The following is a 143,769-nucleotide window of genomic DNA, read 5'->3' on the forward strand; positions in this document are numbered from 1 at the left end:
AATTTTTTAAATTTTATTTATTCATTTTGAGAGAGCGTGCATGCACATGAGCGGGGAAGGGGCAGATAGAGGGAATGAGAGAGAATCCCAAGCAGCCTCTGCACGGCCAGCACAGACCAGATGCGGAACTTGAACTCACGAACTGTGAGATCATGACCTGAGCCAAAATCAAGAGTCTGCCGCTTAACCACTTAACTGCTTAACGGATTAAGCCACCCAGGCGCCCCCAGGGTGGATTTAAACAGGGAACAACAACAAACAGAACAACAACAAACAAACCAAACAACCAAGTGGGGGAGTGATTTCTTCAATCTCCCAGATCCTAGATCAGTCTGTTAGATCACTCCCGTTTCGCCAGGCTGGAGCATCCAACCCTCCGAATGGCTGGGTCGTGTGATCCTTTGTCACTTGGGGATGTCTAGACTCAACACTGGACCCTAATCAGTGTTCAATCTCCCAGAGTGTTTACCAGAAAGGCCCTGTTTACCCAGTGTATTCTGACTGTTCTGCTGTCTTGACCAGACTTTGTGAGAGAGCTTTAGTTTTACTTCTAAGATCTCTGCCACGGACCTGGCATAATTTATCCCAACAGAAATCCTTCGGGTAAATATAATCAGGGTTTCAAATGAGATCTGGATTTCAAATGAGGACAGAATGGCACGCCAGTGGTCACAAGCACCAAGAAAGGGTGAATCTCCTCCAAGGAATCTGCCCCTGGTCCTGATAGCTTGAACCGTTTAGCCCAAGCAAGCTTCCACTGCCTGACTGGAGGGCAGAACCTCAGGACAGCTGTCCCATCTGGGTCACCAAATTTGTAACCGAACCAACAGGCCTTTACGCCTTGGTGAGTCACAGAAACTGCACCAAGTGAGTTGTCGCACAAGGAAAACCTTATTTGGAAGCTTGGACTCCTTATTTGCTGCAAATAAAGTTTCCTTTAAGGGACAACTGACCTGGTGCAGTTTCTATGACTCACCAAGGAGCCAACACGCGTTGGTTTGGTTACAGTTGTGACTACTTTTCTCTTTCATCTTCAACCCTTCCACCTCCGTTTGCTTACCCTCCAAGCCAGAGCTGAATAGCAGGCCATTGTGTGATTACTGCACAAGTGATTTATCTCTTTTCCTATGGATAGAGGCGTAAGTTGCTTCCTTTTTTTTTCTTTCTTGTTTCAATATTTCACAAAAAAACCCACAAAGAATATTATATATATCTACAACTGCGTATAAGTAACGATCCTTAGGGTGTATTTCTTGGGAGTGGAACTGCAGAGCTGGAAGTTACCCACTACACATGTTCAACTTTACAAGACAATATCAAGTCGTTTTCTAAAGTCATTGTGTTAGAGTAGGCAGTTAGGTTCTAACACGATACCTGGAGGCCAGCACGAGGAAGTCACGGCCAGCTATCGGGAAGGTCAGAGGCGGGTCCTGACAGCTCTCCCCAAGAAGCCGGATCTACCCAGGCAGAACTAAGATGGCAGGTGCCACGGACAAGCAACCTCTGACCAAATTAGGAGGAAAAAGCTTGAAACGCTGCTTGCCGCCCAAGTAATACGTATTCCACTCGCTAGTTAACAACTGTCAATAAAAGATATAAACATCCCCACCTTGCGTGCAGCTCGCTCATGCTCTTCCGCCCGCTTGCGCGCCTGCGCACCTGCGCACGCTCGCTAGGTCTCCCTCGGTCCTTCCCGCTCCCCGCCTCCCTCTCTAGTTCGCGGGCTCTCGTATCTCGAGAGTGTGCTTTTTTGCTTTAATGAACTTGCCTGCTTGTGTCACTCATGCGCTGTGCTGCGTGTTTGTCCTTGAATCGGTTCCCTTGACCAAAAACCGTCCGCAAGTCCTTTGGCTCTGTCTGGCTAGAGGCCCCAGGGCCCAGGATCTCCCCAGTTCACCTGACAACAATTGTACAAGTTCATACGCGCACCGTCATTAATAGCCAAAAAATAACTAATATTTACAAAGCATTATGATATGCCAGGTAGTCACTCACTGATAGTTTAATGTTGCCCTGTTTTTGCCTTCTTAGGATAAATACTTGGTCATGATGATTCTTATTTGTAATATACTGGTAGGTTCAGATAGTTAATAGTCTCTTTAGATTTTTGCATTCATACTCAGAAGTGAAAAGGCTCATAATTTCTTTTTCTTGTCCTGACACTGTTTGGGTTTGAAGTCAAAGAAACACCAGCTTCAAGAAATGAGGTTATCCCTCTAATTCTGTTTTCTGGCATGATTTGTATAGTTGTTTTCTGTTCCTTGAGAATTGTCAAAACTCAATAGTAAAATCATTAGGAGCGGGGCCTTTTTGTTGGGGGCAAGGTTGAGGATGTCCTTAATAATCATGTCAATTTCTTTATTAGTAGTCTCTGTGTTTCTTTTCCTTCTTGTATCCATTTTGGCATTTTATGTTTTGTTTTTTTTTTCAGAATGTATCTCTTTTATCCAGGTTGCCAATACTCATTTTATTTTTTTATTACTTTAAACTCTATTATTGTTTTCTAGTCTGTAATTATTTCTTGTCTGATGTTTTCTTCATTAGTTTTTCCAGTTACTTATTTATTTTTTTTTTTAATTTTTTTTTCAACCTTTTTTTTATTTATTTTCGGGACAGAGAGAGACAGAGCATGAACGGGCGAGGGGCAGAGAGAGAGGGAGACACAGAATCGGAAACAGGCTCCAGGCTCCGAGCCAACAGCCCAGAGCCTGACGCGGGACTCGAACTCACGGACCGTGAGATCGTGACCTGGTTGAAGTCGGACGCTTAACCGACTGCGCCACCCAGGCGCCCCACTTATTTATTTTTTTAAACGTTTATTTATTTTTGAGACAGAAAGAGACAGAGCATGAATGGGGGAGGGTCAGAGAGAGAGGGAGACACAGAATCTGAAACAGGCTCCAGGAAGGCTCTGAGCTGTCAGCACAGAGCCCGACACGGGGCTCGAACTCACGAACCGCGAGTTCATGACCTGAGCCGAAGTTGGACGCCCAACCGACTGAGCCACCCAGGCGCCCCTCCAGTTATTTTTTAAAAAACAGGTTTTAGCTTCACTGATATTCTCTACTGTGTGATTCGTTGATCTTCTCTGCTTAATTTCTGCTTTTATTTTTATTGCTTTCTTCGGGTTTCCTTGGGTATGACCTGTTGCTTGTTTTCTGATTTCTTCAGCTCATTTGTTTATAGTATTTTGGTTTTTGCTTGTTGGGTTGTTTTCTTATTTTTTGCTTGGAATAATCTTCCCTCAGTTCCACAAAGCCAGTCCTCCTCTTCCAACGGCTCCTGCCCACACCCTCGAAACTTGTAGCTTCTCCAAACCCTCTCCATTCCTCTCCCTGCTTTATTTTTATTTTCCTCTATAGCATTAATAATAGCTATAGCTATAATAAATATAGCATATTTATTACCATCAAACATATTCTTTATTTTTTATTGCCTATTTCCCTGCATTATCATGTGAGTTCTTTTAGTTTTAGTTAATTTATAGAATTGTTCAATCATCATCATATCTAGAACATGTTATTCTTTATTATCTGTTATTTTTCTGCCCATTTTTTTTTTAATTTCTTTATTGCTTTACATAGTCTTAAGCTATTTTTTTTTTAACATTTATTTATTTTTGAGACAGAGAAAGACAGAGTATGAACGGGGGAGGGTCAGAGAGAGAGGGAGACACAGAATCGGAAGCAGGCTCCAGGCTCTGAGCCATCAGCCCAGAGCCCGATGCGGGGCTCGAACTCACGGACCGTAAGATCGTGACCTGAACTGAAGTCGGGCGCCTAACCGACTGAGCCACCCAGGCGCCCCTCTGCCCATTTTTTAAGTTGGATTGTTTTTTTTTTTTTTTTTACTGTTGAGTTGTATCACTTTCTTACATGAATTAGATCTTTATCTTCTCCCCACATAAGACAAGTATAAGTATATCCTCATTGACCTCTGGTTGGTTTCTGGCCAACCCTGCTTCCCTTTCTCAACATGCTAGGAATCATCTTGGCTTAGCTCTAGATTTTAATCACAGGAAGAAAGAAAAGAGCCCCCCTGCAGTCTGCCCCCAGCACCAGATCACAATCCCTTTCTCTCTGAAAGAGATGAGGAAAAGAGCTCTCTTCCATAGCCTTTGTAATATCCAGATTCATACACTTTTTTTGTAGCATTTTTACCATCAAACATTCTATATATTTTACTTATTATTTCTCTTTCCCTGTTAGAATGTAAGCCTTTGATTTATTTTTTATTTTTTTAAAGTTTATTTCTTTATTTTGAGAAAGAGGGGTCGGGGAAGGGCAGAGAGAAAGGGAGAGGGAATCCCAAGCAGGCTCCTCCGTTGTCAGTGCAGAGCCCCATGTGGGACTTGATCCCTCAAACTATGAGATCATTACCTGAGCTGAAATCAAGAGTTGGACTCTTAATCGACTGAACCACCCAGGCACTCCTCCTAGAACTTAAGCCTTTTAAATTTTAGCAAATGCATGAAATTGTTCAGTCATTGTCATAACCCAGTTGTATTAGGGCAGGGCCAGAGGAGGAGAGGGAGCCAGCAGCCTTTGCTAGTTTGCTACTTTCAAAGTCCCATCTTTTTGCTTAGGACAGCTTGGGTTGGTTCTCATTATTTGTAGACACACAGTTCTAAAATAACATGTTTACAACTGAATATGAGAATTAAGCTGTGTATTTTAACAGGGTAAACTATGTTTTAAAAAAATCCTCTTTAGGAATATGTAAAACACCATGGAAATGCAATAAGCAAAATCCGTAATGTGGGAAACGCTTTAGGATAAATTGTCCAATATTTTCAAAAGATAAATTGCATGGAGAAGTAAGCAGAGGGAGAGGGAATTTCTATATTAAAAAGATGCTTAAGGGGTGCCTGGATGGCTCAGTCGGTGGAGCATGCGAGTTTTGGTCTCAGGGTAGTGGGTTTGAGCCTCACATTGGGTGTAGAGGTTACTTAAAAATAAAATCTTAAAAAATAATAATAATAAATAAAAATACAGGTATTTTTTATACCATAAAATGGTGGCTCAGTCGGCTAAGCACCCGACTTCAGCTCGAGTCATGATCTAGTGTTCATGAGTTCAAGCCCTGCATCAGGCTCTCTGCTGCCTGCTTTGGAGCCTCTGTTTCCCTCTCTCTGCCCCTCCCCCACTCGTGAGTGTGTGCTCTCTCTCACTCTTTCTCTCTCAAAAATGAATAAGCATTATAGAATGTTTTTAAAATCTTTATTCACTTTTGAGACCGAGAGAGAGAGAGAGCAAGTGTGAAGAGGGAGGGGCAGAGAGAGAGGGAGACACAGAATCAGAAGCAGGCTCTAGGCTCTGAGCTGTCAGCACAGAGCCCGACGCAGGGCTTGAACCCATGAACTGCGAGATCACGACCTGAGCCAAAGTCGGTCTCTCAACCAACTGAGCCACCCAGGCACCCCACAAATAAACATTAAAAAAAAAATGAGGTAGTCATATTTTAAAACAAATAAATACAGATTTTTTTAAAGTTTACAATTTTTTATGAGTCAAATGAGGAAATTCAAACATTCATCTGATATTTGGTGAAGTTAAGAACTTACTAATTTTAATATACATATAGTAATAACATTTGGTTATGTTTATTTTATTATTTTATTTTATTTTAGAGAGAGAGAGAGCATGAGCAGGGTAGAGGGTCAGAGGGAGAGAGAGAGAAAGAATATTAAGCAGACTCCATGCTCAGTGAGGAGCTCCACGCGAGGCTCAGTCCCACAACCCTGGGATCATGACCTGAGCGGAAATCCAGCGTCAAGGCTCAATGGACTGAGCCACCCAGGCGCCCCCATGTGGTTATGTTTTTAAAAAGAGAATTATCTTTTAGAAACAGACACTAAAACATTTCAGAAGAAATACGACGTCCCTGATACGCTTCAAATAATCAGGGTAGGGGAGTGGATGAGAGCATAAATGAAGGCAGAATGGTCATGAATTGATCATTGTTGAATCGGGGTGATGAGAAGGGTCATTATACTATTCCCTATACTTTTGTGTATATTTAAAATTTTCTACAGTAAGAGCTTTTTAAAAGTTCTTCTTTATAATTACTGACCTGGAGATCTAAAAAAATAAGCGAGAAAAGAAAACTACAAAAGCCGTTATGTAAAGATTATACTAATTACTGTCATGGTCTAGTAGGGGAGATAAGAAAGTAAACATGCAATTATGATACAATGCGATTAAGCTCTATCATAGAAGTATCGCAGGGTAGTATATGTGTAGGCCAGGGTCACTCAACCTAGTCTGGAGTATCGGGGAAAGAGAAAGATGTGGAGAATAGCACTCTGCCCAGAGTGGACATGAATTATAGCTCTGTTTGGCTTCGATGATGACCGAGACCCAAGTGTACGTCCACCTGCTACTACTCCTGGCCTCTGTTTTAATCATTCTCTCTATGTCCTCTGAGACATCTATTTATCTGAAAACACAGTCTCAGTCTGTACGCCCGGCACCTTCTTGCCTTACCAGAAACCTGACTCTTCCTGGAGACGTGGCCTCCCTGTGGACCTTCCAGGTAGAGGCCATTTGTCTTCCAGCAGCTGGTCCTTGTGGCTGAGGGCAGGCAGGGCATTGACTTTTCCTTCTGGATACCATCCCACCCCATGCCACCTCCTGTTCCTCTTTCTCCTCTTATGTCCTCAACCTCTCCTCTCCATTGGTCTTTTATTATCCAACTATGTTCAAGTTTCTGCATCCTAGGGGCGCCTGGCTGGCTCAGTCGGCAGAGCATGGAACTCTTGATCTCTGCGTTGCGTGTTCAAGCCCCACGTTGGGTGTGGAGCCCACTTAAAATGAAAAGAAAGTAAGAAAGAAAAAAGAAAGGAAGAAAAGAAGGAAGGAAGGAAGGAAGGAAGGAAGGAAGGAAGGAAGGATGTTAGTTTCTGCAACCTGGTCATAGAACCAAAAGAAAGAAAGAAAGAAAGAAAGAAAGAAAGAAAGAAAGAAAGAGGAAGGAAGGAAGGAAGGAAGGAAGGAAGGAAGGAAGGAAGGAGAAAGAAAGAAAGAAAGAAAGAAAGAAAGAAAGAAAGAAAGAAAGAAAGAAAGAAACCCTGACTCTGTGGGCCACACCCCACTTTAGTAACCACATCTGTCTCTTTCCCTTCAGAGCCAACCTTCTTCAAAGAATAGTCCTTGAGCATCTGCCCTTCCTCACCTTCCTGACACCCATCAGGCTTTTAGCCTCATGGCTGGCTCTTCTTGAGTCAGTTTTGATCTTTTCTGTCTCTAGGAATTTGACTATCCTGAGTTATCTAATTTGTTGACTCTTACAATCCTTTCATTTCTGGAGGGTCAATAGCAAAGTCCCTTCTTTCTTGTTCTTCTTTTTTAATTTTAAATATGTCAGTCTTTTTATTTATTTATTTATTTATTTATTTATTTATTTATTTATTTATTTATTTTAAAGTAAGCTCTATGCCCAACGTGAAGCTTGAACTCACAACCCTGAGATCAAGGGTTGCAGGATCTTCTGACGAAGGTAACCAGGTGCCCCATAATGCCTTTCTTTCTTTCTTTTTTTCTTTCATTTTCTTCCTTCCTTCCTTCCTTCCTTCCTCTTTCTCTCTCTCTTTTTTTTTTTTTCTTATTCTTTTTTTTTTTTTTTAAATTTTCAACTTTTTTTATTTATTTTTGGGACAGAGAGAGACAGAGCATGAACGGGGGAGGGGCAGAGAGAGAGGGAGACACAGAATCGGAAACAGGCTCCAGGCTCTGAGCCATCAGCCCAGAGCCTGACGCGGGGCTCGAACTCACAGACCGCGAGATCGTGACCTGGCTGAAGTCGGACATTTAACCGACTGCGCCACCCAGGCGCCCCTCTCTCTCTCTTTCTTGAGTGCAAGCTGGGGAGTGGCAGAGGAACAGGGAGAGAGAGAATCTCAAGCACCGACATGAGGCTCTATCTCACAACCAGGAGATAATGACCTGACCTGAAATCGAGAGTTGGAAGCTTAACTGATTGAACCACCCAAGCGCTCTCATTTCTGATTCGAGTAATTTGAATCTCCATTCTTTTCTCTTGGCCACTCTAGCTAAAGATTTGTCAATTATGTTGATGTTTTCAAAGAACCAATTTTTGAGTTCATTGCTTTTCTCTATTGTTTTTCTATTGTCTACTTAATTAGTTTCTGTTCTAATTCTGATCATTTCCTTTCTCTGCTTGTTTTGGGTTTAATTTGCCCTTCTTTTCCCAGTGTCATGAGGTGAAAGCCTAGCTTATTAGGTTTCTTCTTTCTAAAAGGTGTTTAAAGCTATTAATTCCCCTTGCAACAAATATGCAAGCTCAAATTTGTTTTCATTTTCATTTATCTCTAAGTATTTTCTAATCTCTTTGTGATTTCCTCTTACTGAAAGTAATGCTGCAATTTCCAAATGCAAAGGACACATTAGGTGCACTCAGTGTAGCGCTAGACATAGTAATTACTCCCTCTTTAAAATTCTCTCTTCCGGGGCACCTGGCTGGCTCGGTCGGTTAAACGTCCGACTTCGGCTCAGGTCATGATCTCACGGTCCGTGAGTTCGAGCCCCGCGTCGGGCTCTGTGCTGACAGCTCAGAGCCTGGAGCCTGTTTCAGATTCTGTGTCTCCCTCTCTCTCTGCCCCTCCCCGGTTCATGCTCTGCCTCTCTCTGTCTCAAAAATAAATAAACGTTAAAAAAATTTTTTTTTAAAAATAAAATTCTCTCTTCTAAAGTTAAAAAAAAAAATTTTAACCGCTTTTCCTCTGTTTATTCCTATTCAGATACTTTCATGGACTCCTCTTCTTCCACTAACCCACTAAATGTTAACGTTCTTTGTTATTCCTCAGCAGGACAAAAATAGAGCCAAGAATCAGAATGGTACTGAAGATGTCCACCTTGCTCCAGTCTATTGTACTTTCTATGGGTTTAGACAAATGTATAATGACATATATCTATTGTTATAGTATCATACAGTGCAGAGTATTTATTTGCTTTTTTTTATTTTGAGAGAGAGAGAGAGAGAGAGAGCACAAGTGAGGGAGAGAGGCAGAGGGAGAGCGAGAATCTTAAGAAGGTTCTATGCTCAGCAAGGAGCCCAACACGGGGCTCGATTTCATGACCCTGGGATGATGACCTGAGCCGAAATCAAGAGTCACATGCTCGACTGACTGAGCACCTGGGCGTCCCAGAGAGCAGAGTATTTTTATTGCTCTAAACATCCTCTCTGCTCTGTATATTCATCAATTCCCACACTGTCAACTCTGGCAGCCACTGATCTTTTTATTGTCTCCACAATATTGCCTTGTCCAGAATATCATATAGTTGGAATCATACAGTATGTAGCCTCTTCGGATTGGCTTTGTCCACCCAGTAATATATATTTAAGGTTCCTCCATGTCTTTTCATGGCTTGATAGCTCATTTATTTTTAGTGCTGGCCAGTATTCCAGTATCTGGATGGACCCCAGTTTATTTGCCCAGTCACCTTACTGAAGGACACCTTGCTTCTCAGTTTCAGCAATACAAATAGGGCTGCTAAAAACATCCAGGTACAGGTTTTTGTGTAGACATTTTCGATTCTTTTGTGTAGATACTGGATTGCATGGTAAAAATGTTTCGTTTTGTAAGAAACAATCAAACTGTCTTCCAAAGTGGCTGTACCATTTTGCATTTCCACTAGCAATGAAGGAGAGCTCTTGTTGCTCCAAATCCTTGCCAATGTTCGGTTTTATCCGTGTTCCGGGTTTTGGCCATTCTAATAGGTATGTATATTCCATTTACTTTTCACAATGTCCCCAGATGTTACGTAATTTATGGAATATCAAACAACTTGTAAGAAGTGGAGTCATGATTTAAATCTGGTCACTAAAATTTCCAAACTGAGCTCTTTACTATGCAATATTACAGACTCTTCCAGAATCTTCCACATTATCTGCACATATAAAAATACCTTGACGTGGAGACAGATGTAGCTCCACATGCAACCCAGCAGCATGTCTGACATGAAAGCTTTCTGGTATTATTATTATTCCCTTTTCATGCATGTAATAGTTTTCTATTGCTATGTAACAAATTAGCACAAACCTAGCAACTTAAAACAACCTTCATTTATGAGCTCACAGTTCTATACTTTTTAAAGAGAATATTTATTTTATTTATTTTTATTACTAAAATTTTTTTTAATGTTTATTTTTTGAGAGAGAGAGAGAGAGCAAGCTGGGGAGGGGCAGAGAGAGAGGGAGGGAGAGAGAAATCACAAGGAGACTCCATGCTTTCAGTGTAGAGCCCAACGTGGGCTCGAACTCACGAACAGTGAGATCATGACTTGAGCTGAAGTCGGACGCTTAACTGATTGAGCCACCCAGGTGCCCCTAAAAAGAATATTTATTAAGGTAAATTACTGTTTGCTAGAACTTCCCCTGATATGGCCCACAGAACACTCATCTTGGAAGACAGTCTGTGAAATAAGGGTTCTATAATTTGACTTGTTGGAGAAACCTCATATTCATTTCCCCTCTGAAGTACTATATTCATAATGTTGTGTAAAAGTTATAGACTCTGTGAAATCCTGCAGTATAGAAACCTGCTTAACGTTAACTCGTTATTTATCAAACTTATTTGACCACACAACCATTCTGGGAGGAAACATATATTATCATCTAGGAGAACAATTTCTGGGGAGTTTACTTTAAAAAACACAGATAGGGGCGCCTGGGTGGCGCAGTCGGTTAAGCGTCCGACTTCAGCCAGGTCACGATCTCGCGGTCCGTGAGTTCGAGCCCCGCGTCGGGCTCTGGGCTGATGGCTCAGAGCCTGGAGCCTACTTCCGATTCTGTGTCTCCCTCTCTCTCTGCCCCTCCCCCGTTCATGCTCTGTCTCTCTCTGTCCCAAAAATAAATAAACGTTGAAAAAAAAAATTTTAAAAATTAAAAATAAATAAATAAATAAATAAAAAACACAGATATAGGGGCGCGTGGGTGGCTCAGTTGGTTAAGCGTCTGACTTTGGCTCAGGTCATGATCTCACGGTTTGTGGGTTCGAGCCCCGTGTTGGGCTCTGTGCTGACAGCTCGGAGCCTGGAGCCTGCTTCGGATTCTGTGTCTCCCTCTCTCTCTGCCTCTTCCCCGCTCATGCTCTGTCTCTCCCTCTCAAAAATAAATAAACATTAAAAAAAATTTTTTGTTAAATACAGATATATATATATAGACAACTTACTCATTTTTCCAGCAAACACAGGGTGGCCACTTAGCAGCAGGTGCTGTGCTGGGCACTCATAGGAAGAGTCAGAACCACGGTTTCTTCACAACTTCATACTAGCTGTGGAGCCAGAGAATAAACAAATCATCATCAAACATTATTAAAAACTGAGATAAGTACTATCAAGAAGTGTAGGGAACATGTGGGAATATCATTTAGACTGGGAAAGGGTCTTTAGATCGGGAAAGGGTAGGCTTCTTTGACAAAGTGACATTTCAGCTGAAGTCTGAAAGATGAGGGGAAGCCAATCACATATTGAGTAGGGAGAAGCATTCTAGACCAGGAGGATGGCGTGTGTAAATGCCTCCCAGGGTCCAGATAATACTGGGTGGGTGGGTGGATATTGACAATATTGAGTAATTTGGGGAGAAAGAGGGGCGCCTGGGTGGCTCAGTGGGTTAAGCATCTGACTTTGGCTCAGGTCATGATCTCACGGTTCCTGAGTTCAGGCTCCGCACTGGGCTCTCTGCTGTCAGCACAGAGCCCACTTCAATTTAAAAAAAAAATTTTTTTTAACGTTTATTTATTTTTGAGACAGAGAGAGACAGAGCATGAATGGGGGAGGGTCAGAGAGAGGAGACACAGAATCTGAAACAGGCTCCAGGCTCTGAGCTGTCAGCACAGAGCCTGACGCGGGGCTCGAACTCACGGACCGCGAGATCATGACCTGAGCCGAAGTCGGCCACTTAACCGACTGAGCCACCCAGGCACCCATCACAGAGCCCACTTCAGATCCTCCTTCCCCCTCTCTCTGCCCCACTGGTGTGTGCTCCCTCTCTCTCTCAAAAGAAATAAACATTTAAAAACAATTTTGGGAGAAAGATCACGAATCTTCAGTTTGGGACATGATTACCTTGAGATGTTGTGACATAAAAAGAAATACACATTTGGTCTCTCCTCCCAGTTCCTGGCACAGAGCTTCTAAAACCCTTGTAGCTTCCTGAGTCATAGGGTGAGAGGAGGTTATTCACAATAACACTTAGAGGACGGGGGCTGATTGCCAGAGGGTTGGAACTTTCAAAGCTCCCCGTACACCCCCGAAAAAAAAAAAGAATTAATCAATCACGCCAATGCAATGAGGCCTCCACAAAAAACCCTGAACAACAGGATTCGGAGAGCTTCTGGGCTGGTGAGTAAGTACATGGAGATACTGAGAGGCTGGCATGCCCAGAGAGGGCCCCGAACCTCTGCCCCCATACATTCTTCCCCCACACCATGTCCTATGCATCTCGTCCCTTTGGCTGTTCCTGGGTTGTATCCCTCCATACCAAGCCAGTAACAGCGAACAGTGAAATGTCTCTCTGAGTTCCGCAAACCATTCTGGCCGGTCATCAAACCTGAGAAGAGGGTCAGGAGAATCCCTCAGTCAAAAGTACAGGTAGCAGCCTAGAACTTTTGTTTGGTGTCTGAGGAGGGAGAGTCTTGTGGGGCAGCCCTTAACCTGTGGCATCGGAGGCTCACTCTGGATAGAGAGTGTCAGATCTGAACTGAGTTGTAGGACACTTAGCTGGTGTCCATAGAGAATTAGGAAAGTTCTGGGTGTGGAGAAAACCCCACGCATTTGGTGTCAGAATCCTGAGTGTAGAAATGTTGTTTCCTTTTAATTAAAAAAAATTTTTTTTAACATTTATTTATTTTTGAAAGAGACAGAGAGACCGAGGGCGAGCAGGGAAGGGGCAGAGAAAGACAGTGACGCAGAATCCAAAGTGGGCTCCAGGCTCTGAGCTGTCAGCACAGAGCCTGACACGGGGTTGGAACTCACCGACCACGAGATAATGACCTGAGCCAAAGTTGGACGCTCAACTGACTGAGCCCCCCACGTGCCCCTTTTTTTCCTCTTTAGATGCCCGTGAGATATTTAAGGGAGATGTAATAGATAATTGGTTATGAGTTTGGAGCTAGAAAATAGATTTAGACTAAATAAATTGTAATTTGCTTATATTTCAGTAGAAATTGACTAAAATTAAAGTAACTGGAAAAAAAGAATCACTGGTGGGTATATGAGAAATTCGTCACCAAATTTTGTGCCTATTCTAACTAGGGGAAAGATATCTGAGTGCGCCTTTAATTTGGTCTTATGAAAAGTCTAAAAAAGAACAAAGCTTTAGTCTGGTGATGATCAACGCTCTTAAAGCCCCCAGGAGTCCCAGCTGGCCACCATAGTAGCTGTTCCCAAATCCAAAGAGGAAAAGTGTTTGTGTCTGCTTAAAAATGGAGTAATTAATGATGTGGGGAAAAATAGTTTTCTTTTATTTGCTTCTCAACATGACGGTTCTCTGATAAGGGATAGAGTGTTAGGATTGAATATGAAGATTGCTAGGAAAAACACATGTGAGCTGATAATGCCTGTGCTGTACGAAGAATGCTCAGATGTTCCGAAGATAAGCTGCAAAGATCACTAAGATAGTATCTTAAAATGTCTAGAGAATTCTCAATATAAAGCTCCTAAAGGGGCGCCTGGGTGGCTCGGTTGGTTGGGCGTCCGACTTTGGCTCAGGTCATGATCTCACAGACCGTGAGTTCAGGCCCCGCGTTGGGCTCTGTGCTGACAGCTCAGAGCCTGGAGCCTGCTTCGGATTCTGTGTCTCCCTTTCTCTCTGCCTAAGCAAGAAATGTAATTTAATTTATACATTCAACCATGGTGGTAGAAATATAACTTCAGTCAATTTGGGGTTGCAAAGGGTTCTATAGAGATGTAGGATTAAGTTTCTCTTTAAAAAAATTTTTTTAAACGTTTATTTATTTTTGAGAGACAGAGCATGAGTGGGGGAGGAACAGAATCTGAAGAGAGAGACAGAATCCGAAGCAGGCCCCAGGCTCTGAGCTGTCAGCACAGAGCCCGACATGAGGCTCAAACCCACAAACCGTGAGATCATGACCTGAGCCGAAGTCGGATGCCTAACCGACTGAGCCACCCAGGCCCCCCAGGAGTAAGTTTCTGTAGTTGAAGGGAGAAGAGGAGGAAAAGAAGTTATTAGAGGGTGACCATTTTGTCTTAATGTTATCTGTCCATGAAGCTGACTATTAAGATACCTAGAGTCCTATCTGGTTCTATTTCCTTAAGTACCTAGGTTCTTGGGCAACAGCAACCAGAGAAACCCTTGGAAAAGCTTTTGGCCCTGCCACACCTCCTCTGGGACAATGAACACAGTTTCACTATTTTATTTCTTTTATTGTTATATTTTTAATGTTTATTCATTTTTGAGAGATGGAGAGAGACAGAGTGACAGCAGGGGAGGGGCAGAGAGAGAGGGAGACACAGAATCCTTAGCAGGCTCCAGGCTCTGAGCCGTCAGCACAGAGCTGACGTGGGGCTCAAACTCATGAACTGTGAGATCATGACCTGAGCCAAAACGAAGAGTCGGACACTTAACTGACTGAGCCACCCAGGTGCCCCCTGGTTAATATTTTTAAAATAGTATTCACACACACACACACACACACACACACACACACACACACACATATATTTACTCCGTCTGGGAATGAGTAGTGAAAGTTATGTGGGAGAAATAATTTTCCAATCTTTACCAGTCTAGTGAGAAGCTTAAGCTTCTTAAAGGAAAGGAAAGGAAAGGAAAGGAAAGGAAAGGAAAGGGGAAAGGAAAGGAAAGGAAAGGAAAGGAAAGGAAAGGAAAGGAAAGGAAAGGAAAGGAAAGGAAAGGAGAGGGGAAAGGAAAGTTTAAAAAGAGAAGACAAGAAAAGAAAGTTTAAAAGTATCCAAAGGTGGAAGAAACACAGGTGTCCACTACTGAACAGATAAACACAATATGGTCTGTACAGAGAATAAGATTTGTTTAGACTTAAAAAAAAAAAACGGCAATTCTGTCACATGCTACAACCTAGATGAACCTTGACAGGATTATAATAAGTGAAGTAAGCCAGTCACAAAAAAAGACACACTGTATGATGCACTTACATGAGTGCGCTCAAATTCATAGAGACAAAAAGCAGGATGGTGGTTGCCAAGGGCTGGGGAGGAGGGGATGGGGTTAGTAGTTAATGGGTACAGAGTTACAGTCTTGCAAGATGAAAAGAGTTACTTGGAGCTGGAAGTTGCTGACGGTTGCACAGCCATGTGGATGTACCTAATGCCACTGAACTGTATACTTAAAAATGTTTAAATCTGTATTCATTGGATACAGGCAACTTTAATACGAGCCACAATACAGGGGCTTAAATAATTTTTATGTTATGTATATTTTATCAGAATAAAAATATTATTCAGGGGCCCCTGGCTGGCTCAATGGGAAGAGCATGCGACCCTTGATCTTGGGGTTGTGAGTTCGAGCCCCACATTGGGTGTAGAGATTACTTAGATGAATAAATAAAAACTCAAAAAAATATTATCCAAACACATGTATAATTAGTTGTTTAACATCTTTCTCTTCAGCTAGAAGATAAGCTCTGTAAGAGTGGGATCTTGTCCCAGTAGGATCTTATTCACTGCTATGTGCCCATGATTTAGCACAGTGCCTAGCATGTAGCAGTAACTTCACAAATACTTGTCAAAGGCATTAATAGTCCTGGGAGTGGGATTTGGGGGGCAGGTTATGCCTTAGGAAAGCAATACCCCATATAACGAATTACCTAAGAAACATTGGCAGATTATTGCGTAGTTTGCTATCGATAATATTTAGTTGTCATAGTACTTGGGCATTTGTGAACACGTATCTTGATTAAATATAGAAAGAGAGGAAAAATGAGTATCACATTACATACCTAGAGCCACATTCTTTTTTTTAATGCTTATTTATTTATTTTGAGAGAGAGAGAAAGGGGGGGGGGCGGGGGGCAGAGAGAGAGGGAGAGAGGGAATCCCAAGCAGGCTTCACATTCAGGGTGGAGTCTGATTCAAGCCTCTATCTCATGACCTGAGCCAAAATCAAGAGTCAGATGCTCAACCAACCAACTGAGCCAAAATCAAGAGTCAGATGCTCAGCCAACCAACTGAGCCACCCAGGCGGCCCATACCTATAGCTACATTCTTAATCACTCTGTCCCTTGCAGAGGAGGGATTCTCCCTTTTGAGCCTTTTAATATGCTGATGAATTTTAGAAATAATACTTATTGTATTTTCGTAGTTTAGCACAAGTAGTTTACATTTTAGCCTATTAGATTTGACCTAAAATAAACACATCAGCCTTTTAGTTACAGAAAATAAAAGAAAGGAAGGATATAACAGGCAAGTGGGGAAAGACACCTGTAGGGAGGGGAGGGAAAAAAAAGATGGCTCTAGGGAAGCGAGCAATTGCAACTGAAAACAATACTCATTAAAATTAAAAATTCATATATCTTTTGAAAGCCTATACCTGGGAATATCCCACAGAGGCAAAACCACAAGTTCATGGAGACACATGTACATGGATGCTATTGCAGCATTCCTTGCTGTGACAAAAAGCTGGAAACAAAGCCCGTGACTGAATAATTTATAGTATACAACACCATCGGTTATTATCCAGGCATTAACAAGGCTGAATTAAATCTAAATCAACGGACTTGGAGAGATTTCCATGAAGTGTTGTTGAGTGAGAAGAGAACGGTGCAGAAAAGTGTCTATAATGTACACACATATATTCCACTTTTGCAAGGAAAAAAAAAAAAGAGTTAAAAAGCCCTTCAAATCTCTATTTCCAATTTTGTGAGCATGGAGGAAAATATGAGAGCACGCATAGTTGTCGGGTGAGTTGTTGTGGGACTGTCTGGTGTCGGAGGGGAGGAAGAAGAAGAAGACAGGAAGGAGGAAACAAAGTAGAGATGATAAAAGCACATACGATTTGCATTTACATAAAATTATGTGTGGCGTAGAAAAAAAATTAAGTTCAAAATTATGCAGTCAAAGCTAACTAGTCTCCTCCCTGGGTAAGGGTTCTTCACCTCTGAGGCCATCAACTCATGTTAATGGCAGAGGGACAAGACAGCCTTAGGCAATATTGACCCGTAAGAGACATGAAGACTCTTGGTCGTGGATGGCTTTCCCGTCTCTCCTAACTGGAGGAATGGCCTGCTGCCTGGCATGTGGGGAGCCAAATTGCTTATCTATAGTCTTTTAAAGTACCATCTTTTGGGGCGCCTGGGTGGCTCAGTCGGTTAAGCGTCTGACTTCGGCTCAGGTCATGATCTCGCGGTCCGTGAGTTCAAGCCCCGCGTCGGGCTCTGTGCTGACAGCTCAGAGCCTGGAGCCTGCTTCGGATTCTGTGTCTCCCTCTCTCTCTGCCCCTCCCCTGCTCATGCCCTGTCTGTCTCTGTCTCAAAAATAAATAAAAACATTAAAAAATATATAAAGTACCATCTTTTATTCACTTTGGGATCTAATATAAATTCAGGAAGTGAGAACCACCTCTGTCAAAGTGTTCCACTATATCATCTGTGATATATAACATAAAGTGTATGATAGATGATCATAAGGTATATGGGTGGTGTGGAAAAACACCATGTTGTTGTGGTGCCTGGGTGGCTCAGTCCGTTGAGCAGACTTTGGCTCGGGTCACGATCTCACAGTTTGTGAGTTTGAGCCCCGCATTGGGCTCACTGCTGTCAGCGGGGGGCCTGCTTTGGATCCTCTGTCCCCCTTTCTCTCTGCCCCTCCCTGCTCATGCGTGTGTGCTCTCTCTCTTTCAAAACTAAATAAACATTTAAGGAAAAAAACAAAAAACATCATATTGTGGTGGTTCAGGTTTTGGTCTCTGGGGTCAAGTGGCCCTGGGTTCAACTCTGCATTTGCTGGTTATAGCTAGCTGCTTTAATAAGAGACACAAAACAGTTGGGGCGCCTGGGTGGCGCAGTCGGTTAAGCGTCCGACTTCAGCCAGGTCACGATCTCTCGGTCCGTGAGTTCGAGCCCCGCGTCGGGCTCTGGGCTGATGGCTCGGAGCCTGGGGCCTGTTTCCGATTCTGTGTCTCCCTCTCTCTCTCTGCCCCTCCCCCGTTCATGCTCTGTCTCTCTCTGTTCCAAAAATACATAAACGTTGAAAAAAAAAATTAAAAAAAAAAAAAAAAGAAAATAGTTTAACTTCTCAAGTAATAATCCTGACCGTCAGTCGAGGGCTGGTCTGATGGCTCTTGGTGATGGAGACTCAAGTTCTTTTCATCCCTTTATCCCTGCAAAGGTGAAGACCATTCACCTACTTGCCTTCCAGCCTGTGAGAGAGAGAAAAAGGAAAGGGGAGACTTCACTCGAAGGTGAACTTTTCCTATTAGCTTAGACGCCAGTCACATGGCCACACCTTGCTGCAAGGGAGGCTGGGAAAAATGGTCTGGGGCTGGTATATGAGCAGCTAAAACTGTCATTGCTGAGGAAGACAAGGAGATAAGACACTACCCCCCAACTCTCAGAACTATATCCTAATAAACTGTGATACAATGGTAGAGCAAACTGGGAAACTATAAAGAGGAGTCCTGATCCAGTCTGAGGGGTCAGAAGATTGACTTTTTCCCGAGGCAGAGGTCTAAGGGATTCACTAGAAGAAGCAAGGAAGAGGGTTCTAGGAGGAGGGAACAACGTGCAAAAAACCTCCGAAATAGAGGAATCGCAAAAAGGTTTAATTTAAGCAAATACGTAAATCAGTTCTCTTCCCAAGGACCCAGGCTGGCTAGTAAAATATATTGTAACATGTGCATCAGCCCTCAGACACACCATTTATTTTTGGGGGGCTTGGAACTATCCCACTGTGGTTCAGCTGGCAGCCCAGAGAAAGCTGACATTGGTTTGGGAAGGTCTAATTTTTTCTTTCAGTGAGACCCAAGTGAACGAGCTTTGTGTGTGTTGCTTTAGAAGAATTTGACAAAGTTGTGCCCCTTATTTGCGTTATCTATGATTTTAGGTAACGTTACAAAATCGTCCCGTAATTTTCTGTAATATATGGACATGGAAATGTGGTGGCTTTGAAAATCACTTGCCTTTTCACATCAAAGGAACAAATTGACAGTTGGGTAACGGATCCACCTTGCCACGTGGGAGGTGAGAGCTGCAGTAATCATTGAGTCACAAGACTCATTTCCATACACAGCACATGAAGACCAGTTTCATTACGTTATAGTTTCACCTCCTATTAAAGCCCTGTTAAATGTGAGTCAGCGTCAACTTGAGGTCCTAGAATTTGAGAGAGCCCATCTTTCTGCATTGCTTACTCCACCTTTTCTTACTGCAACAGGGTGATTGTTTTTAGAATATTAATGTGCTTCTCTCCTTTGCTTTCCCAAGGACATAATTTTCTCCTTAGTTGGTTCTAGGCATGTATCTGATTTGAAGGAGATGAAAATCTGTTATGGGTGCAAAGCGAAAGGCTGGGTAATTTCCATTTTTTGGCATTTAAAACCAGGATTAGGCAGTCAGGCCTTTCTTGAATATGGATTTTGCACGTTAACATCTTTAGCGTACCTAGGAACCAGGCCCTGGTATAGTGTAGAAAAGTGTAGCGTCATATAGAAAAGAAGCCCAAGGAGAGTTGCTAGATAAAATGCAGGTTGCCCTGTTAAATTTCAGGCAAACGATGAAAAGTTTTTTTTTTTTATTTTTAACGTTTTATTTATTTTTGAGACAGAGAGAGACAGAACATGAATGGGGGAGGGGCAGAGAGAGAGGGAGACACAGAATTGGAAGCAGGCTCCAGGCTCTGAGCCATCAGCCCAGAGCCCGACGTGGGGCTCGAACTCACGGACCTCGAGATCGTGACCTGAGCCGAAGTCGGCCGCTTAACTGACTGAGCCACCCAGGCGCCCCGAAAAGTTTTTAAACATAAATGTGTTCCAAATACTGTACGGGACATACTGACACTAAAAAATTATTTGTTTGTCTGAAATTCAAATTTAACTGGGCATCTTGTATTTTTATTTGCTAAGCCTGGCAAGCCTAATTTCCAGGACAGAGAGGCAAATAATACCATAAAGTAGGAAAATAAGATGTGAGGGGAGTCTATAGCGTGATAGTCATACTGACTGTACAAACTTTGAAGCCCTTTTCTCTCTTTGACCAGAGACCACACCCGCTATGGAATCAGAAAATATCAGACACAGGGCGCCTGGGTGACTCAGTTGGTTAAGCCTCTGACTTCAGCTCAGGTCATGATCTCACGGTTTGTGGGTTCAAGCGCTGCACTGGGCTCTCTGCTGTCAGAGAGCGGAGGCCCGCTTCGGATCCTCTGTCCCCCTCTGTCTCTGCCCCTCCCCTGCTTGTGCTCTCTCTGTGTCTCTCCAAAATAAATAAATAAACTTTAAAAAAAGAAACGAGACTATCACAGATACTTGCTTTCCTAGCTTCCCTTGAATATAAGTGAGGCATGTGCCAGTCAGATATATACATGTACCTTGACATTGATTAGGAAGCTGGGACTTGGAAGAAGCAGGTGTTCTGGTGTTGGGTGATGACAGGGACCTTGGCTGCATACGGTGTCCAGTGTTGTCAGTGGAGGAACCTGCGGGGTCCAGTGTCCATAGCAACAGCAGTGTTTCTAAAGCCTTGTTGTGAGCGTTGTTCCCCACTGCAGAGCCTCGGCGCCTGGTTCTGGCTCTCCCAGGGATCCTGCCGGCTCTCCAGTGCCTTCTGATGAGTCCCTTTGCCCCTTCACTCTGCCAGAGTTGGTTCTGTGCCTTGCACCTAAAAACTATGAGCGATAAATGAAAGAAAAGTCTTCCTAGGCATGAGAAATTATGGAGAGGAGAACAAGAGGAGCGGGAGATAGGAGAGGAGGGTGGGCGGGAATGGGTTTGGATGGGAGATGGAATGTAGGTAAGTTGCGGGGGCCGGAGGCCTTCGAGGGTGCTCCTGTGCCAGTCTGCGCTGGTGGAGCTGTCCTGGTGGTTCACAGCCCATTCTGATTGCCTGATCCGGTTAGTAAACACCAGTGTCCATTTGGATTGTGTGGTGTTTATGCTTTACTGGTTTTTAAAATGTTTTGGTTTGAGGGCACCTGCATGGCTCGGTCGGTCAAGCATCCGACTTTGGCTCAGGTCATGATCTCACCGTTCCTGGTAAAGCCTGCTTGGGGATTCTGTGTCTCCCTCTCTCTCTCTCTCTACCCTTCCCCCATTTGTGCTTTGTGTGTGTCTCTCTCTCAAAAATAAATAAACATTAAATTTTTAAAAAATATTTTGGGGTTTTTTTATTGTGGTAAAAAAAACCCCACATAACATAAAATTTAGCATCTTAGCCTTTTTAAAAAAAAATTTTTTTTTAACGTTTATTTATTATTGAGAGACAGAGGGCAAACAGGGGAGGAGCAGAGAGAGAGGGAGACACAGAATCGGAAGCAGGCTCCAGGCTCTGAGGTGTCAGCACAGAGCCCGACGTGGGGCTTGAACTCACAAACCGCAAGATCATGACCTGAGCTGAAGTCGGACACTTAACCGACTGAGCCGCCCAGGTGCCCCTAGCATCTTAACCTTTTTAAGTGTAGTTCCATAGTATTAAGTACTCACATCGTTGTACAGCAGATCTCCAGAGTTTACTAGTCTTGCAAATCTGAAACTCTGTATGTATTAAAGAAAACTCCCCTTTTCCTCCTTCCTCCAGCCCCTTTCTGTTTCTGTGAATCTGACTGCTCTAGAGAGCTCGTGTAAGTAGAAACCTAGAGTATTTGTCCTTTTGCATTTGTCTTACTTAGCACGATACCCTAAATGTTTATTCATTTTGCAGCACCTGACAGGATCTTCTTCCTTTTAAAGGCTGAATAACATGCCATTGTATGTACATACCACATTTTCCTTATTCATTCATCCATCCATGGACACTTGGGTCCCTTCCACATCTTGGCTGTAGTGAAAAACGCTATGAACATGAGGGTGCAGATATCTCTTCAAGGGCTTTGAAATATTTTGAGTTGCGGGGTGCCTGTGTGGCTCAGTCACTTGAGCGTCTGACTCTTGGTTTTGGCTCAGGTCATGATCTCGTGGTTCGTGGGATTGAGCCCCGCATCCGGCTCTGTGTTGACATCTCTCCTTGGGATTCTCTCTCTTCCTCTCTCTCTCTGCCCCTCCCCTGCTCATGCTCTCTCTCTCTCTCTCTCTCTCTCAAAATAAGTAAATAAACATTTAAGAAATGTAAATATTTTGAATTGCTCCTGGGTGCAACTATTCATCTTGCTTAAGGAGAGGGGATCTCTGAAGGGTTAATGGCCAGAGATGTCCTTGATTCCAGTGTGGCACAGGTGAAATGTAGAGTTCAGCTGAGGAGCTCAAGATGTGGTGAGGAGGTTGTTCTACAGCGAAGACCTGTGTAGGGAAGAGCACCCAAGCCAGACTTGATTGGAAATCCCAGACCTCTGAGTGGGGGGGGCCCAGAGTCGAGAGTGCTACTGGCTGGCTGGGTCCGGCTAAGTTAGACCAGAGTAACCATGGACTTTCAGCCTCAAATGCCAGCATGGCAGGCAGCACCCAAGGTGAAAGAGGTGCTATCATAGCTTCTTAAGACCCCAACTCTTGGGGCGCCAGGGTGGCTCAGTCAGTTGAGCGTCCGACTTCAGCTCAGGTCATGATCTTGCAGTTTGTGGGTTCGAGCCCCGCGTCGGGCTCTGTGCTGACAGCTCAGAGCCTGGAGCCTGCTTCGGATTCTGTGTCTCCTTCTCTCTCTGCCCCTCCCTCACTTGTGTTCTATCTCTCTCTGTCTCTCAAAAATAAATCAATGTATCAAAAAATTAAAAAAAAAAGACCCAACTCTTTTTGGACACCATGGGGTTGTAAAAACCATAGCCCTCAGCGCTCTGTTGGATAGAGAAGCAGAGGGCAAGGTGAGCTACTGAGAGACACATGTTACCTACATGGATGGTGAAATTATTGTATTAGCTACTTAGTTACTTCTGTTCTTGGCAAAGGTGTGGGTAGGGCAGAGAAGGAAGGCTAGATCAGTGAGAGATTAAATTCAAAATTGCTTTTCCTTCTGCATACCGGAGAAATTTGTGTTGGCTTTTTTGTGACCCTGCTGTATTTCTCTGCTTTGCAACCAATGTTGTGTTCTCCAGCCACACAGGACTACACGCTACCCCTCCACTCGGGCCCTGGAGGAGCCCCTGGAGTTCGGAGCAAGTTGCTCAGCTGTTGCTGTGCACGTCCTGGAGAAAATCAATGGTTTCCAAGGCGCCACAGCTGCGAACTCTATGTGCTTCTTCTGTTCATTCTGTTCTCTCGCTGTGGAACTCTCCCTTCCCCACTTGAAAAAACTCATTAGCCCCTTAAGAGCCATACCAAATGCCACGCCTGGGAAATTTATACCCGGTCTATGCCCCATCCTGTGTTCTCTCTCTCTCTCTCTCTCTAGGAAGAAGCAATCACACCATTTCCCCCCTGCCTTTTGCGTTTGATGGCTGGATGTCTGTCTGCCTCACCAGGCCAGGCACTGAGGGCAGCAAGCACATGGTTTTGTTGTTATGCCCCAGCTCCCGACATGGAACCTGGCGGAGCTGGGCCCTAACAAGTGTTAGCCGAACACTGGAATGAGCTCCCTCCTTTGTCTTTCCCTGTTTGACCACCCCATCTCACATGTAAATGGCCTTTAATTAGATTTATCTTTGATCTAAATACTGGGGTTTATTCTTACCCACTTATGATAGCATTTAGTGAAATAACTTGCACATAATAGGCGCTCGTGTGGTGGTTGATTTGACTGGATGTCTTGGTTTCATGCCTTTGTTCACAGAATGTCAGAATTTGATGAGACCCTAGAAATCACCTAGTACAACCCGTCACCTGGTGTGTGAATTGGGGATGTCTCTGTGCCACTGGGTTAGGTCATACACATGGGTATCTATACTAATGCATCCCTGAGGCGCTAGTCTGCTGCATGGTCAACTCTTTTTGTTCAGTTATTGACAGCATTTGGCAGGTGCTTTCTCATGTTGATGGTGGTGATAAACAAATTGAGAAAGCAGTTCTAGAAAGAAGGGGTGGAATGCGCCAAGCAAGGAAGTGTGCGTGAAATGCCTGGGGCCATTACTACATTTGGAGTTCAGCATTGTAGCCACAGAGCTAGAAAGGCAGAGGTTAGGGGCGCAGAGAGACAACCGATGAGATTGGAGAGAGGAAGGGTCATGAAGGGCCTCCCTTGTTAGGCATAAGGAATTCGTTTTCATTACGTTGTCATTGAGGATCCTTGAGGAACTTTGAGCAATGGATTGATATTAGAAAGACCTTGCTGATATCATTATACTTGAGGCATAAGGTAGGGAGGTGACTTTAATATAGCGGCGAAAGGGGCGCCTGGGTGGCGCAGTCGGTTAAGCGTCCGACTTCAGCCAGGTCACGATCTCGCGGTCCGCGAGTTCGAGCCCCGCGTCAGGCTCTGGGCTGATGGCTCAGAGCCTGGAGCCTGTTTCCGATTCTGTGTCTCCCTCTCTCTCTGCCCCTCGCCTGTTCATGCTCTGTCTCTCTCTGTCCCAAAAATAAATAAACGTTGAAAAAAAAAATTTTTAATATAGCGGCGAAGGATGAGGACCCGGCCCAAGGCAATGGTGGAGGGGATGAGATGAGGAACAGAAAGAAGAGATATTTAAGATATACATGTAAGAGGTTCTGGTGAGATGGGTGAGAGGCGAGGACTGGAGGACGACTTCCGGTTTGGGGATGGCCTCCTGGGTGGATGGCAGTGGGCCGTCGACCATGAGAAGCCTGAGGATCCTCTAGGTCACAATGATCCACCTTCATTTTCATTAACTGCTCTGAGATTCAGAAAAAGTTATGGCTACATATACAGACATGACATGGACAGTCCCCAGAGAGAGGTGACAGAGGTTAAAGACCTCCAGATGTAAGGAATATAACAAGGGATGAACAGGATCAGCACCTTAACAAGATGCTTTATTCTAGAAGTTTGAGGGGCCACTGGGAGAGCAGTTTCAGTAGAGCGTTGAGTCAGGAAGCCTAGACGAGGTAGAAACTTTCCAGGAGCTTGGCTGTATAAGGAGAGGATGACAAGCAGAGAGAGATACATTTTCTTTTTTTGTTAATAAGATAAGAGAGCCTTGGACTGACCCACCCACTGAGAGGCAAGCGCCAGATGAGAGGAAGGATTGGGGGTCAGGAAAAGGGGAATAATCAGGGGAGCAAGGAACTTGAGGCGGGGCGGGTGGACGATTAGAGGAAGGCTGATCCTTTCCTCAGAAACATTGAGGAAGGCTGTCGGGACAGGTGCTGAGGAAGATGTGGGTAGTGTGGCGAGTGCAGGGGTTGAACAGGAGACATCTGAGGTCTGTGCCCATGGACTCTATTCCCAGTGAGCCAGGGCCTGACACAGTCACTGGAGAGAGGGCAGCTACCACATAATGGTGGAGAGGGCAGACTCTGGAGGCACGGCTGGAGTTCACGTTCTCTTCCTGCCGTTCACTAGCTTATGACCCTGAGAAGCAAACGCCCAAACACCATGTGCCTCAGTTTCCTCATCTGCCTAACAGATAGGACAAGAATCCGCAATGGATTGCTGTGAGAATCAAATGAGTTACAATATGCGAAGGGCTTAGAACAGGTGTACAACAGGCGGCGTGTAACAGCTGTTGTTACTGCTGTCATTGTCACCATCGCTATCTGCTGAGCCAAAAGGTCTTTGGTGCACGGTTGGAGGTTGTAAAGATGTGGACCGGCTATTGAGTAAAATAGGGACCGAAGAACGTGAAAGTTTAAAAGTTTGCTGGGTGATACTGGGGGATGCAGCTAAGACCAGGAGATAAAACTGTTAGCCTGTGTGACCTTGTCCCCAAACAACCTAAAGGGACAGGCTTTGTTTTCTGTTCCTAGAGAGGACACTTGAGGTTCAGAGAATTCCAGTGACTTGCCTAGGGTCACACACCGGTAAGCTGGCAGGAACAAGTGATTTGACTCCAGCTCTGTCTTTTAACCACAATGGGGTACAAAACACACCACAAAGCAGCTCACAAACCAAACTGTCACCAGGCTCTAGAAGCTGTGGTTGCCAGGCAGCGATGGGGTTATCCGTGGTGCAGGGCAAGAACAAAAGACATAGGACAGACAGAAGGATCTGGCTTTGTGAAGCATTTCTGTGACAATGGCTAGTGGAAGTTTCCTCCAAGTGACAAAAGGCTAGTTCACATCTCACTGGAAACACAATGCTTGTTTGTTTGTTTGTTTATTTATTTATGGGGGAGGGCAAGTGGGGAAGGGGCAGAGAGAGGGGGGACAGAGGATCGGTCGGAAGTGGGGTCCGTGCTGACAGCAGACAGCCCAACGCAGGGCTCAAACTCACGAACTGTGAGGTCATGACCTGAGCCGAGGTCAGACACTTAACCGACTGGGCCACCCAGGCGCCCAATGTTCATTTATTTTTGAGAGAGAGAAAGCGAGCAAGGGACAGAGAGGATAGGAAGTGCGCTCAGCGCTGAAAGCAGAGAGCCTGATGCGGGGCTCAAACCCACGAACCTTGAGATCATGACCTGAGCTGAACTCTGGTGCTTAACTGACTGAGCCACCCAGCCTTCCCACAAAGCCAAATTCTGATGCATTGTGGTAAAGAAGGCTTTTGATAAATAGACCCTTTATTCAAGGACTTGGCTCAGCATTAAAGCTGATGGAACAGACAGAGTATATTATCTGGGACACATATATGGTGGGATCTAGCAGAGTGCCCAGCACACCATGGTGATTAGCATGTGTTTGCTGAATGAATGTCTGATTAAGTGATGGCTCTGGAGGTGTGGTAAGAGGGCGGAGAAGACATTTGGAGGATCCTTTAGAAATTAGTCTAACAGAGGCTTTTTCTCGAACATTTTAAAGTATTGGCACTACCTAGAAATTGCTTAAAATTTCTGTAAAATTCTCACCTAAACAATTGAAATCACTCGACCATATTAACTATCCTTCTAACAGCCAAGCCCCACCAGCTTCTAGCCGGTAATGGCCCAGCTGGTTTAAATGGGTCTCTATGGTTACAGGCATGCTCTGGTTTCCATGGTTACATTTCCCAGTCCCTTGCAGGAGTTAGATATATGTGAAATTTCAAAGGATTTTTTTTTTTTTTCCCTCTCCCGCCAGCCTACACAGAAATCTAGGGTCCGAAGGTCTGAGATGAAAGTTTCAGTGACCTCTTGGGAAGGAAAGGGGGAAATGGTAATAATATTTGCGACAGTTGCAATCTATCATTGAATGAGGAAGAAAGGATTCAATGGGGACCTATTGTGGCGGTAGAAAGATATCCCTATATTATGAGCCTGAGCATTTTGCTTAATTAGTGGAGGAGGAGAACTGGGGTAAGGGAACAATACGCTCTTGTCTGGATCTGGCTCCCTGGGGGCAGAGGGGATGTTGGCCAGAGGTGGAGGGGGAATTCTTCCACATTAGAGTCCCTTTAGAGTGACCAATTCATCTCTCTGCCATGACAGCGCTGTAGCCTTCTTGTGTTGATTTCCCCCATGCTCCTCATTTCGAATCATCTCTCTTGGACCATTTTGGCTCAACCAGGCAGGCATCTGTTACAAGGCACCAGTCCAGGTCAAGACACTGTCATTGGAGCTGGCTTTTCTTGACAGAGGGAGCCCAGGTGGAATTCTAGTGCCTCCTTGTGGCATCTCTAACATTTCTAGCTCTACCTTATCCTGTAGGAACTGCTCCCCCCGCCACCCCCCAATGTTTTCCTGTTAGTATCTAGGAAGGAAAAATTGTCTTTCTCCATGGATTCACGTATCCATCCTTCTCTCCTTCCTTCTCACAAAGTTACAGGGTATCCATTACGTTTTGGCTAGGCCCTAGAAATAGTACTAAGAAAGAAGAGGATATTGCCTTCACAGAGTTCACCATGCGGTGTGGGGAAGGGGCAAAACAGGTGAATAGCTCCCGGTAATAAAAAAGCAAATGGGACCATGACAGAGGGAGGGACCCACCAGCTGGGGAAGCCGGGGAAGCTGGAAACTGGAGCGCCTTTTTGAGCTGGATGTTCAAAAAACCAGTCCCTCAAGATGAAGGATGAAATAAAGACAATATTCCATTAAGCAGGGGATTCTGTCTTCAAAATAAACTGGAGTACAAAATGCAGTAACACCCACCTTTATCTGGGCTCATATGCTTGCTACTCTGTGGTCAGAAGCAGGTACAAAGACAGTGCTGGTGGGAAAACCTGAGAAGGTGTCAGTAGTAGAGTCAATCCAGCACAGCACCATTGGCTGAGTTGGTAGGCACCTCTTGGAAGGACCAGGTTGTTCCCTGGGCAGAAGGTGGGGTGTGTGAGTAAGCAGAGATGCACAAAAAGAGGCTGGGAGGGAGGCACAGACATACCCCCACCTGCAGCAGAGGCTTCGTGAGCTAGTCCGAAGACAGGGCACTTGAGTCTGAAGGCTATGGAGTCATTGAAAGACTTTTAAGTAGGGGAGAAACATAATCCAATTTATGAATTACAAAGGTTGTTCTAATGGTGTTGTGTTCATAACTAAGTTCAAGAATGACTCCTGGGGTCTGGATCGGGAGACTTCATTGATGGTGGTGCCTGTTCACAGAAAGAGGGAATCTAGGGGTCCCTGGGTGGCTCAGTCAGTTAAGTGTCCAACTCTTCATTTCCACTCAGGTCATGATCTCACAGTTTGTGAATTCGAGCCCTGCATCAGACTCTATGCTGACAGTGAGGAGCCTGCTTGGGGTTCTCTCTCTCCCTTTCTTCTGCTCTCTCTCTCTCTTTCAAAAAAAAAAAAAAAAAAGAGGGAATCTAGGAGAGGTCAGAGCATGGAAGCTACACCTACTGGCCTCTTGTGTATTCTCCCAGAGATATTCTTTGCTTCTACAAGCATATTTCAATTTAAAGCCAATAGTGAATTCTATTTGGTCATGTAGGGCCTAGGAGCATCACATGGATATGTCCAGCAAGCAGAGGATTTTGAATTAAAGAAAGCAGTCTGCCTGGAGATTTAGCTTTGAGGGTCATGGGTATCTAGACAAAAAGCAAAATCATAGGAGAATAAGCAGAATGGGAAGAGAGGACAACTATGAGGAACAACCGTATTTAAGGGGGAAGTAGACAAAAAGACACCTGTGAAGGCCTGTAGTGGACATATGGGACTGACTGTTGAACATTGGTCCTTCTTCTACAACTGCCCCCCCCCCCATGTTTATTGAAGAAGCTGCCATGTTATTTTGAATTGACATCCTCAAACCAATCCAGCCTAGTGAGCACCTAACACAGATTAGAACAGAAGTGTCTCCTCCATTCCAGCTACAGCTCATTGATCCAGGGGTGGGCTGCTGACCCAAGCCAAGCCTGAGTCCTCCCTAGAAATTATTATTTTTTAGGAGATAAAACATTTTTAAATTTCAGGGGCTCCTGGGTGGCTCAGTCAGTTGAACAACCGACTTCCGCTCAGGTCATAATCTCGCGGTTCGTGAGTTCGAGACTCGCGTCCGGCTCACTGCTGTCAGTGCGGAGCTCACTTGGGATCCCCGTCCCCCTCTCTCTCTGCCCCTCCCCTGCTCATGCTCTCTTTGTGTCAAAAATAAGTAAACATTAAAAAAATTTTTTCTTTTAATTTCAATACCCAGCTCTAGCATTCATATACCCTGGCCTGGGGACAGGGTGGGGAGTACTCAGTTTTCCCTGTCCCCAAGGAGAGGGTAGATAGCTGAGTCACCCTTCACCCCCCCAGTAAAGACCATCAGAAGGCCCAGATCCTGAGCTTTCAATATCAGGATCCAAATATGAGGGCTCACTCTCCCTCGAAGCTCAAACAACCTTCAACCAGGAAGGCAAGCCTTCTGCTCCTTTGTCTCCTGTCCACCCTTAAGACACAAAGACCTTCTGTCTGGCTAAGCAGGCAGGTCTGTTGGTGAACCCCAGGAGAATACAATCATCTTTCCAAATGTAGCAAGCGTACTAGGTCTCTGACGCCCCATCTTGGAGCACACTTGGGGTCAGTTTCTGGAGGTGCTGATGCACGGGGGGCACTGAGGTTTTGCACGGCTCAAAGCCTTTCAAGAGGTGGACCTGGGAAGCTTATATGGAGGAGATGTTACCTGAGATGCTCACCTGCCAGCCGGCAATTTCTGCAGCACGGTCCCGCAGGCCATCTCCCTTCGTGTGACACCTGTGGGTCACGGGAGAGGAGGCGGTTGACGTGGGTCACAGCCGCGGCCTAGAGCATGGCACCAGCCGTGATGAACTGCTCCAGTAGCCAGGGCCTGGAGTGGAGATGGGGGAGAGCCAGTTTGTCCTCCCTGGCAATTTGCGTGCTGAAACGAAAGAAGGAGGCAGTGTTCTTGGTGTGGCTAAAGCTGTGAGATGTCCAATTCAAAACTGTTAATGGCCACGCTCTTCTCCACATGGAGAAGATCAGCCTACGGGGCCTGAGGTTGATGACACAGGCACTCATAGGGGAGCAGACTTAGAAAAGAAAGAGTCCGCAGGGCTGGAGATGCTGATTGCAGGCACCCTCACCCTTCCTGAGCTCTGTGTTTACTTCTGAATGATGGGGAGTTTCTCCCACAAACGCCTCTTAATTTGAATTGGGCTTCTGACCTTTGCTGCATCCTAATACTATAGAGTGACTTAGATGAAGCATAACCAGTAGGAGGCAAAGCTAGGGAATAGGGTCACAGAAGTAAAAGGATATGGGTTTCTGGGTGGTTCAGTCGGTTATGCGTCTATGGCTCAGGTCATGATCTCGGTTTGTGGGTTTGAGCCCCTCATCTGGCTCTGTGCTGACAGCTCAGAGCCTGGAGCCTGCTTCGGGTTCTGTGTCTTCCTCTCTCTCTGCTCCTTCCCTGCTCATGCTCTGTCATGCTCTCAAAAATAAATAAACATTAAAAAAAAAATAAAAAAAATTAAAAAAAATTTTAATGTTCATTTATTTATTTAGAGAGCAAGCAGAGGAGGGGCAGAGAGTGAGGGAGAGAGAGAATCTCAAGCACTGACGGTGCAGAGCCCTATTTGGGGATCAATCTCAGGAACCATGAGATCATGACCTGAGCGGAAATCAAGAGTCAGACGCTTAACCGACTGTGTCCCTCTGTTGTATGTAATTTTTATGAATATTCACAAGTTGTCAAAAAGGCCACACCACCTTACATCCTTCTAGCAATGTGGAGAACACATTTCCTACCACTCTTGCCAACAGGGTATTTTAATATTTTTTACTTTTGCGAATCTATTAATTGAAAAGCGACTTCTTACCGTAGTTTTAATTTGCATTTCTTTTTTATGAGCAAGGTTGAGTTTCTCTTCATATATTTAAGCTTAAACTATTTTATTTCTATGAATTGTGTTCATATTTGTTGCCCATTTATCTGTTGGCTTGTTGATTTTTTGTTGTTGTTGAATTACTTTTTTTTGAGAGAGAGGGTGCAAGTGAGCAAAGGGCAGAGAGAGAGATGGAGAGAGAGAGAATCCCATGAGGGGCAGAGAGGGAGAGAGAGAAGTGGGGCTCGAACTCACGAACCATGAGATCATGACCGAGCTGAAGTCCAATGCTTAACTGACTGAGCCACCCAGGTGCCCCATTGTTGAGTTTCTTATCGACTTCTGTCCGTTATTCAAATGCTAAGGAAATTATGCTTTTGCCTATGATGTGAGTTGCAAATATTCATATGTCTTTTGACTGCTTTCTATACAGAATTTTTTTTTAATATTGTTCCATTTATCAATGCTTTATTTTAAGGCTTCTGGGTGTTAACTTATTTTTTGGCAATCCAATTCTGAGATTATAAAAGTAAATTCTCTCACATTTTCTTCCAGTACTTTTATGGTTTCATTTTTTTGACATTATAAAATATGTGATCTGTCTGGAATTTGTTTTGATCTACAGTGAGAGACAGAGATCTAACCCAATTCTCCCCCTACATGTCTACCCAGGAGTCTCAACATCACTTACTGAGTAATCTATTTTCCTTCTCACTGACTTGAAATGCCTTCTTTGTATTTGTGTCTGTTTCAGAACTTTCTATGACAGATGAGCTTTAACCCCATTCCCAACCCATTGTCCAACCAAGAAAGCTTCATTGTTACCGTTTTATTTTTAAAAATGGGAGAGCCTTGAGAATGTTTGTCTGTGGAGGGGAAAAGCAGGTGGCAAACGAAAGTACAGAGGAGGCACCAACGGGGCCATGAAGGGCAAAGAGGTTAGGACCATTATGACAGATCCAAACAGCTCATTGGTATGCCCACCTCCGACAGGGGAGTGTGTGCTCTGGATTCTCAAAGGGTTTTTGCATAGTGTGAGGTCTCCTCCCTTTTAGCTTCCTGTAGCCCTCCCTCCCAGTTTGTCAGCCTCTTCTTGGCCACCCCATCGGGAATCTGTGTCTGTTGACCAAGTGTTCTCTCATGGACCTTCCTTGCACTTCTCGGAGGCTCAGAGCGCAGCCTGGACCAATGTTACTGCCCATATCGCTTTCTGCTCCTCTCTGTTTAGGTACCTCTCACTTGCCCCTCGGTGTTCGTTCCAAACCTCCCAGGCTCTGGCCCCTTCCTCCCAGCCAACGGCCTGTCTCATCTGGGTAGATGGCAGGTGCTCACCCGGAGTCCACGGTAGGGATTCAAGAGGCTGGTTCACAGAAGTTCTGTGTCAAAATCTGTGAGAAGTGAAATATCCACAGTGTTCAGCAGATTCCCAATACCCCAAAAGGTCAGAAAACTTCTCCCTCAGCAAATCGAGTATGCTAGGTATAATCTCCTTGAGCTTTTTAACTTTTACCTAAAAACTTAGATATATATATATATCCATAACCACCCTCATTTCCTTTTCTCTGCTTTGGAGGACATGGGATTCCTCTTCCTGTTTCTTCAAAGCCAGTCCCATACATCACCCTTTCACTCCAGCCTTTCTGCCGGATTATTTTCTCTGAGTTACTCTTCCTTCCCCTCCCCTCCACGCCTCCTGCCTTTCACACTGGCCTCTCTCGCTCCTAGGCGCACACAGGACAGCAGCAACACCACACTCCGGCACCCTGGTGCCCCCTCCCTTGCTCTCAGCAGGTCGGGGGCCTCTCCTCTGTGGTCTCGCAGTATCCCGTGCATTTCTGACCTGTGCCCCCCGCCCTGCACTATTACAGCTGTGCTGTCTCTCCTGTGAGACTGTGAAATCGAGGACCACATCTTACTTATCTTTATATCTCTAGACCAATGTCTCACACACCATGGGAAGCTCGATCAATATTTGTAGTCAGGAGTTAATCGATTCAGTTCTTCTCTAGACCCTGTTCTCTCCTGTCTTTTCTTGAGGCCTAGAAATTAGAACAAGAAACCGTTTTCTGGGTAGGCACACGGCGGGTTTGTCCAAATGTAGCACCTCTTTTTTTTTTTTCTTGTATCTCTTTTCTCTCTTACGTCATGCAGTACTCCACGAGCTTTAAAAAAAAAAAAATGTGTTCTTTTGGCTACAGCTACACAGTGCGTCGGTCTAAACGACTCCTGAACGCTCTTCTGCTTTATAACGGGGAATTTAAAGCTCATACTCTAATAAAGTATAATTTGTATTATTAACACCTAAATTGATGTGATTACTGCCCCCATCGAAGTGCAACTGCTCGGGAGGCAGTACAAATACAGCTCATTGAGAAATCGTTACCTACGTAAGAAAAAGAAAACCCAGGCCAGAAGTCCGAAATCAAGGTGTCAGCAGGGCCACACTTCCTCTGTAGTCTCCAGGAGAGAATTGTTCCTCGCCTCTTACAACTTCTGGTGGCTTGTAAAGTTCCTTTGGCTTGTGGAGAGTATCACTTCCCCTAAGAAGGATACCTGTCGTTGGATGGAACCCACCCTAAATCCAGGATGATCTCATCTTGAGATCCCGAGTTTAATTACATCTGCAAAGACCCTTATTCCAAACCAGTCACATTCTGATGCTCCGGGTAGATGTGACTTTTGGGGGCTGCTATGCAGCCACTAGCCCTGGCACTTCTCCAGACCCAGACCTCCAGTGCTCAGGAGAGGAATGTGAGACTCTCCCATCTCCCTTCTTGACTCCACCTCGTTTTATGATTTGGGGGTTTGTGGCCCCAACTTTGGTTAACCCCTCTCACAAGCTGCCCCAGACACTGAACACCTTCTATCCAAGATACATGATTAATTAGCAATGTCAGGCAAGCTTCCTTGTTATTGATTGGGTTGAAGCTGGCAATTCCTCACATTTTTTCATTTCTTTTTTCTCGTCTTGTTTGTAAATAGAAAAGGCTAAATGAATCATTTTGAATTGTATTGTGTATTGAATTGTTATTATTCAGAGGATTCGATGGAAGCCAGTAAGTAGGAGACACGCAGAGTGGTCTTACTGGGCGGAACCTTACCTGTCTCAGGCATCTCTAAAGCACTTCAGTGCATGGATGCGCACTCCCCACGCTTCCCCCAACACAGACTCATAACCCTGAGACCTGGACTAGACGATAACTGATGAAAAGGAGATTCACAATGGCCAGACACTAATACTGATAACCTAGGGAGAACTGACAGGTAGGTGGTGATATCCCATTATGGCAGACCACTGGTTTTCTCATTAGAAAATTGGTGGGGATGAAAACAGATGAGGGCTAAAGCAAGCATCAGATGTTTCTGCCTTTGTAGCGTGTGCTACCTTGTTTCCAGCTACAGCACTTCCATTCTTTTTTAGGGAACTGCCCTCCCAACTTTGAAGTCTGTGTGGTTGGGGAGGGTTTAGCTCCACAAGAGGGGGTGCGAACCAGCCTGGGTCATCGGGGATTGTGTCTCCTGACCATATGATCGATTCAGGGATGAGCAAATGACCATAGCTTGTCCTTACAGCCAGTTGGCATCAGTCCTTGGGCTTTGGCTGGATTTAATAAGTTTTCTTCTCATTGGGTTGCCAAGATGGTAGGATGTCACGTTAGAGGTGCCGCTATCCACATCTGTCATCGACTAGGAAGCCCACCTAATGAAGTCCACACAAAGGAAAGCTGGCTGAGGGACAGGGACAGAATCCTGATGGCATAGTTTAGGCATTCAGATCCAGTTGTCTCTAAAGCCAGGGCTACCCTCTGGACTTTGTATTACACGAAGGGATAAATTATCCTTTTTTGCTTAAGCCAGTTTGAATTAGGCTTCTCTCACTTGTTGCCAAGAGTCCTGGTAAATATAGGACTATTCTGAGATCGTAAGAAGTAAGCAGATCTGTCGCCAAAAGTTGTGTGAGTGGGCTTATTATCCAGGGGTCTACAGTGATAACCATCATTTATTGCTGGATTTTGTGCTGTTTCTATGTATCATCTTCTGTAATCCTCGTAACACCCTGTGAGGTATTATTGGTTTCATCTTAAGACCAATTACTGCTGAGACAGCTTAAGAAACTTTCTCGAGTCTATACAGCCAGTGGCAGGGCCAGGATTGGATTCCAGGCTGCTGTTTCCAATGTTTATGCTCTTAATTAGCATAACTTGTTAGTGAGGGCATTTGTGCCCAGTGATAAAAGGAGCACATTTGTTTTTGTCTCAGCACATGGATGGTACGAAGAGAAAACTTTATAACTAAATACCTTATCTTATGGCCTGTTTGTCCAACCTGACCTCATCCTAAAGAAACCAAATGAAAGGGCTGGACAGGAAAAAAGGTGCTTATCAGAGAGACTTGGAAATGAGTTGTGAAGTTCTTTTTAATATTTTAGCATAAGTTCTTGAAAATTTTGTCTTAAAAAAATTTTTTTTTAATGTTTATTTACTTTTGAGAGGAAGACATAGAATGCGAGGAGGGGGGCAGAGAGAGAGAGAGGGAGACACAGAATCTGAAGCAGGCTCCAGACTCTGAACTGTCAGCACAGAGCCTCAAACTCATGAGCGGTGAGATCATGACCTGGGCTGAAGTTGGATGCCCAACCAACTGAGCTACCCAGGCTCCCCACCATGCCTTTTAAGTTTATTTATTCATCTTTTGAGAGAGAGAAGGAAAGAGAGAGAGCCAGGGTGAGCATGAGCAGGGGAGGGGTAGAGAGGGAGGGAGAGAAATCCCAAGCAGGCTCCTCGCTGTCAGCGCAGAGCCCAACGTGGGGCTTGAACTTGAACTCTCCAATGACCGTGAGATCATGCCCTGAGCCAAAACCAAGAGTCTGAGGCTTAACCGACTAAGCCACCCACGCGGCCCCCCGACCTCAGGTGATTTTGATGGTGGCTCAAGGATTACAAATTAAGAAATAGATGGATTTACTGTATTCTTGTCCCTAAACGAAAATGTTCTTCCATGTCCTGGAACTCTAAAGATTAATTACTCAATTGGTATCTGTTGCATTCCTCTGGTGCTATTGAGCTCTTTAAAAGAATGTACATAATCCTTAATAATTAGGCCTAGGAGAAGGAAATGAATAATAATTTATAACACATTTTGACAAAAGAGAAAAACACAGATCTGCTTAAAATAATTACAGTTTCGGTGACAGGTGTGGGCACAAGTTCAATGCACTGATTTTCTGCTGATGACCATTATTAATGGAGTACATACAGTCTTCAGAACAAGGGCCTAAAGGGTGAACTCAGGCATGTTTGGGAAATTCTAGAAGGCCAGGTGGGCAGATTTTTGGTATTAGAATCCATCTAGGTAACTCCTCTCTGGTGTTTATGACTTGGCTAAAGTATATTCTCCTCTGGGAGGCTTCCTTCGATCTACTAAAACTGGGTTAGATGCCCTTATGTGGGATTCCTAGCACCGGTAGCAAGGGCCAACCCTAAGCCCCCATAGTTCTTACATACCACCCACACTGGTGCGGTTCTTCAAACACCTCAGAATTAACACTTCAAGGCCTTTGCCTGTGCGGTCAGTCACTTTTCACACTGTTAGCACCTTTTCCTTTCTTTCTTTTTTTTAAAGTTTACTTATCTTGAGAGAGTGTGAGTGGGGGAGGGGCAGAGAGAGAGGAGAAGAGAGAGAATCCTAAGCAGGTGCCATGCTCTCAGTGCGGAGCCTGACTCGGGGCTCGATCTCATGAACTGTGAGATCAGGACTTGAGTCGGTCACTGAACCAACTGAGCCAGCTGGGTGCCCCAAACCTTTGTCATTTTTTGGGTTTCAGCTTCAGTGATATCTCAGAGAGACTTTCCTTATTGCTTTCCCTAAAGAGGCATATGTAATACAAAATTAGGACTTGAAAAAAGGGGGGATAATGCCCCACTCCAAATTATAAAAGAATACATGCTTTTGCAAAGCATTTGGAAAGGAGAGAAAGAAAAAACAATCTGCTAATAAAACACTCCTGAAAACACCACCAACTGTTATAGAACCTTACAACATGCAGAACAATGGAATCTTAGTTATAACCCAGGATGACCCCTCTTGTGCCACGGTGCTCTTAAAAGCATTTCCAATTTGTCTTAAATGTCTAAGGAATATTACTATTTGTAGTTATGTTGGGATAAGGAAAACCTGGTAAGTGAGCCATCTTCCTAAAATGTTCTGGTTGGCCACAGTAGATTTTTGTGAAATAGCCTCTTTACTAATATTGCCTGCTCCAGATGAATTAATAATATTTAAGCAAAACAAAAATTGGGGCACCTGGGTGGCTCCGTCAGTTGAGCAACCAACTTCAACTCAGGTCATGATCTTGTGTTCGTGAGTTCGAGCCCCACATCGGGGCTCCCTGCTGTCAATGTGGAGCCTGCTTCGGATCCTTTGTCTTCCTCTCTCTGCCTTCCCCTGCGCGTGCTCTCTCTCAAAAATAAAAGAAACATTAAAACAAAACAGAACAAAAATAGAAGACCACAACTCCTGAGATATAGATGAAACTTTATTTGTACATAAAAAATTATACATCAGGAATTCTTTTCTAAAAAGTCTTTTATTGTAAAGCTCAAAATGAAAAGATTCAAAGAGGCAGTGGATAGCTCTTTGATTTTGTACATAATACAGTCACAGTTAAACAATTTTTTAAGCCACAAAAACATACACCTATCCTATAATAGGAAATACATGACCTCTAACTGCATACTTAAATCTCATGATGCCATTCAAGGCCAAAGTAAAATTACTATCATGATAGAGGAGATTTGGCATTGATGTTAGCACAGGCACTATCTCTGACCACTTCTCTCTAGGTTAATTCTTCTTCTCAGATACATTAACAGCAAATTGTTTTCTAACAATACTTAGTACCATGGAAGAAGTGAAAGAGACATGACAAGGACTCTTGTAAATAGTTAGAAAACTATCTCCCAAGATCACACATTTCTGAGTAATAATATTAACATTATCCACCCTATGTAAGAAATATAAAGCGTCATAATGTTTGGGGACCAAATAATTTATAGAATAAGTATTAATCTATTCTGGAGCATGTAAGCCTCAGTACCAGGTAAATCTCAACCTCACTTCTAAAACAAGTCGTTAATTCATAGAACCATTAAAATTTCAAGAGATAAATTAAATGTCAAATGGTTGCTACATCCAAACACGATTAAAAACTCTTAGTAAGACCATGGCTTTTTTTTTTTTTTTTTTTTGTGGTTACTAGTGGAAGCAACTAAATCTATCTGAGATGACAATTTATACAGGCAGACAAAAATCATATAATTTCAGATACACTGAACTTAGATATCACCTTCAACAATAAAGAAAGCTGGAGTATCTGCTTCACCTTTTGAACTTAGTATTGCTTTTTTCTTCTTCATCTTTTTTAAAGTTTATTTATTTATTTTCAGAGAGCTTGTGAGAGAAGAGAGAGGAGAGAGCGAGAGAGAGCGAGCGTGTGTACATGTGCGTGAAAGCAGGGGACAGGCAGAGAGAGGGAGAGAGAGGATCCCAAACAGGCTCTGTGCTGTCAGCGCAGAGCCCAACTCAGGGCTCAATCTCATGAACCCGTGAGATCATGACCTGAGCCAAAGTCAAGAGTCAGACGTTTAACCAACTGAGCCACCCAAGCGCCCCTCTTCATTTTTAAGTTTCAAAAGACGTCATGGTTCTATAAAACTTGACCAAGAAATGTAGGTAATTAAAAAGTTCTTACTAGAAGATGTCAACAATGCCAATTTCCCTCCAGATGGATGGAGACTTGATTTAATTAGGCTTTTTACCATTTTGGAAGGGGGAGGGGCTGACATGAGCACCTTTGTATCCTGTGTAAATAGCAACTCTGTTCTTTTATTATCAGTGTTGTTATATTGGGCTTAATCTCTCACAGGGACAAAAAACCCTCTGGTCTGGCCTTATATTTTATTTTATTTTATTTTTTTAATTTTTTTTTCAACGTTTATTTATTTTTGGGACAGAGAGAGTCAGAGCATGAACGGGGGAGGGGCAGAGAGAGAGGGAGACACAGAATCGGAAACAGGCTCCAGGCTCTGAGCCATCAGCCCAGAGCCCGACGCGGGGCTCGAACCCACGGACCGCGAGATCGTGACCTGGCTGAAGCCGGACGCTTAACTGACTGCGCCACCCAGGCGCCCCTGGCCTTATATTTTATTAAAATTGTCCTCAGGTGGCATGAAAGAGCATTACATCTAAAGCGGCAGTAAGCTGGCAACTTATGGAAGGCATTATGCAGAAAGAAAAGGTTTTTCTTACTTTTGCTAAGGACAAAGACACTTCAAGGGTGAGAGAAAAAAAATAGTAAATATGTGATACAGAAACATCCTATCCCTTTAAGATGAATAAAGCAAGGAAAAATAAGTAACCAATGGTGACATTTTTACTTTAAAAAATACCAAGTTTCCCTAAGACATAATGTTAGAAATTTATTTAAGGATGAGGAACTGGAAAACATTTCTTCATTTCACCAAGGAAAAAAATATAACCAAATTAAATGAGAGCAATGGATGCTTTTACACAAAGTTTTGTGTTCAGAAGGCATTACCCACTAAAAATGACATGTTTAGTTCAATTTTGCTTAGACAAGAAGCTTTTTCAATCTCCTTAGGAGAATAATTCATTTTTTTTTTAAAGTTTATTTATCTTTGAGAGAGAGCGAGAGCACGCGTGTGTGACCAGGGAAGGAGCAGAGAGAGAGGGAGAGAGAGAATCCCAAGCAGGCTCTGCACCGTCAGCACAGAGCCCAAATGTGGGGCTCAATCTCATGAACTGCGAGATCATGACCTGAGCCAAAGCCCAACGCTTAACTGATTGAGCCACGCAGGCACCCTTAATTCATCTATTTAATAGCAACACTCCTCGAGTAGGCTATAATATCTTACACTGGTATTATAAGAGAGTAAAGAAGACTGATTTGTGCCATAATCTGAACAGTTCGCTCAATTTTCATAACGCCTAAAAAAACCCTAGGAATCAGAATTTTTTCCATTAAAACCCCACACTTCCCACCTAGTCTCTGGTTTGTGTTCTTTTTCCCCACAGAAAACAAAACTCCTCATACTTCATCAAAACTAGGACACAGAACTAGTGAACAATCAGAATTACTCTGTAAGAAAACATAATTTAGAGGACTTGGATTTAGGCTTTAACTATTTAGAATGCTCTATTTGACACTTTAAGAAACAGTACCTAAAGCATTACAAACTAATATACTTTCATTAGAGTGGTTATGATTAGAGTTTCCATTTATATTTTTGTATTCAGGGCTAATTTTGATTTTTAAAAAAAAATATTCATGATTGATATAAAAGATCAGTCCCCAATAAATTAGCTAAAATCTGTTAAATACAAATGGGTTAAGTTAGATCATCTCAAAGCAAAGTTCAAAGACTTAGAAAGCTTTGATTGAGACCATAGAGACCAAGTCCTAGGCTTCACACTGTTAATGGTTAATGGCACATTTTGTCCCTCAGATTGCCTCCCCTAGAAATACTTATTAAAGTTGGAAAAATCGAAATAGTTTTTCCTTAGCACATGAGACAATGCAGAGGTCCCTCTTTCTGACTTAAAAACCAACCAACCAACCAACCAACCAACCAACCAACGAAAAAACAAAAACCCAAACAACAGACAAAAAGCCCCGTTTGCCCAAACAAGCAAAATGTTAACAGGACAAAACCTCCAAACCCTCTATTTGTAAATGTGCATTCACTGGCTGAAGTTTAGAGGGAAAACCCAAATAACTTCCAATTCATGGATTTACTGCAAGGACCCGACACACTTACTCCAGGGCATGTTAATAGTATCTCACGAGGAAGCCTAAGTTCTTGTGGAGATTTAGTGGATAGTCCTGACCAGACCTTAGAGGGTACTTAAGAGACGTCACACAAATTAGGAGATGGGGGGAAATCCTCAAAATAATTACTTGAAGAAAAGCCCACACTTCATCAGAAGCCAAAAGCACATGAAATTCTATTCCACGTAAGAAATACTGACTTTAGGTTTCCACGTGACTTTAAAGGACAAGGTAAAGGACAGCACAAGGTAAGTTTGTATGGTTTTTAAGACTAAAATAATCTCCAATCTTAAACTCAAAACAAAGGAATGAAGGTGGACAGACAGATAATAGAGTATTCTTCAACTTTTCTTCATTGCACAGGGAAATCCCCCTGCAGTAAGAATAAGAAAGTTCAGTAAGTTGGAAAATATTTCTAACTTTAACTATATTTTCCTTTATTATTTTTAAGATTTTATTATTATTTTTTAAAGTTTATTTATTTTGAGAGAGAGAGAGAGAGCAGGGGAGGGGCAGACAGAGGGAAAGAGAGAACCCCAAGCAGGCTCTGCGTGACCAGTGCAGAGCCCAACACGGGGCTTAAACCCACAAACTTTGAGATCATGACCTGAGCCCAAATCAAGAGTAAGAGGCTTAACTGCCTGAGTCACCCAGGCACACCAAGATTTTATTTTTAGGTAACCTCTACACCCAGTGTAGAGCTCAAACTCACAACCCTGAGATCAAGAGTCGCATACTCCACTGACTGAGCCAGCCGGGCACTCCTGTATTTTCCTTTAAAGCCACAATTCAATATTGATGTAGGTTTCATACAATTAAAAATGATAAAGGTTTTAAGAAGCAACCTCAGCTTTTACATAATTCCTTAATCACCATTATGAGCCCTTGTCAGATTGGGCTATGGATGAAGGATGTAATCATTTTGAACCTTAACTCATAGAGAAGCTTTCAAAGCACTAAACACGTTCTATGATCGTATTTAACACAGAGACTGCAAACACATTTCCTTTGTCCATTCTTTAAAAAAGCATGCATATTGGGGTGCCTGGGTGGCTAAGCAGGTTAAGCATCTGACTCTTGATTTTGGCTCAGGTAGTGATCTCGTGGTTTATGGGTTCGAGCCCTGTGTCACCGCAGAGCCTGCCTGGGATCCTCTCTCTGTCTCTCAAAATAAATAAACTTAAAAAAAAAACAAAAAAAGCATGCACATTTACCCCAGCCTCAAACCACTCTTTCCTTTGCCATTTCTTCTAAACTAAACTTAAATTTTAGTGTCTTTAATGGCAATGCCTGGTTAGGTTATTATGAGGACAAGGCTACTTTTCCAGTAAACTACATTTTTTATCACACAAGGCTGAATATTAAAAAAAAAAAAATCACCGTTTACTTATAGAAAAAGATTTTAAGGTTTATAATCTACTTTATTATAAAAGGGAATAGATTTTTACATGCAATCATTCGCGGATAACAGATTATATAGAAAAGTTCAAGTTCATCAGTTTGAAACTATACCTCACTGAAGTATACTTACTTATAAAAACATACTGCCTTTGCCGTGTGAAAATCTGGTGTTTAGTTCTCTAGATTTCTTTATCAGGGCTTTTTTCTGAGCTTCATCAAACTGATTAACTTTGAGATCCTTATCACGATCAAATGGTATTCGTTCTTGGGGCTTATTTTTCTCTTCAGCGGCCTTAGTCTTTAATTTCTTATGATGAATGTCCATAAGAGATTCTGATCTTTTTGATTCCTGGGGAGAGCAGGAGAGTAGAAGTGAAAATCTTTGTTGGTATAGACTACGGACCGAATACGATCACGAACAAAATGGTTAAGCAGTGATGACGAACACTAGAGAGGGCTTTTCACAAATCCTAACAATTTTTGCCAAAACCAATACAGCATCTCTGAAACAAATACGTAACAGGGGCAAATTCAATCAGCCAAAATGAAGGTTATCTACTAACTACTGCCACACACACTCACAGGCAAGACAGAGGGGGAACACATGTTTAAATTTTTTTTTTTCAACGTTTTTTATTTATTTTTGGGACAGAGAGAGACAGAGCATGAACGGGGGAGGGGCAGAGAGAGAGGGAGACACAGAATCTGAAACAGGCTCCAGGCTCTGAGCTGTCAGCACAGAGCCCGACGCGGGGCTCGAACTCATGGACCACAAGATCGTGACCTGAGCTGAAGTCGGACGCGTAACCGACTGCGCCACCCAGGCGCCCCGGAACACATGTTTAAATAACCATAATGAGAAGCATCCTGCGACGTGCCACAAAGTGCAAACCAAGAACACGGCTGAGAGAGGAAGAGCAAGTCCATCGTTGCCTAGAAGCCTGGTTAGAGTTTCACGGATGCGTGGGTCTGTGAAACCCGAACGAGCGGACGGGAATAGGAAGGGCCCTGCCAGGCTGAAGCGAGAACAAGGGCAAACCAGAAAAGTAATGGCACGGAAGCGATCAAATTCAAGGCCTGTTCGGGATATACAGTGGCATATTCCATACGCTAAGAGAGTTCTGTTCCTTCCGGTTTTGTTCTTTCTCCGACATCCCTTATTTTCTTTCTTCTTAGCTGGGACAGGTGCTCACATTTTCAAATATATCTAGTAGGATGAGGTCTGGGCAAAAGCAACTGGCTTCATCAATTAGAGATTCATTGTAGACTTCTCAGTATTGACCGAAGTACAAGACAGAAGGGCCCTAGACTGAAGAAGCAGGGAGTGGAAAGCAGCAGCAGAGGTAGGCAGTGTAGACCGGCAGCTTGCAAAGTGGGGCACGGGGCATATGCGGGCCTGGGGGCTACAGAGAGTGGATTACACATGGTGGGAAGGTATGGCTAATTTTAAGATTATCCACCCACAACTCTCAACTTCTTCATGTAACCTCACTTCAAATTGATTTGGTTGATGATGCATCTTTTTATCTCTCTAAAAAAATTTTTTTTAACGTTTATTCATTTTTGAGAGAGAGAGACAGAGCACAAGTGGGGGAGCAGCAGAGAGAGAGGGAGACACAGAATCCGAAGCAGGCTCCTGGTTCTGAGCTGTCAGCACAGAGCCTAATGCAGGGCTCGAACTCACTGATTGAGTGATCGTGACCTGAGCTGAAGTCAGATGCCTAATGGACCGAGCCCCCCAGGCACCCCTCTTTTTATCTTGATCTCTCCCCTTTTATTATAGCTCTTTGCCATTTAACAAGGGAGAGGCCTCTCAGAATCTCCCTGTAAGAATACTGCCTAGGAGAGCAAGTCTCCATGGTTTCAAACAAAAAATGTGAAATACTGGCACGAGGGAACTTCCTCTGACTGAGGAACTGTAAGCCCAGGACGGCTCTGTGTTCTGTATCTGAAACAAATTTCTCTTAAGTGTGTGGTGTCCCTCGGAAATTGATGTTTTGCTTTTTGTTGGAATGATCTGTGTGCAGACACTGAATAGACGGGCAATGGAAGAAAGGGCAAGTTTTGCTTAGCAACCACATCTCTTCCAGGCCCTACCTTGTTAAAAAATGTGAGAGCAAAGAAGTAAAAAGAGCTCTGTGAAAGCAACAGAAAAAGGCGTTGGTAAGAAACGTTAAAAATGGTAGCATCTTATTTCATCCAGGAGACAAACTCATGATATCTATCTACTTTAGAACTCAGAAGTGCCACTGGAATAATCAGGAACACATCTATTTGAATGGAAAAATGAAGTGAGAGTTTCTGATAGAAAGTAAGTCTTACTTGGCTGATTTGACAAATCAGAACTGACTTTGTCAATTAGGTTATATGGTAGTTATTCCCTATCCACTGAATAAGCTCAATCTGGAGCTGCAGGTTTTAGCAGAATGTACAAAAGATATTATGTTAGTTGAGTATTTATTTGAATTACCACTATTTCCATCTTCTTAATCCCTCTCACTCATTTCATAAATCTTGGTCAAATCTTTTAGAAAAAAATAGATATGCAAGTCAAATGCTTTCTAATTCTTTATTTTCAGGAAAATTGAAGGAAATTTAAAACATTCATTAGTTATTGCTAAGAAAAAATAAGCTCTCAATACATAGAGCGTGGAGAAATAGGAACTTAAGTTCTGGATTCAGAAAAATCTGGGTTGCAATGGTGGTCCTGATAGTTTCAACACTGGTAACCTTGGGCAAACAATTTGAACTTCATTTTATCAGCTGTAAAATGGTAGTAATCATTTTCCAATATTTGGGTGGGGAGGAGTTAAATGACGTAATTAAAAAGGATTTAGTAGTGTCAGGTATATAAGAATCACTCATAAATGCCATGTGTCAGATTTACTGATCATTTACTATAATGTAATCTTCACATTACCTCCGCAAACTAAAAGTTATTCTCATTATATAGATCCAGAAAGAAAAATTAAGAAAATAAAGTAACTGGACCAGTGTGAAAAATAGTGAAGGACGTCCTAATGAGTTGACAGTTGAGAGATCATTAATAATTTCTGTTAATAGATCTCTATGAGGTTTAAGTAAATAACTCAGAAATTGTTTAAAGAATTGAATGGAGGGGCACTTGAGTGGCTCAGTCAGTTAAGCGTCTGACTTCAGCTCAGGTCATGATCTCACAGTTTGTGAGTTCGAGCCCCGTGTCAGGCTCTGTGCTGACAGCTTGAAGCCTGGAGCCTGCTTCAGATTCTAGGTCTACTCCTCTCTCTGCCCCTCCCCTGCTCATGCTCTGTGTCTCTCTGTCTCTCAACAATAAATAAGTGTTAAAAATTAAAAAAAAAAAAAAAAAAGAATTGAATGGATCGCTATAATGAACTGCATTCCATTCTCATCCACTTCTTTATGTAAACATGATTCCTTCCTTCCTTCCTTCCTTCCTTCATTAAACTACAAACTGAAAACATTACATGAATACATGAAAAAATCCTACAAAAAGCCTATAAAAAGGATTTTATATAACTATACATTATACAACAGAATGGAATATTTCTAAGGGCAGATGTACAGAAAAACACTGAGGTAAAAAGGAAGACATATAAAAGAATGAGAAACAAGAAAGAAAATATAAGAAGAGCATTGAAGGATACAAAAAAAGAAAAGCTTATATATTTTATTCTTACTCACATTGTATGAGGACACCTGCTCAGCCAATCTCTTTTCCCTTCCTGACAATATATGTTCTTCATCCTTCTTATTGAATGACTTCCTTGCTTCTTGTGTTTCCTGAAGAATGAACACAGGTTAACACATTACTGAACCATACAGTTAAGTAAAAAAAAAAAAAAAAAAAAAAAAGAAATACTATTATTTTTACTCAGATTGACTAAATAAGAGACTAGAGTAAGTTTGTTGAATCTTTTCCACTATGAATATGAATAGAGTTGGTAAGGGATCAGTTCATGTTCTACTCAGTGATTTTCTTGAAAACAAGAAGAAAACCTATTCAGATCAATAGAAAAACCTATTTACTTAGTTGTGTGTGTCAAATTCACAAAGGAGTTTGACAAATAATGATGAATTGTAGGAGAGGAAATTAGGCTTTAAAAGAAATCTGAGAGGGGCACCTGGCTGGCTCAGTGGGTAGAGCATGTGACTTTTTGAGCTCAGGGTTGTAAGTCTGAGCCCCACCTTGGATATATAGATTACTTAAAAATAAAGCCTTAAAAAAATAGAAAAGAAATCTTACATTATCTGTTTTTAAAAGTAGTAATATCATTCTTGAGGGAAAAAAATAATGAAAAAGAAAAGGTTTACAGTTTGGAAAAGAAATAATAAAACTATCTTTATTCACAGATGACATGACTATGTAGAAAACTCCAAAGCATCCATGAAAATACTCCTGGAACTAATAAAAAAGTACACTAGATCAAAGCTGCAGGATACAAGGTCAATATACAAAATATACCAACAACGAACAACTGGAATTCGAAATTAAAAAAAAAAATTAACAATAGTGTATACACAAGATGAAGTACTTAGATAGATTTCCAACAAATTTTAATTAGAAAAAAAAAATTCTAGAGAATACAGTCCCAACCAGGGATGAGAAAAGCCCACATAAAAACAATTTAAAAGCACTGTCACAAAGCATTTAAAAAAAATTTTTTTTAACCTTTATTTATTTTTGAGACAGAGAGAGACAGAGCATGAACGGGGGAGGGTCAGAGAGAGGGAGACACAGAATCCAAAACAGGCTCCAGGCTCTGAGCTGTCAGCACAGAGCCCGACGCGGGGCTCGAACTCATGGACTACAAGATCACGACCTGAGGTGAAGTCGGACGCTCAACTGACTGAGCCACCCAGGCGCCCCTCTCAAAGCATATTTTAATATTGTTGTTATCTGCTTAAGAAAACCAAAAAGGTCATCTATAATGTTTATCTTAATAATATACAAAACAGGGGCTCCTAGCGGGCTCAGTTGGTAGAACACATGACTCTTGATCTTAGGGTTTGAGTTCACGCCCCACATTGGGTGTGGAGCCTACTTAAAACACATGTACAAAACAACACTGCATTTGCTAAAGTATGTTAAAAACATAGGCATAGCTCAGTTCTTATTTTCTCATAAAAATTTTCCTAGAAAACATGCTTTCGTTTATTAATATTAAGGGGAAAATGATATTATGGTAAAATGGCGATAAAAACCTGACCATTTAATATTTAAGAGTTAACAGATCTAATCAAGACTGGGAGGTAAGGTAATAATAGATGTCAGCGAATTTTATTTATTTATTTTAAAACAATGTTTATTTATTTTGAGAGAAAAAGTGTCCGAGCGGGGAAGGGACAGTGAGAGAGGGAGAGAGAGAATTCCAAACGGACTGTGCTGTCAGGAAGGAGCCCAACATGGGGCTTAATCTCACAAACCATGAGATCATGGCCTGAACTGAAATCAAGAGGCAGAGGCTTAACTGAGCCACCCAGGTTAGCCACCCTCTACCTAACATTTAAAGAAGAACTAATACCTATTCTCAAACTATTCCAAAAAACAGAAAAGAAAACTTCCAAATTCATTCCATGAAGCCAACATTACCCTGATACCAAAACCAAATAAAGACACCACTAAACAAGAGAACTATAAGCCAATATCCCTGATGAACATAGATGTAAAAATTCTCAATAAAATACTAGCAAACTGAATCCAACAATACATGAGAAAAATCATTCACTATGATCAAGTGAGATTTATTCCTAGGTTGCAAAGATGGCTCAGTATTTGCAAATCAATCAGGGTGAGACATCACATTAATAAAAGAAAGGGTAAGAACCACCTGATCATTTCAATAGATGCAGAAAAAGCATCTGAGAAAGTACAACATCCATTCGTGATAAAAATCCTCAAGAAGGTGGGTTTAGAGGGAACATAACCTCAACGTAATAAAGGCCATCTATGAAAAACCCACAGCTAAGATCACCCTAAATGGGGAAAACAGAGATCTTCCTCTACCGTCAGGAGTAAGACAGGGTTGTCCACTCTCACCACTGTTGTTCAACACAGTACTGGAAGTCCTAGCCACAGCAATCAGACAGCAAAAAGAAGTAAAAGGTATCCAAATCGGCAAGGAAGAAGTGAAATTTTCACTCTTTGCAGATGACATGATATTCTATATAGAAAACCCAAAAGACTCCACCAAAAAACTGAACTGATAAATGAATTTAGTAAAGTCGCATAGTACAAGATCAATGTGTAGAAATCTGTTGCATTTGTATACACCAATAATGAAGCAAGAAAAAGAGGAATTAAGGAATTAATCCCATGTGCAACTGCAGCCAAAAAAGTAAGATACCTAGGAATAAACCTAACCAAAGAGGTGAAAAACTTGTGCTCTGAAAACTATAGAACACTGATGAAAAAAATTCAAGATGACACAAAGAAATGGAAAGACATTCCAGGCTCCTAGATTGGAAGAACAGATATTACTATCCAAAGTAATCTACACATTTAATGCAATCCCTATCACAATACCAACGCATTTTTCATGGAACTCGAACAAACATTCCTAAAATTTGTACGGAACCACAGAAGACTCTGAAGAGCCAGAGCAACCTTGGAACAAAAACAAAAACAAAAACAAAAACAAAAACAAAAACAAAAACAAAAACAAAGTTGGAGGCATCACAACTCCAGACTTCAAGTTATACTACAAAGCTGTAGTAATCAAAACAGTATGGTACTGGCACAAACATAGACACCTAGATCAATGGAACAGAACAGAAATCACAGAAATGAACCCACAAATATATGGTCAATTAATCTTCGACAAAGCAAGAAAGAATATCCAATGGGAAAAGGAACGTCTCTTTAACAAATGGTGCTGAGAAAACCGGATAGCCACATGAAATAGAATTAGCCTGAACCACTGTCTTACACCAAACACAAACATAAATCCAACATGGATTAAAGACCTAAATGGGAGACCTGAAGCCATAAAAATCCTAGAAGAGGGGTGCCTGGGTGGCTCAGCCGGTTGAGCGTCCAATTCTTGATTTTGTCTCAGGTCAAGATCCTAAGGGTAGTGGGATTGAGCCCACTATATTGAGTATGGAGCCTACTTAAGATTCTCTCTCTTTCTTTGCCCCATTTCCTTGCTCTCATGCTCTCTCTAAAAATAAATAAATGAAATGAAATGAAATGAAATGAAATGAAATAAAAATAAAATAAATAAAATAAAATAAAATAAAATTAAATTAAATTAAAACACTCTAGAAGAGAACACAAGCAGTAACTTCTTAGACACTGGCCTTAGCAACTTCTTCTAGATATGTTGCAAGGGAAACAAAATAAAAAATAAACTACCAGAACGACATCAAAATAAAAAGCTTCTGCACAGCGAAGGAAACAATCAACAAAACTAAAAGGCAACCTATGGAATGGGAGAAGATATTTGAAAATGGCATATTGGATAAAGAGTTAGTATCCAAAACCTCTAAAGAAATTATCAAACGTTGGGGCGCCTGGGTGGCGCAGTCGGTTAAGCGTCCGACTTCAGCCAGGTCACGATCTCGCGGTCCGGGAGTTCGAGCCCCGCGTCAGGCTCTGGGCTGATGGCTCGGAGCCTGGAGCCTGTTTCCGATTCTGTGTCTCCCTCTCTCTCTGCCCCTCCCCCGTTCATGCTGTCTCTCTCTGTCCCAAAAATAAATAAACGTTGAAAAAAAAAATTAAAAAAAAAAAAGAAATTATCAAACGCAACACCCCAAAACTAAATAATCCAATTAAAAAATGGGCAGAAGACATACAGATGGCCGGCCAACAGATACACGAAAACATGCTCACCATCACTTATCATCAGGGAGATACAAATCAAATCCACGTGATATTCCACACCTGTAAGAATGGCTAAAATCAACAACACAAGAAACAACAAATGTTGGTGAGGATGTGGAGAAAGGGGAACTCTCTTACACCACTGGTGGCCCATTGGTGGGAATGCAAACTGGTGCAGCCACTGTGGAAAACAGTATGAAGGTTCCTCAGAAAGGTAAAAATAGAACTACCCTATAATCTGGCAATTGCACTAGATATTTATCCAAAGAATACAAAAATAATAATTTGAAGGGATACATACACCCGGATGTTTATAGGAGCCAAACTATGGAAACAGTCCAAGTGTCCATCAATTGATGAATGGATAAAGAAGATGTGGTATATATATAAATGGAATATTGCCCAGCCATAAAAAAAAGAATGAAATCTTGCCATTTGCAACAACATGGACGGAGCTAGAGAGTATTATGCTAAGCGAAATAGGTCTGTGAAAGACAAACACCATTATGATTTCACTCATAATGCAATTTTTTTTAACGTTTATTTATTTATTTATTTATTTTTATTTTTATTTTTTTCAATTTTTTTTTCCAACGTTTATTTATTTTTGGGACAGAGAGAGACAGAGCATGAACGGGGGAGGGGCAGAGAGAGAGGGAGACACAGAATCGGAAGCAGGCTCCAGGCTCTGAGCCATCAGCCCAGAGCCCGACGTGGGGCTTGAACTCACGGACCGCGAGATCGTGACCTCCGTGATCGTGACCTGGCTGAAGTCGGACGCTTAACCGACTGCGCCACCCAGGCGCCCCTAACGTTTATTTATTTTTGAGACAGAGAGAGACAAAGCATGAACGGGGGAGGGGCAGAGAGAGAGGGAGACACAGAATCAGAAGCAGGCTCCAGGCTCCCAGCCATCAGCCCAGAGCCTGACGCGGGGCTCGAACTCATGGACCGCGAGATCGTGACCTGAGCTGAAGTCGGATGCCTAACTGACTGAGCCACCCAGGCGCCCCACTCATAATGCAATTTAAGAAATAAATGAGCAAATGAGGAAAAAAAAAAAAAAAAAAGAGAGGCAAACCAAGAAACAGACTTTTAACTATAGAGAACAAACTGATGTTACCAGAAGGGAAGTGGGTGTTGGGATGGGTTAAATAGGTGATGGGGATTAAGGAGGGCACTTGTGAGCACCAGGCATTGTATGGAAGTGTTGAATCACTATATTGTATACACTGTATGGTTAACTAACTAGAATTTAAATAAAATAAAAGCTTAAAAAAAAGATGGCATCATAAGAAAAAAATGGAAAGATGGAGAAAGTCTGTCAAAAAGGAAATTTAGCTAAGATCCGTGACAAAAACTAGTCATAAACTTTACACAGAATGAAATACACAAGAAAATGAATGGCTCTCCAATACTGTATAGTTTATACCATAAATATGAGTCTGTGGTACTATACGCTACTTTTTAAAGTTTTTATTTATTTATTTTGAGAGAGAGAGAGAGATATAGAGAAAGAGGAAGAACAAGCCTTCGACAGAGAAGGAAAGAAAGAATCCCAAGCAGGCTCCGCACTGTCAGTGCAGAGCCCGATGTGGGGCCTGAACTCACAAACCATGAGATCATGACCTGAGCCAAAATCAAGAGTCGGATGCTTAACCGACTGAGCCAGCCAGGCGCCTCTGTGGTACTATATGCCAAATATAGTATCCCATAAAATTTAAGGAGTATTAATAATCCCTTTATGAATTTGCTGTAGAACTGAACAAAACACTTTTAAGTACTGAAAAGAAAAAGATCTGAAGAACTTAATCATAGGTCCTAAAATCACTGGGTTGTCTAATTTCCATTTGCTCCATTTTTCTGATATTTTCCTTGGAAGAAGAGTCCCTCCATATCTGGCTGTAGGCTAGATTTACCTATAGTGAGGAACAGAGGGAGAGAGAAAAGCACAACTAACATAGACATGAATAAATTCACGTAAACAAGGGAATGTCTTTTCTGGAAACAATCTTAAAGGCTAAATTACAAAAATGCCAATATATTATTTTTATAAAACACCAGTTAAGAAAGAGTAGACAGGCACCGCAACACTAGTCATTCAAAGCATGCAGCTTACTTCCACACCACCTCTTTTTAAAAAAAAAAAAAAATTTTTTTTAAGGTTGATTCATTTTTTAGAGGCAGAGACAGAGCACGAGTGGGGGAGGGGCAGAGATAGGGAGAGACAGAATCCGAAGCAGGCTCCAGGCTCTGAGCTGTCAGCACAGAGCCCAATGCGGGGCTCGAACCCATGAACTGTGAGATCACGACCTGAGCTGAAGTTGGATGCTCAACCAGCTGAGCCACCCAGGTGCCCCCACACCACCTTTTCTGTTGCCTCTTCTGCCTCAGGTGTGTTGGTTCACCTCAACTTTCTATTACAACTCTTAGATTTCCCTTAATCTTCTGGACCAAAGAGAATTTACAATTTTGCCACATGTGCAAGGTAGGGTGCTAAAATCTGGAGACATTACATCCACATTTTAAGAATAACACGGGGGGCGCCTGGGTGGCTCAGTCGGTTAGGCATCCGACTTCAGCTCAGGTCATGATCTCACAATTTGTAGGTCTGAACCCTACATCGGGCTCTGTGCTGACAGCTCAGAGCCTGGAGCCTGCTTTGAATTCTGTGTCTCTCTCTCTGGGCCTTCCCTGCATGTGCTCTGTCCTTCTCTCTCTCTCAAAAATAAATAAACATTAAAAAAAAAAAAAAGGGTAACATGGGGTATTTTATATCCAATTCTCCACTAAAATGAAAACTCCATAAGAAGCTTTTCCAGGGCACCAGGGTGGTTCAGTTAGTTAGGTGTCTGACTCTTGATTTCAGCTCAGGTCATGATCTCATGTTTTTTTTTTTTTTTTTTTTTTTTAAATTTTTTTTTTCAACGTTTATTTATTTTTGGGACAGAGAGAGACAGAGCATGAACGGGGGAGGGGCAGAGAGAGAGGGAGACACAGAATCGGAAACAGGTTCCAGGCTCCGAGCCATCAGCCCAGAGCCCGACGCGGGGCTCGAACTCACGGACTGCGAGATCGTGACCTGGCTGAAGTCGGACGCTTAACCGACTGCGCCACCCAGGCGCCCCAGATCTCATGGTTTTTAAGATCGAGCCTGCATAGGGCTCTGGGTGCCAGCCTGGATCCTATTTGGGATTCTCTCTCTCTCTCTCTCTCTCTCTCTCTCTCTTTCTCCTCCTCCCCTACTTGTGTGCACATGTGTTCTTTCATTCTCTCTCTCTCTCAAAATAAATAAGCTTGAGAAAAAAGACAAAGCTTTTCCATTTTGCTATTACCTACAACCAAACTGAATGCCTGGCAGAGAAGGTATTCAATTTATAGTTACAGAATGAAAAGAGAAGGTCTCATAATTCTTGGTACTGATGGAGAAGATAAACAGAGTAGAGGAATGAATGAAGCGTGGAACTATGGAAGTCAAAACTGGAAAGCTGTAGCCTTCAGGTGCCAATTACTCAAGCATTCAAATTTGAATTAAAGGGAGTAAAAACCTTCGGATGGGGTAAATTTAAGAAGTAGTGCTGGGGGTATTTCTAATTTACAATGGTTCAATTCCTTTTTTTAATTTTTTTTTTTAACGTTTATTTATTTTTGAGACAGAGAGAGACAGAGCATGAACAGGGGAGGGTCAGAGAGAGAGGAAGACACAGAATCTGAAACAGGCTCCAGGCTCTGAGCTGTCAGCACAGAGCTTGACGCGGGGCTCAAACTCACGAACCGCGAGATCATGACCTGAGCCGAAGTCGGACGCTTAACCGACTGAGCCACCCAGGTGCCCCACAGTGGTTCAATTCCTAATTTATAATGGAAGATTTTGTAAAAAGCAGAGTCAATAATGCATTCTATCCAAACTTCTTTTCTTTTTTAGCAAATTATTTAACGCATTAATGAAAGCGTTTCTTTTTTTAAAAACTGAGGTTTAACTGATGAAACATTTTATTAGTTTCAGGTGTACAACATGATTCAATATTTGTTATATATTGTAAAATAATCAAAATAAGTCAACATCCATCACCATATACAGCTACCAACATTTATTCCATTTGTGATGAGGACTTTCAAGATCCACTCTCCTAGCTAATTTCAAATACACGATACAGTATTACTAAGTATAGTTACCATAGTACATATGTCCCCATGAGTTTTATTTACTTCCTCCATTTTGCCTCCCCCTACCTCCAGGCAACCACCAGTCTATTCTCTATATCCATGACTTTTTTTTTTTTTTCTGGTTTGTTTTTTTAGATTCTGCACAGAAGGGAGATCATATAGTATTCAGCACTATCAATGAAAGCATTTCTTGCCTATTTTGACAGTAACACAAAACATAGTGCACCTGAAGTAAGGTCATTTTGTGGGAGAATCTCTATGTATCATTTAACCTAGGTGAACCCGTGGCTTTAGTTTCATGGAGACAGTATGATGGTGTATAAGGACTAGAGAATTTAGAATTATAGAAAGGTCTAGAATAGAATTATTATTCATTACTAATCAGCCCTCTAATTCCAGAAAAGTGGACCTCATAAAAGTTAGTTTCTCCCTCTATAAAATGAAGTCAGTAAGTCCAGATCTCTGGGTTTTCTTGAGATTTAAATGAGATAATTCATTGGGAAATCGCAAGCAATTGGTGTCACTGTCCTTATTTTCTTTCAGGGAGAAATCTGTATTTTCCCTTTGGAATCATAATTTTAAAATAGTACCTTTAAATCATTATGCCTTCTATGTTTTCAAAATACAGCCAACATGGGCAGAAATACATGCACAAACAAGCTCTCTCACCTTAGCTCTCCTCTCCCTGTCAGCTGGGGTGTCTGTCCAGACCGATCGATCCCCAGATTTCTCATCGGCTCGTCTCTTAAAAGTTCTGGGCCCGAGACCAAAGTCTTTCATTTCTGGAGGAAGCTCAGTCATCCATGACTCTCTTGTAATTGGTTTGGATGAATTCTTTAACAGAAGTAAAAAATCAAACAGTCAAAAAAAAAAAGAAAAGTAGCCCAGAAAGTGTTTGTAAGATACTGTATAAGTGGTCATGTTTCTCAATTGAGGCTTTAAGAGAAAGAATTTAATATAAAGGATTATATTTTGTCATATATGTTACAATTACCTCATCCAATTTATTGTTCTTTTGACTTTGTTATCTTTTGCCACACAGAAATTTTTAAATAGGCAAATTTGCCAGCCTTTTCCTTTTACAGCTTCTAGATTACCTTGCTCCTAAGTTTTCTTTATATACGTATTGCATATATTTTATTTATATTATTAATTATATTATATTATTATTTATTTATATTACTTATATACATAATGTATATATTTTCTTTCATCTCGATTTTAAAATTTAGATTTTTAATCCATTTAGCCAATTTCTCAGAGTATAGTATATTTAAAACTTACATCATCTCCTCTGGTCAGTTTTTCTTTCATTCTCTGGGCCCTTTTTTCAAACTCTGTCGTGACGTTGTAGTTAACTGGTCCTTTTGCAGGCATGGGTCCAACAATGTCCTCATCTTCACTGCTATCTGTTTCCTTTTGAAATAAGACATTGCCTTTAAACCAGGAGCAGAGCCATAGGTTATAGAAAATGATCCTAAAATACTTAAAATTTCACTGCAACGGATTACTTAGAGACAATAAGACAAAAACGCAAACAATGTATTGCTGGCTAATCACTGAGCAACGAGGACCTTTTCCTCACCTAAAATCATTGTTGCACCATGTGCTAACTTGGATGTGAATTATAAAAAAATAAATTATAGAAAAAAATACTCTCATGGTATCAGTAGTGAAGGTGTTAAGAATAACAACAATGACGAGAGCTATTCTAAGTTGAAAATGTTCTGACTTAATCCTCACCAACAACCCTCTAAGACAAGGATAACAACCTGCATGATACTGACATGAAACTAAGCTCACCCAGGCGCCAATGGCTCTTGCCTTCTCTCTCCTGTTCTCTTCCCTCCAACCACACTGGACTTCTTTTAAAAAAAAATTTTTTTTTAATGTTTATATTTTTGGAGAGTGAGCCGGGGAGGGGCAGAGAGAGAGACAGACACAGGATCTGAAGCAGGCTCCAGGCTCTGAGCTTTTAGTACAGAGCCGAACACGAGGCTCAAACCCACGAACTGCGACATCATGACCTGAGCCGAAGTCGGGTGCTTAACTGACTGAGCCACCCGGGTACCCTCACAATGAACTTCTAAAGCCCTAACTTTCCTCCTCTCTACATTGCTTTCTCTTCAAATAAGCTATCTATGCTTTCTGGAACAATCTCTCCTGCCCTCTTTGCTGAGACATCTCCAACTCATCAGTCTTCAGTTTAGACATTTTCTCAGAGACAAAGACTTTTTCTCATTTCTTTAGGTTAGTTTAGATTCCCCTGTCATGGTTCCATAGTATTTTGTCTCAACCTTTTTTTAAAAAAATTTTTTTTAACGTTTATTTATTTTTGAGACAGAGAGAGCATGAATGGGGGAGGGTCAGAGAGAGAGGGAGACACAGAATCTGAAACAGGCTCCAGACTCTGAGCTATCAGCACAGAGCCCGATGCGGGGCTCAAACTCATGGATGGTGAGATCATGACCTGAGTCGAAGTCGGATGATCAACCAACTGAGCCACCCAGGTGCCCCTGGTCTCACCTTTTGAATCACTCATAATGTTAGATGTTTGTGTAATGTCCATATTCCCCACTACCCTGCAGGTTGATTAGTGTGATTATCTGGGACTATGTCTAACGTGCTCATTCATTCAACAAATACTTCCGAATGTCCCCTAGGGAGAAGACAAAATCTCCGTCCTCAACATTCTAGTGGGGAGAGGTCAACAATAAACAGAAAGAAGCAGTAACAGATGGTATCTGAGGTGCTGACAGATGCTATGGAGAGAATTAAAGGCCAGAAGGAGAGACGAGTAAAGGGAAGAGGAGATAGTAATTTTGAGCTAGGAGGTCAGAAACGACCTCACTAAGGTGACATTCCAGCCCAACACTGAAGCTCTGAGAGGCAAGCCACATAGATATCTAGGGGAAGACCACTCTGGGGAGACTTTGCAGGAATGAACAGTCAGGGGCAGGAGCCTACTGGGCGTAAGTGAGGAGGTACAGCAAGGAGCACAGTGTGGTCAGATTGACGTTAAGAGAGAAAATCATGGAGCTCAAGGAGACATTACAATGTGTAGGGCTCTAGTTTTAATTTAATTAAAAAAATTTTTTTTAATATTTATTTAATTAAAAAAATATTTATTTACTTTTGAAGGAGAGAGAGACAGAGCATGAGTGGGGGAAGAGCAGAGAGAGAGGGAGACACAGAATCCGAAGCAGGCTCCAGGCTCTGAGCTGTCAGCACAGTGTAATGGCTCTGTTTTTTATTGTTTTTATTTTTCATTTTTCTTAAGTAATCTCTACGTTTCACATGGGGCTCAAGCTCATGACACCACAATCAAGAGTCGCATGCTCTACGGAGCCAGCCAGGTGCCCCAGGGTTTGGCTTTTATGTAGAGAGAGGAGGAGCAGTGTGATAGTTCTGAGTGTGAATGACACAATCTGACTTCATCTTACCCAGGCTGCTCTAGCTGCCGTGTTGAGAGGAGGTAACAGAAAAACAAGGTTTAAAATATCAAGACCAATAAACAGATGAACTATGATTTGACTTAGACTAGGGGAGGAGCAGAAATGGTTGGACTGTGGATGTCCTTTGAAGGTGGGAGGAACTAGACTTGTTGACAGACTCATTCCTGTGACCATGTGCCTCATACACTGTAGTAGGTACTCTCTAGCTGTTGAAGGAAGGAGTAAATCACTCTGAAGTTCATGGTCTTAACCACTGCATTATATTTTCCTTGGTAACAGCCACAGTGTAACTGCTCAGTTCTCAATAGAGATGAACATCCAGGAAGTTACTACAGAATAACAGACTGAACAGGTGATCTAAAGCATTAAGAACTGGGCGTAAGGGGCACCTGGCTGGCTCGGTCAGGAGAGCAAGCGACTCTTTTTTTTTATTAAAAAAAACAACAACACTTTTTTAATGTTTTTTTTTTTTTTTTTTAATTTATTTTTGAGACAGAGCATGAGCACGGGAGGGGCAGAGAGACAGGGAGACACAGAATCCGAAGCAGGCTCCAGGCTCTGAGCTGTCAGCACAGAGCCTGATGCGGGGCTCGAACTCACGGACTCTGAGATCACGACCTGAGCTGAAGTCGGTTGCTTAACTGACTGAGACACCCAGGCGCCCCGAGAGCAAGCAACTTTTGATCTTGGGGTTGTGAGTTTGAGTCCCTTGTAGAGTGTAGAGATTACTTAAAAGTAAATCTTTAAAAATAAAAAACTTAAAAAGAAAAAAAAAAAGAACTGGGTTTAAGCTTTGGCTTTGATTAGTGCAAAGTGTGCAATCTTGGATAAGTTACCAAATTTCTCTGGTTTTTAGTATCTGTCAGATGGCGGATAATATCTATTTCATAAGGTTGCAGAGAAAATAATATCCATATATGGGGAAAAAGCATTACAAATTATAAAGTACTCTACAAATCTCAGCTATTGGTAAGGACCAGGCCTCTAACAAGAAAACAGCTTTCATACTTGACTCTGTAATCATTGACCAGTTTTTTCATAAAATCATTTAACCACCAGCTTTGTTAAATACAGGCACCAGAGATGGATGGATAAGAACTAATTTCAAGGTAGACCATTATCAAAAAATTCCTCAGCTGTCTTTTTTTCAGGTCAAATCACCATGATTCCTTAAACTTTTCATCATGTTGTATTTTCTGGCACTGTAAACATTGCCCTCAAGGATGAGAAGCATGAATAGATCACATTCTGTCAACATGTAACTGCCTTGTTATTTTTTTATAACATCTCAGTTCTGTGACAAGCTTCTGATTTAGTATACCTTACAATCCTAGATTAATGTGGATGCAACTGTGTGACTGCGTATTAGTTACATTTGAGCCAAATGATTACATAGTTATTACTCTGCAAAGTCTTGAGTTTGTTACATCTTATGCTTTAATCAAAAAATTTCCAAACCTCATAGTTGAAATATGATGATACTTGTTGTCCTGGATCATCTCGGCCTTTGTCACTTTTCTGAGTAGATTTAATAAAACCAGGTGGTAATGCAGGACCTATTATAGGCCTGAAAAATAAAATGTACCTTTAACATTCTCCCTGATTTTCAAAAGCAGTTTTTAGAATAAGCGTTCACAAAAAAGAAAAAAAAAAAAAAACCAAATACTAACAAATGTTGAAGATGAGAATTTCATGTAACATATTATTTGTATTTTATAACCTAGTATTTTTCCATAGTATCTTAAAAAAATACAATTTTCTCATTTTTATTTTCTATTTGTTTGTCAATGCTAAGATACTAAACCAGTAATTCTCAATGGCAGTGATGTATATCACTTCCTAAAAGAACTCCATTAAATAAAAATAATATTTTTAAAAAATTCCTTATTAAGAATTAAAGCCTGTGAAGATATTTTTCTATTTTGTGCCTTGGCTTTCAGTTTTGATATTCACTGACCACTGACAGGTGCATTAGGCGTGTTATAGTTACAGTCAGAACTCCTTAAGTATAAATTGAGTTCTAAGAACATAAACGGTGCATGCATACAGAGATGTCGGCAATTTATGGTTACACGTGCCACGGGAGTATACAAATCTGAACGCTGTCCTCACTATGGAAGTGCACAAGAATGAAAAGTCATTTGAGACCTACAGACAAAGGAAAAGGTGCTGTGCTAGCCACATTTCAACCAGAGCACTTTTCTGTTTCCTTCAAACAACCCCTAAGTTGTTCCATTTTCTGGGTGAGCAAAATAAGGCCCAAGGACACCACAAACTAGCAAGTGTCAGTGGTGGCGTTTGAACCCTGGTCTCCTTGATGCCAAAGTTCATTTTCTTTCAAGGTGACCTATTGCTACATTTCTGAGGGAACTGACATCAGTTCAAATGGGAGAAGTGCCTAAAATGTGGGGCTTACAAAGAGAAAGCCTTACTTCAGGGAAAAAATAACAGAGACAAGATATTTTCTACTCTCTTTCATACTTTACGTTTCTTAATTCTTTCTTTCATACCAATGTTTTCCCCAGAGATGTCGCTGTACCAGTTATTAACAAGCAAGATGGCAATGAAGTCCTAAGCTGACTTTTCCAGGTTGCACTGTGTTCAATCAGAGCCTCACAGACAGGCTTCCTAGCAGAGGAAAATTGGTACTGACTCAGAAGGTCTAGGTTCTGATCCTGGCCATTGAATAGCCAAATACAACTCTCAAGAAAGACATTGCTGTACTTCTAATAATGTGCTTTCTTGAAAGGAATGTTATGACCCAGTGGTTAGCAAATTTTCTGTAAAAGGCCAGAGAGGACATTTTAGGCTTTGAGGGCCATATATGGGTCTCTTAGGCATGCCGGTCTTCGTTTTTTAGATGACCCTTTAAAGATTATTCTTGGCTTGGTGGCACACAAAATCAGGCAGCAGAGAGTCTAGCCTTATTTCCAAAAGGTCCAAAGTTAACATGAAAATTGGAGCTGATAGATAGGATTGTAAAGTTTGAATATAAAATATACAATAGTTGGGGCGCCTGGGTGGCTCAGTCTGTTAAGCATCCGACGTCGGCTCGGTCACGATCATGCAGTTTGTGAGTTCGAGCCCTGCGTTGGGCTCTGTGCTGTCAGTTCGGAGCCTGGAGCCTGCTTCGGATTCTGTGTCTCCCTCTCTCTCTGCCCCTCCCCCACTCATGCTCTCTCTCTGTCTCAAAAATAAATTAAAAACCACATTAAAATATACAAAAGTCTTTTTGACTTGTTCTTGCATACTGGTAACAGTGCTCTGAATTATAAACAAGGTGGTGTGCAATTACATATTCAGCATTAAAAACTTTGTAATTCTGAGAAGATAGGAATTAAAACTTACTATATGCTTACCTGGGGTCAGGCATCATGTAAGAGGCGCGCGCGCGCACACACACACACACACACACACACACACACACACGTATGTGCATGTACGTAAATATGAAATCTCAATCATTGCAATAATTTTGAAAGGTACGTGTTGTTATCCTATTTCTCAGATGGCAATTCTGAGGTACAGAGAAGTTAGTCAAATTGTTTAACGTGGCACACAGGAATTGTTCTGTCACCAAATAACTAAGAAAGCATCTAATTTTAAAGGTAAATACCAGGATTCCAGCCCCAGGCCTACTGCTTACTATGTGTGCAACCTTATCTATTTAAGAAAAGGGTGAAGAGGGATAATGCTGCACTCAGTCTATCACAGAGCACTCTTGTGAGCATCAACTAGGGGATGTGGAGGTTTTTTATAAACTACAGAAGTGTTTATAGGCATGTAAATAATCATTTTTGTTAGAGGAAACAGTTACTTTCCCCTGTGCGTTTCAAATGTTCTATAAATCTGTAAGTTAAAAAACAACTTTGGACAGCGCTTTATTGAATCAACAAACACCTACTGAAATAGTTGGAAAAGACTGGCCTGAAACACTACACACTGTCACCTTGGAGGAGAATCATCCTGCTTTTTAAATCCGGGAGGAAGAGCTGGTCCAAAAAACCCTTCATCATCGTCGTCATCATCCTGAGTTCTCCTCTGTTTTCTAAAAACACAGTAGTACAACGTTACGCAAATTTTTTTCACAGAGAATCTTAAGTTTTGAAGGAAGCATTAACTCCAACTAGTTGTATAAACACTGAAACAATAAATTCATCTTGCCCAGTGAGAACAAATGGACACCACAGTTGATCTTATATCAACCTTTTCCTGGAATTTATTTTTGGCCTAAAATGGTGCCATATTTTCTATGGCAGTAGTTTTCTATATTTCCTATAGCGTTAAAGATTCCACTTTATTGAGGTTTCAAAGAGTCTACTTGCTGAATGTTTTTGAGCAAAAAGTTTGACGCTAGCTTTTTATCTCATGCAGGAAGGTTTTAAGTTGCTAGTTCTGTCTTATCTTTAAAACGCATCAAAAAACCCTTGCTACCCAATACTAAACAAAAATTCCACTTTTCTTTACATGGACCCATGGCAAGGAAGGGTAGTTAGAAGGAAATCATTCATTTACTTAAGCAAAAACCGTACACTGCATAAATAATTTCTAGAAGAAATCCTATGGCTCATCTAGAATATGTATTTAGACACTTCAGTAATACCTTAAGAAAAAATGTTTTAGATAAGAATTTAATTGAAATCCTAGATGTCTCCACAACTATCTACTACAATAAATTTCCTTCTAGAAGGTGTAGTTCCTGACGAAATGCCATATGAAACGATTTCTTCCTGTGCTGTAAAAATACAGATATGGCATTCCTGACTATCTGTTCCAGCCAAAGTATACTAGGTTTGAAGCTTGGTTTATTTAAGTGACTGACCTTGCACTTGGACCAGTGTCATCTTCTTCAGATTCTTGATTCCCTTCTTCGTACAATGAACTACTGTCCTCATCACTGTCTGATGACTCTGAGCTACTGCTTTTATAATTAGGGGGTAAAGCTGGTCCTGCAACTATAGGAAATTTCTTGTTTAAGTCACAATTGGTCATAATTGTTGCAATTATGCATAACTGTGCAATTATGCATAAAATGTTTCAATGAACCCCTTAGCCAACACTTTATACTTTATTTTATATTTTTATAAAAGTATACATTTTATATTTTCTTACACTATACATCTTCCCAGCACTCGCTGGCTATTACTTATTATGAACTTTTATCTCATTTGTTCCTGTTTTGTGCACAAAACAAATAGGGGAAGGGATTCAGATTAAAAATGGAAGGACTAGCCTTAGAAGAAGGTAGTGCACCTTTTCTATTGTAATCACAGGGAAGACAAAAAAGTTGAGCAAAGATTCAGGGAACTTTTCAGGCATAGTGCAGAAAATAGAGTTAGTTCTTTTAAGATGGCATTTACTCTTCCAGTGAAGTAGAGGGAAAGACAGTCTGAGGAAGAAAAAGAGGCTTTTAAAAAACCATGGTTGAGATTAGGGAGAGAACTGCATGGGGAAACTGTCCGAGGACTGCTGGGCACAGCTGAGAACCCAATTAGGGAGGAGACTGTAATTTTTCGTAACATTAGCCTGTGGAGCTGTGAAGTTTTTTCTAGCAGCATTTGGAAGGCTGGATGTAGGCTCATGAGAAGGTAAACATTTGGAATGATCTAGAGCTGGGTTTTTGCCAGATGAGTTTAACAGAATACTGAATGGGTAAGGCAGCTGAAAACATTGCAAGAGAATGGATGAATTGATGGACTGTGAGGTCTAAGGCAAATAGGGGCAGAAGCAATTAAAAGGAGGAGGCCAAAAAGGATAGAAGGCAGGGTCTGCAGAGCTCAATGAGGTTAAACAACAACAACAACAACAACAACAACAACAACAACAAAGTCTAACAAGAATAACTGAATGAGAATGATAAGGGGTTCTTGCTGAGAAAGAAACTTGAATTTAAGTTTTCAGAGATAGAACAGAGTCCAGTGTGTGATTAGAAATGCAGCTGAAATTCGTGGAGGTGATGGTCATTGCAGAGTCTGAAGTTGGAGTCAAAATAGCGAAGGCTCCACCTATTTTCCACAAGGCAGCATCTGGAGTACATGGACTGGTCTTGAGAAAACATCTCCACACCCCTCTCCCCGAGTTTTCTAATGACATGATCTCAGGGGACATTTCCCAGCATTCAATATTCCAAGGTATTTGAATAAAGTTAATTTGTTCCATCTCAGACCTGTGTGCTCACTCCCTCTTCCAAACTCAGTGATCTCTTTCAGGAAGGTAGCTGAGTATGAGGAACACAGGACAGATATCAGACTGGGTTCAAGAATCCCCCACCTGAGAGCAATTCTGATGCATGCTACAACATGGATGAACTCCAAAGACATTACGTTAAGTGAAAATGCCAGTCACAAGAAGATAGGTACTGTATGATTCCACTTATCTGAGAGACCTAGAGTAGTTAAATTTACAGAGACAGAAAGTAGAATGGTGGCTTCCAGGAACTGGGGGAAACGGGAACGGGAACAGGGACTTACTGTTTAATGAGTACAGAATTTCCATTTTGCAAGAAGAAAAGCATTCTGGAAATGGATAGTGGTGATGGTTACACAATGTCAATGTACTTAGTGATGAACTGTACGCTTAAAGGTGGTTAAGATGGTAAATGTTATGTGTATTCTACCAGAATGAAAAAGAAAAAAACTAGATGCACATTTGTGGTCACATGATTTACAAAGAAAGTGACATTACAGTGCAGTATGGAAGGGAGGGTGATGGATCAATTAGAAACCTGTGAGGAAAAAATAAATCTTCACCCCTACCTCACACCATATACAAGTATCAACTCCAGATGGACTGCAAATATAAACGTGAAAGATAAAACAGTAATGCTTGCAGGATAAAACAAAGGAGAGTAACTCTGTAACCTCAGAAGAGGCAAAGACTACTTAAATAGGGTACAAAAAGCTCTAACCATAAAAGAAGAAAAACTAAAAATCAGAATTACTGAAATTAAAAACTTCTGTTCATCAACACATACAAATGAGAGGGAAAAGGCAAGCCACAGAATTAGAGGAGATATTTGCAACATGCATAACTGAAAAAATGACTTGTCCAGACTACATAAAGAACTCAACAACAACAAAAACAACAAAGAACTCAACAGGCCAGTAAGGAAAGACAGATCAGTGGAAAAATGAACAAAAGACTGATTTAGCAGTATGTACTAAAGCTGAATGTAGACATATCCAGTGATCCAAAAATTTCAAAAGGAATGCAACATGTATTCACTAAAAGGTAGAGCAAACATTAAAGGAGATAGAAATGCATGAAGAGTCTATAAAGCATTTATTTGGCAAATACAAAGTGCCCACTCTGTATTAAGGCTAGAAGACCATACCATAATGGTGCAAGCAGATATGCTGACAAGTTATTCAAAAAAGTGTATTAAATATATGATGTAATTAAGTGGAAGAAAACCCTGTGGGGGAAAAAGAGGGCGTGACAATGCTTGGGAGAGTTTGGAAATGCTTCACTGAAGCCTTCGCTGACACTGAAGTTGGGCCTCGGAGGATGGGGTAGGAATTCGTCAGGTATGTCAAAAAATGCAGAGTGGGGCCAGAAAGCTCCTAGAGAATTTAGAAACTGCGCAGTACTGAACTAGTTCAATACTGGGCTGTGTGTGTCAGGTACAATGACAGGAGGAGAGGCTAGGAAGGCAGGTCGGGGGCTAAGGAGCAAAGCATCCCCTGCAAGAGCCATGAGCACTGCTCGTCAGAAGGCAATATGGCACAGAGGTTAGGAGCACTGGCTGTGTTCTAAATTGGGCTCCACCATTTACCAGCCGTGTGATACGGGCAACAGCCTGGGCTTCAGTGTTCCCGTTTATAACATGGAAATGATCATCTTTACTTCATACGGTTTCTAGGAGGATTAAATGACAATGTGTATTGATCGTTTAGCACAGGGTCCGGCCCGTTAACCGTTAAATGGGAAACATCTTCATTACAGTGATTACCATTCCCCCCCCACCCCCCGCTCGCCCCGTTCCAGCGCCACCTCCCCGCTACCGCTAGAAAAGCAAAGTTAGCTCCGGTCCTCCTCGCCCACTTGCCACTGCTCCACCGTTTCAGGCCTTAGATCTCAATTCCGAGAGTGGGACCGGGCCAGAAAAGGGGCGGACAGGCCTGGCGGGCAGCGTACACGCCGGCCGCTTACCAGGGCTGGGGTCTCGCTCCTCGTCCTCTGCTGTCCCGCGAGCCTTGAAGCCGGGCGGCAGCGCCGGCCCGATCAGATCCCTCGCCATCCGCGGTGGCGGACACCGGTCTAGCCTACAACCCTATCCACGCAGCGTCAAACCTACCCAAAAGGCAGCCCGGGATCCGCCGCAAACGGCAGGAAGTTTTTCCGGCGCCGACCAATGACGTAGCAGCCCGTGGTTGGCAGAGTCCTGTAATTCACGAGACCGGAAGTGACGCATAAAGCTTGCTCCATATTCGCATGCTAGGTTCTCTACCTGGCTGGAGGCATGGCTGAGCCTGCTGGTGATTTCGTGACTTCTAACGGGTGGCTTCCAGCATCCGAGCTGACCCCCACGTTGGGGCCTCTGAGAGACACTGCTTCACTGTCCGACAACTGGATGTTCTGGGCAATGCTGCCGCCGCCGCCACCGCCTTCGTCGTCGCCTCCCGTACGAGGGTCAGAGCCTTCCTCAGGGGAGCAGCACCCCCAGGAAGCCCAGGCTCTCCCCGAGGCGCCTCCTCCCTTCGACGCCCAGATTCTTCCCGGGGCGCAGCCTCCCTTCGACGCCCAGTCCCCCCTTGATTCTCAGCCTCAACTCAACGGCCAGCCTTCCTGGAATTTCCAGGCTTCTACATCGTGGTACTGGAGACAGTCTCCTGGTGTTTTTCCTGGATATCAGAACACTCCGGGTAGGCTATTACTCTTTTCCTTACCGCCCCTTTACTTTTCTTCTTCCCTTCTTCCCTTTCCCACTTTTCCCTTTCTCTACTTTTGATTCTGCCCTGCACTCTTGGGGGTCTGGTCAGTTAAGGTCTCACAATTTGACCGGAATGTTTGCTCTGATTGTTCAGTCTGTTTAGCCGCTGAGGAACTGGGAATATAGCAGTGAACGAAACATAGAAAAATCCCTGTTTTTATGTAGCTTAACATTTCCTGGTGGAGACAGAATTAAAAAAAAAAAAGCAGTGTGTGTTAGAAGACAGTGAGCTACCTAGAGAGAGAAAGCAAAGAAGGTGATAGGTAGTTCTGGTGTAATTGTCAGTGTCAGTCATAATGAAGGTGACATTTGAGCAGAGACTTCAAGGAGGTGAGTGATCAGAGCTATGGGGACCGCTGGGGGAATACGGATGCAGGCAGAATGAACTGCAAGTGCAAAGAGCTTGAGGCATGTGCTATAGATCAGAATGGAAGCCACTGTGGCTAGAGGCGAGCAATCCTGGGGTCGAATTGTAGAAGACTGGGGAAGAGGACAGACCTGCTAGGGCCTTGTAGACGATGGGATTTTGACTTTTTACTCTTGTGATAAGGATAGTGCGGGGGAGTGGCATAATTTATGTTTTAGAAGGATTAATGTGGCTACTCATGGGAATTGACTTAAAAGGAGATGAGTTAGGAAGCTATTGCAGTTATCCAAGTGAGAGATACTGGGGACTTGGACCAGGGCGGAGCTCTGGAGGTGATGAGAAGTGTTGGATTCTGGATCTGTTTTGAAGGTAGGTTTGGGCCAACACGATTTGCAGGCTGTGAGGTAAACTCAAGACAAGAATAACTTAGTTTTTTGCCAGTCAAGCAGAAAGATGTGGATTGAACAGATTTGGAAGAAGGACCAGGAGTTCAGTTTGGAATACGTGTCAAGAAGATATATCAAATAAGCTGTTAGTTTGTGCTTTCAGGGGAGATTTGTGGCTAGAGCTGTGAATTTGGGTGTCATCTGCATACAGATCATATTTAAAGCCATGAGATTGTTTACTTAAAAGCTTCTCCAACTCTGCCTAAGATTATTTTACATTAACTTGATGCCAAATCAGCCCTTACTGTGTGCCAAATGCTGGGAATATGAATGCGCCTGAGACGGTCCCGAGACAGGTGAGATGGGTTCATAAATAATAACCACAACACAGCATGACTGGTGCTAGAGGCATATGAAAGGTGATTTCAGAGTGTGGAGGAAGTTGGGGAAAGTTTTTGGAAGAAGTGTCTTGGGACATGTTTAGGATTTTGGAAGAGATACTTTTGTAAGTCGGGGCGAAGAGGTGTGAGTACAAGGTGAGTTCTAAAGATTGCACTTTCTGTTGCGACTGAAGCCGAGTAAGTGGAGGGTATGGGGGAAGAGTAGCATGAGAAAAGATACCGGCATCTCATTGAAGGATTCTGGGAAATCATTCGTAGATTTTCCAGCAAGCTTGTGACCATTGGAGGATTATTTTTCGGTGGTGTCAGTGCACAGTGTCTATTGGAAGAGAGGGCTTAGGAACTGGAAGACAGTCTGGGAGGCTGTCTAAGTAATCTAGGTGAAGGATCAGGGTTTCATAGCTGGATCACAGCCATAAGAAAGGAGAATTTGAGAGAAAATGTATTTCACAAGGTTGTTTTCCTGGTATAAAATTGATGCTGAAAAGCTGTATTGGGATAGTATTGTTTACATTTCTAATGTTTGAAATAACAAGAAATGTCATCAAGGTTAGAGTAGCCATTCCTTTCTTTGATGCCTTTGAAGCATTGTATGGACATCTAATCTTACAAATTATGTGTTCATTTGAAAAATATTTATTTGGTAGACTAGTCTTAATCTTTGTTAGTTTACTTGAACTACTTTTCTTCCTAGAAGAGGTAGTTTCTACCCAAGTATTTGTGACATCATAGAGCAAATACAAATTTAAAAAATTGTATAGTCGCAAATATTTATGGATTTCTTTTTGTTTCTTAGTTAAGCGTTCTTATTTTCCACGAAAATATGATGCAAAGTTCACTGACGTCAACTTCCCTCCCAGTAGAAAACAGAAGAAAAAGGTATTTTTAAAGATATTCTTGAATGGGACACTTCGGTCCCTATGTCACTGTTTCATGCCTTGCGTTTCTAACGTAACTGTTTCAGTGTTTTGCATCCATTATTGACACAGTGGGGCCTTGCTATAATAGGATCTTTAAAGACCTTAGCCTTAAGTAAAAACTTTAAGCAAAATCTTTTTGAGAAGTAAATGGAGAAATTGTAGAAAGAGAAAACATTGAATTCATTTCAATGTATTTTCAAAAATAAATATAACAGAATTGTGATTATGAGTAAATATAAATGTTATTAAACCTTGGTGAACTAAATATTTATATATTAGCAAATTGGAAGGGGAAGGATGGAATTTAGGGAGAAGAACAGAAGTCCAAACTTTCTCTTATAAAATTGAAAGTATGGAGTTAAGAACAAATTATAATGACATAAACTCTTTATTTTTCATTATCTTTTTCTTTTTGACACAGGGATCTTTTAGGAAAAAATACTTCTGTGATTGAAAAAAGAGCAGTTTCTTCTTCTTGTGTCAAAATCAATTAAAATTAAGTTTAATGTTAATTTAAAATAGTTTATATTTAGTTTATCCTCTGTGCCTGAAGTCATGTCTGAAATTGTTCAGGCAAGATTTTTTTGTGTTATTATTGTTACCTTATTTATTTGTTTATTTTAATTCATTGTACTGCTTCAGTTCTTTTCAGTAGTAGATATTTATCATTTTTAGGAAAAAGTTATTGTTTTTTAAAAATCAAGATCAACTCTTTGTTGTGCTTCAGGGACCAAATCTTAAAATAGGCTGCTTTCTGAGGAAATTTATAAATCTGGTCTGTTTTAAAGATGTGCATTAATTAGTGTCAGGGCATCTGACTGGCTCAGTTGGTAGAGCATGTGACTCTTGATCTTGGGGTTGTAAATTTGAACCCCGTGTTGGGTGTGGTGATTACTTAAAAATAAAATCTGGAAAACAAATAATGTCATTAGTTTAGAATGAGTCGAATAAAGTCTACAGCATGAAATTAGTATTCCTCATTTTGACATGAAAACTGTATAGCTAATACTAACAAAATATTGTACAAGTATATTAACGTAATCCCAATGTTAAACAATAGAAGGCCATTTCCTAGTCTCATTGTAAATAATTTTTTTGTTTTAAATTTAAGAATAAAAATAGCAAATTGGGAATAAGTAACTGACCTTTACTAAGTGATTCTTTTTTGGGGTTAAAAAAATCTGATATAGTTGTTTTTCCTAAAAGTTGAAATGCTGTTTTGTTTTTAATTTTTTTATTTTTAACATTTATTCATCTTTGAGAGACAGAGCTAGAGTGTGAGTGGGGGAGGGGCAGAGAGGGAGGGAGACAAAGAATCTGAAGCAGGCTCTAGGGTCTGAGTTGTCAGCACAGAATCCGATGCAGGGCTCGAACCCATGAACCTCAAAATCGTGACCTGAGCTGAAGTCAGACGTTTAACCTACTGAGCCACCCAGGTGCCCCAAAATGCTGTTTTACCATGAGTATTGATTAGACCATTTTGACATATGCTGTGCCCTTAATTAGATTACCAATTTGATCTACTCGCAGTTTATATTCTACTCAGATTTAACAATTTTTTTATAATGCTTGTTTTTCCTAATATATTTCCTATAGAAAACAAAACAGAATTATCCTTTCATTAGAAACGTATTCAGAAGTTTTCCCCACATACAGGGATTATGTGAGAAAGTACATACTACTGAGAGGATAGTTATATTTTCATCATTGAGTAAACATTTTTTATCAAAAATCTAATGCTTGTTTGTGTTTGCAGAAAAGAAAGGAACCAGTTTTTCACTGTTTTTGTGATACCTGTGATCGTGGTTTTAAAAATCAAGAGAAGTATGATAAACACATGTCTGAACATACAAAAGTAGGTTTTTCTTGGTTGCCCTGAAGTGTCTTTAACACAATGAGTCTATTTGGTAGAAATTCTGAGCTTTTTTTCCTTAAAAGTTTATAGTTTTCATAGAAATGTCATTTGATGTCTTGACACATTGAGATAGGGACCCTGGGATTTGCAGTTGGAGGGTGGGGAGCCTACCGCTTCAGGAAGAGGCAAGATGGCAGTAAAGAAAGGAGGTCTGACAACTGTGAGTGCTCACCTCCTCTGCTTGGTAAGAGTGCTGGGCCTCACCCCAGTTGCTCTTTGTACCTTTGTGTGTTTTTTCCCCTTTAAGGCTGCCCTTGACCATTTAATCACACTGTGTAATTTGCCATGGCCCATCACTCTCTAAGGTTGGTCTGGACCTTATTAAGTACTTTAAAAAAAATGCTCTTAATTTGGAAAGGTTCTTTTTCAGTTTATAGGAATGCCCCTTCAACTTTAGGAGTTAAGAAAATTTTGTAACATTGCCGATGTCATGTATATACTAAGTAGAGAAGTAAATGATATGTGTTACTGTACTATATGCTTTGAGAATGTCATTCCTTTTTAAATACAACCTGGTTTGGAGTGCTCTTTATTTTGCTATTGACATAGTTTGGGATGCTGTCTATCCCGCATAGATGGGATAACTATGTAGTTCAGTGAGATTATGTTTGAATATGCAGTAGTAGGGTAAAATTAACATAGAAAACATTGAATAGTCTTTTTCTTTAAACTCTTGCAGTGTCCTGAGGTAGATTGTTCTTTTAGTGCACATGAGAAGATTGTCCAGTTTCATTGGAGAAATGTAAGTTCTTGTGTGAATTTTTGTTTTGTTTTTTTAATTCACGTTCTTTTTAATTCACTGATTTGTTATCTTCACAGCTCTTCATTTACATAGCCTAGTAATAAGTAACATGGAGTACTTTGTATTATTCAGTTTTATCTTCACAGACCACTGTGTGAAATAGATAAATATTGGCCAGAATTAACATTTAAAAAAAAAAAAAAAAGATTTACCGAGCGCTTTAGAACTGATTCCTGCACTTGAGTTTCTTGACCACAAATTCTTTGCTTGCTTTATTACGCCATGCTGCTCCAAATCGTTCTGTGTATTCATTATTTCTTTAGCTACCTCACTCAATTTTGGGTGATGGGTCATTCATTTGGGTACATGACGTTAGTTGAGATATGGGTGACATACCTACTTTGTAACCAAAAGTGCATTACTCCTTTTTTCCTTATCAGTTGCACTAATCTGAACACATGAGAAATTATCCCTTTTTCTTTAAAGGGAAAGTCACGATATGGATGGATAAAACCTGCTTACTTAGTTTTAAATTTGTCTCTGCTAGTAAATTTAATGTTGAATACAGAGTCTCCATTATCCCCCATAATTGAAATTTAGTCAGAAACATACGATATGAGGAGGCCTGGCTGGCTCAGTCAGTAGAGTGTGCGACTCTTGATCTTAGAGTTGTGAGTTCAAGCCCCACGTGGGCGTGGAGCCTGCTTAAAGATAAAAAAAGATTAAAAAAAACCCCAAAACCCAAACATGTACAATATGCTTCCTGATGTTCATCAGGCTTTTTCTCCCTAGATGCATGCTCCTGGTATGAAGAAGATCAAGTTAGACACTCCAGAGGAGATTGCAAGATGGAGGGAAGAAAGAAGGAAGTGAGTCAAGAGTTCAGAACTAGTGACGTAATTTTTTCTTCTGGGTCAAGGCTGAGTACTTCCAAATAATGGCCATTCTGGCTCTAATGAGTAATTTGAAAAAGGAGATTTGGTGTTTTTTAACATTGCAAATATTCCTCTGAAAATGACTAGTACTGACTAATTTTGCTGTTCTTCGGAGTTGGTATACAATGACTTTGAGATTGTTACTTGATGTTTCAAATATAAGCATTACAAATTTATTAGGGCAGTTTTGATTCATTGAATTCCCTTATGATGTTGGTGCTAGGGGATAGGACAGTAAGCTATATTATATGAGGCTATTATTGAATAAGTTTTTAGAAAACCTAATAGGAGTTCTTTGTAAATGACTGGTTACATAATGGGACTGTAGTCTACTCTTTGAGGGGAGCTACTACATGCCCCCTGTGTCAGAAGTTCAATGTCGAGGCAGTAATGAGTGGGTACTCTTACTAAAAAAATATATAATGCTTTGCTGTGTTTTTCCTTTGTTTGTTTTTTTTTTTTTTTCCTCAGCAAAAATTTGTTGACTGACTGCAGCATGCTAGGTAGAGGGAGTACAACAATGATACATGGGTTTATCCTTAATTATAAAAGGCCAGGAATTCTTTCCTTTAAGTAACGTCTAAGAAATTTGGCCATGTGACTTAGGGCTTTATGCTTATTAAGGAAGAACATTTACTAGATGTCTAGCTAGGATATTCTATGAAAAACCCCAGTGGGACACTGTTTTATTGTCCTCTCAGGAAGGACTATAATATCATCCTGAAGCTGAAGCTAAGGCAGAACTCTTAGAATGGTCAGACGCATTTTTAAGTCAAACAGTGTTTTTCTGGCATTAAAAAATGAAGAGAGCCTGAGATGAAAAAGGGGATAGTTCTCTTCTAAGGTCAAGAAAGATACTTGAGGGGCGCCTGGGTGGCGCAGTCGGTTAAGCGTCCGACTTCAGCCAGGTCACGATCTCGCGGTCCGTGAGTTCGAGCCCCGCGTCAGGTTCTGGGCTGATGGCTCAGAGCCTGGAGCCTGTTTCCGATTCTGTGTCTCCCTCTCTCTCTGCCCCTCCCCCATTCATGCTCTGTCTCTCTCCCAAAAATAAATAAACGTTGAAAAAAAAAAAAATTAAAAAAAAAAAAAAGAAAGATACTTGAAACTTTTGACTGGCGGGTCAAATTTTTACTTTGTTCAGCTTAATTTAAGGTTTTAGTTTATTTTTAAATTCAACATTTTTATGTGTAATGAATTATTTGAGACGGTGTACTTTATGAAAAAAAGAATGTTAGTCAAATTATAGGTATTTGTTATCTTCACTACCATCATCCTTAAAGCTGCCTTGAGTACGGTGTGAGGTTGAGTAAATGTCCCAGTGAAACACACCCCAGAATTACCTTACGCTTTATATAGCACTCACTGTCGCGCTTTTAAACTTCTTAAAATACATGTTTTTGGGTTTTTTTTTTTTTATTATTTGAGCATAGTTAACATACAATGTCATATTAGTTTCAGGTATACAGCGTAGTGATTAAACAGGTTTATATGTTTTGCTCACCAGAGTGTAGTTGCCACCTGTCGCCATGCAATGCCGTCACAGTGCCATTGGCTGTATTCCTGTGCTGTACCTTTTAGCCCTGTGACTTAGTCATTGCATACTTGGAAGCCTGCATCTCCCACGCCCCTTCACTCATTTTACCCATCCCTCCACCCACCTCCCCTCTGGCAACCATCAGTTTGTTATCTGTATGTGTATAGGGAACTTTTTGTTTATTATTTAATTTGCTTAATTTTTCAGATTCCACATATAAGTGAGATCATATGGTATTTGTCTTTCTCTTTCTGACTTACTTCACTTACCATAATCCCCTTCAGGTCTTAAGTTTTTAGTTTAAATCCACTTACTTGTAGTATTGTGCCAGACGTTATACTATTAGGTGAAAAAGTTAGTTACTGCCCGTTAAAGCTTCGGAGGTAATTCTGAGGGAAGCCCGCTAAACATAAAGATTTGGAGCCAACTGAGAGCAAATAGAATTTAGTAGATGTGTGTAGTTGTGTCGGTTATTAATATAGTGTGCAGAGATGGAGAGGGTGAAGGGATAATCAGAAGAATTGAATCTTTAAGCAAGTAGAGTGTAGCCATGGGTTAATACATGCCTTGGGTACGGTGTGAGGTTGTGACTAAATGTTCTAATGAAATACACCCCAGAGTTATCTTATGCTCTATACAGCGCTCACTGTCTCACTTTTAAACTTCAGCATGGACTTGGATTGAATAGAATTTCAGTCTCATCTTTGGCTCACAAACGAAGGAGTTTAGGCCTCTCGGAGAGAGAATACTAGAATGCCTTTTTCTCTTTGTCTCCTTAGCAGAATCTTACTATCTTGAAAGACTGTCTTAAATGTCACTTGGTTTGTCACTCTTTCTCAGTCTTCATTTCCTTTATCTCGGTGCTGCCAGAGTGCTAGTCTGTAACAAGTTAAGGAACTTGTACCAGAATGTGAATTTATTCATTACTTTTATTATTCAGAAAATCTTGCTAGGGAAAAGATGGCAGCTGATCTAAACATTTTGCTGAGCGACAGAGTTGACGTATACTCTGGCATCAGTGTGTGGACTGGCTGCCAGTCCATGGCCTGCCCTAACGTAAAGCACTATTTGCTACCTCGTTTGTGAATACGTAGCTTAGTAATACGACCACAGTAGCGCGTGTTGCCTTCCATTATAGTTGGCCCTAGTCTTGGACATCTTTGATTCTGCTGCACTTCGCACTGTGCCTGGAGCTTAGTATGTGGAGGATAAATGCTTGTTGATCAAATTTCTTTTTGTTGTTGTTGTTGATTGAATTCCTGTTAAGTGGTGCAGAGTAGAAAGACCCAGTCTTGGCATGAGGGAGCCAGTTGCATTGTCAAAGTGGTCAGGACCTAGGGGCGCCTGGGTGGCGCAGTCGGTTGAGCGTCCGACTTCAGCCAGGTCACGATCTCACGGTCCGTGGGTTTGAGCCCCGCGTCGGGCTCTGGGCTGATGGCTCAGAGCCTGGAGCCTGTTTCCGATTCTGTGTCTCCCTCTCTCTCTGCCCCTCGCCCGTTCATGCTCTGTCTCTCTCTGTCCCAAAAATAAAAAAAAAAAAAAAACAAAAAACGTTGAAAAAAAAAAAAAGAAAAAAAAAGTAGTCAGGACCATGATGTAGTTTGAGTTGGTGAAGAATTTTGAAGCATTTTATCAAGTATATGGTTTTTTTGTTGTTTTTTTTTGTTTTGTTTTGTTTTGCTTCTTCGTTTTAATCACCTGGTTTAATGTTTTTCTGATTATTTTACACAGAGGAATAGTAAAACAAGAGGAGTTAACTCCGCTTTCTGTCTGATATTTAGTTTTTCAGGAGCTGATGCTACCAGTGTTGAAGATTGTATCCTGCTAGATGGGGTGGAAATGGCCTGACTGCTAAAACACTAACATAGTCCCCTTACTACTTAGCCCTGACTTTGATCATTTGCAAGTTAGTGTAGCTCAGTGGTGCCAGCCCCTTTCATAAATGTTTAATTCTTTTGAGGAGAGTAACAATGAATCTCTCAAGTTTTGAGTTCACTTAAGTCAGTAGGAAAAGTCTGATGAGTTTCTGATTTGTCAGCTTTGGTTCTCTTATCTGTAGTCAGTGTATAAACGGAGTCATTATATGAACTTTGGGAATATTAGACCACTATTATATTAATGGTCACCACCTTCGTTGACTCTCTGCTACAAGTCTAGCTATTTTACTCTCTCACAATCCTCCCTTCCTTCTCAGCCTGTAAGAGAAGGACCTCAATCTAGTCTGGAGGAGTGCAGTGTTCCTTGACAAAGGGAAGTTGAGCTAAACTCAGATCTAACTAGGAGAAGATGAGGGGAGGCAGAGAGTAGTGTCCAGGTGGACTGGCATGTTCAAGGGACTTGACTATAGGTAAGAGATGATAGAAGCTCTTGAAAGATGGCAGTGTTACAGACAGAGAGAACTAGGTGGGTACAGAACATTTGGGAGATAAATGGGCACTATTTGGTGATAGAATGTGAGGTAGAGGAGGAAACAGGTTTTGAGGAGACTTCCAAGTTCCTGACAGGAACTTGGTGAATCTGAGAGGCGAATCCTGGAAGAGGGTGTGGAGATACTGATTTTGGACATTGTTCAGTATGAGGAGATTCTGAGATAACTTACTTGAAGATGTTGCGTAGATATTGGGACTTGGACTGGACTGGGCTGGAGATAGATATTTTTAAATCATGAAATTACAAATGTAAAGACATTCTCCCCAGAGAGGACAGAGAGGACAGAGTGAAAGGAGAAGGCAGCCTAACAGGATAAAAACCAACAAGACTGCTGAGTTGAGAGCCAGAGAGATAGAAGAGAGCTAAGAACATGACATGTCACAGAAGCCAGTGGACAGGAGAATTTTAAGAAGGAAGATGTGGTTAGTAGTAGCAGTGTAGTTTGCTGTGGAAAGGTCAGATAAAGCAAGAACAAAAAGTGAGTATTTGATTTTGTGACATGTAGGGCCTCCTTGATATGGACACAGGTGATTGATTGCTCCTTCGCTCTCCTTTTGAGTTTCCTGCCATCTGTCTACACAGATCTCTGCAGTTCTGACACCCTCCCCAGTGATTCCTAACAAGATGGTTGCAGCTGCCTTTGCCACCTGCCCTTGACATATTTGATGCTCCAACAGAAGTGTGTATACTTTGAATACCCCTGACTTTTTGAGACTCAGATTGTAATAGTTCATTCAGTACCTTTTCATATTTGGATTTCCAGTGTCCTTCACCTCTGTGCGTGCAATTTTAGCCTCTTTTGTGGTCATTCTCTGGACTTTTTGTCCTGAAAATCTTAAAGTTGGGCATACTCCTCTTTTCTAATTTTTTTAAAGTGTTTTTTTTTTTTTTAAGTAATCTCTACACCCAATGTAGGGCTTGAACTCACAACCCCCAAATCAGGAGTCACATGCTCTACTGACTGAGCCAGCCAGGCTCCCCTGGGCATACTCCTCTTTGATCATAACCTCCATTCTATCCAGCTCTGTTACCTCTGCCTGGTCTGGGACTAGTTGAGACCTCCCATCCCTTACCCCTTTTACTTTCTTCTTCCATCATCCTCTCTGTCTTCCCTTCGCTTCAGCTCCTCTGGTTAATAGCTCCTTTCCTTCACCCTTCGTTGTAGCCACCTGGCAAAAATGTCAGCTCTGGCTCAGGTGCTGAGCGCTGTTCAAGAAAATCACACCGTTGGGGCGCCTGGGTGGCGCAGTCGGTTGAGCGTCCGACTTTGGCCAGGTCACGATCTCGCGGTCTGTGAGTTCGAGCCCCGCGTCGGGCTCTGGGCTGATGGCTCGGAGCCTGGAGCCTGTTTCCGATTCTGTGTCTCCCTCTCTCTCTGCCCCTCGCCCGTTCATGCTCTGTCTCTCTCTGTCCCAAAAATGAATAAACGTTGAAAAAAAAAATTAAAAAAAAAAAAAAAGAAAAAAAAGAAAATCACACCGTTGAAGTGTTCTCTGCAAGGAACTGACTTAACTGATGAGAAGGCTGGGTCATTTTCTTAGTATTTGTTCCTTGTTGTGCAAAATTAGATGTTCAATAGGCATACATTTCTTGGTTATATAGGTGACTATGTAGAATAAAATTTCAATAAATTTGTTAAACTGATTTTATTTAGTTTAGCCAACAAAGATGCCAGTAAAAACAGCTCCTTAAAAGTGGCAGTCAGGATTCTGTAATGTGGGCTTAACATGCATTTTCTGATTATTTCCACATTTCTTGCTCCTAGGAGCTCTTTGTCCCGGCAAGACCTGTTACTAAGCGTCTCCCAAACAGGTTTTCTGGCCTTTCAGCTTCAGTTTTGCTCATGTGGTTACTTCTAGAAAAATCTTACCTACTCTATCTTTGAGTTTTGCCCTTAGACCAGCTAAATCCTGCCTCTTGAGGGCTTCCCCCCCCCCCAATCTGGCTAGAGGACTATCTTGTCCTTCTTTTCTGTCTGCCACTTTAATACAGATGTCCCTTATGATCCTATTAATGAACTTCTTTGCATATGTGTCTTTTTTAAAAAAAAAACTAAATTATAGTCTTTAGAAATATAAATATGTGGCTGTTTTCCTCCTGGTGCCATAGATCTAAGGGATGTTTGTAAATGTTGGTATATGTTTATGGGACTGGAAAATGTTTTTATTATGGGTGTAGTTCTCTTATGGTATATCCAAGTAAGTGTTTGTAGAAATTTTGCTGAGATTCATATTTTTAGTTCCTGTTTTAAACCATACCTTTGTCGTTTTTATTTATTTTTTTACCTTTGTCGTTTTTAAAGAAATTGGGCAGAAATGTGTTGATCTGATTAATAATTGTGGTTGGAAAACAGTAATAATAGCTAATAGTACTTAAACTGCTGTGGTTTTGAACATTAAATTCTCACCACATATGACAGACCATCACTAGACCAGCCAAATCGATGTGTGTCTGAATGCATTTCTTTTCTAAAGTAGCTTTCCCCACATGCATATGAACTCTGCCCCCTTGTGGTTTTGTGTAAAAAATGCTTTAGCCTTTAAAGATGAAAACCAGCTTAGGTAGCATGTGTAAAATCCCTAGTAGAAGGCTAGTTTGACACTCTAATGGTAGCAAGAAATCCTAGTAACCTTTGAATTTATGTTAATGTATGTTTGACTAACTTCTTGACAATCGGTTAGCTTAAAAATTAGAGAGAAACATTCAGTATTTCAAAAGACAAACATTGTATGTGGCTGAGGTCACCAAAAACTTAAAGCAGTAGACACTTGCCTTTCAGACACTTAACCTAATATGAGCTCTAAGATAAATATATGTGAGGTGGCCATGAGACCACAGGCAACTAAAGGCTGAATTTTAGCCACGTAGGGATAATAATGACTGGTTAAGGTGTACTTGGAATCTTTGGAAGGCAGGCAGGGTTACTAATTTGTTTAACAAAACTTCTTATAGGAGGTATAGTGCCCACTCACCTCTCCTCCCCATTTATTTTAAGGTATGTTGTCTACACAGTGAAATTCATCCTTTTTTTTTTTTTTAATTTTTTTTTTTTCAACGTTTATTTATTTTGGGGACAGAGAGAGACAGAGCATGAATGAGGGAGGGGCAGAGAGAGAGGGAGACACAGAACCGGAAACAGGCTCCAGGCTCTGAGCCATCAGCCCAGAGCCCGACGCGGGGCTCGAACTCACGGACCGCGAGATTGTGACCTGGCTGAAGTCGGACGCTCAACCGACTGCGCCACCCAGGCGCCCCTGAAATTCATCCTTTTTTAATGCATAGTTCTGACAGATGTATATAGTCGTGTGATCACCACCACAGTCAAGGTATAGAACTATTCCATTATCCCCCCACATCCCCTCATGCCCGATGTAGTCAACTTCTAGCCCACCTGTAGCCCCTGACAACCACTGATACGTTTCCCGTTGATGTGTTTGTGCCTTTGCAGAATATCATGTCGATGGAATCATACGGTGTGTGACTTTTTGAGTCTGACTCTTGCTTATTAGCACAGTGCCTTTGAGATTCATTTATATTGTTGTATGTGGTAGTGGTTCGTCCCTTTCTGTTGCTGTGCTGTTCCACTGTATGGATGTACCACAATTTGTTCATTTACTTCTCAACTGAGGGACATTGGGATGTTACCAGTATTTGGCAATTATGAGTAAAGCTTTTGTAAACATTGATGTACAGGTCTTTGTTTTGTTTAGACTTTTTTTTTTTTTTTTGACTCGGGTAAATACCTGAGAGTGGGATTGATTTGTCATAGGATAAGCATATGTATAACTTTATAAGAAGCGTATGTTTAACTTTATAAGGAACTGCTTTTAGGAGGCAAGTTTTTAAATCCAGATATGCCTAGTTGGGCATGGACAGCATTCGGATCAAAGAGGATGGCTAGGATGCACTGGTGATTACATCAGTTAGGATCCTGTTTCAGTAAATGGATCAGCAACCTTACTATCTTAGCTTAGCACAAAGAGGTCTGTTTTTCCCAAGTGGAAAAAAAAGTCTGGGGCTACTGCTGCTTAGCAGCACCATCAGGCACATTTTCTTCCTTGTTGCCCTTAGTAGGTGGCTTTCTTCATGTCCGCTAGAAGGTTCCTGCATATCCAAATATTAAGCCCTCATTCTAGGCAAGACGACAAGAAAAAGGCAAAAGACACACAAAGCCGAGTTTGTCTCTTTTCGTTGGCAGAACAGTAGCTCTGTTTTTAGACCCGACCAAGAGACTCCCACGTAGCGCTCATTGGCTATAAGTGGGTTGCTTGACCACTTTTAGTGACGACAGAGTTGGTGGAGCATCCCCAAATGAAATTGTTAAGGAAGAGGGGAGAACAGGCAGTTCGTAGTGTTTGCCTCGGTGCTTGGTGGCCAAGTTTAAAGCTCCTTGATTTCAAAACTTTTTTTTTTTTTTTTTAAATTTCAAACCTCTTAAGTGGTATTTGGAAGCAGCCCTGTCCTGAATAAAGGATGGACTTGAACAAGTGTTTAATATGCTTATTGGTGATGATTTTTATGTAAGATAGGTGGGGGCAGAGGGGATAGAGTATAGTTCTAGTTTTTAGAATGTAGGCTGAAAGTATCCCATGACAGTGGATAGAATTGCCTTGGGAAAGGAATGGGTCAACCTGTGGAGTGAATAAATGACGTTACAGATTTGTGAAATTTAGAGATGTTGAAAGAGAATGAGGATATTGGGTGAGGATGACAACTTGGGATGAAGTTTATACCTGTGATGTTGCCTTATTAATAAAGTGCTCTGTGGGGCGCCTGGGTGTCTCAGTCAGTTAAGCGTCCGACTTCGGCTCAGGTCACGATCTCACGGTTCGTGGGTTCAAGCCCCGCGTCGGGCTCTGGGCTGACGGCTCAGAGCCTGGAGCCTGCTTCCGATTCTGTGTCTCCCTCTCTCTCTGCCCCTCCCCTGCTCATGCTCTGTCTCTCTCTGTCGCAAAAATAAATAAAAACATTAAAAAAAAAATAAAGTGCTCTGAGATGATCCCTTCGCACTTGCTGATTCATCTGAGGTTATTCCATATCTTGTTCCTCAAGTTCTTTCTCTGAAAATATTCATACGTTGTTTCTCTAAGTGTACTTTATTAATAAAAAGCATGGGAAACATTTCTTTTTTGGTACATTTGATAGATCTCTTAAGAATATGTGAATATTCTTTCCACTAGCAGTTTTTAAAAAACCAATTATAAAAATATATTTACGTTTTAAAATTCTATCATTCTCTATTAAAAAATGTTATTTGAAGGCCTAAAAAGAATAAATTTCACATCAATGTGGCAGAATAATCCTTATGTCTTGAATTTTATCTTTTGAGTGCTATCTTCTCTCTGAGGAAGGCATTGTATTCTTTGACATACAGGGAAGGTAAAGCCTTTATGTAATTGCTATGTTAAAAAAACGTTGTAAAAGATTTTCGTACAGTAAGAATTTTGGAGTTGGAAGAAAATGCTAAAGATTTGGTTTATCTTTAAAGGAAGTACATCTTTACGTTTATTCCTTTATCCAGCCAAACGTGGAGATGCCCACTGTGTTTAAAAACTTTAAGGCTTTCTGGGGTGCGTGGGTGGCTCAGTCGGTGGAGTGTCCAATTCTTGATTTCAGCCCGGTCATGATCTCCCGGTTCATGGGATCGAGTCCCATGTTAGGCTCTGTGCTGACAGTGTGGAGCCTGCCTGGGATACTCTCCTTCTCTCTCTGCCCCTCCCCTGCTTGCACGCGCATGCTGCACACACTGTCTCTCAAAATAAAAAACCAAAAAACAACTTTAAGACTTTCTGCTAATAGTCTGCAACCCCCCCTGCCAGAAGCAATTCTTTCTTAATTCCTGACCTTTGAGGTATAAATGCTGTGATTTGGCATTCGAGAACACAGACTCTATCTGAAAACAGCGGTGGAAGTTTGCTAGAAACGTTGGAACATATTTTACAGTAGACAGGGAGTCCACTAGGTGGAGTAGTTATGTGATATATGTATCACTAGTTACTGTGGTGCTGAGGAAATTCTTTTAAATTGTAACCCCAGTTCTTTCAGAATTCCAACAGAGGGGGTCTGCTTCTAAAACATACTATGTCTTTTTGAAGTCCAGAAAGACTTTGAAATAAAAATATGGTAGTATGGCTTGTGTGGAAGCAGTTGTGGGTCAGTGCCAGTAAAGAAGGGTTGTGTTTATATAGAGAATAAGCTTAGGGGAAAAGTCAACAAATGGGTGGTGATTTGAGACGGAAAGAGTCAGAGTATAACCAGAATGATGTGTGCCGAGATCACGGTTGGCATGGTTTTGACCATTTATCGACCTCAGTGCTTAAGGATCATCACTGCAGGCTAAAGGCTGAGGCAAGGGGAAGACAGAGTAGGGAAGACAGGAAAGAAGGAGGAGAAGGAAAAAGGGCATATGGCTTTTTTAATCAAAGCTGCAAACTCTTCCTTATTCTTGTGTTTCAGTATTAATGTTGCTCTATATGTAACAAGGTCTTGTGTTTCTGGTTTTCCTTTTTTTTGGATAATTTGCTTTCTAGTGCCCTTGCTTTTCCTAGTTTTTAGTCTTCGGGAATGTGTAAATAGGAATAGCATAAGTTTGGAAGAGGGTTTTATTAATTCAAGCACTGAAAAATGGCATCTTATAGCTTTTCAAGGGATATTAAAAGAGCCCTTACCTTTAGGAAAGTGTTACTTTAGTATCGGCTAGAAGCAAAGTGAGCTGTTTTAAAAGACTTCCACCATCGGAGTTTGCGCAACCTCCTTGATGTCTTAAGGAGTTCTTTCTTAGATCTCACCTAAAATCCCCTTGCTATCACATTTACACCTTTGGGAAGCACGTAGGTAGCCTCTGTTTGCTTGTTCGTGGCCCACTGTAGCACCAAGTCTTTAGTGCTTGGCGTATGGCTCAACATGGTCAGGGTCTGCAGTACTCAGAAGAAAAGTGTTGAAGAGACATTCATAGTAAGAAGAAGTGAATTTCGGAGATGTGAAGGGTGTTGAGTGGCTGTGAGTCACTTGCCTAGACACTGTGGGGCCTGTGAACGTCATCACCGTTTTTCTTACCATTTCTGCGTCTGCGTATTTCTGTCTTCAGATTGGGACCAGCTGGCTGCCATCCTTTCTGTAAGAGCGTTTATTGTCATTTCTCTTCCTCTTTTAAAGGCTGCAAATAGTTCCAGTTCCTTTCATCTTTCTTCAGAGGTTTTCTTTTTCATCTTGTTAATCATCTTTGAATCTCTTCTGAATCCCTTCCAAGTTTTATTTTTCCTCAACATTCCTTTTCAGTGTAGGGGCACAAAACTGAACACAGTGCCCTGAGAGTTTCTGACCACTTTTGAATATCATGAGAGGAAGATTTCACACTTGTACATATGCCAGACTCCATTTCACATAACCTTAGATTATGTTTGCTTTCCAAAAGTCCAGTCATGTGGTGCTGACTGGCTGTCAGATTTTTGTCTCCTATGACCTTGATCTTCTCCTCTTATGTTTATTTATAGCTTGTACATTCATCATCTTTTATTTATGGAGTTTACTTTCCTTGGCTGAATAGATTGCTTTGCACGGTCCTCATTGAAATTCATTGCCTTTTTTCTGATTATTTCACCACTTACTCAATGTCATTTCCATTCTTATCTTCCAATGTGGCCAACCCAAAGGCTTCATATTGTCTGTGCCATTCAAATCAGTGATGCAGGTGTTAAAAAACAAAAAAAAAAAAACAAAAAAAAAAAAGGGAAGTTGGGGGTGGAAACAATGTCGCAGAAACAATGGCAGAACACAATTTGTTGATATTTCTTAAAATATTTACTCTGATGACCAGCCAAGCTGAGTGGTAGAGAGCTGTGTTCCCCCTCTGTCTGTGCTTTTTTTATACTCCTGAGATCTGTTCCCCTCACCACCAGAGTTTGCATCTCCACACGACTGTGCCAAGGAACAAAGAAAGCTTTGTCAGAGCAATTCATCTTGCACATTGCTGTCAGATTTAATCTTAATCACTGCCTTACACATAGCTCTCCCTGTTCATAACTTTCCGTGGCTCCCTATTGTCACTGAAATAAATATAAACTTTCTAGTCTGGTTTCAAGGCACATTTAATGGCCTCAGCCTCCCTTTCTGTCTGATTGCTTGTAACTGTTTCATACAAAATGAACCACTTGCCATTCCCTGGATATCTTGCACACCTTCTGGGGCTTTGGTTTGTTTGTATTGTTTATTCTGCTTAGAACACTGAAGCTTTTCCATCTGATTTCTGTTTATTAACACCATGTAAGACTAATTTCTTTCATCTTTTCTTCCGGATTTCTCCTGCTGGATATGATCATTTCCTCCCACTCAGTCTTTGTACCTCTTTGGGGTACTTTTATTATATTTTGCCCTTTGTAATAGCTATTTGTGTGCTTTTCTTATCTTTTTTGAGAACTGTTTCTTCCTCATTTTGGTAACTTTGGGTGTACCTAGTATGTATTTGCATAAGTAATTGCATAGACTTACATTTTTTAAATAGTATTTATGGATAAATGGCAAATAAATGAACTATATCAGTTTGAGCACATTTTATGATATATTTAATTCAAATTCTAGTATAAGCTCCTTATCTACTCATTGACTGGTGGCAGTTTGTGGACTGACAGCTGGTCTACTTGAGTAGCATTGTCACAGTCTACTTTTTTTCTCTTAAAAAATTCTAGAAAGAATTAAAGGTTTAAAATGATTTATTGTATTAGTTATTAAATAAACAGAAATTGCTAAATGCAGTAATTGCTTGATTAGATAATTAAATTTGTACTCTAAAAGCCCTTTTATAATTGATTTTTATTGTTTTCTAGAAACTACCCGACTCTGGCCAATATCGAAAGAAAGAAAAAGTTAAAACTTGAAAAGGAAAAGAGAGGAGCAGTTTTGACAACAACACAGTATGGGTAAGTTCCTTAAAATCGCTTGCATTCTCAATGCTTATTTTATTTTATTTTTTTAAATGTTTATTTCTTTATTTTGAGAGAGAGAGCGTGCCCGAATATGCACAAGCCAGGGAGGGGCAGGGGGAGGAGAGAATCCCAAGCAGACTCCATGCTCTCAGTACAGAGCCAGACACGGGGCTTGAACTCACAAACCATGAGGTCATAACCTATGCCAAAATCAAGAGTCGGGGGCTCAACAGACTGAGCCACCCAGGCACCTCAACTCAGTGCTTATTTTAAACGAGTATGCTGAAAATTAATAAATGAGCATACACCAAAATCTGAAAATTTCTATATTTCTGATTCTGAAATCTTTGCTTTTATAAATTTTTAACTTCAGGATTTCTTTAAATTATATTTTTAAACAGATAATACCCCATATTCGCGTTGTTTTCACAAAGACTCGTTAATAAGTATTTTCTGTCTTTGTCTCCTAGCTAAACAGTTGTCCTTCTCAGAGGCAACCCATTTTTCCTTCCAGAGATACTTCATATAGCACATAAGATAGTAGTCTTTTTTTTTTTCTTTCTCCTTTTTTGACACTATTTCTATATCTTGCTTTTTTAGCCAAATGATATATTTGGAGATTGTCCCATATTAATAAATAACAAGCCTCCTCATTCTTCAAGGATGTATAGAACCCTAAGGGTAACCCACAGGGTTTTTTTTTTTTTCTTTTCTAAAACTAATTTCCCATTGACAGATACTTAAGTTTTTACCAATCTTTTACAAATAAAAATTTGCCATGCTTGGCCTGCACATACATTTTACACATGTACAAATATTTCTAAGGATGGATTCCTAGAAGTGGATTTGCCGAGTCAAAAGATAAAATGTGTATTTGCAGTATTAATGGTTAACTGCCAAATAACTGTCATAGCTTGCTCTCCCACCAGCGGCCTATGAGACGCCCTGTTTTCCCCAGTCCCCCACCTTCATAGAAGTTTGTTCAAAATTGTTTCCATTTTGGGGCCCCTGGGTGGCTCGGTCGGTTGGACCGCTGACTACAGCTCAGGTCATGATCTCGCGGTCAGTGAGTTCGAGTCCCACGTCAGGCTGTGTGCTAACAGTTCGGAGCCCAGAGCCTGCTTCCGATTCTGTGTCTCCCCCTCTCTCTGCCCCTTCCCTGCTGCTCTCTGTCTCTCTCTCAAAAATAATAAACATTAAAAAAAAAAAAATTAAAAAAAAAATTGTTTCCATTTTATTTTTTTGCTAAAGTTTATTTTTAATGTAAATAAAATCTGTAAATCTCAAGTGTACAACTCGGATTTATACACATACACACATACATCCGTGCAACCTCCACACAGATTAATATACAAAATGTCTTCGTCTCATAAATCTCTCTTAAGCTCTCCCTAGTTCGATGCCTTTCTGCAAAGATGACCTCTTTTCTGATTTCTATCATCACAGATTTATTTTGCCTGCTCTTGGAACCTTATATAAAAATCATATAATATATGTTCTTTGGTGTAAGATTTCTATGGTTCAGAATTATTTTGTGCTATTCATTCATTTTATGTGTAGCTGTAAACTGTTCATTCTTGTGTAGAACTCATTTGTAAGAATATCCATTCTACTGTTGGACATTAGGATTGTTTCCAGTGTGGATTATTATGAATAAGCTGTTACTAATGAACATCCTTTTTTTTTTTTTTTTTTTAAAGTTTATTTATTTTGAGAGAGAGAAAATCCCAAGCATGCTTTGCACTGTCAGTGCAGAGCCCAACGCAGGGCTCAAACTCACGAACTGTGAGATTATGACCTGAGTGGAAGTCAGACTTAACCAACTGAGCCACCCAGGCACCCCGAACATTCCTTTACATGTCTTTTGGGAACATAAGTACTCATTTTCACTGGTCATATATATGCTGGATCATTGGGCATCTGTATGTTTAGCTTTGATAGGTAAAGCCAAACAGTTTTCCATAATGGTTGTACCAATTTACTCTCGTACTGATTATGTATCTAATTGCCCTTGTTTCCTGACTAATGCTTAGTTATGCCTTTTCCTCATGTCATACCATTTCCCTCTTGACTAATGATGTTGTACACCTTTTTTAAAAGTTAAGAAAAAATATTTTTAAGTTTATTTATTTTGAGAGGGACAGAGCAAGAGAGAGTGTGTGTGAGTGGGGGAGGGGCAGAGAGAGAGAGAGACAGAGAGAGACAGAGAGAATCCCAAGCAGGCTTTCATGCTGTTAGCATGGAGCCTGACGTGGGCTCAATCCAGTGAACCATGCGATCATGACCTGAGTCGAAATCAAGTCAGATGCCCAACCAACTGAGCCACCCATGTTGCCCCTATTTTTATTTTTATTTTATTTTACTTTTTATTTTTAAAAAAAGTTGATTTATTTTGAGAGAGTGTGAGTAGGGGAGGGGCGGAGAGGGGTTGGAGAGAGAATCCCAAGCAGACTCCATGCTGGCTGTGCAGAGACCGACACGGGGCTTAAACTCACAAACCATGAGTGAGCCAGAATCAAGAGTCTGGACGCTTAACTGACTGAGCCACTCAGGCATCACTGCCCCCCCCCACCCCACCATTTTTATTTTAGGTAGAAAGAGCAAGAGTGCGTGAGCAGGGAAGAGGGGTGGGGCGGGGAGAGAGAATCTCAAGCAGGCTCCATGCTCAGTGCAGAGCCTGACGCAGGGCTCAGTTCCACAACCCTAGGATCATGACCTGAGCCCAGATCAAAAGTTGGACGTTCAACTGACCAAACCACCCAGGTGCCGCTGATGTTGGACACCTTGTTATTTGCTTATCAGCCATTTTGCTATTTTCTTGTGAAGTGCCAGTTCAAGTTTTCGACCAGTTTTTAACTGGGTTGCTTTTCTTGATTTGTAGGAGTTATTTACTTAGATACAAATCCTATTTTGAGTAGAGTGTATATATGCAAATATACCCTCACAACTTGTGACTTGCCTTTTTACTCTCTTAATGAGTGTCCTTTTTTCCCGCCAATAAAATAGCAAGTATTAATTGCTCAGACATCTGGAGTCCGTTGGGGTTCAGTTAGATCTTGACAAAGTTCAGTCACAGCTGGGGTTTGGTAGGCTGATGGCTGATCTAGCCTGGCTGATGGCTGGGGTACCTACATATTTACCATTTCTGGTACTCTTCATTCGTTAATGGTAATCCAACTTTTCGTCTAATAGCATTTTCCTTTTGCTAAAACACTTTCTTTGACATTTCTTGTAATAAAGAACCGCTGGAGGTGACTTCTTTCAGCTTTTGTGTGTCTGAAAAGGTTTTTCTTTGCCTTTCTTTTTGTATCCTTTTTTTTTTTTTTTCTGAGAGAGAGAGAGAGAGAGAGAGAGAGAGAGAGACACAGTATGCAAGTGGGAGAGAGGGGCAGAGGGAGAGAGAGAGAGAATCATAAGTGGAGGCTCCATCCTCAGCACAGAGCCTGATGAGGGGCTCGATCCCACAACCTTGGCTGGGATTGTGACCTGAGCTGAAATCAAGAGTTGGACACTTAACTGACTGAGCCACCCAGGCGCCCTAATTTTTTTTGTTACATGTCCCATTTTTTTGGTTGTTGTTTCCTTCCTTGCCTCCTTTTGGAATAATTGAATAATTTGTTAATAATCTGCTCCCCCTCTACTAGCTTTTTGGTTGTAATTGTTCCTTTATCTCTCCACTTCATGTGCATCTACACTTTAACTTATGTTATGCTTTAAGTGTTTTAAAGTGTTGATTAAATAAACTTTTTATTTAATTTATTTATTTATTTATGTTTAATGTTTTATTTACTTTTTGAGAGAGTGCAAGTGGGGGAGGTACAGAGAGAGGGGGACAGAGGATCCCAAGCAGGCTCTGCACTGACAGCAGCGAGCTCGATGGGCTTGAACTCACCAACTGTGAGATCACGACCTGAGTTGAACTCAGATGCTCAACCAACTGAGCCACCCAGGCGTCCCTAAACTTTTCCCTGTAAATGATTGTTAGGCAACTGTGTAAAGGAACTACTCCCTCAAAGGTGGGGCAGTGCAACTTCCAGATACATCACTTTTCAGTGAAGTCTTATTGATCTCATCAACTAAAGGTCATTCCAGGGGCACTTGGCTGGCTCAGTCAGTAGATCATGAGACTCTTGATCTTGGGGTTGTGAGTTCGAACCCCATGTTGGGTATAGAGATTACTGAAAAAAAAATCTTTAAAAAAAAGTCATTCTAATTCATTGCTTATTACTGAATACCTTAAAAATGATCATTTAGAAGTCATCTGTGGTGAGGTGCTGTAGGAGCAGAATGCAGGGAAGGCTTCTGTGAATGGGAGCCTATGGAAAGTGGCATCTCTTCATCATCCTCACGGGGACTGTGAGCCAGAGGCAAGACTCTTAACTTGTTTTACCTGTGATGAAACTGTTGAGGCCTGACGTCTGCGGTTGCACATTAGAAATTGGTCCATGGTTTTCTGCAAAATTTGGAGCCTATATATGATTTTTTGGAATGAGACTTTGTAAGGATTATGGTGACCCTAAAAGAATTAAGAACCTTTGGATTACAGAAATATTAACCGAATATGTTGGCTTAGCAAGTTATTTAGAAAATGTTATGGTAATAACTACCATTTATTAAGGGCTCAGTGTGGCACTTTATATTAATTCTATGTGTCTATGATTCCCTTTCTACAAACAAGGGATTAAGCAGACTTAGGGATATTAATATTGTCCAAGAGGCACAGCTAGTAAGTGGCAGAATTGGGATTTGAACCCAGATTTCTAATTTCTATATTCCTAACTGCAGCCTCCATTATTAATGAAAAACAAACAAACAAAAAAAAACAAAAAAAGAATTCTGGTAAATGACAAATTAGAAAAAAAAATGTATTTTTTGTGAAAATTCATCCCCACCAAAGGATACTTTGTATTTTCTATTGAGAATGTGTAACAAACCTTTTTTTGAAATTTTTCCCTATACATAGCTTACATTAGAATATGCTTGTATAAGCATTGTTTTTCCTTCTAAGATGAGTAATTGTAGTCATTGAGAGGGCACTTGATTTGAGATAGCTGTGAAACTGTGCTCAGTTTATGATCTTTAAGCTTATCCTCTTACAAAGTGAAGAGAGTAGTACCTGTCTAGCCAATTTCAAAGAGTTGTCATGAAGATCAAACAAGGCAGCATATTTGTAAGTGCGTCAGAAACTTTAAGACGCCTGTAGAATGAATAGACAAGAGTCAACACACTTTGTAAGTTTAAGAAACACTTTTATGCACAATCAGAATGAAAATTCTGCCAGTTAAATTCACCTCCTGTTGATCATACAACATAGACCCTTTTCAGAGGGGTTAAAATACGGGAGGAAATGTGCATCTTGGAATTCATAAAGTGGTATTTATTGTCGTGTGTTATTTTATTAAAGTTCTGCCATAAAGTTCCCTGTCCTTGGAACCCATTGAGTTTATTTCTTTTATCTCTTGAATGTAGTAGGCTACAAATGATTGATTTGGTGGCTAGGTTTCTTTTGCATTCAGTGCTCTCCTTTAAATTTTTCTTGGGGGGAGGGCACCTGGGTGGCTCAGTGTGTTAAGCGTCAGACTCTTGGTTTTGGCTCAGGTCATAATTTCATGGCCCTGAGATCGAGCTCTGCATTGGGCTCCCCACTGGGCAGGACCCTGCTTGAGATTCTCTCTTTCTCTCTCCCTCTGCCCTTCCCCCACTGGTGCTTTCTTGTGGTCTCTCAAAAAACATTTTTTTTTCTTTTTCTTGGGGGGTCAGTGCCTTTTACATTAAGAATTGCATTTTTCTCACTCCAGCAAGATGAAAGGGATGTCCAGACATTCACATATGGCAAAGATCAGAAGTCCTGGCAGGCATCGCAAATGGAAAAATGACTGTGTTGGACAGACAGCAGCCACTGGATCTGGTAGTAGCTTGTGTGATTCGAAGCCTGAAGATCCGCCCAAGGCAAATGCAGACCCTCTGGGTGTTTTGGTAAACACGGACTCTGGTAAGCTAAACAGGAAAGCAGCATGTTGATAAGCTTACAGGCCATGGTGCTGAACTTGATTCTTCACAGTGTTATTTGTGGAGAGTTTGATGGCAAATATGTACAAAAGTAGAATGATGCTTTTCTTTTTCTTTGTAATGGGAGTGTCTTGTCAAAACCCTCATTTCAGGTCATCTTTTCTGAATCTTGGGGAGTGGGTGCATGAGGCAGACAGATATGAAAGGAAGGTTGTATTTATTGGATAATTTTCATAGTATGGTGTAATCTTGGGAACTTTCTTAAGATTGTTCTGAATGTGTTAATGCTATAGATACAAAATCTTTCAGTTATGTTAATTTTTCCCCCACCAGTGAAGTGGGTAATTCCAGCGGAAGCCAGTATTATTTATGCAGCTAAGCATGAACATAATCTCTTTGGGTAAATGATATTATTTCGTTGTATTTGATACTGTTCTTCCTCAGCCCATAGAATGTATTTATATTAGCCTTAAATTCCCTTATTCTTGCTTAATAAGTTGAAAAATTAAAGGACCAGAATGCTGCTAACCACATAGAGATACCCTCCAGCCTCTGAGGCTCCATTTTCCCTTCTGAAAAATAAAAATGTAGATGTAAGTGTCTTGAAAAACAAAAATATAGGTGTAAATACTTCTACCATCTTTCCTTCCAATAACGTATGTATGTTCTCTTCTGCAAAGGAGTGTTATTAGTGAGTGGACTGATTTTACATTAGAAGTTTGCTAGCAAGCTCTGTTCTGCTTGGAAGACAATGGCTTCTGTGATAATCACATGGCAAATTATTAAACTTATGGATGGCAAGAGATGGGGTCACTCATTCAGTGACTAAATCAGGATGGAAGGGATCTTGGTATAAGAGAGTATTAGGCTAAGAATAAGATAGAATTTAGTTAGAATGATAGTAATTATTTTAACACCAACTAACACTTATTGAGTAAGGTACTTACTGTGCTCTACGTGCTTTGTATGTGTTAATAACTCTTTTTCTCATTGCAAACCTTTTCAAATGCATAGGTACTGTTGCTACTTCCATTTTAGAAATGAGGGACGCAGGGTAAGGAGTTTACCTTAGTGCAGCTGCTAGCTAATGCCAGAGCCAAAGTTTGAATTTAAGAGTCCGACTCGACCGGACACTATACTTCCTCTAAATGTGAAGTCTGAATTTATCTAAAAAAATATTGTACGAGCCTAGGATAGTTGAGATGTAGGAGAGAGTTTGGAAAAGGCAACTTTTTATCCTTGTTGATAGCAAAGAAAAGGCAGATGACATCTGGGCCAGGGCTGTTTACTCTTGGGCACTGATTTTTTCCCTTCAAAGATATTAGAGCCCACACACACTTCATCAGATTCACAATGTGTGACCTTGATGATAAAAACCATCTGTATTCAAGTATAAACTTTCATGTCATTAAAATACTTGAAACACAAAGACTACTGTTAAAATTAGTAAGTTACTAATTTGAAAATTATGTAATTCTTCATGCACTTTTCTAAATGAACATTTGAAGGACTTTGTAATGTTGCACAGTCTTCATCCTGTTAGCTTTGGTAGATGGGTAATTCTGTTTTCTTTCTCTTTTTTGAAGTAATCTCTATACACAATGTGGGGTTCAAACTCACAACCCTGAGATCAAGAGTTTCATGCTCTATTGACTGAGCCAGAAAGAACCCCTTCTGTTTTCTCATTTTTAAAGAAGGAGTTTAGTATGTGGTGATCTGGTGAAATACCAACAAAAAGATGATCATATATTTGCTCTATTAAACCTGTGTGTAGGTATTCAGGAGATACTTTAGATGTGAGAACAGTGTAAATACCTTCATCTTCATGGTAGAAAGCATTTAGTCAGATTCCTAGCAGCAGTTAAATGAGGGATCTCAAGTAATTTTTTTGGTTTAAATGTTGAAACCTTTACCTGTACTGAGGATGAAAGATAGCAATGTACCTATATTGAGGGTCAAAGATGATTATGTAAGTCTTGAATATAAAACTCTTACAAGTAAGTTTTAAGTTTATGATAATGTTCTTTATGGAAATTAAAAAAAAAAAACAATGATCAAATTAGGGTAGCTTTATTTTGTGGGAGAGATTCCATTTAAATTTATGTTATCCTTTACCTGGGATTTCTTCTGGACTTCTATATTTTCCGAAACAATGTTTAGAGCATTGGTTCTTCAACTTTTCACTCCAGTTGTAGCTACAAAAAGCTATGTGTACCATATTTTCACATGCCCAGATATTGTCAGCATGTCTGCTCTCCAATCTGTCAGTCCTACACTTGTTTGCAGGCAGCTTCCTTCTCCATGGGCCTGAGCCGGCCCACCTTATGATCGGTTGTCATGCTCATTATCTAGGTTATTGTTGGCAGGGCACCATTGTAATAATATGGCCCTGTTCATGCTCTCAGGTGGCAGTTTTCATCACTAATTTCACTTTTACAATGAAGATTTCTCAATGCTTTACTTTTTTTTTTCTCCTTTTTTAGGCTCAGAACCTTATGTAGACATCAGCATTCACATCTTAAACAAGAACAGTTTTTAAGGATCTTTATAGACTTCAGATCATGCTTAGAAAACCAGTGTTTTTTGTGATAGTTGGCAGTATGTGAATGCTCATTAATTGCGCAGGTGCTTTAACTGGGGATTGATACTGTTACACAGGGAAAACCTATCATTTGGAGTCTCCCAGTTTATCAATTTTGAATATGGCCTGTTGTTACTAGATGTCCTTAATGGTGCTGTATTTTTTTTTTTTTAATAGTTCCTTGCATATTCTGCTAACCTGTCTCTCAAGGTGTTGTTGCAAATCTGTTTTTGGTGTCTCATTCGTTGGGACCATGTTTATTTGTTGTTTAAGTATATATACAACATGTTTTATGGCTTTCCTGACATGTGGTTTTAGTAAGTGTTGTCTGAGCTAGAAAGAAAAGAGCTGGGCAATGATGTGTGTCAAGCATCGCCGACTGAAGTGCCTCAGCATCCACAAAACAAAAAAGATCCAAGTTGTCAGTTGTATAGTATAAATATAGCTATTGTCATAGAACACTGGGGGACACTGTCTCTACACTGACATTAAGGTAGGTGGGCTTCTGGCGTTTAAAAGGTAGATGTGAAAATAAGAAAATAAGCTAGCATGTCAGTTGCCATGAATGCTTGTTGTTAATACTTGTTTTTGAGAGTTGGAAACTGTAAAGCAAGGTTTCCATTTTTTAGGGTGACTTTTTCAACATACTGCGTTTTCTTTAGAGTACGTAATCGATAAATCTTCACGGAGCTAGAGTGTGTAATTGTGTTTTGCTTCATAAAGGCTATAGGAAATAGGAGGGGGACGAAGGCGAGAGACACGTAAAGAAAGAAGTTGTAGGAAGAAGCCAGATGGGAAGCGTTTACACCTAGGGTTTATACTTACAAAGTCTGCAAGACTTACAGAGGGCATTTTTTTCCCACTGTTCATTTCAGTAAGGATTTACTTGAGGTCCCACATTCTGCTTGTTCAGGATTGTAATTTAGAGAAGTTTCTCCCTGCTTTCAAGAAATTCATAGTCCAGTGATAAATTTTAGATTATTATATATATATGTATTTTGGTCAGAGGGCATATGATATGTATTGTGAGAGATTGAGGTGAGATTTACCCTAAGGAAAGTATTGCTAGGGTTTTAACAGTAAGAGAAATTATTTGAGCTAGTATTTTGTAATCATTTTAAAGTTTGATTTTATCATCTTCATTGCTCCTATCTTTATACTGGCATTTTTGGTTTAGAGAGGTGTTTCGGCTGCTTTTGTTAAAAAGTGAGTGAATTTTCGTTGAGTATTATTTTGTCAGCCAGTACAATGCCTTCAGCATACTCTTTGCAGCTGCTAAAAATGCCTGCGTTTGAACTGCTGGTAGATCCAAGGGACTTCGGGAATGGCTTTTTATTTATTTATTTTTTTAGATGAAAAGTCATGGTCGAGGACTTTTGATAGGGGCAAAAAGATGATCCCCCTTTTCAAAGTGTTATTGCATACAATGGATTCCCAAAACATGCCTGAGGGAGAACGAAAGCGGGGAGCAATTGTTCACTTGTGTGGACTCCTAGCTCTTACCCATGGGGAGGGTACTCAAGTACAGCGAACTATGTGACAGTCCTGGTAGTGAGTTCACCAGGCATCCATATTGTGGTTTTACCGTTGTCAAACTGAAGAAACCAGGGCCTTTTGGAGAAATGATTGACCGTAGAGCTGGGACAGAGAAGATACAAAGTGAACCTAGAGCACCTTAATAATGTCAGAAGGGAAGAAAGTGCTCAGAAAAATGTGAGGATGCAGACGTGTCCAAAGGATGTAGGGACCAACTGGAAAATGCTCCCAAGAGCCAAAGTTGGAACAATTCTACCCACAAAATAAAGAATAATAGATTAGAACCCAAAGAACAAATATCCATGAGTCCATGCAGATAGAAATAAAAAATGAGGAAGGAAGAACAGATTTTACAGACAAATTCTAATTGATAAAAGTAGGAGAAATGAAGGAAATAGAAAGTTACCATTAAAACACGACAGCAGTAATTGTTTCAGGCAAGACCCACTGAGGAATGGTAAAATTAGTGGCAAAACTTTAATATAGTTTCAAAATATCTCCCCCTTATTAATTATTAGTAAAATAATACTGTGGTGGTTTTAACATATGTCCAAGTTTCTTTGATATTCCTTATCTAAGAGGGAGGAGCTTAATTCCCTTTCCCTTGAATGTGGGCTGGACTTAATGATTTGAAAAAACAGAATAATAAAAGAGAGAAATAGTAACTTTATTGCAGAGAAACCAGTCAGACCACCAAGAGATCAAGGTTAATGTCACCAGTAATAAGTGATGTTGATGTCATGGACCCTTGAAATGATGTGATGAGAACGGCACTGCCTAAAATCCGTAGCTTCCGTGTGATCATCAGAAAACATCAGGCAGACCCTAGCTGAGGGGCCTTCTATAATGACCAGTAGTCTTTAGAATCTTCAAGTTCATGAAAGACCAGGAAATCCTGACAAATTGTCACAAATTTGGAGAAGACACAGATAAGGAGTCATAATGACTAAATGCATTGTGACATGATGGATTGGATCCTGAAACAAGAAAAGGGCATTAGTGGGAAAAGTGGTGAAATTACTATATAATCTGTAGATAAGGTAGTATTATACCAATGTTAATGTGGTAGCTATGAGAATTGTGCCATGGTTATGTAAGGTGTTAACAGTAGGGGAAGCTAGGTGAAGAGTATGTGGAAGTTCTTTGTACTGTCTTTGCAACATTTGTGTAAATCTAAAATTGTTTCAAATACAAAGTTTTTTATAAAAAAAAAAAGGCAGGAAAAGGTGTGATATGTAGGCCAATCAAAGCCTTGCCCTCCACTTCTTGAATTGAGTTGTGAGGAAACACTATCCTCCAGGGTTTATTTCCCTGTGCTTTTCTATTATGTTCCGATTATAAAAACAGAAAAAACTGAAAAGCATTAAAAAAAAAAAAACCACCCTACTTTTTCTTAACTTACAGAGACAGCCACTGCTCACATTTTGTTGTATATCCTTGTAATGTTTTTCTTATCACGTGTATATGATTTTTAAAAATAAAAATGGAATCATGTTATTAAAGAAAAGAAAGAAGGGCCCCTGGGTGGTTCATTTCAGGTCTTAATCTCAGGGTCGTGAGTTCAAGCCCCAGGTTGGGCTCCACCCCATGGAGACTACTTTAAAAAAAAAAAAAAAAAAAAAAAAGAGCTTTGAATCCAGACAGAACTAGGTTTGTGTTGAGGCTCTACCTTTTCCTAACCCTATTGTTCTGTACTAGTTAGCCTTTTTTGAACTTGTCGTTATTCATTCATGCAACAGTTTGTTCTTCAAATATTTGTTGAACATTTATGTATTGTTTTAGGCTCTGAAGATACAGTACTGAACAAAGCCGAACCCTTTCCCCCCTGTAACTTGTGCTTGTTGACCTCCAAGTAGATCAGGTAGTTGTTTGGAGTTTTGCTAGAACAGGGAACAGAGAAATGGAACCATAGCTGGAAGAAGATATTTTTTAGCATTATTACTGACCATAGAGACATTTTTTAAAACTTTTTTATGTTTTTTATTATTATTATTTTTCTTTTTTTGAGAGAAAGAGAGCGAGAGCAAGCTGCAGAGGGGCAGAGAGAGAGAAGGACAGAGAGAATCCCAAGCAGGTTCTGCACTGTCAGTGCAGAGCCCAATGCAGGGCTCCAACTCACAAACTGTGAGGTCATGACCTGAGCCAAAACCAAGAATTGGACATTCAACCGACTGAGCCACCCAGGTGCCCCGTCCATGGAGACATTTTGGTAGGATGGCTTCATTTTAAGAAGAGGACTTTATGTATCTATAGGAGATATTCTAGCCCACTAATTAAGAATTGGGATTTAGAGTCAAACAGCCTGGATTTAAATTTGATCCAACTGTTGTATAATTTTGTTACCTGAAGGAAAAGTAATTTAGATTCTCTGAATTTTGATTTCATCACCTGTAATGAATAGTGAAAACATATGACACCTCCTGAGAATTAAGCTTATACTTTTAGAGAGCATTATAGTCAACTGTGTTGTGCTTTTCAGTACCTCTCTTTGGGTCTTAGAAGGAAATAATAGTTTGGCATCTCATCATTCAAACAATGAGGTGAACAGTCTCCATACTAATATTGCTGTCGATTTCTCTTTAGTCCACTAGTAATTTGTATATAAAACTGTGTATTTTTCTTTTCCCTTATTTAATTCATGAGAAAGGATAATAAAATGGCTTAAAATTGACAAGGAGCCGTTTTGGGGGCTGTGGTGCTGATTAGTATGGATGGGTGGAGGAGAGGGGATTTAACTTCATAACACCAGCAGGTGGTAGTTCCGTGTTCACATAGACGTATACCCCATATCCTACTAGCATGTTTCATTTTCCCCTGGGCTGACTTGGTGAATGTTAAATGCTGTCTTGAAACATTTCATATTGGTTGTGGGTTGAGCTGGTTCATTATTACATAGACAGGTTACTTCCTGTTTTCATTCTTCAGTCAGGCTTTCTTTTTATTGGTTGGTTAGAAGAGATTTAATACACTTTTAGAGCTGCCAAAAACACATGTAATAGGCAGTGTCCTGAGGCTACTGCCAGGTTCACTGGGCTATGATCAAACACTTTACCTTTGGCAGGCTCTTTGAGACTTGCTCAATTCTCTGGTTTAACTTGTTTACTTAAGTTCTTAGAAGTTCTAAATAATAAAAACTTCGGGTGAATTCATTTCAGTGTAACTCTTTGAGTAATCCTTTATGTATAAAGTGTTTTAAATATTACTTGTGCCCTCAAAACCAGTCTTAAAAACAAAAGAGGTAGATTTTTTTTCATAGTTTACTTATTCCTAAATCTAATTTTTACAGTCAACCATCCCAATCTAGTGAAGTTAAATAAATTACTGGCCTTGGTCTTTCCACTGCCTTAATGAAATTAATTATTAGCACAGTAGCATAAATGAAGTAAAATAATTAATAGCAAAGACTGTATAATTAATTTAGAGAAGGCCCAAATTCCATAACCTGTGAAGCATGGTAAGTAACTGAGCTCTTTGTAGCTTCCATTGACCCTCTGTCTTCTCTTTGGGGCAGATAGCTTCTTTGACCATGAAGGTTTCAAACCAAGGGACATTTTTAGGTTTCCTGAATTTTGTTTTTGGGGAAGATTAGGGAAATGATCAGAAATTGCTTCCTTTTTATTAACATCTGAGGGAGTGGGGGGCTGTCAGCTTTCTTAAATATGGTGGTGGATGTTTCTGGTTGACTGTTTCCCTTCTTTCCTGTTCTGTTTCAGAGTCTGATAAAGAGGAGAAACCACAGAGTACCGTCATACCCAAGGAAGTAACACCAGCCCTGTGCTCACTAATGAGCAGCTATGGCAGTCTCTCAGGGTCAGAGAGTGAGCCAGAAGGTAAGTTGTGGCTTCAGTTGTTACAGGCGGTTTGTTTTGTTTTGGTGCTTTTTGAATTTGGTGTATACTGTGCATCAGTAGCATCCTTTCATGTGTGTGTTTCTGAGGGCAAGATGTTTCAAGTATATTCTTTATTTAATCTTCACTTTTTTCATCTGATTCAGAAGTGAAGTTAGCAGAGGATAAAGGAAAACTGGAGAAATGAGGAAATGTATTGTTGGCCTGGGAGAAAAAGGCAAAAATAATATAATGACAGAAGAGAAAGAGAAAGAGAAATATTCCATTAAGGAAATAAAAATTTTAAAAGATATGACAAAGAAAGTTAATTTCTTTTTTTTTACTCTCAAGAACACTTGTCTTAACATGTTTATTCAGGGATGCCTGGGTAGGTCAGTCAGTTAAGCATCCGACTCTTGGTTTCGGCTCAGGTCATGATCTCACAGTTTGTGAGTTTGAGCTCTGTTTCGGGCTCTGCCTGGAGCCTGCCTGGGTTTCCCTCACCTTCTCTCTCTGCCCCTCCCTGGTGTGCATGCTCGCTCACTCGCTCTTTCTCTCTCAAAATAAATAAACTTTAAAAAGAAAAAAAAATTATTTAGCACCTTTGGTAGGTAGAGAGAGGTCATTTGTGACCAAACGGATAATAGAATTCCTTAGATGTATATGGAGCATTGTTCTTTACAGAGCGCATTTATGTAAACTGCTCATTTGAGGAACACAGTAACTCTGTACTTGTGGTTGAATTAGCCTATGTGTTTTAAAGACTGGACGAAATGGAATCCTTGAATGTTCTTTCTGAGAAGTCAGTGATGTACAGGATACATGTCTAACCTTTAAAGATGTTGACAAACCAGCTTAATCTAGCATCCTTTTTTAGGGCCACCTAAAAGAGTTGTGAGTAGGTTATTCATCGTCATAGTGTTGCAGTTCTAAACCCAGGGTTCATATATAGATAATCAGCGTATGCTTACTGAGTAAGCCCGTGTCCTTCTGTTGTGGAACCCTGGCTCTGCATGGTAAATTTATTTGGGCTTTACCATCCATGAGAGAATTCATTTGTGTGTGTCTCTGGACAAGATGTGTAATCACAGTAGGAGATATACCGAAGATGAGAATATAGGGTCTACAAGTGAGTGTGTAGAAAGAAGGGAGGATTTGAGTGTAATTGGATGAAGAAGGCAGCACTTTTAATATTAATTAGGTTACAGGTAATCACCGTTTGTATAGTTGGAAGATGTTGAAGGAGAAAGAGTTGGGCTTTAATATGAAGGATAATGTTTAGATGTATCCGTAACATAGGGACTTTTTCTTCTTTTTTAATGGACCACGATTTACTATGGTAGCTGGTTAAAAGCTACTTGAATTTTGATATATAAACTACTTTGGCTTTATCAGAGTATTTCTTAACAGATGGTTGCCTCTTGTTATTTTTATTTTTACTTTAAGAAAAAGTATTTATTTCTTTACTCTTGTTTCCAATACACTGATACGATTATGGAGTTATTCTTTAAACACATATTATATTTCCTGCTTATCGCTCTTATTTATGACAGGTGATAGCAATGAAAGCTGTTACCAGATTACTGAATCTCATAAAAACAAGCTGCACTAATGCTCTCTTCTCTCTCTCTCTTAAGATAAAACACTTGATACTTTCATTCTCATGTCTTCATTTTGAGGCTGCCACCATCTTCCAGTTAGAAGGAAGAAAGGAAACTGGGAGGTCCCACTCCTTCATTTATAGAAACTTAAATTTAAAGAAGACAAATTTGTGAAGTTAGTATGTGTCAGAGCTGATATAAAGCCTAGGTTTAGGGACTTAAAAATCTAAAAAAGTCAACTATATTGCCTTTCTTTATAGTCATGCTCTGTGTTCCTGAACAGAAATGCATAGCCTTTTCTTATAGATAATAGAAGATATCATCTATTAAAAGATACATTTGATTTTATATGAACTTATTTTTACTAATTGTCTAAAATTCCCTGCCTAAAGGAAAAAGACCTTGCTTCACATTCCTAAGGCTTAAGAATTATTTTCTGTAGGGGGCGCCTGGGTGGCGCAGTCGGTTAAGCGTCCGACTTCAGCCAGGTCACGATCTCGCGGTCCGTGAGTTCGAGCCCCGCGTCAGGCTCTGGGCTGGTGGCTCGGAGCCTGGAGCCTGTTTCCGATTCTGTGTCTCCCTCTCTCTCTGCCCCTCCCCCGTTCATGCTCTGTCTCTCTCTGTCCCAAAATAAATAAAAAACGTTGAAAAAAAAATTAAAAAAAAAGAATTATTTTCTGTAGTTTGAATTCAGCTTTATTGTACATAGTCGCCCAGGTCACTAGCAAGTTTCCAACATTCATGGTTAATTCTGGGCCACAGGATAGAATATTGACACAGAGGGACTTCGGAAGAAGTAAACCAAAGAAATAAAGGGGGCTTTCGCTGAACCATGAAATAGCATCTAGAAGGCTGCTTATTCAAGTGGATTCTAAATAGAGAGGAATAGTCTGATTCATCACAGATTTTAACAATTGTATCATCATAATTAAGATCGGTCTCAACTTAGGAATTAATACAAAGGTGTGGAGAGGATCTTAAACATGAATAGTGCTTTTCCAGAAAGAGTTTTAAACAAGGAAAGGGTCCCTCAAGAAACATTGAAGCAAAACAAGAGGCTGTGCTTGGCTCCGAATCATTAAGGCTGTCCGAATCATTAAGATATACATAGGAAAGAAAATTTCAATGAGTAATGTTTCCAAGTGGGTTAGTTTGATATCTGTCCTGGGTTTTGCATGTTAGCTTTTTGTTTTTGTTTTGCCATGTTAGAAGTTAAGTGCAGTTTTATAGCTCTTCAAAATTGTTTTTTCAAACTGGTTTGGGCTATGACCGGTGGTCCTCTAAACTGAAAACTCATTTTAAAAGGCCACAAACCAAAAAAGTATGATTTATAGGTTTGAAAAACTTGAACGGTTATGTTTTAAATTCATTTGGATTGATAAATATTGCATTAAAATATGACACTAAGCTGGGAAATGTTGTGAGCCTCAAGAAAAACATAACTGGTCCCAGTTCCTCATTCCTTAGCGGAAGATTGACAGTGTGAGCTCTGGTCCATTTGACTTTCATGTTCCTGAATTGGAAGAGCAATACTTGGAGGGGAAGGAAATAATAGAAAATCGTGCCCTTTCTGCCATTTGTTATTATTCCCATAGTTTTGAACTCTATAAACCACTTTGAATTCTTTTTTTAAAAGTTATTTATATATTTATTTATTTTGAATGTTTATTTATTTATTTAAAAAATTTTTTAATGTTTATTTATCTTTTTTTTTTTAACGTTTATTTATTTTTGGGACAGAGAGAGACAGAGCATGAACGGGGGAGGGGCAGAGAGAGAGGGAGACACAGAATCGGAAGCAGGCTCCAAGCTCTGAGCCATCAGCCCAGAGCCCGACGCGGGGCTCGAACTCACGGTCTGTGAGATCGTGACCTGAGCTGAAGTCGGACGCTTAACCGACTGAGCCACCCAGACGCCCCTGTTTATTTATCTTTGAGAGAGGGAGAGACAGAGTGCAAGCTGGGGAGGGGCAGAGAGAGAGAGAGGGAGACGCAGAATCCGAAGCAGGCTGTAGGCTCCAGGCTCCTAGCTGTCCACACAGAGCCCGACACGGGGCTCAAACTCACTAACGGTGAGCTCATGACGTGAGCCGAAGTCGGATGCTCAACCAATTGAGCCACCCACGCGCCCCAAATGTTTATTTATTTTTGAGAGAGAGAGAAAGCAGAGCATGAGCAGGGCCAGGGAGGGGCAGAGAGAGAGAGGGAGACAGAGAACTCGAAGCAGGCTCCAGGCTCTGAGCTGTCAGCAGAGAGCCTGATGTGGGGCTCAAACTCACAAACTGTGAGATCATGACCTGAGCCGAAATCGGATGCTCAATTGACTAAGCCACCCAGGTGCCCCTACTTATTTATTTTTAGAGAGAGAGAGAAAGAGAGCAAGTGAGCATGCAAGTGGGGGTGGAGCAGAGAGAGAGGGAGAGAGACTCTCAAACAGGCTCTGTGCTGTCAGTGGGGAGCCTGACACGGGGCTCAAACCCACACACCATGAAATCGTGACCTGAGCCAAAATCAAGGTGCCAACACCTTGGGGCAAGTACTTCCTTGGTAACTGAGATTTAATGTCATTCCTGTTTGTGCAAGGCAAGGACTGGCTACAGTTTAAGGTTGGTTTCTCGTAGACATTATGTAATTGGTCTTGTGTTTTTCTCCCCAGTCTGACCACTCACCCTTTTAAGTGTGATGTTTAAATTATTTATATATATGGTAATTGATTTGGCTTGTTTCTTTTTGTCTCAGTTGTTTTTTGTTCTCTTTTCCTTCTTTTCCTGCCTTTGCATTTATCTTGTCTTATTTTTAGGGTAGTGCAAATATGGGTTTATTAGTTGAACCTCTTTTTTATTTTTTAGGAATTGGTCTAGAGTTTATAGTGTGCATCTTCATTCAACTTGTTGTAATATAGTTTCAATGATATTGCACCACTTCATAGATAGTTTAAGAATTTTATAGCAATATACTTACACTTTCCTCTTCCCTTCCTTAGTGCTATTGTTATGGGTTTTCCAAGAGATGTTGTAAATCCCCCATACATTGTTATTATTTTGGCTTTGAATAAACAGTTATCTTTAAAACCTTTTGCAAATGAGAAAACATGTCTTTTGTATTTATCCACATATTGACGATTTCTGACACTCTTCATTTCTTTGTGTAGATCCAGGTTTCCATCTGGTATTATTTCCTTCATAGGGATCACTTTCTGTAGCTCTTTATGGTAATCTCTTCAATTCTTGGCAAATTATATTCCTAACTTGAAAAATATTGTGCTATATTAAAAATGCCTAGTTTTTATTACTAAGTAGCCAGTTATGGCTGCTGGGGGGGGGATTATTGACTTTTTTTTTTTTTTTAATTATTGGAAGTTTACCAGGTTGTTTTTGTTATTTATTTTTGTATTTTTTGTTCATCACATTTAGAAGCTCCCATTAAGACTGAAGCAGACATTCTGGTGGAAGATGAGGTTCTTCATAGTGAAACTCCTAAGAAACCAAGTCAAGATGTTAAAGTGACTGTTAGAAAGTATGAGAGCCAAAAGAAAAGTTTTAAAAAGACAAACCCTAAGAGGAGAAAAGATTATCACAACTATCAAACATTATTTGAACCAAGAACACACCATCCGTATCTCCTGGAAATGGTAAATGACTGTTCTTTACATTGTAATCTTTGTGTTTTTCTCAGATGATGAAGACAGAGCCACTGGGTCTGTGTGTGGGTTCACGATGCGTGTTTTTTAAGGTCACCAACAACATTTTCTCCCTGACGACTCAACCGTGTATCTTAACTTTGAAGCTTCATTTCACATATAGCTGATGTCTGGTAAATGTGTAGAATAGTTACACTTTTTCAAAACTGCTTAAAATAAAAGAATCTAGATTTAACTGATTGGCAAGGAAATATGTATTGAGGTGTGCTGACATTGTTAAAGTTTTCATTGAAAGCACAGATAAATGCAGTGGCAGACTAAAGGGAGAAAGAGGTTTTTATGCGTTTATTTTGTGCGTTATTGACTTTATTCTCAGCGTGATATGCTGAAAAATCTTATGTCTTCAACAAATTTTAAAAGAGGAAGCATCACATCTTTTGATTCTAAGTAATGGACATGAAGCTGTTCAGTGACCCAGGACTTTCATGCTAAGAGTGATAGAAAATATTCCAAATTTTTTACTAGAGTTGTAGAACTGTTGACATTGTGTGAAAGTCTGTTTTTGCCCTGTCAGGTAAGTGCTTATGCTGTAGCTAAAGTGTTCTGTGCCTGCACTCTTTGAGGTGTTACATGTAGACACTGTTGCTTCTTCTTAAAATTGATGTGAAATGTAAATTTCAGTGTTTATATAAATTGCATTTTTAAAATACTTACCTTATAAGTAGTAAATTAAATCCTCTCTCCACTGAACATTTGTTCCTCTGTGATGTTTCTAGACTACACTAATGACATCAGAAAAGAAATTGAGTGATCTTACTCTTTTCTACAAATCACATATGATTCCTTGGTTATGTGTTTCTTCTAAAAATCAGGGATTTTTAGATTTCTTTCGATTACAATAAGCACAAAAATGAAAAGTTGTAACATTCCAGGAATGTTGGGATTTTTACTGCTGGTTTCATTATTACTGTATTTATATATCTGCTTATCAGTTTCTATACTGTTTGTAAGTTTGGTTTTAGGAGGGTCCTCTTTGACAGGATTTGTAGATTAAAGAATTGCAGACTTTTAAACCTATATTTCCTGTCCTTTGTTAGATACTCCTAGAGAGGACCCCAAATGTGAACATTTGTGCTGTTTAAAAAGCTAGATAGTCTTGGTATAAGTTAAAAGGAGATGTTCCTACATTATTTTTTTAACAAATAATTTAAATATAATAATATTTTAGATTGTATTTCTTGGATATGTTTTATTTACCAGCTAATCATTTTATTGTTTTTGTTTTGTTTTGTTTTGTTTTTTGTTTTAGCTTTTAGCTCCAGACATTCGACATGAAAGAAATGTTATTTTGCAGTGTGTTCGGTACATCATCAAAAATGACTTTTTTGGACTTAATACTAATTCTGCAAAAACTAAAGATGTATAGGTACCTGATGTTTCAGCGCTCATGTAACTCCTAAAGTTAGTAGAGGAAAACATTTTTAAAAGAAAACTGGATTAATAATTAAATTGTCAGCCTCATGGGATATTATGTTGGATTTTTAATTCTTTCCTTTGAATCTATGCAAATAAATACATAACTGATTTTTAAGAGTGTGTCTGTATTGTTGGGGTTGTGCATAATAATTGCTGGCAGAATTCTACTTTTTATTTTTATTTATTTGTATGTATTGCTGTCATATAAGGTAGTTTGCTCTTGGACCAGTTAAGAATGAAAGATACTGGTTTAGTAGTAGAGAAAAAAGCTTTAAAAATGTTGAATTCAGCTGAGCCAAGCTGTAGGTTAGGGAGAGAAATACAGTCATTTTGCTTTTAATGCAGGAGAGCAAGAATCATTCTTTAACTATAGCAAGGGGGATTATTTTAAAAATAAACCCTATCAATTAATTCAACTCGAAGGTCTTGAAATTTAAAATTTCCCTCTTTATTTCAAAGGACATTTTGAAATTCACCTACTGGCACTACTTAAGTAACTCAAATATTGAATGTTTGGTATATTAATACAGATATGTCCTCCATGTGTGTTTGGAGTCACTGAAAGTACTTCTTTTTGGTATAGTTCAGAATTGTACCTTTTTAATTTTTCTGTTGAAAACTATGTAAAGCATGGTACTGGATGAGGTCCAACTAATTTATGGCCAAAACAGTAGTTTGTGAAATAACGGAAAGCCTCAGTTTTAAGATTTAATTAAAATTCATCCTATGAACATATTAATTGAACCCTTTTAAAATGTCTTAAATAAATAGATCTTTTTGAGTCCTGTCCTACCAGAGATTTTGATTTTATGTTGTAGTCACCTGTGCTAGCTAGAGCAGGAACTTTCCCTTATTGACTGGGTTTTTAAAAATCAGTCTGTTGTAGTTGAAAAACTGATTTTATCTGACATGGTGATTATGGAAGTCTATGAATCTTGCCTGCAAGAAAAAGGCAAGAAAGCTGATGGGAGCCTTGAAGGAAGACCTCATCTTATCCAGCATCCTGGAACACCTGGCATGTAACATTATTTGATTACAGAGCTGAGATTGAAATTCATATTAGGTCTGTGTTTCCCAACTTTGTAACCACCATATAGACCGTTTTAGTCTCTTTTATTCTCCTCTTCCCGTGAATCCAATGCTTTCGAAAATCATCTGTCCAGTACATTACTTAATTCAGGTTATACAGTACTGTTGAGTGCTTGCTTATGTGCCACCACTATACATGGATTAAAGGTATCAACATGAACGAGGCCTTGCCTGACTTTAAGGAACTCAGTTTAATTTTTGTATTATTCATAGTTGTGACTCTTAACCCGTCATCTCATCGTGATGAAGTAACCAGGGTTACAAATGGGGTTGATGTTGTAAAACATGACTTAGTCTGCAGTTTTATCACAGGTTGGCATGCACATTCCATAGGCTGTAAGTACATAAATGATTCCAGACTCCGGGGCTACTTTCACAGACCCCTGGGTCTCCAGGGATGTGCACAACCGCTGCCTTAAAGTGTATTGTGCAACGTTTGATTTTCAGTTTCTCTTGTTTTCTAATAAATGTATTTAAGACTGAAAATGCTCTTCTGAGTACTACCTTGACTGTGTCTGGCAGTCTTGAGCTCTGGTGACTGCTGTTTATTTCTAGTGGATAATTTCAGATTCAGTTCCCTTTATACTTAACCCAGGAATTATTCAAGTGCATTTAAAATTTCCAGGCACCTAGAATACAGCCCATACTGCTTCTCCTTTATGGAATACATGGTCAATATTTATAAATGTTCTATGAGTTTTTTTGAGGGGAGGGGTGCCTGTTCTTGGATAGAAGGATTTTTGGATTTAGCTTGTTAATTGCTCATACAGTCTACATTTCTCTCTCTCTTTTAAAAAAATTTTTTTTAATGTTCATTTATTTTTGAGTGACAGAGAGAGACAGAGCATGAGCATGAAGGGCAGAGAGAGAGGGAGACGCAGAATCCGAAGCAGACTCCAGGCTCTGAGCTGTCAGCACAGAGCCAGACGTGGGGCTCAAACTCCTGGACTGTGAGATCATGATCTGAGCTGAAGTCGGATGTTTAACTGACTGCGCCACTCAGGCACCTCTACATTCCTCTCCTATTCATATAGTAAATTGATTTCTGAGACGTGAAATCATTCTATGATGACTCTTGCTGAGTTGTGCCTTTTATAACTATGCAGTGCTCTTTTTTTTTGTCCTCAGTCCTGCACTGGCTTCTATTTTCCCTAATTACTCTAGTCAAAACAGCTTTTTGGGAGTTCAGTCTAATAGTCTCTGGGGAATTTAATCCATTTAATGGAAATTGTTGAAATGTTTGGACTGTCCCTGCCATTTTATTTCAGCTTTTCAGTGGCACGATTGAGTGTTGTTTTTTTCTCTTCGTTTTTCTTTCTAGTGCTTTGGAAATAATTAACCATATTGCTGTTCCTTTAGTGGTTACCCTTTTCTCTGTGTTTGCAGTTACAGTGGCCATGTCCTCCACCCCTCTCCCTTAGCATTCTTGCACTTGCCCACCTGGACCTTTTCTCCTGGTGTGATCATGTATTTGTTTCAGATTAATCTCTATTATCTTGGTGTGTGTTTTGTGTGTGTTTAACAGTATGCGTCATTATTTAGACAACTAAGTTTTATTGTGTCCTTTTCACTGCTTTTTCTTGCATCCCGGGGTGAGGTGTTTGGTGTACTGAAGCATATCTTCAGGTCATTAAACGTTGAATCCTCCATTTGAATTTTTTTAAAATTGAGTTTAGGGTGTTAGGTTCAACATCATTTCCCTTGAGAATTGTAAAGCCTTAACATGATTGTTTGCTAGCATCTAGTATTGCTGATTTAAAACCCAGACACCAATCTGATTCTCTCATCTTCTCTTTTTATTTATTGGTAGAAACCTGCTTTTCTGTCACTGAAAAACTTTTAGGATTTTCTTTTCACGGTTTGAGTCCTAAAATTTCACCCTTATGTGTCTGGGTATGCGGAACATTTCCCATACCCCATGGTCCTTTCACTTTGCAGAATTGGACCATTCTTGCACTGAGGGAAGCTTCTAGAAAGACATCTTTAATGATTTTCTTTCCATTTTATCTGTTTTATTTTTCTGCACCTCTTACTGGGTAACTGTGGGACCTCCTGCCTTCATCTTCTGTCACTGGACATTTATATTTTGTCTTGGTTTTTTTGCTCCATTCTGGAAGACTTCTTCAGATGTTATTTTCCAGATCACTGATTCTCTCTTCAGGTGTGTCCATGACATTAGTATTTTAGCTTTTCTATTTCATCTTAAGTTTAGTAATTTGTTTTTAAATATTCAAGATTTCTTGTTCTAATTGCTGTTTTCATAGCTGGAGTACCCTTCTGTTTCTGAGGATAGCAATAGGAATTTTCACTTTATTTTCTATTCCTCTAATTACTTTTGTTCCTACTGCCAACTTTTAATTTGTTCAGTTTATTAATTACCTTTACCACTATTTGTTGTCTTTAAAGGATCACTCTTACATATGAAAGATTTACTTGATGAATGTATTGGTAGTTGGGTGTGGACTTTCCCCACATTGGTATAAGCCTTCTTGTCTCCAAAAGACTTTTGACCTAGAAAGGGGGGCTTGTTCATGCAGACTTTTTAGAATACATGGATGGGGAATGGGCAGGAGATCTAGGTTCTTGTCCCATCATCACCCCCGTCTCTTTGCCAAAATATACCAGGCTTTCTTCTGAGGATATAGCTCTTCTATGTGGGGCAGAGCTCTCACACTGTACCCACCACTTGGTTTTGGAGGTGGGCAAGGTTAGGACTTGACAGTTGCAGCTAGCTGGAGGCCTCCACCTTCTGTCCTTTGTTGACTCAGCTTAGAGTATCCTTGGAATTGCTTTTACCTTTTCTGTTGGTGTCTCCAAGGCTGATTTGGGCTGAGGCTCTCCACTCTTATTTTTTGTCAGTCTGATCAGCTTTATAGTGGTTCTCAAACTTCAGTGGGCATCCAGATTGCAGGTCCCCACCTCTGAAGATTATAATTAAGGAGGTTGGGATGTGGCCTGTGAATTTGCATTTCTCCCTCCCCCCTTTATTTATTTTTTAAATTTACATCCAGTTAGCATATAGTGCAACAATGATTTCAGGGGTAGATTCCTTAATGCCCCTTACCCATTTAGCCCATCCCCCCTCCCGCAACCCCTCCAGTAACCCTCTGTGTGTTCTCCATATTTAGAGTCTCTTATGTTTTGTCCCCCTCCCTGTTTTTCTATTATTTTTGCTTCCCTTCCCTTGTGTGCATCTGTTCTGTGTCTTAAAGTCCTCATATGAGTGAAGTCATATGATATTTGTCTTTCTCTGACTGATTTCACTTAGCATAATACCCTCTGGTTCCATTCACATAGTTGCAAATGGCAAGATTTCATTCTTTTTGATTGCTGAGTAATACTCCATCGTATATATATACACCACATTTTCTTTATCCATTCATCCATTGATGGACATTTGGGCTCTTTCCATACCTTGGCTATTGCTGATAGTGCTGCTATAAACAGTGGGGTGCATGTGCCCCTTCGAAACAGCACACCTGTATCCCTTGGATAAATGCATAGTAGTGTAACTGCTGGGTCGTAGGGTAGTTCTATTTTTAATTTTTTGAGGAACCTCCATACTGTTTTCCAGAGTGATGGTCAGTTTTTGTTGAATCTAATGGGAGTCCTCTGTGCTTCTTGGATTTTGATGTCTGTGTCTCTCCCCAGGTTAGGAAAGTTTTCCGCTATGATTTGCTCACATAACCCTTCTACCCCTTTTTCTCTCTCTTCATCTTCTGGAACTCCTATGATTCTGATGTTGTTCCTTTTTAATGAGTTGCTGATTTCTCTAATTCTTAAATCGTGCTCTTTTGCCTTAATCTCCCTCTTTTTTCCTGCCTCATTATTCTCCATAAGTTTGTCTTCTGTATTGCTCATTTGCTGCTCTGCCTTATCCATCCTTGCCGTGGCATCCATTTGAGATTGGAGCTCAGTTACAGCATTTTTTATTTCATCCTGACTAGCTTTTACTTCTTTTATCTCTGCAGAAAGGGATTCTAATGTATTTTCAACCCCAGCTAGTATTCTTAATATCGTGATTGTAAATTCTGGTTCAGACATCTTGCTGGCTTGCTTAAGTCCCTGGCTGTTGTTTCTTCCTGCTCTTTCTTTTGGGGGGAATTCCTTCATTTCATCATTTTGAAGGAAGAAAAGGAATAAGGTAAAAAAAAAAAAAAAACCTAAAATTAAAAAATGTTTAAAAATCAAATAAATGATGCTAGATCCTAGTTGTATTTTGGTCTGGTTGTTGAAAGGAGCTCGATAGATTAGAGAAAAAAGGGAAAGATAAGAAAAGAAAAAAAAACGTTTGAAAATTTGAAAAAATGAATACAATGAAATAGAACAAAATGAAAAGATGGAAGTAAAATAGAGTTTGGAAAATTTACAAAAAAGTAAAAAATATAGTAAAAAATTAAAAAAATATTTTTAATAATTGAAAATAAAAATACATTTTTTCTTTCTGTATTCAAGAAAAAGAAAAGAAAAAGAAAAAAAATTGAATAGATGGACCAGTAAACAGACTGAAGTGTAATTGAAATTACATCGTTTTCCCCTAGAGGTCAAACTATGAAGCACGTTATAGTCTGTAAACTAAGCAGGCAGAGAGACTTGCGGTGTTCCTGAAGAGCGAGGGTGGCCCAGTTGGGCGGGGCTTAGTGTAATGGCTCCATTTTCCACTAGGTGGCGCTGCTTAGCTTATTGAGGTGGATTGTTGCGGCGCTTGTCGGTCCCTATGCGCGCGCGAGGAGGGAAAATGGCGTGACCCAACTACCCAGTCTCCAGTATGGGAACTCTGTTCTCTGGGCTCAGCCATCCGCACCCGTCCTTTGTCTCCGGCTTCCATCCACTCCCGCCTTTACACTGTCTGTGGCCCAGCCGTCAGGCTGCCAGGCGGCACCTCCCTCCTGAGCTTTATCTCCCATGCGGCTGTTTCCCGAACCCTCACTTCCGAGGGACTGTGGCTTTGACCTGCTCAGACCTTCTGGGGGAGGGTCTCACCAAGCAACCGGCTGGGTGCCGGCCGTACCCAGGAACATTCGCAGGACGTGTGGCACGGCCTCTACCAGATGTCCTCCCAGCAGGTGAACCGCCTCTGCCCGTGGCCTGAGAACCCTTGAACTTCACTCTGCTGCTGGGGATTCGCTCTTCCCACCAGAGCTCCACCAGGTAAAGAGCTGCAGAGTTTCAGCCTCCGCGCTCCCCCTGTTTATAGAGTCTTAGTGGAGTTTAAACCCTCTCCTTTCTCCGTTTTTTGTTCAGTCCCTGCGGCTGTTTCCACTTTTCCACTTTCTCTCCAGCTGCCTTTGTGTGTGGGGGGGGGGGGGGGGTTGCTTTTCCCGTACTCTCCACCCCCCCCCCCACCCGTCTCCGTCCTCTCTCCACAAGCGAAAACAGTTCCCTGACCTCCGTGGCTTCACTCTCCCCCAGTTCACCTCTCCGCGCCATGTACCTGCTGAGTTCTGTTGTTCACTTGTGCAGGTTGTTGTGTTAATCCTCGAATCATTCTAGGTGTGCAGGATGGTTTAGTGTTGATCTGGCTGTATTTCAGGGATTGGAGCTGCAAAAAAGACTTCTATGCTGTTCCGCCATTTGGGACCCTCCCCTCTGAATTTGCATTTCTAAAAACTAGTTTATAGGCGATGCTGATGAGGTTTGTCTGGAGGACCACATTTGAGAATCATTTTGCGGAACTTAGGAGTTTCTCAAAACCCCTGGCACCCCAGTATTGCCCTCTATCTTGTATTCCTTCCCTGTTGTAAATCTCCAGTTCTTTTTAAAAATATCATCTCAAGGAATTTGGAGCATGAGGAGAGGGCTAGTCCACTGCTTTAACCTAGACTTTTAACTTAATTTCTTCATTCGTTGTGTTCCTCAGTTTTAGAGTAAGCATCTTTATTTAAAAATTCTTCTTTTTATGGCTTTTTAAAAAGCATTTTATTTTGGAAAATGTCAAACATGTAAAAGTATAGAGAGTAATGTAATGACACCCCTCTTCCCAGCTGTCGTGCAGCTTCAATACTTTATCAATCTGTGGCCAATCTTATTTTCATCCGTACCTCACTCATTCCTCCCCACCCTGCCAGAAATTATTTTGAAGCAAATGCCCAGGCATCTTATTTTTATTCATATGTATTTCAGTATGTATCTCTAGAAGGTAAAGACTTAACCCCCCCATATCTTTATTTTTTTTAAGTTTGTTTGTTTGTTTGTTTATAGAGTATGAGTGGGGGAGGGGCAGAGAGAGAGGGAGAATCTCAAGCAGTTTCTGTGCATGCAGAGCCCTATGTGGAGCTCGAACTCACAAAACTGAGATCATGACCTGAGCCGAAACCGAGTTGGACACTTAACCGACTGGGCCACTCAGGTGCCCTCTCCCCGATGTCTTTAAAATCAATAATTCCTTAATAATAATCGACTGCCCAGTCAGATGAATTTTCTATAACTTGTTAAGATAACATAGTTGAGGGGCCCCTGGGGGGCTCAGTTAGTTAAGCCTCTGACTCTTGATTTTGGCTCATGTCATGATCTCATGAGTCGTGAGTTAGAGCCCCACGTCTGACAGTGTGGAGCCTGCTTGGGATTCTCGCTCTCCCCTTCTCTTTCTCTTTCTCTCTCAAAATAAATAAGCTGAAAAATAAATTAAAAAAAGATAACATAGTTGAGATTGTTCTGTATATTTCATTTTGTATCTTATTGCAAGTGCAGTAGAGCTCGGCGTTACTATTGTTCCCAGGGGAGAGGAAGATAGGAAAGTCCTGCTGAAGGTACAGACCAGGGCAGGGGGGTTTTGCCACATATTTAATAAGCATTTGAAAGTTGCCCTGTGGACGGACTTTGTCCAGTAACTATTTCCCTGATACACAAAGCTGCAATGGACTGAATGGTCATTCTGGGAGAGGAGAAGCCACTTCAACTGTGATGGAAGCGGGAGCTTCAGAGGGCGAACTTGTTCCAGAACCTTATCAGAGGGCAGACTTGTTCCAGAACCTTCTCCTGTTAACATAGCTGGAGGCTTCTTGGGAGTGGCGTAGGAAACGATGATTATTTCAAAATTGAGAGAGGAGAAAATCAGTACATGTGAGTATATGGAGGAGTAAAGAAGACAGATATTAAGAGCATATAGAAAAAAAAAACAAACCTAAAAAAAAAGACCCTAAATTGAAATTTCTGTTCTTTACAGCTGTTGCCCTAGACTATGCCCTGCAATGCAGTGCATCCCATGAAACACCAGCTGTGGCTGGTGTTTGGAACACTTTCTCAAATGTCTCTTTGTACACCCCAAGGACAACCTACGGTGTCCACTTGAGAACTTTTCTTAGGGGGTGTGGTTTCCAATTAGTGGTTTTTGGCAGTCTTTGTCTCTGGCTATTGGAGGACAATGCCACCATCTCCTGGGTCAAATATTTGCAGTTTAATATCTATCTATCTATCTATCTATTAATGTTTTTATTTGTACAACTAAACTAGAGGCTTTATTTGGATTTCGCCAGTTTTCCATCATGTCCTTTTTGATGATTCAGTTTGGGATACCACATTGCATTTAGTCACTATGTCTCTTGGTTACCTTGTTTTTCATTTTTTTTTAATGACAAAAGTGATATGCTCATTATAAAAATTCAAATAATCTAGTAGTATATAAAATTTTAAAAATGAGGTTTGTTTTGCCCTATACTATTCTCTTACTACCCAGAGATACCACCGTTACCAGTTTGGTGTATATTTCCAGACTTTTAAGTTACACATATTTACAAATATCTAAATATGCTCATATAAATTGTTTTTAAATAGGAAAAGCATCATAGATCTTGCTTTGTAAATTTTTTCACTTGACAGTGTGTTATGAATGTTTGTGCATACATATGTAAATATATGCATGTATGCATATATATGCTTTCACTTTTTAAATCATTCCTCTGTGAGGAAACTTGTTTCCAATTTGTCTCTAATGTTAATGAGACTACAGTGAACACTGCTGAATTTACAGGGATTCACACTGTGTGTGTGTGTGTGTGTGTGTGTGTGTGTGTATCTATGAATATTTCTGTAGGAGTCTTGGGCTCAAAGGTCAAATGCCTTTAAAAGGCTGTTTATCAGATTACATTCTTATTAAAAATATGGTTAGAAAACATATCAAAACTTGAAAGAAGATTACTGCATCCTCTTTCAGTGTCACACAAAGGCAGTGGTTCTCAAAGTGTGGCATCAGACCTCTGGGAGTGTCTAAGACCCTTTTGAGGGTGTGTGAAATGGAAACTGTTTTCATAATTCTAGGACATTAGTTGCCTTTACCATGCTCATTCTTTTATGAATGTGTAGAGTTTTCCAAAGCTATATGATATGTGAGGCTGTCACTACTGTGACAGCTACTGGGAGGTGTCCTTGGCAATTCTTGTGTTGTCTAGAATTTTCTGAAGTGGTAGTTTGAGAATAAACATACATGAGTTTTTAGAGCTTAACTCAGGTTGTTCTCAGTACTCTTACTAAGCTATCTTTGGTTATGCCTGTTAATAGTCTTTGTAACCTTGTAATTATTGAATTAATGTCATCAATAAATTGTTATTTTGAAATGCTAATGATTTGGAAAACTTTAAAAATGATGCCACTCAGCTCACTCATAGTTGTTTTGCAGTAGAAAATAGAGATTAAAAAATGTTATTTATGTTAGTATGTAGTTTATTGTTTTTAATTGAATTAATGTTTAAATTTTAATTTCTAATGCTATGTTTATTAATAAATATAGCCCATTTATATATGTTTAAATTTTAATTTCTGATGCATATAGCATTATATTAATAAATATAAACCCATATTGGAGATCTTAATTATTTTTAAAAGTGTGAAGGAGTCCTTAGACCAAATGTTTGGGAAGTCACTGAACTAGAGCAGTGCCTAAAAATCCACCTAATGGTTAACTGACCCTTTCTGTTTTACTGATTGATTGGGGCCCAGACTCTGTAAGGCCTGATGTTAACTTGTACAATATTGATAAGCTGCAAATGATTTATTTTTGGTAGAGTGACTTGTTCGTTTTCTCTGGTAGAAAGGAGGGTATAGTTGTTTAGCCTCGTAGGACGTTAATTGTCTGACTTGTTTGTAATCTTATTCTCCCACATTCTTTTCTAGTATCTTCTTTTGTCATCCTTTGGGGTCCTCTGGTAATAAGTTAAAGAAATCTTTTGACCTGTGCTTACTATGTAATGTTTCAACTTCTTGAAAATTATTCTTTGACCACTACATGAGAATTTCTTTTTACTCATGTTCTCACCAATGTATTATACATCTTTTTACTGGTTTTCCTGGTGCATGAGATGTGCCAGGGTGTTTGTAAGACTTAAAGTTAAAAAAAAAAAACTGTAAACATTTCCGCAGAGTTCAATGGGTCTTTCCATTCAGGTGCTTGAAGAGGATTCTAGATTCTAAGAAGGACTAGGTGATTCCCGGGCTTCCCCTTCCATATCCCAGGTAGCACCTTGTGGAGGAGGTGTGTGTTTCCTTTGAATGCTCCTACCCGTGAGTTGGGCCTGTCAGCAGCTGCCTGTCCAGAGCAGGAGTAGGTCCCTGGTGTCAGACCTTTCACATGTAACACAGGTTATATGCAGACAACCTTGTGTAGGGACAAAAACATCTCAAAATAGCACTCTGTCAGGTGAGAGAATGCTATCTTGTTTTGCATTTTCCCGATGCTAGTGAGGCTAACCATTTTTCCTATTTTTTTTTTGGCCATTGCACTCTGTGACTTGTGTGTTCCGATTCTTTATTTTCCTGTTGGGTGCTTGTTTTTTTCTTTTTGGTTTGTACAAATGCTTTGTTATGGATCTCGATCTTTTGTTAAATATTGCAGTCTCCTGCAAGTGTTTTAATTTGGGGGGAAGTTCATTCTGTTACTTTTTCTTCGATGGCTTTGTGGCTTTGTGTCATCCTCATACATAGATATATTCTAAAACTTTTGTGATGCTATATTTTGATTTAATCTATTTTGCATATTGTATGAGATATAGGGATCTGTTACTTTTATGTCCTTATTGGATAAAACTGTAGAAGAGGAGCTTAGACCTTTTTTTGCTGTTGTTCTAATCCTATTATTTTTACAGGTAAAGTGTCAATCTTGATGCTGTCTTCTAGGCCCTGTGCTCTATAGAAGGATTTCTGTTTTGTTTTGTTTTCCTCTTTGAAGATGATACTGTATAATAGGAAACAATCCATGTTTATTATGTAATTCCACAGTGATTTTTTTGTAATGTCATAAGAGGCAGAGATATTTAATCAAGGCTGCATTTTCTTCCCATGCTCTTTTCTATGTTTTTTTAAAAAATTTTTTTAACGTTTATTTATTTATTTATTTTTTAATTTTTTTTTTCAACGTTTTTTATTTATTTTTGGGACAGAAAGAGACAGAGCATGAATGGGGGAGGGGCAGAGAGAGAGGGAGACACAGAATCGGAAACAGGCTCCAGGCTCCGAGCCATCAGCCCAGAGCCTGACACGGGCTCGAACTCACGGACCGCGAGATCGTGACCTGGCTGAAGTCGGACGCTTAACCGACTTTTTTGAGACAGAGAGAGAGACAGAGCATGAGCAGGGGAGGGGCAGAGAGAGAGGGAGACACAGAATCTGAAACAGGCTCCAGGCTCTGAGCAGTCAGCACAGAGCCTGACGCGGGGCTCGAACTCACGGACCGCGAGATCATGACCTGGGCTGAAGTCAGACACTTAACTGACCAAGCCACCAAGGCGCCCCTCTTTTCTATGTTTCAAAAACTACTGTAATTGCTTCCTTGTGTTATTGGAATGGTAGCAGCAACCACTTCACGAGTTTTGATTTTACACAATCAAAGACTGCTGGCCCCAGACACCAGACTATCTGAAGATAACCAATAACTGGGGCCTTTTTTAATGTCACAATGACCACTGATTTTTTTTTTTTTTTTGGTCTTTCTCACTAGACTGTGGCCTTTTTATATCTTGAAGGAAGTAAGTCATATATTATTATTTTGTCTAAAAACACACAAAATTAGCTACCGTAGACCAGTCAATATGATTTGCGGATGAGCCGCATAAATCCCAAAATATGGAAGGATTCCAAAATGGGAAAATTCTTGAAAATGTTACTGCTTGAAAATGAATCTATGGTATCTGTTCTTTCAGCTTGGAAAGTATTTTTGGATTTTGCTTTTAGACATAATATTGGCTCGGTTCCTCCCATATTTGTTTGTATATATATTTAAAACAATGCTGAATCACTATATTAGAACATCTACTTCCTTACAGAAGCAGGAAAAAGAAAAAGTTCTGAATTAGATACATATTTGTATTACAAGGCTGGGTGCTTTCTTTTGGATATTTTGAAACTTGGGGACATTTTCAAGGACAGATTTTTAGACTACAATTAAAATAACACGGTTTGAATTTAGTAGGCACTTATTAGATCTCATACTATTTTTGGTGGATATGATGATATAAAACTGAGACGGGAGACGTTCATCAAAAAACATCAAAATAAGAAAAAAGGTATCAAGTCAAAATAAGGTATCAGTCAAATTATGTACCAAGTCAGACTCGTAGAGCCTGTGGTATTTATTACCGTTAATCGCGTAGAAAGGGAAAATGGCATTTGAAAATTAATTGTTCACCATGTGAGACTCTATTATTTGATATCAACCAGTGGCTCCCAAACCAGGCTGATGATCTGAATACAGGTTCCTACCCTAAGATTCTGGTTTTTGTACATATTAGGAGGAATATTTTAACAAGTTCCGCAGGTGATGAAATGTGGACGGACAGGTTTGGGAACCACTGATGTAGACCCCCATGTGTGTGGGCATCTTGCTTGTTAAAATACAGATTGCTGGGTCTCCCTCCTCCCAAGTGTGTGACTCCTAGGTCTCTGATTGGGCCTGAGAATTTGCAATTCTATTAAGTTCCCTGCTGCTGCTTTTGCTGGTCCAGAAACCACACTTTGAGTACTACTGACATGGATCTTTCCCAAGACTTCCCAGTCCCAGACTGGGAAACAACAAACCGAATTCTGTGGCAAGGTCTTGGGTTTCTTTGGTTCAAGCCTTTGCGTTTCTTTGTCATGTACCACTTGGTGATTTTCTTCCTCTGGAGTGAGCATTAATTGATAGACCTCTATCCCTGAGAAAAGTTTCTAGTGGAAAGAAGATGATGTTCGCTGGTTAGAGTGGCTGGGCAGGGGAATGAAAATAGCTGAGGAGTTGTGCAGATCTGGGCTGAGATTTCTGTGCTTGACCCTGGTTTTATTGTGATCTTGGGCAGGTTACCTAATCTGCTTTCCAGCCATGGAGCTCCAGTCCTGGTTGCTTGCCATGCTTCCCTCCTGCCAGGATGCCTTTTCTCTCCTCCATACCTGGGGAGTGCTTCCCTTTCCCCTGCGTCTCGTTATTGCTTGCTTAAACTTGGATCTCTGCTCAGCAATCACTTCCTGAGGAAAGCCTTTCCCGACCTCCCTCAGTAGGTCAGGCCCTCCCTTTTTACACACTCAGCACCACGTGCCTGCAGTTTTATATCTACTTGTGTGATAACTTGATTTGTGTCTCTCTACTAGACTATAAACCCTGGGACTCAAGCTGTGAAAAAGTCGATCAGTTTGTGTTCCCTTTGTGTTCTGGCCACAACACAAACACTGTGCCTGACACACAGTAGCTGCATGAGTAGCAGTGAATGGGGTCACATATACAAACAACAGTAAGGGCAGGGTAGGCATTCCAAAATTGGCTGCATTCCTGCCTGTGGGTTTCCAGAAGACAGTTATTCTTATAATAAATTCCCTGTTTTGTGCAACTGGACTTACTGGTTTCTGTTATTTGCCAGAGCCCTTACAGTACGCTATTTATTGAGTGCTTCATACATATGTGAAGCACCAGCTATGTAGTCTCATGTTGGGCACCGATCTAGGAAGTCAAGAATCTCAGCTGCTAATATCTTGGGTGTTACTTTTTCCTATGATTCTGCAAGCCAATGTGTATTATAAAGATAGGATCTATAGATAGAAGATATATTTCCTTAATGCTATATTAAGGAAGAGCAGCAGAAAGCAATTTTATGCTCAAGCCACTATCTCTGAAGTGGTTTTTGGGATTGGGGATAGATGGTACCAAGGGAGAGTAAGGTAATTTTTAACTACTTGCAAATGTGACTGCTCTCTCCATAGAGTGGAATCTTATAATGGGTAACATCTGGAAAGTGCATTCATTTTGTAGAGACAGGATGCTTTAGTTACTGGCCAGAACAGGACCTGAGTAACAATATATATCCCGATTACATCTATGTCAGTAAGAAAAGGGATTGATAGGCTATAATTTAGAAAAATAGATTCAAAGAGACATATGAACACTAAATAAGAAAGGAGAGACGCTGGCCCAAAGACTCAACCATTCTAGGTCCTAGAGATAAATTGCTGGTGTGGAAACATAAGCAATTCAATTATACAATTAATTATTCTTATGTAAATATATGTTTACATGCAAGTTTCAGATGAATGCTGAGTTCTCCCAGGGTCTCTAGTGTTTCCTTTTTTCTGGACTGTCTTTTCAAGAATGTTTAGCTCTCTGGGCTCGGACCTAGTTTGTGGCAACATGGCTAAACACAACCAAGGAGGTCAGAATTGCCAATAAATACTGGACCCGTTATGGTACCTCCTTCAGGAAAATGGTGAAGAAGATTGAAATAAGCCAGCACGCCAAGTGCACTTGCTCCTTCTGTGGCAAAACCAAGATGAAAAGACGAGCTCTGGGGATCTGGCGTTGTGGTTCCTGCATGAAAACCGTAGCAGGTGGTACCTGGACCTACAACACCACTTCTACTGTCACAGTAAAGCCGGCTATCAGGAGACTGAAGGAGTTGAAGGACCAGTAGAAGCTCCACCATTTGAAACATTGCTTACTTATAATAAATGGGTTAATTGATATAACAATAAACAAAACAACAACAAAAAGAATATGTAGCAACTGGCCTTGAAAGACATACCAGCTCTCTGGAGCACAGGGCATGCAAACTTACTGCACATTATAAAAAAATTAGATTCCCTAAGCTTAGACTTCCTGTCCTCTAACTCAACTCACTGCATGTGCAGGTGTCACCTAGCCCTCTTCTCAGGGTCACGTGAGAACTGGGGCTGACGCCCTGCTGACACTCTGGCTACTACTATTGCCATGAGTAGAAACCGTTTGTCTCTGATCCAGGAGTTTTGTGTCTTCTGGCATCCATGAAACTGGCTGACCCAAAGCTGGCTCACTTATGGTCACGGTGACTTGCGTGTCTCTTCCCTTATGACAGTGAACTGACGGACTGATTTGCTTTTACCTGCTGGCATTGTCAATTCTGATTCTACCAAGCTGAGGACCAGTTCCTGGCCTTGGGGAATGAATTAATAGAGACAAACAAAGACCTTCTGGAAGACCGAACCAACAACGGTGTTCTTAGAGAATTTATATGAAATCAGATTGAAAGGGTTCCTTCTCTGGCCTTGCATCAGTCAGAATCCGATCAGGAGGCAAAGACCACAGCAGGCATTTTTGTGAAGAACTTAATATAAAGGATTATAAGCCAGGTTATTAGAGAAGAGAAAAGGCAAAGAGGGGGCACCGGGGTTTCATAGAGGTAAGAATCATGGCAGTCACGCCTAGGGCTGGGGTAACAAAAGTAAGAGGCTGGGAGTTTTTGAAACTTAGAAGCTTAGAGGAGGGCTCTGCTGAGCTGGTACTCAGACCTCTGAGGAGGGGATGCTGGCCAGTTAATGTGGGGGTCTCTGAACAGGGAGGGGTGGTAGTGATCAGGCTGTTCAGGAAGCGTTGGGAACAGTTGCTGCTGCTAGGACGAAGATGTTTCGTGGTCATGGTCACACTCGGGAACTGGAAGTAAACAACTTCCAAGTGTCGTCCTGCTGCCTCCTACCGACGGAACCAAACTGGAAGCCAGCTGGCAAAGAGGCGTGGCTACAGAGTGATGCCCCAGCATCACAGAACAGAGGAGGATGGAAAGAACCAGCACAAGATTTTTAAAAGCCTGTTTTGACCAAAGGTTGCAAAATGAGAGAAGGAAATAATTTATTACCTGGGGGCAGTTGGGAAATTGCCTGAAGAGTCTCCAGCATTAACTTGAACTTAGTATCTTTCTCTAGGTCAGGGAAGGGAGTAGCCATGGACGGCTGACTTGGATGTCCTGTATTATTACTTGGTACTGTGGGCAATTACCTGGCCTATTTTGTGGAGTACGCTGGATGGAACATGTTCCTATGATCCAGGGAGATAGGCCCACTGGCAACTGTATTAGATTGCATACAATTTTATGGACTTGTGCAAATTCCCATATCTGCCCACACCTTGATAAAGACTCATACCTTTTTAAGAGATAGAAAACCACAGATGTTTGATTATATTTCACCCATAATTTGTGGTCCACATGACTTCATTGTATATGAGCTGATTTATAAGCAGTAAAGCATAATGCAGACGACAAGTGGTATTTATTATTTGTATTCTTTCTGGTCCTTGGCGGAGTTCCAGAGAGGTTTCTGTATCCCAGGGAGGATTTCAGAGGAAATAAATAGAACAGAGAGCAAAAGCTCAGAACTTAACAAAATTAACAGAGCAGTTTTACAGTTTTAAGATTTGGTGTTTATATTTTTTTTTCAACGTTTATTTATTTTTGGGACAGAGAGAGACAGAGCATGAACGGGGGAGGGGCAGAGAGAGAGGGAGACACAGAATCGGAAACAGGTTCCAGGCTCTGAGCCATCAGCCCAGAGCCTGACGCGGGGCTCGAACTCACGGACCGCGAGATCGTGACCTGGCTGAAGTCGGACGCTTCACCGACTGCGCCACCCAGGCGCCCCAGATTTGGTGTTTATAAATAATGGCCCTCCTGACCATTCTTTTTTGAAGTCAGAATTTGGACCCAGATAACTTAGACATACATCTCCATAGAGGGCATTAGTCCATGTATTTAAAACAGCAGTGACTGACTTTGACTATGTAAGTATTTGAAAGTTTAATAATAGACATGCTTTTCAAACTCCATTTATTTTTTATTTTTTTAAACAATTTTTAATGTTTATTTATTTTTGAGAGAGAGAGAGAGACAGAGCGTGAGTAGGGGAGGAACAGAGAGAGGGAGACACAGAATCTGAAGCAGGCTCTAGGCTCTGAGCTGTCAGCACAGATCCTGACGCGGGGCTCAAACCCACAAATGCGAGATCATGACCTGAGCCAAAGTAGGACACTCAACCAACTGAGCCAACCAGGCGCCCCATCAAACTCCATTTTATTTTAATTGAATGGAATGTATTTAGAGTCTGGTACCAGAAGCTGGACAATAGCTCATGCCACATCAGACTTTCCTGGTGGATAGTGGTGAGGTCTGAGGTGTTTTATGTGATAGGCATGGTTACAACGGGGTGCTGCTATATCAGCCTTTACTATATTTACTCAGTTTATTTTGTTGTTTAGATTATGAATGTGGGGAGGCCTATTTCATTCTTATTGCCTTATGACTTTTAGTTTAATAGTTATCACAAGTGGGGTGCCTGGGTGGCTCAGTCAGTTGAGTGTCCGACTCTTGATTTCAACTCAGGTCATGATCCCAGGGTCGTGGGATCAAGCCCCATGTCAGGCTCCACACTGAGCCGTGGAGCCTGCTTGAGATTCTCTTTCCCTCTCTACCCCTTTCCCCTGCTTTTGCTCTTTCTCTCCCCCTCTCTCTCTAAAAACAACAACAACAACAACAACAACAACAAAATGTTATCATAAGTGAAAATTTCATTGAATCAGTAGCTGGATAAGATATGTATACATAATAAGTACTCCTCAAACAGAGCCGGGAAACTTTTCTCCCCCAAACATAGAGGATGTATACACTTCTGGAATGCCTTTGCTGCGTTTGTAAATTTAACAAGAGGGCCTGAGGAGAGAAAGATACCAGCTGAAGTTGAACAGGTTACTGGAAACTCTCCTGACTGCTGGACTGGAATTGCTTCCCACCCTCCTAATGCATCAGAGCCATTCCTCTGCTATACGCCTGTCTGATAGTGGCACTATCCCAGCCCCCTGACAGTCTTGGAAAAAGGACACAGTCACTGTTGTTTATGTTAATACTATATGATAAGTATGAGTGCCTGTAAATAAGTGAATGACGTGTGAACACTTCAGCAAGAAGGGGAACCGGAACCTTCTGGGGAGGCCTGTCATCAGGTGCTTTCAAAGTGGTTTTGAGTGTAAAGGAGAGCTCTTGCCCATGTAGACAAGGTGGGAGGGATGGTTCCGACAGAATGAAGGAAGAATCCACATTGCCGAGCCACAGGTGAGGGGCAAGTCTGGAAAGCAGAAGGAAGGCGTAAGGAGAAGCTGGATTATGTGTCTTGGCCTGAAGAGGTGTTTTGAGACTGCCAGAGATGCTAACTCTCTGGGTAATCAGAGACCGTGTGGCCAGACCATATATAGACATAGAACTCTGACCCACACCCTACAGCTTCCAAGGGAAGCTTCCCTACAGGTTCCAGGGAAGCAACCCATGCTCTCCAAGAAAACACCCAGGAAGGCAGCCTGCTACAGGTCAGGCTTGTAGGAAGTCCGACTGTTATCTCTAGTAACAATCCAGGAAGCTAAACACCTACCCCTGTAACAATCAGCCCCAAATGGCCAGAACTTGATTAATAACTGACAGCTGCCCTATTTTATCTCCACTTCCAACTAGGGACCAATCAGAGAAAGCCAAATATGCACCCTCTACCCAACCCCGTGGGACGACCTGCTTCTAGTCAGCCTGCCTCTAGCTTCCCCAACAGCCTGCAACCAGGGCGCACCTGCAGCCTTCCCTTTGTTGCACTGTAAAACTCACCCTCTCCTCTGCCTGCCTTTGAGTCCCTGCCAGAACGCGAGCGACAGAGGCTGACAACCTTGCTCCAGCGAGCTCTGAGCAAAATAGCCTTTGCTTTTCTCATTTGGTTCGTCTTTCTTTATTTCCACAGGAATATCCTGCTGCTGCTGGTCGGGATTCATGTGCTGCACAGCTTCCCCCTTGTGTTTCTATTTCTACTTTAACAAGCATCGTTTGTCTTTTGCTTGGCATTTTGCCCAAAGAAAATAATAGAAAAAGTTAGATTAACAGCAATGCCGAGGCAAGTCTGCTTTTTTAGGGTCACTAGGAAATGCTGTTGAGTGTCTCCTTTTAGGTAGGGTGGCAAGAGCATGGGCTCACATGGAACGGGCAATGGGAGACAGCGCTGTTCTGATGTGGTCTGAATAGCTTTATAATTTTAAAGGATTGCTAAGGGGACATTCAACTCCTCTTGACCTACCCTGTACTTAGTAGCACATCCCAGTCCTCCTTATAAAAGTTTTATTGTTCTAAGAGTGGCTCCAAAGAAATATATTGTGGTTCCACAGTGTCTAATTGTTGGGAACTGTCTTTCAGCTGCATGAAAGTTAATTATATGTTCTACTGAACGCCCCCTCTGAAAATCACATTTGCTTAAAGATTTGGGGCAATACTTACTTAGCCTGCTTTCTAATTTGCTGAGTCTCAGCCATCTATGCCTAATGGTAGTAAACAAAAATAATATATACAGTCAAAATATATTGACTGTAAGAAGAATTCCAATTTGTCCTTGAGTTTTCTGTTTATAATGCTGATCTGTGCATTGCTAAAAGTCCTAGTCCCAGCCTCCAGATGTTTGGGTTGAAGCTGCCACTCTGTGCTTGGGAACAGGAAGTGAACAGCACAGGTTCGGAGGACAGTGAATGGTCAATAAACATGGCTATCTGACTGACAAGAGATCGGGATATCTACTCTTCTTGTGCCCTATGATCACATCAGGTGTTTGACACGCTGCGGCTGCAGAGCCAGCTATGACTACAGCGGGGACAAATGAAGTGGGAAGTAAGGCTTGATGTGGAAGCCCACGCTCCTTGGCTTGCACACGAAGCTTCCTCAGTCGCCTCAGCTTAACTCTCGGCATTCCCTTCCTCAGGAACCTCCATTCCAGGCACCTTGCGTGCACACGCGTGTCTTGTAGGTACTTGCTTCCAGGCTTTTGCTCGTGTTACAATCTCACACGCCATGCTCTCCCCACCACCTACACCTGCCCAAAGGTTCCTCACGTTTAGAAGCCCAGCTCAGATTCTATGTCCTTTTTGTTTCTGTGATTGCCCTTACAAGAAGTGATCTTTTACCTCTTAATTCTTGTAGTGGTTATTGTCCACACCACCCAGAGTGCCCTTCAATGGACACATCTGTCTAACTGTCTTCCTTTGTTCATTTGCCCAACGAATATTTACTGAATGCCCACTAAAGTCCCAGTTTTGTTCGAGGCAGGGGATATATCAGTGATCAAAACAGCAGAAATGTTTGTATTCTGGTAGGAAAGGCAGGTGATGAACAAGATAAAATACATACATACATACATACATACATACATACATACATACATACATAAAACACATAGTATATCAAGTGCCAGTAGGTGCTCATGAGAAAAGGCAAAGCAGGAAAAGGCAGGTAACTGAAATTTGGGGTAGGGTAGGCAGAAAATGTCTCACTAAGATAATCTCTAAAGGATTTGAGAAGGGTCAGGGAGCAAGCTTATGAAGATGTTCCCCTGCTATGGAAAGCGCTTTTCTCCCCACACAGGTGCAAAGGCCCTGAGGTGGCAGCATATCTAGAGGACGTGAAGATGATAAGAGAGTAGTGTGTCTGAAGCCCAATGCACTTGGCTGAGGGGAGGGGATAAGAGAGAGGAGGGGGTGGTGGCCTTGTAGGGCCTTGTAGATCATAGTCGGGATTTTGGCTTCTGTTCTGTGTGAGATGGAAAGCCACTGGAGAGTGGTGGGGAGAGAAGTGACATGATCTGATTTGTTTTAAAAGAAGCCTTCAGACTGCAGTGTTGAGAATAGTCTGCGGGGGTGGGGAGCTTGTGGGCTGAAGCAGGAGTAAGGCTATTTCAGTGATCCAGGTGAGAGTGGATGGGGACTCGGGCCAGAGGAATGGGGAGAAGTGATCAGATTCTGGATATATTTTCATGATTGGGCCAATAAGATTTCCTGAGGGATTGGATGGAGAGGAAGAGAGAATGGAGTCCGGGGTGATTCCGGATTTCTGGCCAGAGCAACTTGGAGGATGTTGCTGCCATTAATGCAAATGGGGAAGGTGGCAAAAGAAGCTGGCTGGGGGGAATGCAGGTGCTGGATGCTCAGGAGCTCAGTTTTAAACATGTCCATTTGGGGGGCACCTGGGTGGCTTAGTTGGTTGAGCGTCTGACTCTTGATTTCGGCTCAGGTCATGATCCCAGGGGCGTGGGAGGCTGCTTAAGATTCTCTCTCTTGGGGCACCTGGGTGGCTCAGTAGGTTAAGCCTCCGACTTCGGCTCAGGTCACGATCTCGCAGTTCGTGAGTTCAAGCCCCGCGTCAGGCTCTGTGCTGACAGCTCAGAGCCTGGAGCCTGCTTCAGATTCTGTGTCTCCCTCTCTCTCTGCCCCTCCCCTGCTTATGCTCTGTCTCTCTCTGTCTCAAAAATAAATAAAACATTAAAAAAAATTAAAAAAATTGTCTCACTTCGGCTCAGGTCATGATGCCATGGTTTGTGAGTTTGAGCCCCTGCATCAGGCTCTCTGCCCCTCCCCCCGCTCATGCTTGCTCTCTCTCCGTCTCTCTCTGTCTCTCTCTCAAAAACAAATAAACATTAAAAAAATTCTCTCTCACTCTGCCCCTCTCCCCTACTCGTGTGCTGTCTTTTTCTAAGATAAAAAAAATAAACATGTTCAGTTTGAGATGCTCAGTAGCCATCCACGTGCAGATCGCAAGGAGGTTGTGGCTTCAGAAGGGCAGAATGTCCTCTCATGAATCTGTGCCTAGGCTGCTGATTGCATGAATCAACTAAGTAATCAACAGGAAACAATATCTCTGAATAGAGGTTAGGGGAAAGGGTTTTGAGATTTTTCATCCTAGACTGTGAGAGAGGGAGAACATCAATTTGTTTTTGGATAACCGTGAAGGCGGTATTTCTGAAAATGGGAAGCTGATTAGAGACAAGGGGCCAGGGTGCCATCTCTGTGCCAAGGTCAGCATCTATGAAGCCTTAGGTCATGATATGCTTATTTTCACTGGTTTAAAAAGAGCCTATAACATCTTTCCTCTCCCCTGAAGATGCCTTCAGGCCTCGGAATGCATGTTGTCATTGTTGAAGGCACTGTGGTTATTATTGTCAATGACAGCCCCCGGTTCTAGGCACTCTGTATAATAGTAGGGGCAGTTAGTATGAGTTCAGATTCTGGAATTCTTGAATTCTGCTTCTACTATTTCTTTTTTTTTTTTTTTAATTTTTTTTTTCAACGTTTATTTATTTTTGGGACAGAGAGAGACAGAGCATGAACGGGGTAGGGGCAGAGAGAGAGGGAGACACAGAACCGGAAACAGGCTCCAGGCTCTGAGCCATCAGCCCGACGCGGGGCTCGAACTCCCAGACTGCGAGATCGTGACCTGGCTGAAGTCGGACGCTTAACCGACTGCGCCACCCAGGCGCCCCTCTACTATTTCTAAGTTGTGAGACTTCTAGCAAGTTGCTTAACCTTCCTGTGTTCCAGTTTTCTAATCTGTAAAATGGGAGTACTATTAGTCCCTATCACATGGAGTCGTGAGAATCAAAATGTTAATATATTAAAGTGTTTAGAATTATCTGGCACGTGGTGAATCCTATATGTGATAGCTATTATTTTTATATCAAGCACTGTCAGATATATACCGGGTGCCATGATGAACATTGGACTTGACATAATTCCTGGCTGTGGACCTACTGATGGTAATTGAGACAGAGTATCTCAAGGGGAAAGAAGAAAATGACTTTAGAAAGCTCACTCCATCCAGAACTGCTGGTGGGAAGTTCAGAAATGAACCAGAAATGGTTTTAACCTCCTATGCAGCTTGATTTCCACCTAGCACTCGAGTGGCAGAGTAAATGAACCGAAGGTCTCAGAGGGCCATAAATTCAGTAGTTGAACAGTTGCCACATGGAAGGGAAACTACAATGCTGAGCACGGTTTCTAGATGCCAGGCTATGGGGTCCCTGGACTCACACCACCCCGGAGTGTGGTTCTCCAGAAAAATGAAAAAAACTCTGTCTCTCCCCAGGGCTCATCCGGGGTAGGAGCACACATACAGGGTGAGTATGAGGATGGTCTGCCAGAGCGCTCCCTGTCTTGTGGGAGCAAAGCAGAGGAGAGGAGGGCATTAGGAAAAAGTGTCTACAAGGTAGAGAAGGATATTAGCAGACAGCGCTGTGGTTTCTTGTTCTATGTTGTAGTTGATCAGATATTGAAATTATGGTCCACTGAGACTCTTCGTTGGCTCACCACTCACATGCTAACTGAAGACCAAGACTGTTCCTCGGGGACTGATTGATTGACTGATTCCTGAATGAATGAGTGAATCAAGTATGCAACCACTGAAACATTTACTGAGTGTTGCTGATCTGCCAGGGAAGGTACCATGCTGTGGAGATGTTTTTACCTGATTGAGTAGTTTCTTCCTGTGATCTGTTGATTTAAGGAAAAAAGTAACCCTTATATGAGGGTCCCCAAGGAACCGAAGATATTTTAGGAGATTGATTCATTCAGTAAATGGTTATGTGGGCCAAGCGCTGTGCCAGAAGCTGGGGATACAACAGAGTAAGAACCAGACCCAACCATCCGGAGTTTACAGGCCACCATACAGAGGGAAGCAGGGAGTTCGTCCAGCCCAGTGATTAATGGGATGTGTGCACAGAATAGCACCTAACCCATTTCCAGGAGTTCAAGGGTATTTGCCCTGAGTCATAGGACGACTAGGAGTTGCTAGATTTGGGGTAGAGGTGAAGGGCAGAGTTATATAATCTAAACCAGCCCTGAGGAAATTGTCATCCCGGTGGCCTCCTGAGCTTGGATCCAATTTTAGAAACTGAACCTAGTGTTAGGCCACAAAGATTAACTCACCCCAACTGGTCAGCAGGGGCAGGTGCTGTTACCCAAAAGAGCTTTGAGGTTAACTGTGTGCCATAGCTGGATCTGTGCTGGCCAGAGCTCTCCCCGGGGAGAGCGGAGTTTAATTGGTGCTGATTTCCAATGCCCTTAGAAAGGGTGACTCCTGGGCCCACTGAAATGGAAACCATCCTAACTCCTAAGTGATTGCAGGCAGGGACCTGAATCGCACCCAGCACGTTGGCTAATATGGATGCCCAGCAAGTACAAGATGTTTGGGGCTTTTTCCCAGTATCAATGAGGCTGGGGCGAGGCAGCCTTAGACGCATGGGAACAGGAAGAGCTGTTCCTATGTCAACAAGGAGGCTTGTTTTGTGTGTGCAGAGCTAAAGAAACACAGCTCACTCACTGGTCTGGCTAAACTTCAAAAATTTGTGCGTTTTTTTTTTTTTTTTCTCCTCCCAGGAACATTTTGTTCACGCTGGTGGTTAAAAGGGGGAAGCTTTCACATTGAAGTGCAGCAGGAAGTATTTAAGTTGGTTACAAGGAAGGACTATTTGGTAGAATGATTGAGCGCGGGGCTGGGTTCCCAGGGGGATTATGGAGTCCAATTTTTATTCATGGACTTTCCTATTAAATAACTCAAATAATAAGGCATTTTAGCCCACGTCACCATTTTAGAAAGTCCTGCACTTTGGGATTCAGAGGAAACGGGAGTGACTTGTGACCAGGAGGACCCAAGGCGGCTTCACGGGAGTGAGCTGGCCTTGGAGTTGGGGTCAGATGTGGAGAGAAAAGAGGGGAGGGCAGTACACAGATGGAGTGAAGGGGTCAGGGCGGGAAAGCACGAGGTACACGTGGGACAGAGCACGGAGGGTGATTTGGAATGTGCTCACTGAAGGGGGACATGGGAGAATAATATTAGCCGGGTATGGGAGGGCTGGATTGTGGACAGCGTGAAAGCCTTGGTCAGGGAATTTAGATTTTACCTGTCAGCCTAAAATTGTCAGGAGGCAATAATTAAGCAAGACTGTGCCTTCACAGGGATCAGAGACTTGCAATTCAGGGTATACAGACTTTCGTAGCAACCTAAGTAGTGTCCCACTAGGGAGCAAAAGTCGGGATTTTTAAAGCAAAAAGGGAATGCTTGTATCCATTGTTTTTTTTTTTTTAAATGTTTATTTATTTTTGAGAGAGACAGAGACAGAATGCAAGTGGGTTAGGGGCAGAGAGAAAGGGGGACACAGAATCTGAAGCAGGCTCCAGGCTCTGAGCTGTCAGCACAGAGCCCCATGTGGGGCTTGAACTCACGAGCTGTGAGATCATGACCTGAGCCAAAGTCAGATGCTAACTGACTGAGCCACCCAGGTGCTCCATTCTTGTATCTGTTGTTTACAAAGAATTTTTTTTTTAAGTTTATTTAGAGAGACAGAGAGAGAGAGAGAGACCACAAGTGGCAGAGAACAGAGAAAGAGAGAATCCCAAGCATCCTCTGCACTGCCAGTGCAGGGCTCAAACCACAAACTGAGATCATGACCTGAGCCGGAGTTGGACACGTGACTGAGCCACCCTTTGCCCCTACAGAGGGTTTTTGATTGGTGTTGGTGGCAGGAAGCTAGTCTTCACTGAATATAATTGGTTGCTAAGGCTCTCACCAAGCAAGCTCTCTTACTGGAGCAAGGTGCAGGTGCTGGGGCTCAGCCCTTGGAATATTTGCAGTTTGGCCCAATTCAAAAGTTCATGGTTCCACTAGAGAGGACGTGCATAAGGCCTATCTCCTTAATGGACTCCTGGCTCCATTTTAAAACCCCTTGACATAAGTGAACCCAATTCATTTCACCTTTCACATACTCAATAGTCAACTGGAAGCCAGTTTTTTCAGGTTTTTGAGCAGAAAAGGGAAATGATGGACATTGTGCTTTAGGGATCATGGTCTTTTAAAGACTTTAGCAGTTTTAGGGAACTTAGTTATGCAGTTCAGTGTTTCTCAAACTCCAGTGGCATCAGAGTCACTGCAGGGGGGAGTGCTGGTTAAAATTCAGACTCCCAGGTCCCCACTCCCAGAGGTTCTTGTTCTGGGTAGAGTTGTGAATCTGCAGTTAAATTCTGCCACTGGTGATGCTGGTGTAACTGGTGTAAGACCCACACTGGGAGAACACTGTTGGCTTCCTGGGAGACACTGTCTAAAGGCCCCAAGCAGGGAAGCCTCTGATGAAGCCACAGAGAGCCACTGAGAAAGAGTCAGCCCTAGAACACATGCAGGCCCAGAAAGCAGGAAGCGGACTTTTGATAGCACCAGTCCAGTAGGAACTTTCAGTTCCCTAGTCTCTTGCCCTCCCTACACTCCAATCTTGGAGGGCCTTGGAGCCTCAGAAGGAAGGGCATGGAGTGAGATAAGAAGTGGATCACACCCTGTTCCCCCGACAGTAGACCTTGGCCCAGTGTGGTGCTGGTAAATATTTAACCAGTACACCACTATTTTTTAACCAGCACACCAGCTCCCCAGGTAAAAAGCCCTGCCTTGGTGCATTTGCCGATTTCTGTGGTGCAATATTCCCAGCATGGCTATCTCAGGATACCGATGTGATGTCACTGAACGCAGAGCTGAGAGAAGCCCGCAGTTGGATCATATGAACTGATCGGACCCTGAGCCAGCTCACACCAGTGTTCCCAGCCTGAAATTGTGCTCAAGCTGGGATGGTGGGGCAGAACTGTCTAGAATGAAGATTGAGTTGTTGAAAAGCATATTGTCCTGGGCTGTGCTTTATTATTTAAAGCGACTATAGGGCTTTCTATTAGTGCCCAAGTTTTCACCCAGTGGCACGGAGAAAAACTGAATAAATTTCAGCTTGGGGATAGTCAGAGACAAAAATAAAATTGCATTTTGGTTATATCCTGAAGATGGTGCCTGTCCGACATATGGGCTACAGTGGGAAATTTTATCTTAAAAACTTGCAAGATATTTTTAAAAAAGATTATCATCAAATGGAAATACAAAACTGAAAGGTACATGAGAAATCTTGGCCCTAAATTGAGAACCACATGATGTAAGGGATTCTGTTAATTGATGAGGTTCGTTTGGAGACTTTTCTTTAGTGTTCCCAAACAGATGTCCCCAAAAGGAAGACAACTGTGTCACTGATTAAAAAACGAACCAATGAAACTGCTCAAAGATAGTACAGGAAGAACCACCAAAGACTGGGATAAGACCTCTCTCATCGGTATAATGTGACGATTACGAGAGCAGACGTATTTGAACGTGTCTAACACACATAGTAGGTCTGCAGTCAGTAGGTTCTAGTTTTTCTTCCGAGCTTCATTAAGTTCCGGTGGTGTTGGGTTAGGCTCCCTCCCTGTTAAGGAGCTTCATCTGTGTTAATAAATGCTAGGCAGAATAGTTTCTATTTCGGGTCTCTCGTCGCCCCTCCCCTCTTGCTGATGAATGTCACAATCGAAGCCTTAGAGAGCCTCATTAGGTAGGGGGATGGCCAGGGCCTTCCACGTTCCTTTGGCAGGTGGGGAGTGGGTTTTTAAATGGGCTCCAAAGTGTCCGCCGCTTGCAAAAACAATTTCTGTGTAGCTTAAGCCACAACGAGGACACCAGAACCATAGCTCCCCCACCCTGGCTGTTCCGAATAACTGACTCTTTGTACTTGCCTAATCCAAACAGTAGATCGGTAATGCATAAACTGCTCCGCATGAAATGCTCCTTCAACCCGAGGACGGGTTGGAAACCACAAAGAATTTCCATCGACCACGACTGCTTGCAGGAGGGGCTTTCTCCAGGTTTATAAGCTACTTTTGCAAACCACCATCGCCTACTTTTGGTGACACAAATCTGCCATTGGCGGTTGAATCAACAGAGCCTGGAATGTTCCGGGCTTGCAGGCAGCCCTTGTTCCCATTTCTTGAGAGGAAAGATCAACTTTCCGCGTCGGGGCGGGGGGCAGCCGCGAGCAGCGCGGCGAGGAGGGGGGCTGCCGGCCCGCAAGTCCAGCGGGGAGGGTGGGGGGCGCCGGCGCGCAGCGTCTTCCGAGGCGGAGGCCCGGAGCCAGGGGTGGCGGGCTCGGAGCGGCTGGTCAGCGGCTGGGACGCAAAGGCAGCGGCCCTCGGGGTCAGCGCCGCCCGCTCCAGTCTGGCCTCCGCAGTGGCGGTACGACGACTCCACGCGGCAGTGGTTTCTTATTCCCGAGTCTAAACACCAGTCCTTCTGCACCCTGCGGGATTTCCTGTGCGGAACTAGGAACAATGACTCATCCAATCTGGGGTGTACTTGGGTGTAGACGTGCTGTCTAGAACCAGGAGACTGGATGAGATCACAAAGGACGCGAGAGTGGAAAGATTTCAGTTGTCTAACGCGAGGAGCGGAGTAGAGCGCGGGCTGGAAAGGGTTAAGGGGTTTCAGGCTCTCCGCAGGCGCAGAAACAGCTCTGACTCCGGAGGCCGGGTGTGTCGGGGCGGGCGGAAGCCGCCGTGAACGACTCAATTTATCTAGATGTACAGCGACGCTCGTCGTCTCCCACATGGTCTAGCGGTTAGGATTCCTGGTTTTCACCCAGGCGGCCCGGGTTCGACTCCCGGTGTGGGAACGCCAAGACTTTTAGGAAAAAGAAAAATCGATTTAGGCCCTCCTAAACCAGGAGAAGGCTGATGTTTTTAGAAAATGCTATAACCCAGAAAGCTTGGGGCTGAAGGGAAATCAGGCTTCCCACCCCAAACCCGGTGCCGCTGGCGGGAAGGCAGTAGCTGCCCGCAGTGAGAAGTCAGCATTTGAGCCCAGGTGAAGAAAATCGGTCCCTTGCTAAGATACGTGTTCCAGTTGGTACTTCTGATGTAATTGCTCCTTGTACTGTGGATATGGAGCAAATGACCAAAAAAGTACTCTTCTTTGAAAGCAAAAGAAAAGATGCATTTTGGGACATTATAAGGCTTTTAAGTTGCCTAAAACTATTCCATTAAGGACAGCAAGATTGCCAGAAAAGACACACTATTAAGGGCAGATGTAGTTTAGCATACAGCCTGTAGCCTTTGCGATTCGAAGAGCTCGCTAAACCAATTGTGTGGGGAGGGAGAGGGAAGGGAAAAGAAACTTAGTTTCCTATCGATATTGAGGAGTGAGGCGACGGCAAAAAAAAAAAAAAAAAAAAAAAAAAAAAACAACACAAAAAACCCTCAAAAAACAAAACAAAAAACAAAACAAAAACAAAAAACCACTTACTTCTCATGCCCTAACATTTCTCTGGCACATTCTGTTTTAAAAACTTTTGGAACTCATGATATGCTGAGCTAGAATTAGGAATCTTGGCGTTGGTGTGTCACAAGACAGCTTCCAACTGTTACCCAAAGAAGTGTTTCCTCTGCTTTAATCGTTTATCATGCTTATTTTTCCAAACATTTGCCATTCGGAAAATACTCAAGGCGTTCAGAAGCCACACCCCTTTCCTACTGGTGTCCAGTTTTTTGAAGCTTCCCCAGTTGTTCCCAGACTGCCACTAACACTGAGGAATGACTGTGAAAATAACTTGGTGTCCATGTGACTTTGAAATTTGCTCTCTTTTTAAAGTCCTTTGGGATTCTAAGGGACGCAAAAACAAATGTCATCCCTCACAAGAAAATTACTAGGTGAAATTATACATTCGTTCAAAGTTCCTAACAAGGGGCTTGGAGGAGAGATTTATCATCAATAGGTAATTGACATTAATGGAATCAAGTAGGAGAGAATTGATAGGCAAATAAAAAGCCCAATCATCATAATAGGTAATATATATTGAGCACTTGCTATTGAGCACTTGCTATGAATGAGGCTAAATGCTTTATATACCTTTTTCTATTGAATTCTTATTTTGTTATTAATATTATTATGCCTCCATCAGCCAGGGGCCCTGTAGGAAACTGATGACAAATTCTGAGCAGAGAATTTAATAAAGGGACTATTGAAGGTTTATTTAGAGTTTAGGGAAACAAAGGATAATGCATCAGTCCTCAGGGTGAGGGGAGGGAGGGCTGCTGGTGGAGAGGGCTGCGGGTGGGGTGGGGAGGGCATGGGGGGGAAGCTGTGCTTTTTCATTTGTTTTTAAAATTTGCCTTTATCTAGCAGGTGAGTTCCATTCACACGAAGGCTGTCAAATGTACTCATCCTATGAATAAATCATTTTCATAAAATAGATTTGGGGGATCTCGGATTTGACAAAACCTTTCTTTTTAAATACATAATTTACTTGTTTAAATTCAAGTTAACATACTGTGTAATATTGATTTCAGGAGCAGAACCCAGTGATTCATCACTTACATACTTAGATGCCTATGATCCTTGAGACTCAGTCCATAGGTGATACTTCTAAAGACATGCCTAATAAAATGAAGGAGTTTAACTTTGTGGAGAGATGGTTGTTTGAGTTATGTTTGGCATTTTTATAGCCTTGCATTTTTGCAAAACACTTTGCCATCATTTTCATTAATCATCCTCATAACCAGTCTTTAGATTCATAGCTTATTTAAGCTCCAAAGTTCCTTAACAGTGCCTTAATTGAGCCCCTTATTTTAGTCGTGAAGCACTGGGTCTGGGATTTTATTCCTCTGATTCCTTGGTACTGGACTTTAGATTTATCCATAAAAAAATGGAATCTCTGTATGGTGTCCTGACCAGACACCATTCTCTCCTAATCCTGTCGTCAGGGAGGGGGATTGGGTGCAAGAAACATGGATTTTTAAATTTTGTATCAGGCTTTTTGGTCAGTGTTCCCAGAGTAGCTATGTGAGCATGGTCATAACACTTTTTGAGTTTTTAAAAAATTCATTATATAAACATTTCTAGAAAGTGAGGATCTTTATTTGGATATTTGAACTAGTCACAGGTTCTCAATATGCTTCCATTTCTGCATATGGTCATAAACTCTGAGGGAGTCTGCATAAAGATTGCCGTATGCCCATCCACACGTGTATTTATAGTCATATAGGTTTGTATGTATCTTCCCTCAGAGATCTGTGCTGCATGCAAAAAGTATCTTAATCACAACATTAAAACTTCATATTAATACAGGAAAGGGAAGGCAAATATAAAATTTTACTCACCCACATTTTAAAGCTGAATAACTTGGAAAAACACTGAATACTTGGAAAATCACTGGAACAAATAATCAAAAAATCAATTTGCAAACACCTAGAAGACCACAGGGTACTGGGTAATCATCACACATAGCTTTGTGAAGAACAAAGCTTATCGGATAAATGTAATTTCCTTCTGTCCCAGAGTGACAGGCACAGTGGAAGGGGGGGGGGGGAGCAGCCAAGATAATCTCTCCTGATTTAAGAAACCCTAGGATTCTGCACTTTGTTGTGTCCTCATGAAGAAAACATAGGGAAGGCTATTGTTGTCTGGCAGGGACATGTCAAACCCAAGTTCAGAGCTGGGCTCCGCCCAGGTTGGGCAATTTATACTCAGTCTGTGCAAAAATGACCTTGCTCTTCCCAGGCCTCTGCTTGGATTCCTTAAAGTGTCATTCAGGTGTTGTTTACGTAAATGACTTCATCGGTTGTTCTTCAGGTTCCTGGACTCTAGAATGGGGGTAATAATAGGACCCACCTCATGGCGTTGTGAAGATTGGATCAGGTAAAGGGCTTGGCCCAGGTCGGGGCCGGTGGCCACGGGTTGCCCTCGCCATCAGCACGAACGTCACCAACATCACCACATTTGGTTCCTTTTTCTCCTCTATTTCCAATCACAATGTTAAATCTGACCGTTTCTATCTCTTCAGTGGTGCCCACGTATGTCGGCACCTATTTCCCCTGCCGCTCTGCTGGGTCAGATTGTCTTGCTCCTTGGACTGTTGGAATAAACGCTGAACTGGTTCCTCTGTCCCCGTCTCACCCATGTCTTCATCTCTCATTCTACCGCTTTGTCTGCTGTGAGCTCCCCACCTACCTTTGCGGCCTAATTCCTACGTCTTCCCTCCGTGCATCACAGATTCTGGTTAATTTCTCTGCTTTTACTCAGTGTTTCCTCTACTGAAATGCTCTGGTGCCCTTTCTCCAAATATCTGCATCTTACCCATCCTTTCAAGCTTACTTCACATGTCCCATCCTTCACGGAACTTCCCCTACCTTTCCTGCCACTGGGAACCTCTTCTGATTCCTTTTAGTATCCTGTGTGCCTCCCCTCTGACACTTATTCCTGTCTAACTTCGGGTCTTCGCTTAGATGTCATTTCCTCCGCAGGTCAGCCTTGCCCCACCAAGAGTAGGTGAGATGCTCCACTCTGCACGTTTCTCTCTCACTGCATTTACCGCACTTCCCACGGCCCCACTAGATGACAGGCTCCAAGGCCAGTGCACAGTAAATACTTAAGAAACGTGTTGAGGGAACGTGGGAGCCAGACAAGGACTGTATTGTCCTAAGGAACACCTTAGGTTCTAAGTTACAGAAAGCCACTGGAACTAGTTAGGGCCCCAGGGAATCACTGGCTTATATAACAGAACTGTGGGAGAGGGGTAGGGAGGCTGGCCCCGAGAACAACCGGAGCCAGTGTTCTCTGTCTCCCTCTCCCTCAGTCTCTCTGTCAGATTTGCTCTCATCTCTTATGGAGCAGCCGCTTCCACCTGGCAAGGGATCTGGACACTGCCAGCTCTATATTCGTTCCTTGCGTCTTTCCCAGCAGAGAAGGAAGGCATTTCTTGGTTTCTGTTGGAAAGTGCTGGGGAGGAATTCGGCCTCACCCGGGCCTGTGCTCTCTGATGGCTGATGCACGTGGGGTATTATGGTTGGCAGCCCTCTCTGGAATCACATGGTGGAGAGGAAGGAGGAATAGGTACCAAAATGAAGCCAGAGAAATTAAATAGTGGTGATGGTGGCACCACTTTGTGAATGTACTAAAAATCTCTCTTTTGTGAAAGACTGAATTTCGTGAAATGTGAATTATTTCTCAATAAAAAAGAATAGAAAAAAGTAAGCCAGAGATAAAAATCTTGCTGGAAAAGAAACATTTTTATATTTCTTTTATTCGAGCCATTCATTTATTCAGCCAACATTTATAGTGTGCCTATGATGTGCCAGCACTGACCTAGGTTTACATTTTAGTTGGGGGAATCACACACACACACACACACACACACACACACACACACGCACACAAATCAGACAAGAAGTTTGGGTTTCAGGGACATCTGTGTGGCTCAGTTGGTTGAACGTCTGACTTCAGCTCAGGTTGTGATTGCGCAGTTGGGGGGTTCGAGGCCTGCATCGGGCTAGCTGCTGTCAGCATAGAGCCTGCTTTGGATCCTCTGTCCCCCTCCTCTCTCTGCCCCTCCCCCACTTGCGTGCTCCCCAAAATAAATAAATATTAAAAAAAGCATTTAAAGACTATTTTAAAAAAGAAGTTTGGATTTCATTCTCAATGTGGTGAGAAATCTCTGGGGGTTTAAGTATGGAAAAAGTTCCACCCCAGGATGAGGAGACTCCCTGGCTTTGAGAATTTTCTTGCCTGGCCCTATGCTTGTGGTCAGCACCAACCACACTTTTGTAGGAAGATGAGAATGTTTTAACAAGTCTCTCGAGATGGCGTCGATAACCTCATTTTCAGAATTTGGCAATTTGTCATAAAATAAAGTTTCCTTTTGGGCTAACCTAGATAACATTACACTTTGCTTTCAGCCCATTTGCCCAAAATCAGCCAAATTGGAAAGTTAGAAGGCACAGTCCCCAAGACTGCCATCACTTTTTTTCTTTTAATTTAAATTATTTATTTTTGAGAGAGAGAGAGTGAGCACAGGTAGGGGAGGGCAGAGAGAAGGAGAAACAGAATCTAAAGCAAGTTCCAGGCGCTGAGCTGTCAGCACAGAGCCCCACGCAGGGCTTGAACCCACGAACTGGGAGATGATGACCTAAGCCTGAGTTGTACAACTAACTGACTGAGCCACCCAGGTGCTCCAAGACTGCCCTTACTTTGGACTGCAAGTTTGCGGAGCTTGCCAAAACCACCCTCAGGTTTTTGATGCTATGCTAGAAGGACCCACGGAACTCACTGAAATCTGTAGTACTCATGGTTGTGGTTAATTACAGGGAAAGGATACAGAATGAAGTCATCCAAAGGAAGAGACACACAGGGCAGAGTCTGGAAGGGTTCCAAATGCCAAACTTCCATTGCCTTCTCTCTCCATGGAATCAGCATGCATTACCCTCCCAGTATCGATGTGTGACAATGTGCATTGAATATTGCCAATCAGAGAAGTTCATCCTAGTTTTTATTGGGGCTTTATTGTGTCGTGCGATTGATGGATCACCCACGTGGTTGAATCAGTCTCTAGGTTGACTGATAACAAATGATCCAGAGCCTTGACCCTAAGTCACATGGTCTTTCTGGCACGGTGAGCTCCCTGCTAAAATTATCAGGTGTTTCCAGCACCTGCTCCTAAAGAAAGACACTCCTATCAGGTATGACATAGATTACATCCCAGAAGCTGAGGGTAAAGGCCAGACCTCTTTCTGGGCAAGTCCAAATTCTTTACTACGTAGCATGTTTTCTCCCTAAGTGTCTCTTCATTAGAGATAGAGAAGATTGGTTATTGCCATGGACTGTTTGCCAAAAACATCAGTAAGTGCTCAGGACAGCAGCTCATTCTGGTTCTGGCCTCCCTCCCAGCTTCTCACTAGACTTCCCAGAGGGAAGTTGCAAAAAGAGGGGTTTGGAGGGGCTGTGGGGAATAGCAGGTTTTCTCTGAGGCCCACGCTCTTCAGCTGGCTGCCTTACAACCCCATGTTCTGATTTTTAAATGGGAACAGTGGGCCCTTGGGGTGTGCCTAATGCCTCATTAGAACCACAGGCTAGTTTGAGGAATGTCACCTGCGTTAGGATTTCCACTGGAAGCTCGAAAGCAAACAGATTTGCATGCGGCATTTGGAGGCCTGTAAGGATTTTGTCCAGGTCTGGCACCTGGGGAGTTCACCCCACCCCCACCCCTGCCACTGTGGGTCTTGGGTACGTCAGCCAACATCTGCAGCAGTCTGGTTGCATCACCTTCTACCCTGGTCTTCTCACGGTGTATAAACTTCCCACATCTATCTGCCAAAGGCAATGGCCCCTATCATTTATTTCTTGCCTCTGGGTGCTTCTTGGTCTAGTGCTGTTTTCCATTCTAAGCTCTAATATAGAGAGATTGGAAGCGGGGGAGTGGAGAGGAAGGCAGGAGATTCTGTAAGCATCAAATGTGTTCATTGAGTGGAGGTGGAAACAGTGAACCTGACAGTTATCAGAAGCTGGAGTAATTTTCCATAACCTGTGCTCGTTAATGTCCTGATTGGGGTTAATGGATTCAAGGGAGACAGAGAAAGTGGCGCACGAAGGGAAGGAAAGGAGGAACGATCAGAAGCTGGCAACAGCTCAGCGGTGGGGTGTGAAGGGAAGGGATGATTTGTTGACAACCCCGAGATGATAAGCATCCCCAGAGAGACAGAGAAGTGGGGCAGAGAGAATGAGATTTGTCTCCTCTGACAAATTTGAGGCACTGCCGGGACATCTAAATGGAGCAACCTAAGAGCGCAGGAAATCCAGGCTGGAACACCTGTGAAAGCTGAGACACCTACGGGGGCAATTGTCATTTTCAGGCAAATAGGAGGCTTAGGAGTTTCTCACTGAATGGTGCCTGGCTGTTGCAAGCGGTGGGTGGTGGAAAGGGGGAGAGGGACGAGTGTGTGCAAAGGAAGGTGGTAGAGGTTGTGCTGTGTATATCTGACCCGCAGTGACAGACATCTCAAGAGCTCCATGGGCCTCTGGTCCCATTGCAGCCAGCATAGATTTGATGTTTCTTTCTTTCTTTTTTTTTTTTTTTTTAACATTTATTCATTTTTTGAGAGACAGAGACAGAGTGTGAGTGGGGGAGGGGCAGAGAGAGAGGGAGGCACAGAATCCAATGCAGGCTCCGGGCTCTGGACTGACAGCACAGAACCCGACATGGGGCTCGAACTCAAGGACCGTGAGATTTTGACCTGAGCCGAAGTCGGATACTTCACCGACTGAGCCACCCAGGCGCCCCATAGATTTGATGTTTCTTATGACGATTTCCTGGCAGATGGCAGCAAAGCGTCTTGAGGAAGGTGTGACTTTTTCTAATTTGTGCAGAGGTACTGTATGAGCTAGCAGAGGCTCTGGGGTGCTTGTTAGGTTTTTTTTATAAGTCTTGCAAATTTTCCAGTCCCTTTCGACCTTGCTACATTATGTGAGGAGTCACAGACCCTCTGCTACTAATTATTTTGTAAATTGGGCACTTCAACATCTGCACATAGCTTCTTGCATGTGCTGTGTGTGTAATTGTGCGACACCCTGGAAAGGTGAGTTGTACAAATTTCATGGAATACCGCTTAGCATATAATATACCCCAAAAGCCAAAAGCATGTTTCTTCCCCTTACCTGGTAATTCTATTTCCAGAAATCAGCATCAAAGGAAGAATCAGAGAAGAGCAAAGAAACGGATTTATGAACAAGGACAGATTTATGAGCAAGGGTATTTTTCCTTACAGCATCATCTATCACTAAAAATATGTGAGGGGCACCTGGGTAGCTCAGTCAGTTGAGTGTCTGATTTTGGTTCTGGTCATAATCTCATGGTTCATGAGTTCGAGCCTCTTATCTGGCTCACTGCTCCCAGTGCAGAGCCCCCTTTGGATCCTCTGTCCCCCTCTCTCTGCCCCTCCCCTACTTGCACTCTCTCAAAAATAAATAAAACATTTAAAAAATTTTACCAAAAAATGTGTAAAACGATAAAATGATAAAAATAGGAGAATGAATGAACAAGTGGTATATCCATATGATGGAATATTGTACAGCTGTTGATATTTATTGTCAAGATGATTTTATGATACAGAAGAAAGCAGAATCCCAAACTATATGCATAGTGTGGGTCCAACTTTGTATCACGTATTAATATGTTTATGTAAGTAAACACATGTAAAAACTGGAAAGAAATATGCTAAAAAGTTAACAGTGGCTATTTCTAGATGGCAGAATTACAAGTGATATTTTTTCCCTTTACACTTATTTTAATTTTCCAACTTCTTTGAAGTGAGTATATAATTGCTTTTATAATCACAAACTTTTCCCCCTGAAATAAATCCAGATGGCCCGGGTTCGACTCCTGGTGTGGGAACACCAAGACTTTTAGGAAAAAGAAAAATCAATTTAGGCCCTCCTTAACCAGGAGAAGGCTGATGTTTTTAGAAAATGCTATAACCCAGAAATCTGTGTTGAGTAGTATGAAAGGTGCTTTCATAGGCTCTCAGAAACCCTGCAGAAGGGGATTTCAGAGCTCTCCAGCCTTCTGTCAGCCTTTACTGACTGTTCTCACCCTTCAGATTTGGGGTTCTGGGCTGACCCCTGCGGTGGGTGGGGCCGGCAGCGAAGGGACAAGGTTCCAGGCCCACTATACCAGTCCCTTGTGTCCTCACCCAGGGAGGAATGGTTAGTCCATCTTCTTATCCAGAAACAAAACTTGGATTGCCCTAGGCCTTGCACGGGAAATGCCAGGATGGTGAGTGGTATGTGACATTCTTTAAAAAAAATTTTTTTTTAACGTTTTATTTTATT

At 41.5% G+C, this 143,769-nt stretch overlaps 3 protein-coding genes, 1 long non-coding RNA gene and 1 other non-coding gene across 7 annotated transcripts; 3 read left to right on the forward strand and 2 right to left on the reverse strand.

Annotated features, from left to right (window-relative positions):
• Positions 1-1,608: 1,608 nt before the first annotated feature.
• Positions 1,609-33,344, reverse strand: LOC124512490 (uncharacterized). Its single transcript, XR_006962116.1, has 7 exons — positions 33,238-33,344; positions 32,654-32,709; positions 30,173-30,375; positions 20,538-20,834; positions 18,267-18,372; positions 11,192-11,293; positions 1,609-1,897 (listed from the first exon to the last, which is right to left on the reverse strand). It is a non-coding gene; the product is annotated as an uncharacterized LOC124512490 (long non-coding RNA).
• On the reverse strand, positions 33,339-66,315 carry GPALPP1 (GPALPP motifs containing 1). Of its 3 annotated transcripts, none has more exons than XM_047080009.1 (9): positions 66,165-66,315; positions 62,836-62,968; positions 61,963-62,061; positions 59,472-59,580; positions 55,843-55,974; positions 55,228-55,392; positions 46,251-46,349; positions 42,700-42,918; positions 33,339-33,360 (listed from the first exon to the last, which is right to left on the reverse strand). In XM_047080009.1, exons 1-8 carry the CDS (start codon positions 66,250-66,252, stop codon positions 42,700-42,702), a joined length of 1,044 nt encoding a protein of 347 aa, XP_046935965.1. In that variant the 5' UTR covers positions 66,253-66,315; the 3' UTR covers positions 33,339-33,360. The 3 variants fall into 3 exon arrangements, with proteins under 3 accessions (XP_046935965.1, XP_046935955.1, XP_046935944.1); XM_047079999.1 differs by lacking the exon at positions 33,339-33,360 and adding an exon at positions 37,756-37,780; XM_047079988.1 differs by lacking the exon at positions 33,339-33,360 and adding an exon at positions 40,510-41,541.
• A 151-nt stretch (positions 66,316-66,466) lies between these two features.
• Positions 66,467-106,280, forward strand: NUFIP1 (nuclear FMR1 interacting protein 1). Its single transcript, XM_047080030.1, has 10 exons — positions 66,467-66,877; positions 68,896-68,978; positions 70,776-70,874; positions 71,614-71,676; positions 72,469-72,545; positions 85,398-85,490; positions 91,295-91,488; positions 99,336-99,452; positions 104,463-104,680; positions 105,999-106,280. The coding sequence occupies exons 1-10, from the start codon at positions 66,475-66,477 to the stop codon at positions 106,113-106,115; spliced, it is 1,464 nt and encodes a 487-aa protein (XP_046935986.1). The 5' UTR covers positions 66,467-66,474; the 3' UTR covers positions 106,116-106,280.
• A 14,066-nt stretch (positions 106,281-120,346) lies between these two features.
• Positions 120,347-121,113, forward strand: LOC124508432 (60S ribosomal protein L37a-like). Its single transcript, XM_047074850.1, has 2 exons — positions 120,347-120,367; positions 120,823-121,113. The coding sequence occupies exons 1-2, from the start codon at positions 120,347-120,349 to the stop codon at positions 121,111-121,113; spliced, it is 312 nt and encodes a 103-aa protein (XP_046930806.1).
• Positions 121,114-134,716: 13,603 nt separating this feature from the next.
• Positions 134,717-134,788, forward strand: TRNAE-UUC (transfer RNA glutamic acid (anticodon UUC)). The gene has a single exon. It is a non-coding gene; the product is annotated as a tRNA-Glu (tRNA).
• The last annotated feature ends 8,981 nt before the right edge of the window (positions 134,789-143,769 follow it).

This window comes from Lynx rufus, unplaced genomic scaffold (assembly GCF_022079265.1).
Source record: "Lynx rufus isolate CCGP_SWC_20201006 ecotype Redwood Valley unplaced genomic scaffold, mLynRuf1.p SCAF_1, whole genome shotgun sequence".
NCBI classification, from domain to species: Eukaryota; Metazoa; Chordata; class Mammalia; order Carnivora; family Felidae; genus Lynx; species Lynx rufus.

Excerpts from the sequence above, each read along its gene's own strand:
- NUFIP1 (XM_047080030.1), top strand. The coding sequence starts at position 66,475 with ATGGCTGAGCCTGCTGGTGATTTCGTGACTTCTAACGGGTGGCTTCCA. Across the intron at positions 68,979-70,775 it reads GTAGAAAACAGAAGAAAAAG|AAAAGAAAGGAACCAGTTTT; the intron begins GTATTTTTAAAG and ends TTGTGTTTGCAG. Across the intron at positions 71,677-72,468 it reads TCCAGTTTCATTGGAGAAAT|ATGCATGCTCCTGGTATGAA; the intron begins GTAAGTTCTTGT and ends TTTTCTCCCTAG.
- GPALPP1 (XM_047080009.1), bottom strand. The coding sequence starts at position 66,252 with ATGGCGAGGGATCTGATCGGGCCGGCGCTGCCGCCCGGCTTCAAGGCT. Across the intron at positions 55,975-59,471 it reads CATCATATTTCAACTATGAG|GAAACAGATAGCAGTGAAGA; the intron begins GTTTGGAAATTT and ends TTATTTCAAAAG. Across the intron at positions 55,393-55,842 it reads AACTGACCAGAGGAGATGAT|AATTCATCCAAACCAATTAC; the intron begins GTAAGTTTTAAA and ends CTTCTGTTAAAG.
- LOC124508432 (XM_047074850.1), top strand. The coding sequence starts at position 120,347 with ATGGTACCAAGGGAGAGTAAG. Across the intron at positions 120,368-120,822 it reads TGGTACCAAGGGAGAGTAAG|TTTGTGGCAACATGGCTAAA; the intron begins GTAATTTTTAAC and ends GCTCGGACCTAG.